Source organism: Furipterus horrens, unplaced genomic scaffold (assembly GCF_987537825.1).
Source record: "Furipterus horrens unplaced genomic scaffold, mFurHor1.1.pri manual_scaffold_11, whole genome shotgun sequence".
Taxonomy (NCBI): domain Eukaryota; kingdom Metazoa; phylum Chordata; class Mammalia; order Chiroptera; family Furipteridae; genus Furipterus; species Furipterus horrens.
Genome location: NW_028327181.1, coordinates 20646634 through 20775736, shown reverse-complemented (window position 1 = coordinate 20775736; position 129103 = coordinate 20646634). Strand labels below are relative to the sequence as shown.

General features: G+C 46.6%; 4 protein-coding genes and 1 non-coding gene across 5 annotated transcripts; 3 read left to right on the top strand and 2 right to left on the bottom strand.

The window, feature by feature from the left end:
* Positions 1–10239: 10239 nt before the first annotated feature.
* On the bottom strand, positions 10240–55344 carry CCDC15 (coiled-coil domain containing 15). Its single transcript, XM_090292531.1, has 14 exons — positions 55142–55344; positions 54642–54830; positions 52538–52687; positions 49794–49982; positions 44249–44362; positions 40064–40186; positions 39149–39814; positions 37249–37359; positions 35246–35371; positions 25513–25605; positions 24295–24398; positions 12735–12911; positions 12296–12444; positions 10240–11130 (listed from the first exon to the last, which is right to left on the bottom strand). The coding sequence occupies exons 2-14, from the start codon at positions 54819–54821 to the stop codon at positions 11009–11011; spliced, it is 2304 nt and encodes a 767-aa protein (XP_090148657.1). The 5' UTR covers positions 54822–54830; positions 55142–55344; the 3' UTR covers positions 10240–11008.
* On the top strand, positions 16387–16499 carry LOC149997232 (small nucleolar RNA SNORA72). Its single transcript, XR_016507270.1, has one exon. It is a non-coding gene; the product is annotated as a small nucleolar RNA SNORA72 (small nucleolar RNA).
* A 9102-nt stretch (positions 55345–64446) lies between the features above and the next one.
* On the top strand, positions 64447–78919 carry HEPACAM (hepatic and glial cell adhesion molecule). Its single transcript, XM_090290774.1, has 7 exons — positions 64447–64603; positions 73636–73977; positions 74658–74939; positions 75217–75316; positions 75820–76049; positions 76194–76261; positions 76795–78919. Exons 1-7 carry the CDS (start codon positions 64519–64521, stop codon positions 77080–77082), a joined length of 1395 nt encoding a protein of 464 aa, XP_090146900.1. The 5' UTR covers positions 64447–64518; the 3' UTR covers positions 77083–78919.
* A 5990-nt stretch (positions 78920–84909) lies between these two features.
* On the top strand, positions 84910–96994 carry ROBO4 (roundabout guidance receptor 4). Its single transcript, XM_090291935.1, has 17 exons — positions 84910–85067; positions 85378–85707; positions 85992–86149; positions 86344–86464; positions 86744–86871; positions 86970–87195; positions 87445–87557; positions 87927–88095; positions 88254–88442; positions 88569–88611; positions 90480–90616; positions 90729–90992; positions 94583–94690; positions 94797–94932; positions 95053–95286; positions 95426–95787; positions 96794–96994. Exons 1-17 carry the CDS (start codon positions 84998–85000, stop codon positions 96949–96951), a joined length of 2946 nt encoding a protein of 981 aa, XP_090148061.1. The 5' UTR covers positions 84910–84997; the 3' UTR covers positions 96952–96994.
* A 1793-nt stretch (positions 96995–98787) lies between these two features.
* ROBO3 (roundabout guidance receptor 3) lies at positions 98788–113854 on the bottom strand. Its single transcript, XM_090290762.1, has 28 exons — positions 113695–113854; positions 110502–110828; positions 109975–110132; positions 109462–109582; positions 109229–109367; positions 108829–108956; positions 108511–108635; positions 107145–107316; positions 106631–106830; positions 106361–106442; positions 105934–106093; positions 105558–105724; positions 104970–105091; positions 104557–104782; positions 104232–104353; positions 103824–103995; positions 103525–103710; positions 102692–102715; positions 102567–102609; positions 102245–102384; positions 101747–101941; positions 101475–101613; positions 101122–101334; positions 100607–100746; positions 100367–100477; positions 99998–100159; positions 99338–99552; positions 98788–99005 (listed from the first exon to the last, which is right to left on the bottom strand). Exons 1-28 carry the CDS (start codon positions 113852–113854, stop codon positions 98994–98996), a joined length of 4161 nt encoding a protein of 1386 aa, XP_090146888.1. The 3' UTR covers positions 98788–98993.
* Between the last annotated feature and the right edge of the window lie 15249 nt (positions 113855–129103).

Sequence of the window (129103 nt, the reverse complement as noted above, 5' to 3'; positions counted from 1 at the left end):
ATGCAAATCAAATGTAAATGTCATCATAACCTAGGCACATAGAAAACTTTTTCTCTTAGGCATTAATACAGAAGGTCAAACTGGATGTCCCTGTGTTCCTATACCCACCTAGCTCACGCCCAACTAAAATATCTGAAACATCAAGGATCCCATGTGGCCAGCCAAGGAAAGAGAAGAAGGCCTTGCATCTTGCTGTACTTAGCATGTTTTGGGCATTAGGCTAACCATTGCTCGTGCACTATCTCACTAAATTCTCACAGCAGCTCCATTATTATTCCCATTTTGTAGATGATGAAACTGCACACAGCGTTTAAGTAACTTGCTTAAGCTCGCACAACTGAAATGTGGTAGAACCAGGATTTAAACTGCGATTGTGATCTTAACCATTGCATAAACTGTCCCATAGCAGCAGGGCCTTTGAAAAACAGCAAGAAAGAGCTTTAGCAGCAAAGAGTAATTATTCAATCTCTAGAAGACTCTCATCAGAGGGAACATAGAAATAGAAATGGCCTTTCCCATCCCTAAATTGAACCATGTAAATATTCTCTTACACCCATCTCCCCTTAAGATTTTAAAACTTCATTTATTAAATTACTATTTTGTTCTTTTTGTCATTTACACCCTACTGTTCCCCATGGTGTTTCATCCCTGATCTTCTCAACTTTTGTATGCCTGGGAATTCACCAGATGATAACCAGGAGACTGGGTGCCTGTGTGATTAGTCAGGGTGCCTATCTGATTACTCAGGGTGTGAGCTGCGTTAGTGAACTTCCATACAGACATGGCCTGCTGGAATGAACCTAGGTTCTATTTAATCAGTCTTCCCCAGAGAAAGGCAACAGAGTACTGCAGCTTCTAGGTTCTAATCACCACCTGGTAATAACCACCATGTCAAAAGTCCCACAACTAAGGGACATTACTCTCTGACCTAAACCTCCTATTACTATCTTCAGCTTAGCCAGAAAACCAAGAAAATTATTTGAATAACAATTTTCTCAATTCTCCCAAGTATGGTAGTAACTATACCATTCTAAGTGACTAGAAGTTAATTTGTGACATACAATCAATCCCTTGGGGCAGTGGGACTTACTTTTGTTCCAGAACCAAATGAAAAATGCTTCAAGGCTTGATTAGATCGCCTTCCGGCTTTTGGAGGGGCCAAAATACTCCACAGCAGGCACCGTGCACTTCCTACCGCGTCACGCCAGCAGGCACCACGTCTGCTCTCACTTTCAGTGATGTGAGCATGGGCGTGGACTCAGGTGGTGACAGCATCTAACAATGTCATCCACTAAGGACCGCTGTAGGCGTTTTGGGGGGTGAGGAGGAACCTAAGGCAAGAGTTGAGCGCTGACTTCCCCCAGGGGGGACCTCATCTCGGGGGTCTGGAAGGAATTATGGCTTACGTACTGCAACACCAAACTGTCCTAATCAATCAGAAGGAATCCATGTGACTTCTACTTGGCGTCCCCTTCTAATAGTGGCCAGTACTACTGGGAACAGGACAGGAGGTAGACCATTCGCTTATACCTCAGGAGAGAGCTTTAAAATCGAAGTCAACATACAGTGATCCCTCACTTACCGCAGGTATTACATTCTAGATCCCACCCCCCGCGACAGGTGAATATCCGCGAAGTAGGAACCTCACATTTACTTTAGTATTTATATATATTTTAAGGCTTTATAAACCCTTCCCACACACTTATAAACCGTTCCCAGTCGCTTATTAACCTTTTCCACACTTTTATAAACACTACTTATGTTCTTAAACATATTCTACCACTCTTAAACCTACGTAACTTTAACAATATACGTATACAGTACCGCAAAATTCTGCGATATAATGAAAAATCTGTGATAAAAAATTAAATAAAATATTTTTAAAAATCCCGTGTTACAGTGAGGCCACAATAAGTGAACCACAATATAGCGAGGGACTACTGTATTCAAAGTCTCTTACCCAGAAGAACAGACCTAATATGCCAGAAAAACATTTGCTTTTATCCTCCTTTATAATATTTCCAATCTTCCAAATCTTTTTTTTTTCTGAGAGGTGCAAAAAAAATGCCCAAGATGGGAAACAAAGAAACTAAATCACGCTCACTACACTTAAGAGGAACGCTGGAGGAAACATTCTGCTTCCAAAAATAGAATCTAAACAAATGAACACAGAAAAGTAATAACTGCTACCTCTTTATCACACCTTAAATGGTTGGAAGACATAAAAGCAGCAGTTTCTAGCCTCTTTACCCAATTGGGTAGTTAAAAAAAGTTGGCCATCTTATTCTTGCCCATCATAAAGGGCAAGGGTTAGGCCTGAGCACAAAAATCTTGTCCACAGGCTCCGGCGGCGGGATGGCAGCTCAGAGAGAAACGGGATTGTATAGCCTGGAAGACAGAGTTGGAGGGACAGCCAGGAAGGTCCCTGAGCTGTGACCTTCTTGCATACCATCCACAGATGCCTTCTTTCCCGGGGAAACGCACCCTTCCCCCCATCCGGACTGTCCGTGGCTCCAGCCCAGCGGGGAAATCCGCCAGCTACGGCCAGTGTGGGCCCTCACTGCAGACTTTCCTGGAGCCTCCACAGGAGGTCCAGGAAGACTCAGGGGGTGACACAGAAGCACAGGGACAGACGGAGTAAAGTAGTTTTAGGGCACAGGCCAAGTTTCCCGAGTGCACAACCAGCACACCCCCCGACAGCATCCACCAGAGGAGATGAACTAGCCCCACCCCCTGACTCACTGTGGCCCCGGCCTGCCGAGCTCACACTCTGCAGAGGGATCTGCTGGCTGTGGCCAGCCTGCGGCTACATTATGGTCTTTCTGGGAAAGCTCTGGATGAGGTCCAGGCAGAATCAGGGGGTATAAGAGCCACACAGGGCAAGTCTGCATTGTGTGGCTTTGAGGTGAGGGCCACTTTTCCCTGTGTACCCAACCGGCACCACTGTTTGGTGCACAGCCCTCCGTGCACAAGGCCAGATCTTAATATGCTTTAGCCCGACGACTTCTACGGCCCCACCCTGAGGACTCCAAGATCCTGCTCTACTACACAGTCCCGTAGGTCCCAGGCAGTGGCAGCAGGCCCTGAGACTTTCACTGAGTAACCTCAGACCCAGCACTGCCGCGTGTCTGAGTCTATATTAACCTGGTGAAAACCACTCGCCCCTGCTTGGTGACTCGGAAGCTGCCTCACCCAACCCGCACTCACCACAGGCTCTTTCAGTGGCTGAGGTGAAGAGGCAGTCGTCAGATGAAGGCGGATCTTGGGGCGCCTTGGGCCCTTCACTGACCTGCCCCAGGCTCCATACTCTTGGAGGCCAGTCTCAGTATGCAGCTTGGCCACTCCTATGCACAACAAAGCCCAGCAGAGGCTGCTACCAACCATGAATTGCTTTATAACTCCTAACAGGTAGCCTGGTCACAGAAGCATGTGACATTGACCTGTACGAGTCCCTTGCAAGAGGCCCCAGAACCAACAGACCCAGGTGCGGGCTTCAGAGCACAACCCAATAAGCTCCACAAGTAATACACCCAAAGTCAGACCTCGGCAGGTACCAGACCTGGCTGGGGCTAATTCTGCATCATGGGGTCAGGACCCACACAGCAGCTCGTACACTGTGATCAAGATCAGTCCTCACAGTCAACTGGCCTGAGGGCTAAGCCCACCCATGGACAAGCCAACAGCAACGAAGACTCAACTCTAACAGGAAGGCTCACATAGCCCACACAAAGAAACTTCCTCAAGCAGCTAGCTCAAAAGTCAGGGAGACTGTGCCACCAAGTCCCACAGGACATCAACTACACAAGGTCACGCTACCAAGACTGGGGGATAGCATATGTACCTAATACACAGGAACTAATACAGACAGGCAGCCAAAAGGGAGAGACAAAGAAACATCCACCAAATGAAAAAGCAGGAAAAAAACAAAACAAAACAGAGAAGGAGCTAAATCAAATGGAGACAAGCAATCATCCAGATACAGAGTTCAAAACAATGGTTATGAGAATGTCAAGAAACTTAGTGAGAACTTCAACAGAGATAACATGCACAAAAAAGGATATTAAATCATAAAAAAGGACCAGTCAGAAATAAAGAATACAATATATGAAATGAAGAATACATTAGAAGGAATCAACAGCAGGTTAGATGAAGCAAAAGATCTAATTAGCGATTTGGTAGATACAGTAGAAGAGACACCCAATCAGAGCAAAAAGGAAAAAGAATTTTAATAAATGAGGATAGTTTAAAGGACCTCTGGGACAACATCAAGCATCACAACACCTGCACCATGAGGGTATCAGAGAGAGAAGAGAAAGGGCAAGGAATTCAGAAACTGTTTAAAGAAATAATGACTAAAAACTTCCCTAACCTGGTGGAGGAAATGACACACAAATCCAGAAAGCGCAGAATCCCAAACAAGATAAACCCAAAGAGGTCCACGCCAAGACACATCATAATTAAAATGGCAAGAGTTAAAAACAAAGAGAGAATCTTAAAAGCAGCAAGAGAAAGACAGTTAATCCTAATGGAGCTCCTAAGACTGTCAACTGATTTCTCAACAGAAACATTTTAGGTCAGAAGGGATTGGCAAAAAATATTAAAAGTGATTAAGAAAACAAAAAAACAAATAAAAGGGACCTACAACCAAGACTCCTCTACATAGCAAGGCTATTGTTTAAGATTGAAGGAGAAATAAAGAGCTTCTCAGACAAGAAAATGGGCTAAAGGAGTTTATCACAATCAAACCAGTATTACAAGAAAAGTTAAAGGGGCTTCTTTAAGGAGAATGTAAAAAAAGAGGACTATCATTATAAAGAATAAGATGGCAATAAATAGTACATACCTATCAATAATCACTTTAAATGTAAGTGAATTAGGTGCTCTAATAAAAAGACATAGGGAAGCTGAATGGATAAAACATGACATAAATGAGTGTATGTGCTGTCTACAAGAGACCCACTTTAGTTCAAAAGACACACAGAGACAGAAAATAAAAGAATGAAAAAAGATATTTCATACAAATGGAAACTAACAAAAAAGCTGAGGTAGCAATCCTTCCATTAGACAAAACAGATTGACAGTAGACTTTCATAGGGAATTTTAACACCCCACTGACTTCACAGATACACCTTCCAGACAGAATATCAACACAGAAACAGTGGCCTAAAATGACACACTAGGACAGATGGATTTAACTGATATTTTTAGAGCATTTCACACCAAACCAGCAGAATATGCATTCTTTTCAAGTGCACATGGAACATTTTCCAGGATGGACCACATGTTAGGACACAAAATAAATCTCAATAAATTAAGAAGATGGAAATCATATTGAGCATCTTTTCCAATCAAAATGCTATGAAAGTAGAAGTCAATTACAAGAAACTGGAAAATACACAAATATACAGAGGCTGAATAACATGTTACTAAACAATGACTGGGTTATGAATAAGATCAAGGAAGAAATCAAAAGATACCTTGAGACCAATGAAACTGAAAACCCAAAATCTACGGGGCACAGCAAAAGCAGTCCTAAGAGGGAAATCCATAGCACTGCAGACCTACCTCAAGAAACGAAACATCTCAAATAAACAATCTCAATGTTACAGCTAAAGGAACTAGAAAAAGACAACAACAAAAAAGCCCAAATTTAGCAGAAGAAAAAAATAATAAAGATCAAAGCATAAACAAAATAAAATCTAAATAATCAATACAGAAGATCAATGAAGCCAAGGGATGGTTCTTTGAAAGATAAGCAAGACTGATAAACCTTTAACCAGATTCATCAAGGGAGAAAACAAAAGAGCTCTGGCTGGTGTGGCTCAGTTGATTGAGCACCAAAAGGTTGCGGGTTCCATCCAGGTTAGGGGCGTGTATGGGAGGCAACGGATAGATGTTTCTTTCTCATATCTCTCCCCACTCCTCTCTTCCTCTCCTCCCCTTCTGCTCTCTCTAAAATCAGTAAAAATATATCATTGGGTGAGGAGTGGGAAAAAAAACTCCCAATAGACAACAGTGCTGGACTGAATGGCTTCACAGGTAAATTTTATCAAATATTCAAAGAAGAACTAACACCTATCCTTCTCAAAACTATTCCAGAAAATTTAAGAGAAGGGAAGACCCCCAAGCTTATTTTACAAGGCCAGAATTACCCTAATTCCAAAACCAGATAAAGACACTACAAAGAAAGAAAATTATAGACTAATATTCCTCATAAACACAGATACAAAAATTCTCAACAAAATATGAGCGAACTGAATTCAGCAATACATTACAAAGATCTACACTATGATTAAATGGGATTTATTCCTGGGATGGAGGGTTAATACAATATCCATAAATCAATTAATGTGATACACCACATAAACAAAATGAAGGATAAAAACCCAGTTAACATCATAGCTACTTGTGAAAGACTAAATGCTTCCCACCTAAGGTCAGGAAGAAGACAAGAATGTCCACTTCATCACTCCTATTCAATATGGTACTGGATGTTCTCGTCGTCGTCGGCATCCGTCCGTCTCGAGAGACGATGGTGTAGCTTCTACTGAAGCTACAGAGCCTGGGCAGGGTGATATGGAGGGTCTGCTGTTGCCCATGCAGCAGACCCCCCCTCTCTTCGCAGCTGAAGGGTCCAAGGGAAAGACGGAGTCAATACAGCTTGGCTTCAGGTGCGCCGCAGGAGTTGCCGGTGTTGACTACAACGTCAAACCGCCTTAGGGACTCCGGCTCCGGATTTTCTGTCGGGGTTTACTCCCTTAGCCTTTCCCCTGAAGAGGTATGCCGCAAGGCAGCGGAGGTTTTTTGGAGTCAGAGTTTTCCTTCTCTGATGTACCCTGACTGGAAGATCGAACCAGCGACACTTAGCTCGCAGGCCGACGCTCAATCCACTGAGCTAAACCAGCCAGGGCCTAACTGGATGTTCTAATCCAGGGAAATTAGGCAGGAAAAAGAGATAAAAGGTATCCAGATTGGAAAGACAGAAATAAAACTATCTCTACTTGCAAATTAGAAGATCTTACATATTTAAAAAATCCTAAAGAACCGCCTAACAACTACTAAAAGTAAAAAATGAGTTCACGAAGGTGCAGGATCCAAGATCAATATACAGAAACCAACTGTATTTTATACACTTGTAATGAAAACCTGAAAATCTAATCTAGAGCATCAAGAAGAATAAAATACTTTGAAATAAATTTAACAAAAGAAGTTCAAATTTTATGCTCTGAAAACTAAAAAACACTGTTGAAAGAAATTAAAGAAGACTTAAATGAATGGAAAGACATCCCATGTTCATGAATCATATGGCTCTAGCTCCGAAATTGATCTATAAATTCAGTGCAATCCTTATCAAAATCTCACCTGACTTTTTGCAGGAAGGTGATCTTAAAACTCATAGGAAAAAGGCAAAGGACTCAGAAAAGCAAAACAATCTTAAAAAACAAGAATAAAGTGGAAGACTCATGATTCCCAACTTCATAACTTACTACCAAGCAGTAATCAAGACAGACCTTACTGGTAAAAGGATAGACATAAAGATTAACGGAGAGAAACTGAGAGTTCAAAATAAACCCCTACATTAATGGCCCACTGATTTTTGATAAGAATGTCACATCAATTCAATGGGGCAAATAATAGCTTTTTGAACAAATGGTGCTGGGACACCGAATATCCTCTTGCAAAGGGATGACGTTGGACCCTTAATATTACCACACACACACACACACACACACACACAAAATCTCAAAATAGATTAGAGACCTAAATGTAAGAGCTAAAACTATAAAACTCTTAGAAGGACACACAGGAGTAAATCTTTGTCACCTTGGATTAGGTAATGGTTAAAGCAACAAAAGAATAAGTAGATGAATTAGACCATCAAAATTAAAAGAAACCATAAAGAAAGGGAAGAGCCAATCCCAAGAATAGGAGAGAATATTTGCAAATCATATATCTGATAAAAGACCTGTATGTAGATTATATTAACAACTCTCATAACTCAATAATCAAAAGATAAATAACCCAAATACAAAATGGGCAAAGGATACGAAGAGACAGTTCTCCAAAAGAAGATACACAAATGACCAATAAGCACATGAAAAGATGCTCAGAATCATCAGCCACCAGGAAGATGCAAATTAAAACCACAATAAGATATCACTATTTCATATACAGTAGAAATGCTACAATCGAAGAGACAAATAATAGCAAGCGCTGGAGGATGTGAGGAAATCGGAACTCTTATACACCTCTGGTGGGAATGTAAAATGGTATGACCATCTTGGAAAAGTTTTCAGTTCTTCAAAAGGTTCAACATAGAGCTACCATATAACCCAGCAAACACACTCCTACATATACCCAAGAGAAATAAAAACATATGCACACAGAAAAACTTGTAAGCAAATGTTCATAGCTGCATTATTCATAATAGCCAAGAAGTATAAATAACCCAAATGTTCAACTGATGAATGGTTAAGTATCAGTAAGATGTGGTATTAATCATAGTAGAATACTATTTGGCAATAAAAAGTAATAAAGCACCAGTACATGCTACAACACAGATAAATCTTAAAAACGTGACACTAAATGAAAGACTCCAGTCATTATCACTAGTGAACATATACTGTATAAAAAATAATACAAACGAAGCCACTTTAAAATGGAATGAGATGCCATCCCTGAAGAACTGATTTGCATGTCTTACTCCTCAAACCTTTAGAACATTAAAACTGGACAAAATGACCTTTGGCCTGGGCCTCAAGCAGCACTGTATTCCAAACAACTGTTTGTTATGGCTAATGAGCTGAAAAATAAAAACATGTTTTAGCATTATCATCACTGTTAGCTTATCAGCACCTAGAGAAATTCATTCCTTAGCTTAACACCTATTCAAATTCTTCCCTTCTACTAACATGATTATTCCTTCCCTTCCTCATAACTACTCTTTGCCGTCACCTTGAAGTCAACACACTTTTTGGGTTTCTGCCTGAATCAGTGCTTCCAGAACAGCTGCTCTTTTGGATCTTGAATAAATACTTGTTCTCTTTCATTTTGGCCTTTTATTTTTAGGTCAATAATTGCATCATTCCACTTATATGAAAACCTCAGAACAGGCAAATCTATAGAGACAGAAAGTGGGTTGGTGATTGCCTAGAGCTGAGGGGAGAAGGAATGGGAGGCAACTGCTAATGGGCATGGGGTTTTCTTTTTTAAATAAAAAAAAAATTAATTGGAGAAAGAAAACCCCTCACATAACCTAATATTTACCATTTTAAGTACACAGTCCAGTACTGTTAAGTATATTCACATTGTTGTGAAACAGATCTCCAGAACTTTTTAATCTTGCAAAATCGAAACTATCAATTAAACAACTTCCTGCTTCCCCCCCACCCCCCCACCTCTAGTCCTTGGGTATGGCCATTCAACTTTCTGTCTATAAATTATAGTACTCCAGGTTCCTCATATAAATGTCATCATACAGTATTTGCCTTCTTGTGATTGCCTTACTTCCCTTAGTGACAGATTATATGGCTCCTTAAAGCTCATCCATATTATAACATGTGACAGGATTTCTTTCCTTTTTGAGGCTGATTAATGTCAATATTCCATTTCATGTATATACCACATTCTGTTTAGCCATTCATCTGTAGGTGGACATTTGGGTTGCTTCCATCACCTGGAGATTGGGAATTTGCGCTGCACTGAACATGGAGGTGTGCAAATATCTCTTCAAGACCCTGCTTTCAATTATTTTGGGTCTAGACCCAGAAGTGGGATTGTTGGATCATGAAGGTATCTCTTTAGAATGACAAAAGTGTTCTAAAACTTGATAGTGATAATAGTTGCAACAACCCTAGAATATACTCAAAACCATTGAATTGTACATTTCAAAAGGGTGAATCATATGGTATATGAATTATATCTCAAAAAAGCTGTTAAAACAGGCAACTGTAAAGGCTGAACCAAAGACATAGTTACTGAAGGATTTTGATGGAACTGGACAGTGAGTCCAGGTAAATAATCAATCAATCTTGCCGTTCAGCTAATTTTGACTCTTACTTTCAATGACCTGGCTACCTGTCTCAGTGCTTTCCAGACATAACCTAAGGGCTTCTTCCACAGTGATCATCAGGGAAAGGATAAAAAAGAAACTGCCAATATGTTTTTAATTCACAACATTAAACCTTTTCATATTTTGTGTCAGAAAGGAGTGTGAAGAAATAACAAATTCACACTAACTACAGCAATTTTTATTTCATCTGCTCTATAGGTGTGCCATTCACCAAATTTTTAAGACAGGGCACCAAAGCTGGATTTGACTCACTTTGACTTCAGATTCACTTTTTGAAATGTCACAATTATTTCACACAGAAGATGCTCAAAAGACAGAGTTTATTTTCCCTTTTCTGGCAAGAAATATAAAATTAAAAAGTCATTCTAATGTCACTGAGTGAGGAAAGAGGTGATATGTTTAAAAAAAAAACAGGAAAGATTTTGAGAAAACAAATGTGCATCAAATTCAAATTCTTCTCATGTCTAATTGTGACACACAAATCGAAAAGCTAACAGCAATCTAGACAGCCACTGATGCTCACAAACTCATTTCATTATCTTCTTTTCTGCTTCATCCAGACATTTTCGATTTTGTCAAGACTCAAAGGTAGTTTCAGAAAGAAATTAAATGAGATAATCTCCAAGATTTCTCATGATCTCGTCTGAGCAGAGCAGAGCAGAGCAAAGAGAAACCTTGCTGGTCTGACTGATCATTTTAAAGACAACAGACTCCACATGTCCCACAGCAAAGAGACAAGCCTGCAGGTCAGCTTTCCATCACGGTCCCGAGGTGGAGACTGAAACAATGCTTCCATCTAATTGTAGAGACGGTTGTTACGTGGGACAGTCTTTCCAGATGATACATCTTATACACTTCACCAGCTTTACCTAAAGAATCTCTCAGGGTTGATTTTAAGTGAAGGCTGAAATACGAGCAGTTGATTTTAGATTCCTATTATACATTTTTCAAAGTCCGTTTGTGTGCAGAAGCAAAATTATGAATGGCGACTCGAAGAGTTGAGTTCCCCTCAGGGATGTCACAGGAATTGATGACTGAATGCAGTGCCCGAGTATATGCTGCAAATAAAGGTTTGCACAGTGATGAATGAAGTCACATCCTAAACAACTCCCAACCTCTTTCCTGTTAGTACTGCTTCTCTACCCAGTTTCGCAGGTATTAACTTTACCGATCCACTGAATAAATATTTATTGAGTACTTACTACATGCCAAGCACTATCAGAAAAGATAATGGAGGGGATGGACAAAAATAATTGCAGTGCCATACTTCCAAACCAGAGACAGATGCAAAATGTCATCACACCATGAAGTTCGGAATAAATAAAAACTAAGAGAGGATGGAAAAGATTTCTGGAGGTGGACATTTAACATAGTCTTGCAGGTTTAGTAAGAGAAAAGCAAAGAAGGCATTCTAGGCAGAGAGATCAATGTGTGAAGTTCCACAGGTATAAAAAAAAAAAGTGACACATCCTGGTGTGTGATAACGGTAAGTCTGATAAGGCTGGAGTCCTGCCTGGGGCCAGGGAGAAAAGAAGCCAAATACGCCATGCGTTTTGTACTGTGAAAACCTAGAGGTTTGAGAATAGGGGGATGGCAGCATCAGATTTGTGCTTTTAAAATGTAATTCCCACAGATGGGGCACCAGGAATACAAACACTTGCAGAATTCTCAGTGTGTGCATCCAGCCGACACAACCTCTACGCTCTGTGAACCAGTATATTTAAGGGTGGGCAGGAAACAGAAACATTAGTGACAACAGGAAGGACTCCATTCTCTCTAGCTGGGATTCCCAGTAAAGACAGAGTTTATACTGGTCCTCTTTTTCCTCAGTGTCCCCTGGCAGAAGTGGCAGTCTAATGCAGATATATATGTGGTAATAAGTCTGTGTCAGATAACATCAAAGTATCTGGATGAGAGGGAATTCAACTGGACAGAAGCCTAGCTTAATGGCCATAAAAGGCAAGCTCTAACACTCCTCATTTACAGGAGAACCCGGAACGCAAGTCTCCCTACAGTGGAGTAAGCCGGAAATATTTCCCCAGCACAAATGGGCACAAGATGATAACAGATCTCCAAGAGAAACATAACTCACTATGCCTTCTTTTTATTGCCTCAGAGTTGTTTTGTAACTCTGATATACAGTAAACACTCAATAAATGCTAAATTACTACCATCACTACTCTTTAAAAAATTGCCACCAGGCCATTCCTTTAAGAAACTTACCTCTGTGGTTTTTATAGAAAATACAATTGTTGGCACAGGTATCAGGATGAGCATCCCAAAAGTCAGGACCACAGTAGCACAGAGGAGGTAAAGTAATATTATACAGCCGCATCTTCTCTTGGATCTGGGCCCTTAAAGCTTCTACATATCTACAGAAATACAGTATGATCAGTAAACCACTAGAAAGAGAATGAGCACAAGTCCTTACTTTACTACCCACTGTAACTGTTAAAACTATTCCACAGCTTTGTGCCCGGCTCTTCCTCTTTGTCTTGGGAAAAAGCACTAGAAATATTCAGTGCTAATCCCAAGATATCTGATTAAGTTCTGTACCCCCGAAAGTGTGAGAAGCCACAGTCAACTCTTGTGAGGAAAAGAAGAATTCTGACTTCCTAGTCTCTTCCAAAGCTGGAATTTCATGCAAAACTTTCCAGAGCACCTTTGGTATTCCTTTTCTCTTTGCTGCTGTTTCTGTCTGGCTCCTTCCGTTTCCTCAAGCTGTAGCTGGGCTAACATCTCGCTCATCTTCTCCCCTGAGCATGGCTCTTTATGCAAGCTCATTCTTAATATCCTCTGTTCCTCTGCATAGCGTTGCTGCTCTTTCTTCTTCTTAATTCTGAGAATAAAATCATAATATAGTCAGGAATTTTATAAAATCATTATTTAGAATTAGTTTCTAGGTACAAATAATTCAAGAAATTTCCAGAAATAAGGGAGTCAGAAAATCAGTTTAACATCCCTAAAATAGCTTCAAAAACTCCTGCTAGCTGATTTGAGTTTATCCTAGAGTTCATGTATATGTATACATATGTGTGTATATATATATGTGTGTGTGTGTGTGTGTATATTTGTGGAAATGACCAATGCTTACTATCAAGAGCTTTCTGTAAGAATCCAACTACAAGAGCTTTCTCAGATTAAAACTACAAGTAGACAGGACTTTCATTTTTGGCAAAAAATGGAGTAATAGGAACTAGATTTGCCCTCCCTAAATAATTAGTTAAACAAATCAACCAACCAACTAATGAACCAGACAAAATACAAAAAAAAAAAAATGGTTTTCAAAATTCTGGACATCAGGCACTGAAAGACAATGATCCTTGACAGATGGCAGACAAATGAGGTGAGCACTACAGCTGCCGGAGCTAACGGACTTGGAAGTTTCCAGGCAGCAGTACAGCACAGGGCAGGTGAGGGGGAGCCTAGCAGGTGCCGTGATTTGAGGAGAAGAAGCTGAAAGTCCAGAGATGCAAAGGCAACTAGAGTTCATAAGCCAGAATACCGGAGAGGAGAGAGCTGCTCAGAGGGAGAACTCCAGCGATCTCCACAGGGGCTTCTTACAACACAAAGCAGGGTATTCTGCGTGTATGTGAGGAAAGGACCTGAGCTGAGGGACGAGCCATCTAAAAGGGTAACAGAATAGCCATGGGGATGTAAAGTACAGTACAGGAAGGGGAGTAGCCAAAGAACTTATACACATGACCCATGGACATGAATAATGAGGGGAGACTGCCTAAGGAAGTGGGGGTGGTGCTGGGGGTAAAGGCAGAAAAATTGGGACCACTGTAACTTGTTCAACTTAAAAAAAAAAGAAAAAAAAAAGAATTAATCTATCATGTCAACAGTTTACATTAAAAAAAAAAAATCATGTAATTCTACATATGCAGAAAAAGCACCTGACAAAATCCAATACCATTTATTATTAAAACTCAGCAAACTAGGAATAGAGGAAAACTTTCCAAACCTACAACTAACATCATACTCAAAGATGAGAAATAAGACACTTTCCCACCACTAAGATCAGGAACAAAGCAAGAATGTCCCTTCTCACCATTCCATTTCAACATGGTACTGGAAGTCCTGGCTACTGCAATTAGACAGGAAAAGGAAATAAAAGGTTTACAGATTGAAGAGGAAGAAAAAAAACTGTCTTGTTCACAGATGACATAATCATCTATGTTCTTCCAAATCTGATCTACAGATTCAATGCAATCCCAATAAAAATCCCAGCCAGTTATTTTGGAAATATTGACAAAGTGATTCTAACATTTATGTGGAGAGGCAAAGGTCCCAGAATACCAACATAATATTAAAGGGCAGAAACAAAGGTGGAGGACAAATACTATTCAACTTCAAGACTTACTATAAAGTTACAGTAATCAAGACAGTGCTGTATTAGTAAAGAACAAACAAATAGAAATAGAACAAAGAGGCCAGAAATATATCCTCATAAGTACAGTCAATTGATCTTTAACAAAGGCGCAAAGACAATACAATGGAGCAACAGTAGTCTTTTTAATACATGGTATGGGGACAACTGAACATCCATGTGAAAAAAAAAAATGAATCTAGACAAAGACCTTACACCCTCCACAAAAACTAGATCAAAATAGGTCATAGGGCTCAAGGTAAAACACATAAATTATCTCCTAGAAGATAACTTAAGTGAAAATTTAGATGATCTGGGCTACGGTGATGACTTTTTAGATACAACTCCAAAGACTTGATTTATAAAAGAAAGACGATGAGCTGGACTCCATGAAAATCAGAAACTTAAGCTCTGCAAAAGATGCTTTCAAAATAATAACATAAGCCTGCCTTTCCTTCCCTCTAAAAACAAATAAATAAAATCTTTTAAAAAAAGGTTCTGACTCATCCTAAAAAAAAAAAAAAGAAAAGAAAAGAAAGAAAGAATGATTTAAGGGAAAAACTAAAATTGTCTTTGTTTGAGGATGACATGATCACTATGTTAAAAAATCCAATGGAATTAAGTAAGTTTACTAAGGTCTCAGGGTACAAGATCATATCCAAAAGTCAACTGTGCAAGTCCATATACTACCAACAAACAAATTAGAAATTTAAAATGTAAAAAGTACTATTAACAATAGCATCAAAAATATGAAATACCAAGGGACAGATCCGACAAAAGGTCTGAAAGACCTATACACAGAAAACTCTAAGAAAATTATTGAAGGAGCTAAATAAAGGAGAGATACCTTGTTGAAGGTTTGTAAGACTCAACATTGTTAAAATGTCAATTGTGCCCAAATTATCCATAGATTAAACACAATCACAATAAAAATCCAAGAAGGCTTTTCTTTTTTGTAAGAATTGGCAAACCGATTTTTAAATTCACATGGAAATGTAAAGGGCCTAGAGTAGCCAAGGCAACACTGGGGGAAAAACTGGAGGGCTCACACTATCTGATTTCACGTATTATTATAAAACAGTGTGGTATTAAAAATAGACAAGTAGAGATCAATGAAATAGAAAAGAAACTCCAGAAATAAACCCACACATACATGAACAACTCATTTTTTAAATACCTTTACTGAGATATAATTTGCATACCATAAAGTTTTCCGACACCACAGTGTAATTTGAGGACATTTTTATCACCTCTAAAGAAACTTTGTATGACTCATTAGCAGTTAACTCTCCACGCCCTCTGCAATAGCGCCAGGCAACCACTAATCTTTCAGTTTCTGTAGATTTGCCTGTTCTAGACATTTCATAAAAATGGGATCATACAATACGTGGCCTTTTGTGAACGACTTCTTTCATTTGGCATAATGTTTTCAAATTCCATCCATGTTGTATCATGTATCAGTACTTCGTTCCTTTTTATTACCAATATTCCACTATATAGCTATACTACATTTTACTTAACAGTTTTTGGACATTTGGGATGCTTCCATTTCCTGGCTATCATGAATAATGTTGCTGTAAACATTTGTGTAAGTTTTTGTGTAGATAAATATTTTCATTTCTCTTGGGTATATATATACCCAGCAGTGGAATTGCTGAGTCACATGGAAACTCTAAGTTTAACATTTTGAGAAACTGGAAAACTGTTTTCCAGTGACTGTACCATTCTGCATTCCCTACCAACAATGTATGGGAAGTCTAATTTCTCCACATCTTCAACAGCATTTATTATTACTAGCTTTTTTTTACTATAGCCATTGCAGTGTGCCTAAAATGTTACCTCATTGTGATTTTGACTTCCCCAATTATTGATATATCTTTTCATGTGCTTATTAGCCATTTGAATATTTTACTGGGATAAATTTTTATTTAAATCCTTTGTCCTGCAAATATTCTTGCTGTTCTGATTTTGTAATAATCAGGGCAGGCTAAACATTCACTATATTAAGACTATGCATGTGTCCTAGACCTAGTTCTTTAAGAGGAAGAAAGAAAGAAGAGAGAGAAACATAATTATGAAGAATAAAATGGCAATAAATATAAACCTATCAATAATTACTTTAAATGTAAATGAATTAAATACTCCAATCAAAAGACACAGGGTAGTTTGAATAGATAAGAGAACAAGACCCATATATATGCTGTCTACAAGTGACCCAGGTCAAAAGACACATAGACTGAAAGTAAAGGGATGAAAAAAGACTGAAAAAAGATATTTCATGCAAATGGAAACCAAAAAAAGGTGGGATAGCAATACTTATATAAGACAAAATAGACTTTAAAACAAAAACTGTATCAAGAGACAAAGAAGGATGTTTCATATACAAGAGCCAAAATATAGAAGCAACCTAAGTGTTCATGGATAGACAACTAAATAAAGATGTGGTCGTCGGCGGCGGCGGCAGCCGTCCGTCTCGAGAGACGATGGTGTAGCTTCTTAAGAGTCTATCTGCACCGCCGAGAATGGCTGTGCAGTCCGACTCGGGAGTGACATGGTATCTGTCTCCTCCCGTGTTGAATCGACATCTTGCGATGACGCTGGAGTGTCCTCTCCAGTGAAGCTGAAGCTACAGAGCCTGGGCAGGGTGATATGGAGGGTCTGCTGTTGTCCATGCAGCAGACCCCCCTTCTCTTCGCAGCTGAAGGATCCAAGGGAAAGACGGAGTCAATACAGCTTGGTTTCAGGTGCGCCGCAGGAGTTGCCGGTGTTGACTACAACGTCAAACCGCCTTAGGGATTCCGGCTCCGGATTTTCTGTCGGGGTTTACTCCCCTAGCCTTTCCCCTGAAGAGGAATGCCGCAAGGCAGCGGAGGTTTTTTGGAGTCAGAGTTTTCCTTCTCTGATGTGCCCTGACTGGAAGATCGAACCAGCGACACTTAGCTCGCAGGCCGACGCTCAATCCACTGAGCCAAACCAGCCAGGGCTAAAGATGTGGTACATATATGCTATATACAATGGAATATTACTTGGCCGTTAAAAAGAATGAAATCTTACCATTTGCAACAACATGAAGAGACCTAGAGGGTATGATGATAAGTGAAGAAGTCAGAGAAAGACTAATACCATATGATTTCACTTATATGTGGAGTCTAAATAATAGATTAAATAAATAAAACAGAAACAAACTTATGGATACAGAGAACACACTGGTGGTTGCCAGATGGGAGGGAGTTTGTGGGGCTGTGGCGGGGGAAAGTGTAGAGATTAAGAAGTGCAGATTACAAAATAGTCAAGAGGATGTAAAGTACAGCATAGGGAATCTAGTCAATAATATTACAATAACTATGTACGGTGCCAGGTGGGTACCATGCTTATCAGGAGATATTCACTTTGTAAGTTACACAAATGTCTAACCACTGTGTTGTATGCCTGAAATGAATATAATATTGAATGTCAACTGTGATTTTAAAAAATTTTGAGGGAGTAAGAATATAAAACATTGCTACCTCAGATGTTTATACAACAAAACAATAAGTAGATGTCAATATTTACATTTTGAAGAGTCTCCTGAAAATAAAATGGTATCACAGGCAAACTACATTAAAAATATAGTATTCTTATAATTTCATCAACTCAAAAAACTCTTCCTGTTATTCAGTCATCTGCCATATGATATGGCTATACTACTAATCCTTTACAAAGTTAAACTATATGTATATATATGGTCCATATATACATATTTTATATATATACAATCTGTGGATTCTTTCTTCTTGAGCAATGATGTAAGTTTACCAATATCATTACTTTCAAATAAAAGGAATTGTGTTTCTATCATTAAGAAGCAGGGTTATTTAGGGGGCTAAAGAGGTGCCCTGTTAGAAAAAAAACCTCTCAAGGAGGTGGAAGAAATCTTCCTCTTTGACAGAACAGGATTAAGGTCTAATCTAGCATGGTCTAAATCTTTGCCTGCTCATCCTGCTTTTCCATTCAAACTTTTTGTCTCTCCATTTCCTGATTCTGATAGTATTTTCCTAGTGATTTCTGAAATCGTTACTAAAAATAACTGAGTATTTCCCACTGGACCCTCTACCTGGATTTCCTTCAAGCACGTCAAACCCAGTATGCTCCAAACAAAATGTATACTCCCCACCTCTACCCGCCTGTTCCTGGCAAATCTGTTTTCCAGTAAATACTCCGTTTACCTGGTAGTCTAAGCCATAAACCTAAGACTTATCCTTGAATTCTCCAAAAAAATCTTTTCAATTCTCTCATGCTCTGAAAACTTCCTCCTCCTCCTCACTGTCTCCCTGGCCCTGGCTTATCTGAAAGGCCATGACAAACTCCAAAAAGGTTTTAGATGATAGAGTCAAATAAGTCTGTTAAGTGAACTCTTAGGCAAATTATTTTCATCTGTAAAGTGAAAAGAATGAAATTTACCTCATAAGGTTACTGAAGTAAGGAAATGACCGAATGTCTCCGAAACACTCAGCTGTGCCTGGCCCATTGTAAACACCCAATGAATGGTGGCTACCACTACCCTGCAGGCCTGTATATCAATTAGAGATGATTAGGTCAAGAGCTTGACACATAGTAAGGACTTAATATATAATAATCTTCTTTAAAAAATTAATTTCACCTCTCATCTTCTCCGTACGTGTATTACTTCAATAATCTCCTAACATCTAGTTTCAGTCATTATTCCCCACAATGCCTCTACGTGGCTCATGTTTTCAGGTAAAATCCACATTCCTTCTCATGACATACAAAACTCTTTGCCACCTTGTCTGTCCTTATTGCTTAAGGCGCACTTCTTGCCATTATATCAGCCCCAATCCCATCAATGTCAGAACTGTCATATTCTTCAAGAGTCAATGCTGTTACAATGTTATTTCTTTTGACTAGAATCCCCACGTATTCCTCTCCTCAACCCAATTCCCATTTTCTCTGGTACTACTGCTTCTAACCCTTCAAAACTTAGCTCAGAAGTCTTCTCTGTGCTGCTTACATTACACCCCCAGTTTGGGGTTCAAAACACAGTCTCTCTGCTCTCATATAGCCTTGTAATATTTTTCTTCTAGTGATATTACAAAAATATTTTATTTTATTAATACTTTACTTTAAGTTTTATAAGAGAAATTAGCCTGTAACAGTCCTATTTTATAAATGTCCTTATTAGACTGGTATTAAGGTTATACTGGCCTCTATAATTATTTGGGAAGTATTCCCTCTTTCTATTCTCTGGAATATTTTGTGTAAAACTTGGTGTAACTTTTTCTCTTAAATATTTGGCAACTAACATTTCTTTAAAATAAAAAAGATGTATATATGTATGTATGTATTTAGGCGGAAGGAGGGAGAGAAATATTGATGTGAGAAAGAAACATCTATCAGTTGCCTCTCGCACGCACCCTGACTGGGGACCCGGCCTGCAATCCAGGAATACACCCTGACGGGGAATCAAACTGGCAGCCTTTCGCTTTGTGGACCAATGCCCAACCAACTGAGCCACACCGGTCAGGGCGGCAACTAAAATTTCTTGTGCACCTACTATGTGCCAGGTTCCGTATTAAGCACATTTACATGTTACCTCATTTGATGCTCATATCATAGCAACTTCATGAGGTATATACCATTATTATCCCTGTTTTATAGAGAAGAAACTAAGGCTCATAGATGTAACTTCCTCAAAGTTACACAGCAGCTAGGCAGCAGAGCAGGAACTTGAACACATCTCTCTCCATGTTCTTAACCACATGCCATATTGTCTTATAATACTTAATATAAGGTATTGTAATTATCTGTTCATTTATCTGCCTCTCCATTAGTCAGTAAAATATATCTAGTAAGATCCCTGAAGACTGGGATCATGTCTTTCATTTTTTGCACCCCCTAAGTCTAGCATCACGTCTACCAGTTAATAGATGCTCAATAAACAGCTGCTAAACGAATGAATAAAAACATATTTAATTCTTATTACAACTGGATGAGGCAAGGCAGCTTTTATCAGTTCCTGTTTAGAAAACAGATGTATGTTTACTTTAGAATGCTGTTAAAGTGCTTTTGACTTTAAGTTAAATGATATAAATAAGGCATAAATGATTTACTTTCTTCAACCAGAAAAAAGCCAAGAATAATTTTTGATTATTTGCAAACTATCAACAAGATTTAATTTTCTGATACCATCTGTAAGACAGAGACCTTCATATTTTTTCTAGGATCAAGCATATAAATCCAAGAACAAAAAGATTACCCAGTAAGAAAACGGCAATAAAACAAAAGCCTTAAGCAGAAAAGCTTTCAAAAAGGTCAGCAGTATAGCTAAAGAAGAATTCCCCACTGACTATGCCATGTGGTAGACATGTCATAAGAAGATTTAGGTTAGACATAAAATACCCATAGCAAGGATGCCTTGGCTTCATTTAAATGAATTGAACTAAATTTCCATTCTATCTTTTGCTTGATGAGTCTCTAAAATGCTTATATATGGGCACCACAGAACTGAAAGTTCTTCTGATGCACATCAGATCATAATTATGGCTACACAATTGTAGCTTATAGTACGACAAACCTGGCCTACATGTAAGAGTGGACTTTATTACTTCTTTCTTCTGGTCTGATTTGTTGCTTTTTCCCTAGCTTCTTAAGATAAAAAAATTTAAACACAAACTAGCCTTTTTAAACTTTTCTTTTAAATTTTGTTTTTCAGTTAAGAGTTTACATTCAATATTATTTTGTATTAGTTTCAGGGAAACAACATAATAGTTAGCCAATCATATACTTTACAAAGTGTTCCCCCACAGTATTTCCAGTATCCACCTGATACCAGACACATTTATTACATTACTGACTAGATTCCCTCTGCTGTGCTACACACCCCTTTATTTTCAGTCTCTGTGTGTCTTTTGATCTGAAGTGGGTACACAGCATATATATCTGTCTTGTGTTCTTATCCATTCAGCTACCCTGTGTCTTTTGCTTGGAGCATTTAATCCACTTACAGTTAAAGTGATTATTGATAGGTATGTATTTATTGCTATTTTATTCTTCATAATTATGCTCCTCTTTTTTTCCCCCTCTCTTCTTCTTAAAGACGTTTCTTTAACTTTTCTTATAATACTGGCTTGGTTTCAAGTCTTACATTGAAACTATATAACTCCTAAAAGAAAACATAGGCAGTAAAATCTCAGACATTTCTCATAGTAATATTTTTTCTGACATATCTCCTCAAGCAAGGGAAACAAAAAATAAACAAATGGGACTACATCAAAGTAAAAGCTTTTGCACAGCAAAGGAAACCATGAAAAGACAACCCAGAAAATGGGAGAACATATTCCCCAGTGATACATCTCATGAGGGTTAATATCCAAAACTTATAAAGAACTCAAATAACTCAACACCAGAAAAACAAACAGTCCAATTTAAAAAATGGGCAAAGAATCTGAATAGACACTTCTCCAAAGAGGACATACAGATGGCCAATAGATATAGGAAAAGAAGATCAATATCACTAATCACCAGAGAAACACAGATGTAAACCATAATGAGATATCAATAAATCAACAAGCAAGTGCTAGTGGGCATGTGGAGAAAAGGGAACCCTCACCACTGCTGCTGGGAATGCAGGTTCGTGCAGCCACTGTGGGAAACAGAATGGAGTATCCTGAAAAAATTAAAAATGAAACTCCCTAATGACCCATCAATTCTACTTCTGGGAATATATCTGAAGAAACGTGAAAAACTGATTCAAAACAATATATGCACCCCTATGTTTACTGCAGCGCTATTGACAATAGCCAAGATTTGGAAGCATCCCAAGTGTCCATCTGTAGATCAGTAGATAAAAAAGCTGTGGTACATTTACACAATGGAATACTTCTCAGCCGTAAAATAGAAGGAAATCTTACATTTCATGTGGACAGACGTCTTAGAGGGTATTATGCTAAGCAAAATAAGCCAGTCAGAGAAATACCATATGATTTCATTTATATGTGGAATCTAATGAACAAAATAAACAAACAAAATAGAAACAGACTCAGAGAGAGATCAGACTGACAGCTCTCAGGTGTGGGGAGAGGGGGGTTGATTGGGGGGCTGGGTGACAAAACTGATGGGATTAAGAAAAAAAATAAACACCCCTCATAGGTCCAGAAATCAGTATGGTGATTACCAGAAGGAAGAGGGAGGTGCTGATAGAAGAGGGTAAAGGGGGGATAAATGGTGATGGAAGGAGACTAGACTATGTATGGCGAATACACAATACAATATACAGATGATGTATTATAGAATTGTACATTTGAAACCTATTTAATTAACCAATGTCACCCCAATAACTTTAAAAAACTCAATTAAAAGATGGGCTAAAGACCTGAACAGGCACCTCATCAAGGAAGATATACAGATGACAAATAAGTACAGTTGACCCTTAAACAACATGGGTTTGAACTACATGGGTTTGAACCATACAAGAATACTTTTCAATAAATATACAGTTGGCCCTTTGTATCCCCAGGTTTACATGTGTGGATTCAACCACCACAGATGGAAAGCAGAATTTTCGATCTGTAGTTGGGATTTCATGGATGCTGAGGGCCATTTGCATCATTCACTGCCACCATATAAAGGGACTCGAGCATCCACAGATTTTGGAATCCACAAGGGTCCTAGAACCAACCTCCCAAGGATACTGAAATGACTGTAATTAAATTTGGGGGAAGTCAAAAGTAATATGCAGAGTTTCAACTGTAACCCCTACATCGTCCCAGGGTCAACAGTATATGAAAAGATGTTCCACATCATATGTCACTAGGAAATTGCTGATTAAAATGAGATACTACTAGATGCTTACTAGAAAGGCCAAAATCCAAAACACTGACAACACCAAATGCTGGCAAGGGATGTGGAGCAACAAGAACTCTCATTCACTGCTGGTAGAATTAAAAATGGTATGGCTACTTTGGAACAAAGTTTGGCAGTTTCTTTCCAAAGTAAACAAACTCTCACCATACAATCCAGCAAACACACTCCTTGGTATTTACCCAAAGGAGTTAAAAACCTATGCCCACATAAAACCTATATACAAATATTTATAGCGACTTTATTAATAATTGTCAAAGCTTGGAAGAAACCAAGATGTCCTTCAGCAGGTGAATGGATAAATAAACTGTGGCACATTCAGACAATATAATATTACTCAATACTAAAAAGAAACAAGCCAATGAGCCATGAAAAAGCATTGGAAGAACCTTAAAAGCATATTACTAAGTGAAAGAAGCCAACTGAAAAGGCTCCATACTGCACAGTTACCACTCTGTGACATTCTGGGGACAGCAAACAATGGAGACAGTAAGAAGGTCAGTGTTTGGCAGGGGTTGGGGAGGGAGAGATGAATAGGCGAAGCACAACTATTCTGCATGATACTGTAATGATGGATACATATCATTACACATTTGTCAAAACTGTAAAAATCTACCACACCAAGAGTGAATCTAAATGTAAAATATGGGTTGTAATGTGTCCAAGAAGGGTTCATCAGTTGTAACAAATGTACCACTGTGGTACAGGATGTTAACAGTGAGAGGGACTGTCCATGTGTAGAGACACGGGGTAAATGGGAACTCTTTCTACTTTCTGCTTAACTTGGCTGTGAGCCTATAACTGTTTCAAAAAAATTAAATCTATTTAAAAAACATAGCTCTTAACCATCTATGAATATTTCTATCCAGATTAAAAATAGTTGTGCTCACTATGGATCAGAAGGGAAAACCGCTATCTGATTATTTCTAGAACTTAGCTTCCAAAGTCATCTGAATTGGTAATTTAAAGATCACAACGAGGATCAAAAACTCACTTTTCAGTTTTCTTCCTTTGTTCTTTTTGCCTTTGTTGTTCTTTTACTTGTTCTCTTTCAATATCCATGAAAAGTCGTCTATACCTCAGGTACTGCTTTTGACGCTAAAGGAAAGAAGTTAAAAATTTTAAGATTCTGCTCTCATAGTACTTTCCAAGGAAGGAAAATACCTTTGTGCCTTAGACAAGAAAACTGTATGAAACAGAAGCCACATGGAACTAAGTCCTTAATTTCCTTCTATTGATGGTGGCTCAGGATAATATCACATACAGCAAGAGCTTTACATTTTCAAATACATAGATGTTACGAATAAGTCAGAGGAAGAAGTGCTAATTTAGTGTGCCCTTAATATGGTCCCTTGTCAACAGCATGTGAGGAAATGCCCACATTTGATATGACAAAATATATACTACGGTTACGATTCCCAAGCAGTAAGTACCATAGAGGCAAGGCCAAAGGAAGAATGAGGTGTATTTGATAACAGAATAGTAACTAACTTTTCAAAATTAAAACCACACCACAAAAGTATACCCTAAGCCTAGCCTAACGCGGTGGGGAGGAGAGGAGAACTGAGGAATTTATACTTTTAAAGGGAACACATATAATAAAAGCAAGCCACTACTCTGTGTGTGAAACATTCATACCTCTGGAGTTATTAAACATTCTCTTTTAAGGACACAAACTCCTCAAATGGCACTAGGGTACACAGACACGTTTTTGCCTTTTGAGTAGCTTGCGTACTTTTAATAAAAACTATCAAAAGTCTAATAGCCACTCTCAATATTGAAGATATAGCACAGATGTCCCACACCTATCTTTTCAGATGCTGAAAAAAAATACATCTGAAAAAAGCTCCACATCTGATTCTGGTACATGGCCAGTGTTAAAAACTGTTGGTATTAACTAACTTTGAATTGAAAAGGAAAAAAAAGGAAGCCATAGATTAAAACTCTAATTCCTTTAAATAAGTTACTGTGGCAAATATCACTAACTGGAGAAGTTCACTAGGATTATATCTCTGATTTCACATCAATGTACCTGAAATCCTAGGAGCTGAGAAGTATGACTTATTATAATGACTCAAGTAATTTCTTTACCTTTATCTGTGGAATTTATAGTATTAGCTCTGAATTTTTAGGACACAGCAAATTACTTCCAATTTCACATACACTATTTTGGTAGAAACACTGGTGTCCAAAAGCAATTGTCATTACATACCTCTTTCTTGTCTTCTTCTTGATCTACTCCAAACCGAAGTGCCAGTGGAGTATGGATGTCAGTGTTCAATCTTGATTGATATTTATCATAAACCTGTTAAAAAGTCCAGTCACACAAAGTGACAAAATTGCCAAAAGCTAGCCCCATAGACACTTTTGATATTTTCATCTATTGATTCTTTTTCTCCAGCAACCTTGAGCTCAACTGAATAAAAAACAAATATATATAAGAATAAAATTTTTAAAAAAGAATAAAAGGCAGCAGGTTTCAGAAGGAATTGACCAAATAAAAAACAATCAACCAAAGAAAAATATTCAAGTCAAAAACATGGATGAACTAATAACAACTCAAAATGCTCAGAATGAAAGCTCTTCTAAAGTGGTCAAGAATCATTCTATCATATGTGTGCTTGGGACTGAACCAAGATATAAAACCAGCTCCCTTAGTGTACCAAATATATAAGCATTTTCAACTTATACAACTCTCTTGAAAATAAGAACCTGAAAATATCGTAACAAACAACTGACCCATCAGGGAGGAACTGGAGCCAACTTCTCCCATGCTACTAAGAATGCCTTGTGATGTCACTTGGTGTACTTACTTGGACACCATATGGGTCAAATTATGATCTCTACCTTTTAGAAATAAAAGCTTAAAATTACTTTTATCTTTTTAGTTTAAAAGTTATTTTTCAGGGAAGTTGCAGGATAAAAGATGAGTATACAAAAATCAATTGTTTTTCTATATACTTGCAATGAACAATCTGAAAATGAATTAAGGAAAAAAATCTACTAATAATACTGAAGTAATACTTAGGGATCACTTTTTAACAAGGAAAGTGTAAATTTTATACTCTGAAACTCCAAAAACATTGTTGAAAGAAACTAAAGAATTAAATAAATGAAAAGACATCTCATGTTTGTGGCTTGGAAGACTTAATATTGTTAAATCTGGTCAACAGATTTAATGCCATCACCTTCAAAATCTCAGCTGAATTCTTTGTAGAAATTAACAAGATGATTCTTAAATTCATATGAAAATGCAAGGGACCAAAAAGAGCTGAGATGATCTTGAAATAGAAGACAAAGTTAGAGGATTGCACTTCCCAATCTAAAAACTTACTAGAAAACTAGAGTAATCAAGACAGTGTGGTACCAGCATGATGACAAACATATAGATCACCAAAATAGAGCCCTGACCAGTGTGACTCAGTTGGCTGGGCATCCCACAAAGTGAAAGGTCGCTGGTTTAATTCCTGGTCAAGGCACATGCCTGGGTTGCGGGTTTGGTCCCCGGTTAGGGTACATATGAGAAGGCCACCAATCGATGTTTCTCTTGCTCTCTTTCTCCCTCCCTTCCCCTCTCTAAAAATAAATAAATAAAGTCTTAGGTCAACAAAATAGAAATGACAGTTCAAAAAAAACCTTTCTATTTACACTCAAATGATTTTTGACAAAAGTGCCAAGAGAATTCAATGGGTAAGAATAATCTTTTCAATAAATAGTGTTAGGATAACTGGATATCCACATGAAAAAGAATGAAGTCAGGCCCCTATCTAACACCATATACAAAAATTAATTCAAAGTAAATCACAGACCTAAATGTAAGAGTTATAAAATTATTACAGGAACACAAAAAAGTAAATCTTCATGACCTTGAATTAGGCAATGGTTTCTTATATATGACACCAAAATCAAAAGCCACAAAAGAAAAAGTAGATAAACTGATCTTCATCAAAATTAACAATTTTTGTGCTACAAAGGAAACCATCAAGAAAGTGAAAAGATAACCCACAGAATGGGGGGGGGAAACATGTGTAAATCATATAACTAATAAGGAATCTGTAGTAGAATATATTAAAAACTCACATAACTCAATAGTCAAAAGACAAATAACTTAATTACAAATTAGGCAGAGAACCTAACAGACAGTTTTCCAGAGAAAAAATACAAATGGCCAATAAGACCATGAAAAGATGCTCGTCATTAACCATCAGGAAAATGTAAATCGAAACCAGAACGAGATATTACCTCGCCCCATTAAGGTAGCTATAATTAAAAAGGCAGGTAAAAAACAAATGTTGGCAAGGCTGTAGGGAACTGGCACCCTCCTACACTGCTGGCAGGAATGAGCAATAGGATGGCCACTTTGGAAACCAGGGTGGCAGTTCCTCAAAAGGTTCGGCATAAAGCGGCATGTGTCCCAGCAACTCCACTCCTATGGATATACCCAAGAGAAATGAAAACATGTATCAACCAAACAGCTGTACACAGATGTTCACACCAGCGTTATTCATAATAGCCAAGAAGTGGAAACAATCCAAATGTCCATCACCGGATAAATGGGCAAATAAAAGGTGTTAAATGCATAAGATGAAATACAATATTATCCAATGGGTAGGAATGAAGTACTACTACATGCTGCTTAGTGAAACAGACCAGTCACAAAAGGCCATATATGGCATGATATCATTTATATGAAATGCCCAGAAAAGGCAAATCTATAGAGACAGCAAGGTTAGTGGTTGCCTAGGGTTGGGGGTAAGGGAGAGAGGGAAAGCTGCTAATGAGTACAGGACTTTTGGGGGTGATGAAAATGTTCTGAAATTGATTGAGGCAATGTTTGCACAACCTTTTGAATATATTAAAAACACTGAATTGTACACTTTAAATGGGTGAATTGAAGGGTGTGTAAATTAGTCAATCCTCCTTATTCATATATTCCTTATTATTAATTCACCTGTTTGCTAAAATGTATTTGTAAGCCCAAAATCAGTACTCACAGTGTTCTGTGGTCTTTTGCAGACATGCACAGAGCTGTGACAAATTCGAGGTGCCAGATGTGCACATTATCAGACGACATTGCACAAGGTTTTGTTTCAGCCTTCACACTGTAAACAAGAATTCTTTCCAAGGTACATTCAGTGCCAAGATCTTTGCTTTTTGTTGGTGACTTTGCTGTTTAAAATGGCCCCTAAGCACAATATTGCAGTGCTGTCTAGTATTCCTAAACCTGAGAAGGCTGTGGTGTGTCTTATGAAGAACATGCGTGTATTAGAAAAGCTTTCTTCAGGCATAAGCTACAGGGCTATTGGCCCTGGGTTCCATGTTAACAAGTCGGCAATCGATAGGGTGGAGCAAAAGTAGGTTTACAGTTGTTCGTATGGAAAATAATGCAATAATTAATAAATAATAATACAAGAATAAACTGTTTCGCGTACTCACAACTGTAAACTTACTTCTGCCCCACCCTGTATATTAAATATGGGGTCTTTAAACAGAAATTCACATGAAACAAGGTAATGTAGTGATCAGAGGCTGGCAGGAACCCAGTCCTGGGTTTCCTCCCCTGGGAGCAGTGGTTTGGTATCTGCTACTTCAGTGTCGGGGGCAACTTTATAGAACGTAACTACCATGAATGACAAGATGTGACTGTATACCTCAAAAAGGTATTTTTAAAGTTATTTATTTGCCTGTTTTAGACAAAATTGGAAAATAAGAAATAGCAAAAGGCTAATGATGGCTCTCTCTGGTATTTTTATGGGTTTTTTTCTTTCTGTTTGTTTTTTTCTTTTGCTACAATAAAGATGAAATTATTTTCTGCTTTCAAAAAAGTAAGAAAAACTGGACTTCCAGCATTGGTGAAGGAGTCAGCCCGCTATTGGCCCCTTTCTATCTGATTGATTGTAACTAAAAATGTGGCCTGTGGCAGCTGGAGAGTGTAGGGGGTGGGTATCCTGAAGGTGAGCAAGCTAGAAAAGTGGAGCCTTCAATTCTGCGTGTGACCTGGCACATATCCCAGGGTCACCCCAAGCTGGGCGTGCAGGGCTGGACTTACAGGCATGCAACGAAGGCTCTGAGAACTGACTGACCCTGGAGCCGCAGGCCACAGATGCTGAGAAGCTACTGAGTCTGAACCTAAGCAGGCTAATGCCTGCTAAAACAAACACACAAAAGAGATGAAACATTCTTTAGAGGAGTTTAATTGAAACCAGAGTCTTACAATATAACACTCAAAATTGGACCCAGAAGAAAAAGGTGGCAAGACAATCCAGATATGGGTCCAAAGAGAGAAGCTCTTCCTCTGAGACAGCAGGAATAGGAAGGCTGGCAAAAAGTATATGGCCGAGGCAGTTACTGAGTAGTGGCAGCTCTTTTCTTCAGGAAAGCCAGAGTAGGGGGGAGCAGCAAGAACTCTAAGAGGTGTTAAGGCTTAGAATTATCAGTGTGGGCGATGGGAAGGGCAGGCAAGGAAAATGCTACGCAGTACTGAGGACCCAGCTGGGATCGTAGACGCTAGTATGAATGTAGTTCAAATCTACATGAATAAAGTGTTTTCTCCCACAAGATTCAATTACCCGGGAACCTAAACGGAGAAAGGACTGGCCAGGGGCTGAGGATTTTCAGGGCTAGTGTGGCAGAAGGACAAGAAGGGTGGTGACTGCGACCCCACACGCGCCATGAACAATCAGGCACCCCCTCCCGCGCTCAGTTAAAGCCCGAGCCTCCTCTACAGCTAGTTACGTTGCCTCGAATCCATCTGCTTACGTCTCAGTCTCTCTTCCTTAGAGATGTGAGTGCTGTGCCTTGTTCAGAGCTCCATCTCTGGCATTTAGTACCTAAACAATGGCTAACACCTAACAGGTGCTCAATAAATGTTCGACTGACTCACTAATTCATTCAAGACACATTTAGGAAGAGACTCACAGGTACCACACTGTGCTAAAGGCTGCCCATACAGCGGTAAGTAAAACAGCTGTGTGCCTCCCCTCATGAAGCTTACAGACCAGTGGAAATCATGCAAATAAGTAAATAATTACAAAGTGTACAAAGTGTTTTATGTACTGAGAAGGAAACAGAATACAGGGATTTAAAAAAAAAAAGAAAAGAGGGGAGACCTGTTTTTGATCATTTGCTCAGGGCAGTCTTTTCTAAGGAGGTGACATTTTAGCTGAAACCTGGAGGATAAGAAAGGGCCAGTTTTGTGAGGAAAAGCAGAAACGAATATCCAGGAAGAGAAAAAAACATATGCAAAAGGCCTGCGGCAGGAAAGAGCCTGGCACAGTTCAGGATACATAAATGACGACGTGGAAAAAGGCATGACAGCGGACCCTTGGGCCAGCCTTATCGTCGTCGGCAGCCGTCCGTCTCGAGAGACGATGGCGTAGCTTCTTGAGAGTCTATCTGCACCGCCGAGAATGGCTGTGCAGTCCGATTCGGGAGTGACAATCCCTGCCGCACTTGGTACAGGTGAAGGCAGATGGCTGTTGTTGCTGCTGCTGACGCTGCTTCCGCCTCGATCTTTTCTGGACCGCCTCCTCGTTGCGCGCAGCCTCCGCGCGTGACGTACCTTGCCTGACCGCGAGCCTCCAGGCTAGGCGGTCGTCTGCTTGAACTTCCCATGTGTTGAGATTGATGGAGCATTGTGTCATGTCCTTTTTGCAGATGTCTTTGAACCGCAGTTTTGGGCGCCCTGTCATCCTCTTGCCTTCTGCTAGCTCGCCGTAGAGGAGGTCTTTGGGGATACGGCCTGCATCCATTCTTTTGACATGGCCGAGCCACCTGAGGCGTCTCTCGCTAAGAACTGCATGCAAACTGCTCATATTGGCTCGCTTCAGCACCTCGGTGTTGGGGACCTTATCCTGCCAGGCGACATGCAGGACGCGTCGCAGGCACCTCATGTGGAAGCTGTTGAGTTTCCTTTCGTGCCTTGCGTAGGTGGTCCACGTCTCGCTGCCATAGAGGAGAGTGCTGAGTACGCAGGCTTGGTAGATGCGCAGTCTGGTTTTCTCAGTGAGGCTGGAATTGTTCCACGCTCGCCGGTTCAGTTTGGCCATAACTGTGGCTGCCCTGGCGATTCTCCGGTTGACCTCCAAGTCGACTGACAGAGAGCTCGAGATGGTGGACCCGAGGTAAGTGAAGTCGTTGACAACCTCCAGGGTGTATCCATCGATGGTGATGCATGGGGGAGTCCCCGTGCCTTGAGCCATAACATTCGTCTTCGTCAGGCTGATGGCTAGTCCGAACTCCTTGCATGCGTGGGAAAGGCAAGTGACTAGCTGTTGGAGTCCCTCTTCGGAGTGTGATGTCAAAGCTGCGTCGTCGGCGAAGAGCATCTCACGGATGAGCACCTCTTTGACTTTGGTCTTGGCTCGTAGACGGGCCAGGTTGTAGAGCTTGCCATCGGATCTGGTGTGAATGAAGACACCCTCGCTGCAGTCCTTAAAGGCGTATTGGAGGAGCATGGAGAAGAAGATTCCGAACAGCGTAGGCGCGAGGACGCAGCCCTGCTTTACTCCGCTGCTGACTGGGAAGGCCTCAGAGGTTGCGCCGTTGTAGGACACCGTGCTGTGCATGTTGTCGTGAAAGGACATGACCACAGCAAGCAGATGTGGTGGACAGCCAATCTTCCGTAGCAAGCTGAAGAGTCCGCTTCGACTGACCAGATCAAACGCCTTCGTGAGGTCAATAAAGGTGAGGTAGAGTGGTTTATGCTGCTCGTGACACTTCTCCTGCAGCTGGCGTAGGGAGAAGATCATGTCCACTGTTGAGCGGCCAGCTCTGAAGCCACACTGGGACTCTGGGTAGACGCGGGAAGCAAGGGTCTGCAGGCGGGCAAGAGCGACCCGGGCGAATACTTTGCCGACGACGCTGAGGAGAGAGATGCCCCGGTAGTTGTTGCAGTCGCTGCGGTCTCCTTTGTTCTTGTACATGGTGATAATGTTGGCGTCTCTCATATCCTGGGGGATGTAACCCTCCTTCCAGCAGAGACAGAGTAGATGGTGGAGCGGCTGTAGCAGGACTGGTTTCCCGCTCTTTAGGATTTCTGGAGGGATTCCGTCGCTTCCTGGTGCTTTCCCGCAAGCGAGGCGGTCGATGGCTTTGCCGAGCTCTGCCGCAGTAGGTGGGGTGTCTAGCTCCTCCATGACTGGTAGGTCTGGGATGGCGTTAAGAGCAGTGTCTGTTACGGTGTTCCTCGTTGCGTACAGCTCGAGGTAGTGCTCGGTCCACCGCCGCATTTGCTGTTCCTGGTCAGTGATGACCTCACCTGTCTTGGACTTAAGGGGGGCGATCTTGGAGGGGATTGGGCCTGTTGCCTTCTTGATACCCTCATACATTCCTCGTGCGTTGCCTATATCGGCGGCTTCCTGAATGCTTCTGCACAGGTTTAGCCAATAGGTGTTGGCACAGTGGCGGGCGGTCTTCTGGACTTTGTTCCTGGCAGCCCGTAGAGCTTGAAGTGTACTGGGAGTGGGCGTGGCCTTGTAAGCCAGTAGGGCCTTCCTCTTAGCCTCGATCACGGGTTCCATTTCTTCCCAGTGAGCCTCGTACCAGTCAGTGTTCTTCCGCTCTTTCTTCCCGTAAGCAATAATGGCGGAGTTGTATATGGCGTCACGGAGACGTGGCCAATTGGATTCGATAATGTCATCTGCCGCCACTCCCTCGCCGAGTGCATCTTCCATCTTGTTGATGAATTGCTGGGTCTTAACTGGGTTGCTGGCACAACTGGTGTTGATGCGTGGGCGACCCTTCATCTTGGAGTGGTGCAACCTCTTCGGCATTATGCGCACCTTGCTTACCACGAGGGCATGGTCCGTGTCGCAGTCTGCACTGTGGTAGCTGCGGGTGAGGAGGGTGCTGCCAATATCCGTTCTTCTGGTGATGACGAGGTCAAGCTGGTGCCAATGACGGGAGCGGGGGTGCCTCCATGACACCTGGTGGATCTCTTTGCACTTGAAGAATGTGTTTGTCACGCACAGGCCGTGGTGACACAAAAGCTCAAGCAGTCGCTGACCATTCTCATTGATCTTTCCTCTCCCAAAGTTTCCGAGGCAGGTGGGCCAGGCCATGTGGTCGGCTCCTACTCTTGCGTTGAAGTCTCCAAGGAGATAGAGAGCGTTACTTCTGGGAATCTTGGATAACGCTTCGTCCAGTGCATGGTAGAACTGTTCTTTCTCTTCGGTGGTGGCGCAGAGGGTTGGGGCATACGCGCTAAGAATGCTGACTGGGCCAAAAGTTGTTGACAATCGGAGGGTAAGTAATCTCTCTGTGCCTCCTGTGGGTGACTCTATGGAGTTAACAAGCGTGTTCTTCACAGCGAACCCAACACCGTGCTGTCTTGGTTGGTCCGGAGACTTCCCTTGCCAGTAGAAGGTGTAGTTGGTTTCTCTGATAGTTCCGTTGTCGGCCAACCGGGTCTCCTGTAGAGCCGCAATGTCGATGTTTAGTCGTGCCAGTTCCCTATCGATGACAGCGGTTTTCCTGGCACCCTTGATCCACGGAAGGTCTGCAGTAAGTCCGGGGCACATGGTCCTGATGTTCCAGCTAGCGAGGCGAAGAGCCGGAGGCTTCTTTCTTGTTGTTTGCTTGGAATTAACTGGTGCGGGTGTTTTGTGGCCCACTTTTCGAGAGGCGCCTCTCTGATCCCCACGCACCCAGTGGGGCAGGCGAGCCATGGCGAGACGGTAGCTGTCCAGTGAGGTGCGATGACCTCTCCCACCGTCAGAGGAGACCCCTGGCGCTCGTTTCCTTCGCCAATCGGATGAGCTTATAACCGGTATCTGTCTCCTCCCGTGTTGAGTCGACATCTTGCGATGACGCTGGAGTGTCCTCTCAAGTGAAACTGAAGCTACAGAGCCTGGGCAGGGTGATATGGAGGGTCTGCTGTTGCCCATGCAGCAGACCCCCCCTCTCTTCGCAGCTGAAGGGTCCAAGGGAAAGACAAAGCCAGCCTTATAGACCCCAACTAAAACTCACACAAGAGCGCCAGCTTAGTTCTGAAAACCTCCGCCCAAAGCCTGCTTTCTGCCTCCCTGCCTCCTTTTCTTTCTGCTCTCTTAAAAGGGCGAAGGGGAAATTTCTCTTTATCTCTTTCATATATTGTAACAACACTGGTTGCCAGAAGGCTATTTTAAAAATAACATAAAACCACAATATAGAAATTATCCAGCCAGTGGTAAAATTCTATGGGAATAAACCAGACTTCAGTTAAGCCATGGAAAAATCATAGTAGGCCAAGGTATTTTAATATTTTCTTGAACAACCATTGATCTCAACTCAATATACCAAAACTTAGGCAATATAACAACTCTAACAAGCTCCAGCCCGAAGTATGGACAATTTATTTCTTGGTGGCCCTCCCTTATGTTCTACCAGCTTACTGATGGAGATCTAGTCCTGGTCATCAGGTAGAAGATCCACCTGACCCCTCCCCTTCAAAAACCATCCATTTCTTCTTCTCTCACACCATAAAAGACAATAGCCACCAGAAATACACCTTTTGTAAAGAACATACATATAAAATATAGTTTTTCCAATAGGCAACAAGTACTCCTGACAATACCCTAGGTTTCAGTGACCTAGAGTATCCTTAGGTCAGGATACGTTTAACACAAAATGAACAAAAACAGGAATCTGCCTTTTGCTAGCTTTAACACTCCCAGCTCAGTAAGTGCCTATAATCCTGTTTTAATTATTTCTTCTTCCTTTATATATTTTATTTATTTAATTTTAGAGAGAGTGGAAGGGAGGGAGAAAGAGAGGGAGAGAAACATCAATTGTGGTTGCCTCTCACACACCCTCAACTGGGGACCTGGCTCATAACCCAGGCATGTGCCCTGCCTGTGAATCGAACCAGAGACCCTTTGGTGGACGGGCTGGCACTCAATCCACTGAGCCACATCAGTCAAGGTTGCTGTTTTAATTCTATTGCTCATACCCTATGGCTGCTTTACCTGTCTTCTTCTGGAAGCATCTCTCCGACACTTGGGTGGAAGATACTGATGACCATCCAGAAGCAAATCTCTCCTGCTTTCAGCTGTCCCAACAGATGGCTGCTGCTGCTGCCTGGAGTATAAGCTCTAAAAGACACAAAAGCACCCACCATACTGTATGAGCAGTGGCACAATGGCAGTGAAAATACTGTAGGCTGCAGTGATAGCCCTGAGGTCATCTAAATAGGTCAGAATAGTCTGATACATTATGGAATGAAAGTAGACATTATACTTCTTGCCAGTATTATGGACCTTAGCAGTAGCCACAAAGCAATCGTAAGTTTCTTCATCTATAAAACAAGGATAATAATAGAATCTACCTCCCAGGGTTATTGTGAGAATTAAATGAGACAATAGACACAAAGTTCTAATCAATTTTAGCCATAGCTAAGTGCTTAAGAATGTAAGCTGTCAATTATAATATCAATATTATTGATATTATTAATAAGAGATAATGCTATCATCATCACCATTATTGTTAGTAGCATAGCTCTGGCAAACCCAGATCAAACTCCAATTTCCTTTTTGCTGCTTTTTATTTACTCTACTCTGCTCCACCTGCTCTTTGACAGAGCGTGGATCCTGGATTTCATGTGAGACATATTCATGGCCTGCCAGCAATGAGTCCCCTCTCCATGCTGACTGTCATATTATGTGGCCAGCTCATAGTTCCTGTGCCAACAGGCAACACAAACATTGAACATCAATTTTCCAAGCAGAAACATCATACCAGGGCAACAATAGGTCAGAATGGTGTGATACATCACCGAATGTGAGGATATTATATCTTTGTCCATTATTATTGACCTTAAAGCTAAACCCCTGCAGCACTTACTACATTGCCCTGTCAATCTTGAGCCAAAACACAAGCAATTTACTCCCTGCTACTTGCTCCTCACTAAAGCATGCTCTACTTATGCTCTGGGAGAGGCTAGGTCTTGAATGCTGGGCGAAACATGCCGTTGGCACTCCGGAAGCAATTCCTCTTTAAGACTCTCATCTCTCAAAAAATGAGGGTTGCTTGATATGCTTGCTTGCAAGGGATAACAAAATACAAACCTAATCATCTAAGCAGAAATGATGAGTTAGTGACAATAATGTAGACTTCAGTGACAGTCCCAGAATAATGATACCAGGGTAATTTAACAGGAGTCTGTGTGTGTGTGTGTTTAATATAAAATTTCCCAACACACATCAGAGTAGGAGTCACCCAGCTTCAACAATTAGCAACATTTTATTTTTTCATTTGTCTCTTTTCCCATTTTTTTTCCTGGAGTATTTTAAAGCAAATCCCAGATTATTCTGGCACTTTTGTTTTCTGCATGGAGAAACTCTTTTATCAACAATACATTTTAAAGAAAATAAGGCAACAAGGAAATATTTTTATAATATGCTAGAATTTTTCCAAGGTAAAGCCAGGTCACAAGCTGGTGTCATTTCCACAAGTACTCCCACTTGGTGTCCCCAATAATTCTGTGCACAAACGCTAGAGGTGGTAAAGTTCAGGAAGCTTTGAGGCAGCAAACAGCTTGTTTGGTCTTTCATCATAACTGGCTTGCAAACTGCATGCCTGGGTTTGGTGTACTGCTTCAGTTGACCAAGAGTAGAATTCCTTCAGTACTTATAAAAGAATGTGTAAGGTCAAATAAGTATGCTAAATGACTTGAGTTAAAAAAAAAAAAAAAAAAAAAAAGACTTACTGTTAACCAATCAATATTATACAAAACCTGTCTCTTATTTAACCAGAATGACAGAGGAATGCTTTCTCATCTGGAGTCTTTAGAATGGACTCACTTTGAAGTAACTGTAAACATTATATCCTTAGTCTAACTCTAGAAGCCTTAATTCTATGCATCCTATGTATCTGTGTAGATAGCTTGACAAGCTCCAGCCCAGATCTTAAGTAACTTTGTCTCTGTTGCTCTTTTGGAAAGTGACAGCACTCCCGCTGTCCTCTGCTCTACCTGATCTCCAGGCGCAGCTTCAGGATTAACGTAATGATGGAACTCCAGAGGCAGTTCATCTCTCACTCTCCCTTCTCTCATAAAAGATGATGGCTGCTTGAAAAACATGTTCTAAAGGAACAAAGAAAAAGAAAGAAAGAAATTGTCCAACCAGGGCAACGTGCTACAAATAACATGGTAGCTTCAGTGAGAACGCCAGGGAAATGGTGACGATATTCTGATACATTTTCATCTGAACAAGGATGGCACATTTTTAGCTCAAATCTGTAGACCTTAATTTTTAATCCCAAACCATGTACATGACAAACTCCTCAAATTTTAAGTAATTTAGGATCTGCTACTTCTTCCTACATTATTCATGTAGGGGCAATTGCCACAAGGTAATCCCATGGGCTTCAGCAGAAATTGCGATGTCATCTTAGTAAATTAAAACAGTCTAACTGATTCTACAATAAGAATGTGAACATGACTTATCAGCCTTGTGATGACAGAACTGATTTGATTGATACAGTTCATTAGACCAGGGACTTTTGCACCTGACTCTACACTTCAAATTACCAGTTGCTGAGAATGTCTAAAATCCAGTCACTTTACTTCCTGCTTATCTCTCTCTTCTTCTGCTCTTTCTGATCTCTGCTGAAGGCCTGGTCCTGGAGTTCAGGAGTCAGAGGCTGATAACCTGCCAGAGAAAAGTCATCTTTCCCTTTCTCATATCATATAATAGTATGGCTCCTTGAAGCATATTTTGTGAAAGAAAAAATCAAACTGTAAATGGTCTAGTAGGAGTAATATAATAGCAAGGAGAACCTTATGGTAATTTTTTAAACTCGGGATAATGTGAAATTCTATGAAATAAAACAAAAAAACATACTTTTTTGTCAGTTCTAAGGTCTAGCTGAGAACAATCTTTGCAAACTCCAAACTAACCCCTGAACAACTCAGTTCTTGCTGGTCCCTCTCTTTTCTCCATTCTACCTTGCCCCTGATAGAGGCCTCATCTTGATGCCTGTGGAGAAGATCCAGATGGACATCCAGAGGAAATACCTCTCTCCCTCTCCTCCCAATCAAAATTGATGCTGGCTGCTTTAAATTGCTTTCTAAAAAAGAACAAACACAACATATCAACTGTTCAGTTAAGAAAGACAGGTTAACTAATAATACTTTAGGCTATAATGAGAATTCAGAGTTATCTGAGGTCAGAGTTTAACTGGACATCTTAAGGAATAAAACAAAAGCCTATATATTCTGTTCCACATAAGCCCAGCCACACCCCTAAGTAAGTCACTTCCTGTTGATCCCTTTCTTCTCCTTCTGGCCTAGCTGACCTCTGGTAGAGGGCTGGCCTTGGAACCTGGGTTCACAGATACTGTCGGAAGGTGGTGGGCCACTCCTTTACCCATCTTTCAGCTGTCAGAGAAGATGACAGCTGCCAGAAATAGCTTCCCTAATGAAGTTTTTTTTTTTTAAGATTTTATTTATTTTTAGAAAGAGGGGAAGGGAAGGAGAAAGAGTAGGAGAGAAACATCAATGTGCGAGAGATGTATCGATCGGTTGCTTCTCACACGCTCCCAACTGGGGATCTGGCCCACAACCCAGGCATATGCCCTGACTGGGAATCGAACCAGCAATCTTTCAGTTCACAGGCCAGCACTCAATCCACTGAGCCACACCAACCAGGGCAAAGATTTTTTTTTTTAAGTAAATTGTCCAGACAGGGGTAATATGCTGCTGATATTAGTTTGACTTAATGAGAACTCTGTAGAGTTTTTAGAAATCAACCAGGAAATTATTTTCCCAATTATGAATCTCTAAATCAGCTGCAGTATAGTCCCCGCAAATCCAACTCCAAATCTTAAAATAGCTTATTTTTCTTGCTATGTCTCCTTTCACTCTATTTTACCTGATATCTGAGTAGAAAGTCCTGATCCTGACATTTGGGCAGAGTATTCTGTTCTGGGGACAAAACACACTGGTCTCTGGGTAGAAAATGCTGCTCTTGAAATTTGAGTAGAATATTCTGGTCTTTGGCAAGAATATGCTGGTCTTCGGGTATAAAATCCTGGTCCTGACACTTGGGTTGAATAGTCTGGTCTTTAGGGAGAACATGTTGGTCTTTGCAGAGAAAATGTTGGTAGAGTAGAATACTGTTGTCATGGGGTAGAAAGTTCTGGTCCTGACATGTGGGTAGAATATTCTGGTCTTTGGGTAGAAAAGCCTGATTTGAAGATAGAAAGTTCTGGACTTCCAACTTAATACTTCCATCTTCTAGTTCAATACTCTGGGCTTTCTGCATAATTCCCTGAGTTTCTGTCTTAACAACTTGGGCTTCAGGCTCAATGGCTTGGGCTTTGGGCTCAACAGCCTGGCCTTCCAACTCAACAGCCTGGGCATGTGGCTCAATATTCTGGGCTTCCAGCTCAATACTCTGGACTCCGGTCAAATGACCTTGGGCTTCTGGAAGATAATCCTGGGTTTCTGGCAGAATATTCTGAAGGCCCTGAAGATGTAACTTCTTTGGGTCTTCCTCTTTCATCACAGCAAATAACGGATTTTTGAATTGTATTTTCTGAAACTGAACATAAACAACAAAAATAGAATGCCAGGTAGTAGCAACATTTGAGGTTTTCCACAAGACTCCTAAAATAATCTTAAAAGGATATGGTAGTCAAACAAATTATTAAAATAAAATGTGAAATTATAGTCTTTACTTAACCTAAATCTACAATCCCAAACCAGTACAACAGTACTGGCCTCCCTAGTCCAAATTATAATTAGTCTAACTTCTGTTACACTATCTCCTTTCACTCTGCTTTACCCGAACCCTGCTGATGGGTTTGTCCTTGTCTTCCAGGAGGAGATCCTGTTGGTCCAATGAGACCAAATTTTCTCTCCCTTTCTTGTCTGCTGCACTAGATGAAGATTCCTCAGAGTCAGATTCCTAAAGAACACACAAACAAAAATTTTTTTAAATAAAAAATAAAAAAACCCAAATGTTATCTATTTCGGGTAGAAACAATGTGTTTGCAATTAAATTCTAGGCTTCAGCACACGACTAATATAATTTGGGTAGGTCAGTATAGTCAAATATAAAAACAGGACACTACAAAAGAAGTGTGAGAATGTACACTGGAAACCACACAACACTGTTGAACTGAATTAAAGAAGATCTTAATAAATAGAAAAATCCCCATCTTCATGGATCTCTGAAGATAATATTGTAAAGACAACAATAAACTCCTACATTCATAGTCGATTAATTTTCAAAAAGAGTGTAAAGAAAATTAAATGGAGAAAGAATAGCTTTTTCGAAAAAATTGTGTTGGGACAAGTAGATATCCACATGCAAAAGAATTAAGGTAGAACACTGCCTCATACCACATGTAAAAATTAACTCACAATGGGTCACAGACCTCATGTAATAGCTAAAACTATAAAATTATTAGGAGAATATACAGGAGGAAATTTTCATGACCCCAGATTAAGCAACAGTTTATCAGCTACCACACAAAAGAACAAGCAATGAAAGAGGAAAAAAAAGATAAATTGGACTACACCAAAATTTTAAAGTTTGTGCCGCAAATGACAGCATAAGGAAGTGAAATGACAACCCACAGAATGGGAGAAAATACTTGCAAATCATGTAACTGATTTATATCCAGAATATATAAAGAACGCTTATAATCTGATAATAAAAAGGCAAATAACCCAACTACAAAACGGGGATCATATTAACACTTTCTCCACAAGAAATATGTAAACGGGCAATAAGCACATGAAAAGGTGCACAAGATCATTAATAACTAGGAATATACAAATCAGAAGTAGAGTGATACCACTTCACACCCACTAGGGTGGCTATAATCAAAAAGACGGACAACAACAAGTCTTGGAGAGGATGTGAAGCAGTTGAAACCCTCACTGCTGACAGGAAACAGCCTGGCTGTTTTCCATCAGCAATAATAATAATAATAAACACAAAGTTATCAAATGACCCAGAAATTCCGCTAACTAGAGAAATGAATATCCATACAAGAACATGTAACAACTGCTCATAGCACAATTATTCATAAAAGCCACTAAATGGAAACAATCAAAACGTCCATCAACTGATGAATGGATATACCAACAGGACAGAGCCACACAACGGAATATGACTCAGCAATAAAAGGAAGTGCTGAAGCACGCTACAACATGAATGAACTTTGAAAATACCATGCAAGGTAAAAGAAGCCAGTCACAAAAGACCACATACTATGATTCTATTTGCATAAAATACTGCAATAAGCAAATCCACAGGGACAGAAAGCAGATCAGTGGTTGCTCAGGACTGGGGAGAGGGACAGGAGAGCACAAGAGTGACAGCTAACAGGTACAAGGATCCTTTCAGGGGTGAAGAAAATGTTCCGAATTAGACTGTGGTGGCAGTTGCACAACCCTGTGAATATACTAAAAACCACTGAGTTGTATATTTTAAACGGGTGAATTGTTAGGTATGTGAATTATATCTCAATAAAATTTTTTAAAAAATACTAGTGATAAGCTTTACCCTTAAACCCACCCTTGAATCGCTGTGGATAGTCCTAACGAGCCATTACTTTTTCCCTCTACGCTTTACATTGCCCTGCCTGACTTTCCGTAAATTTATGGTACTACGCAGTACTTAAAAGACCCTGGTAAACCTTAAAGGGTAATTCCTCTTTTGTTGCTATATTTATCCTGATGAATGCTGGTTTCCTACAAAGTGCTTTCTGAAAAAAATCAATACAAATATAAATGGTCTAGAGAAAGCAATATGCTCATGAGAGTGAGTTTTTATGAGAGATCTGGCATGATCTTAGTAGGTTATGGCAGTCTAATACAGAATAAAGAAAAACAAATAGTTCTACTTCAAATGTACAAACAAATCATTCACACATCAAACATGGAGTGAAACAGGTTGTCATTTATAAATGACAATTTACCCCTATACTAGCCAGTAACAATTTCGGAAGGCTTATGATTTTGTCTTGGTGACCTGACAGGAGACAAGCAAGTATATTTTCTATTTATATCTTCAGATCTGGAGCAACAATAACAACCAGACAGGTTCTAATGTCAGTAAAAATTTAAGTCTAACAAGGAAATGACACAAGAATTCAAATAGGTTATAGATTGTTCTCCTTCTGAATGGAAAGATTCCCACTTCAGACAACTGAGGTAGGAGAAAAGTTCAGATTTGAGGGAGAGACTACATACTTGATATAAGCGATAAGAAAAAACCTCACTAATTTCTTAATCACTCTAAATTATATAGAGTAGATTTTTTTCTGATGTTATACCTGAAAAACACACATGTGATCCTTGGAATCAAGCAGCCAGCCTGAATTCATCATCGTCATCGTTATCATAATAATAATGTATAACGCTTAAATGGCGCCTTTGACGGATAAAACTGGTTTATGTAAGAATGCTGTCTCAGACTTAATCCTCCTCCCTTCTACTGGATCATTATTTCAGTCAGACCTGTGAACAGTACTCTTCGTGGAAAAACAATGGAACGGTTTGAACATGCTCCCTACAATATAAAATATCAGTCTCTAAAATCTGATCACCCTTTTTTTCTGGTTAAAATGCATCCAATCGCCTCATTCTAACAGTTCCCCGGAATCAATCTAATGGCCCAAACTATAGCACAGCCCAGTTCAGGGTAGGTACGAAAATTGTCAAGATACTCAGCCACCGAGAAGAATTTAGGTACACAAGAAACTCTACTTTGAGTCACAATAAGGCAATGGTAGAGAAAGGTGACCATTCTGAAAGCATCTAAGATGGAATGCCATATATGGAGATACACCAACATCCACTTGTATTTTTATATTTAACTATAAATTTCTTAATAATGGAGAGGGAGACATTATGGTTTAGCATTCTACCAACTGCAGCCACGTAAGTGACAAATGTTTTTGACTGTCATGTCGAAATACTTACGGAAAAAATACAAACAATAAAAGGTATATGCATAATCTAGGAAAACCTAAAAGAACACCAGTTAGGAAGCGAAACTGAGAAAGAACTAAATAAGACTCAGGGTTGACGACGGGAAAAAGATAACAGAGTAAAAAGATTAATGGTCCATTTTTCTAGGTACTGCCTACCAAAACTTGAAACTAATCCTAAAATTAAGCAAACACAGGAAAGCACATGAGTTTAGCATCCATATTTGTGAACACCGGAATAAGTAGGCACAGAACAATGTTATTTTACACGTACAGCCTTAACTGTCCTTTTAAGTCTAGTTTCACATTTGAGTTCCAATTATTTACTTACCTTATTTTTGATCAAAACAATTTCTTTCTTTAAGAAACAATGGTATTTTTTCCTAATTAGAAAGCAAAATATATACAAGACAGAAAAATTTTAAAGAAAACTAAGAGAAGAAAATAAAAATCACCTGTAATAAAACTACTCAGAAATAATCAGTATTAACTTCTTGGTCTGTGCATACAGCATTCTCTCCCCATTTCTTTATTTTCCTTTACTTTCTCCATAACACTTATCATTTGAAATTATATTCTATATAGACTATAATAGATAGCTATTTGCTTATTTATTCAATGTCTCCCCACTAGCACAGAAGCTCCATGGGGGATCTTTGTCCATCTTTTCACTATTGTAAATCCTGCTCCTGGAGCAATGCCTTGGCAATTGCAGATATTCCTTAAATACTGGTTGAATGAATTTTTTAATGAGATTATATTGTATTAATTCTGTATCCTACTTTTTTCACTGAACTTTGTATCACAGACACTTTCCCGCATCTTCAGATGTTCTTGAAAGCATATTTTTTAGACTGGCTCTATAGAAATACATCATAATTTTGTAGCCATTCCCTACTATTGGATATTTAAGGTCATCTCCAATTATTCTGTAGTTCTAAATAATGGCAAGATGAGGTATAAATCAATCTTTATCTGTATTTTAATCTCTATTTTTAAAAATAATTTATTAAAAATTAGTTTACCTCTTGGGTGGGCAAGCTCTTCCTTGTATCATCTGGAAACACTGATGCATTTTTTTCATTCACGGTTTTAAAGGATGCCAGCCGGTGACGTGCCTGTTTCAGGGTTTGACTAAGCTGCCAGGGGAAGGAGGGAAAAAGCAAACAAAAACTGGCTGAAGTCTTAATACCAAATCCATTAAGATGTTCCAATACAAAAACAGGCCCCTATTATTAATAAATGTCAGACCTAAGACAAGAGGATTACTTGCAAAGGAGACTGTGATCTGCTGATAGTGTTTGTACATGAATTTTGTTATTCTGAGAGACTGGTTTCATAACTTGACTGTAAGTGCAATTACTTAAATTGTTTTATAATAATGTATGTTTTATATTATGTACACAAAAATATCAGGACCCGAAAGTCTGAATTAATACACTTAGAAATTACTGAACAGACACATTCCTTACTTCTATCCATCTTCTCAATAAGGAGCTACTTCTTCAGCTGGTCCTTGCACGCCTAATTACCTTTCATCACTCCTCGCTAGATGTCTCTGTTCCTAGTCCACCTAAAATACTTTTTTTCTATTTACATAAACCCCTCCTTCACCACTAAGTTAACTAAGAACACAAACTCAAACATCTCAACAGAATCAATTAGTTTTAAGTATGCTAAGTAACAGCAGATGAGTATTAATACTAAATATGTTGACTGTGTGTTTATTCCTAATCTCTACCCAGTGATTTCAGTAAGCACCTATTTTAATTTCCTTTTCAGAGAAGCAAAGCCTACTTTATATCTCACAAATATGTGCAGAATGTTCTGTTAAGGAAAATACAGAAATGAGCAAAGTACCTTATTTTTTAGGCTGCGCACTATATAACACATGGAAGAAAAGCACATCCCTGCACCACTCAGTAAAATTGAAGCAAAGCAGGGACCGGTTCTAACCCAAACAGTGAAAGTTTAGATATTAATTCTCCCTTGAATGGAAATCATGACTATGATTTATAGCTATAAATAATGAATATTTTATGAGTTTTACTAATAGTGAGCCAGGGATAAAAACACTCTCACCATCAGCCCAGCTTCCTTTCAGCATGTTACCTCTGTTCTTTCCTTGCTTCTAGAAGGTCTATCTATACCTCGAGCCAGAGAAATTAGCTTGAAACTCTTAACTCCACTTAAGAGTAAGATTTCTACATTTGGTTAACACAGAGTGGCTAAGAGGTCACAACAGTTACTTAATATGCAAAAAGAGATATATGTGCAGTTGAGGTTATGAAAAAATACAAAGCCCTGAATATGCCTGCTTTTGCTCATTGCCAAGTATGACGCATGTTATTGCCCTGCACAATGTACCAGATTTAAGTTAGAGTACATTATTTTCCTTTCCCATCAAGTCTAAACCTCTATTAAAGTCACAGATTAGTTTTAGTCCCTCAAGCAGGAATTTCAACTGGCCCAGCAGTTGGAATAAACATTATATTCAATCTGTTTCTCTGTCATTACCAATACCCTTCATCAAACCTCCACCCCATTCAATGACCCACTATGAGAACTGAACCTGAAACCTGTAAATGTTACTTTAAAAGGAAAAAGGACCTTTGCAGTTGTGATTAAGTTAAAGATCTTGAGATGAGGAAATCATACTGGATTATTCAAATGCTATCACAAATATCCTTATAAGAGGTAAGGAAGATGTGACGTACAGAACAGGGGAAGGTGATGTAAAGAAAAGGCAGAGATCGGCATAATGTGGCCACAAGCAAAGGAATGCCAGCAGACACCAAAAGCTGGAGGAGTCAAGAAACAAACTCCCCCCTAGCATCTATGGAAGAAACACAGCCCTGCTGACATCTTGATTTTGGCTTCACTGAAACTGATTTTGGACTTCTGGCCTTCAGGACCGTGAGAGAACAAATTTCTGTCATCTGAAGCCACTAAGTTTGAGATAATTTGTTACAGTAGCCACAGGAAACTAATACAAGGACCAAAGTTAATGTTAATAAGCATCAAACAAAAACAGAAAATACGGGGATGTTACAAAATCAAATTATATAAAATGAATAGGTATATAAGTACATTTCTCTTATTTCAAGAAAATGGTGATCATTACATATATCTGTGAGTGTATATATGTATATATGCATTTGTATGTATAACATATATGCACATATTTACATATGTAAGTTAAAACATACCTACCTATGTGTATGCGCATGTGTTGTGTGTATGCGACTACTCAAAACATACAGTTTGACCCAAAATCTTTTCTATACTGAAAGTTTAGATACAGTTTGCAATCTTTTGTAGCTTTTATTAATAAAGCCTGGCACTGAATCTTTAACCAAGACTTAAAAACTCCTGAATGAAAATGAGTTATTCATAATTACATAGAAAACCTAGTCAGTATAACTATCAATAAGGAAAGGGATTTCTGACTGATAAAATAAAAGTGTACTATACAAATAAACTTTGAGGCTTAAATCTTAAAATCTAATGTGAACAATGATCGCAAAGTAAAATTAAATTTAAAACTTCAAATATGTAGGATACAAAGCAAGGACCTACAGCCAAGATTGCTCTACCCAGCAAAGCTATCATTTAGAATCTGAGGACAGATAAAAAGCTTCCCAGACAAGAAGAAGCTAAAGGAGTTCATCATCACCAAACCATGATTATATGAACTGTTAAAGGGACTTATTTAAGAAAAAGAAGATCAAAACTATGAACAATAAAATGGCAATAAATACATATCTATCAACAATTGAATCTAAAAAACAAACTAAGCAAACAAGAAGAACAGAGATAGAATCATGGATACAGAGAGTGTTTTGATGGTTGCCAGACGGGAGGGGTATGTGGGGGAATGGGTGAAGAGGTGAGGGGATTCAGAAGTACGAATAGGTAGTCACAGAATAGTCATGGGGATGTAAAGTACAGCATAGGAAATGGAGTAGCCAAAGGACTTATACAAATAACCCATGGACATGAACAATGGTAGGTGGGGACTGCCTGAGGGAGTGAGGGGTGCTGGGTGGAGGGGAGAAAAGGGGGAAAAAATCAGGACAACTGTAATAGCATAATTAATAAAATATAACTTCTTAAAAAGTCTAAAAAGTGAGTTGATCAACAGTGGCACTGTTTTCTAGCAGAAACTAGATGGCCATATATGTATTTGAGACATTATACAATAAAAAGAATTCCTTAGAGAAATCAGTTAGACTAAATGTCTTTCCTGATGTTTAATTTAAAACGTAGATAAATTCAGCCCTGGCAGGTGTGGCTTAGTGGCCTGGGTGTCAGTCCGTGAACTGAAAGGTCGCTGGTCGATTCCCAGTCAGGGCACATGCCTGGGTTGCAGGACAGGTCCCCACTTTGGGGGTGCGTATGAGAGGCAACTCAAGGTTTCTCTTCCTCATTCTCCCCCCTTCCCTTTTCTCTAAAAATAAATAAATAAAATCTTTTTAATAAATAAATAAAATGTAAATAAATTTAAACATACTGGAAACTTCAAAGATACATAGAAGTAGATAGAATACTATAACCAACCACCACATACACATCAATCAGCTTTCACATATCAATTCCTGGCCAGGCTTGCTTTATTTATAATCCCCTACTTCACCTCACCATTATATTATTTTGAAATATACCCCAGATGCCAAACCATTTCATCCTTAAATATTTCAATATTCCAAGGTTCTATCACTCCAAAACACAAGAAAATTGAAAAGAACACTAACGTTCAGAAAGTGAATTATATTCACCATTTATTTAGTCAGTTCAATAGATAAACCAAAGGCATCAGAGTTTGAAGTCTCATTGTCTAGTTCTTAGTGACCCCTAGTGGATGAAAACTGGATCAGAAACAGTAAAATTAAAAAGTATTGTCATGGTATTGTGTGGGGAAAAGTTTATAGGCTTCAAGTAGTTTCAGTCACTGAACATTCTTCAGTCGTTCATCTTCTTTTAAGAAAAAAAAATGTATAAAAACTTTTTAAACTTTTGTAACATTTAAGGCTTCTCATAACCTGATTTCCTCCTACCTATCCAACCTCATTTTCTGTTTTCTCCTCTATAAGCTATCATTAGAAAGGTTCTATCACTTATTCCCAAATATATCAAACCTGTTACATATTCTAGACTTTTAACTGCCCCTCCTGTCTCAAAATTCTCTTGAATTTACAAGGTCAATTCAGTTTAACAATTCAAAACATACAGCTCAAATTCACCTCTTCCAGGAATTCTTCCCTAACTATTTCCTTGGAATTTAAAATTTTCTCCCAATTTGATCACAAAAACAGCAAATATCTCTATCTTAATATCTAATAAACTGGAGGTCTATTAGCTTCGTATTTCTACTTGTAAATATAAAACCCACAAAGGGTCCTATTTCACATTTCATTAGTATCCCTACAATGTTTAACAAACAGTGTATGAGGTAGACTGATCTATTTGTTTTACACAGGTGAAGTAAAATCCTCAGTACAGTGGAATTTATAGCTGCAAGGGCCGTTAAAGCAAGGACTATGTCTGTCTTAGTCAATGTTCTATCCTTTTTACTTAACACAGTTCCTGGCTCAATGAGTATTTGCTCAACAAATTGTTCATACTCTTATAAAAGAAAACAAAAATGATTATAAAAATGATGGCTACAAACCAAACAAAGACAAGAAAAAGTCATAGTTTGGGACAAAGAAAAACATTTTTTTAAAAAAGTAATTCAACATAACATGTGCTTGTACGGCTTTCCCTGTTTATACTAACAGCACAATTAGATTTGCTTCATACTTATGACCAAGCACATTAGCGGTTATACCACTTTTATTTTCACATAATCATCATTTCCCACATTTTGCTTCCCTCTCACTATCCCTAGGAATACAATTTTTAAGTGATAAGATGAAGAATAATTCCCATAACAGACCTGAAAAATATATCAACTGGACAAAAGCTCGGGTGCAGTAAGAGGGGAGTTGATCGGAGGGCATCCAATGATTCAAATGGATGAATCTAATCGTGGTGATTAATTTTTAAATATTAAATGAATCACTAAATAAAAGTTTCAATTTAAAAAACTCTGAATGTGTTAACTGACAGTTTCCCATATTATTACTTGACTTTTAGATCTATTTAATGCGACAATCAGATTAAAGGACAGAAAAAAAAATAACAAACAAAATGCCCCATAGATGTATTAAACCCTTTTGCAACAGTGGTTAGGAATCACTTCGGTCCATACGCTATAAACTTACCCCAACACAATGCAAATGTAATTGGGAAAATGTATGTCCTTCGACACAAAGCTCATTATAAGTTTTGAAATTTAATACTTTGGCACCTTACATTAGATGATTCTAAAGTATCTTACCAAAAATAAATTTAAAAAATTTTAAATATATAAAAATAAACATCATCCCACTAATTCCCCAGTTTACAAAGACAAAAGGAGGTGATAAAAAGCGAAGGTAAATATGATACCTCCTAATCTCTACTTCATATCCTAGATATGTCATACATCTAAAAAAATCATAGACATAAAATAAAATATGTACTTACAGCCTGGGCTTGTTGGAATAATTGATTCTCATTCTCTCTGTCTTCTATTGCATCCCCAAGCATCTGGGAAGGAGGTAACCTAGCACTTCCGACAGCAGCATTCAAATTGTTTGGGAAAACACTGGTTCTTTTAGGAGTTAAGTATGCTGGACCTGAAGAATACATGGCTATAGAGCCTTCCTTTTCTGCCTACACACAAAAAAAGAGAGAGAGACATGATTCTAGTAAGATTTTTCTCCCATCCAGTGCAATCAAATAATGCCTATAAGCAGCCCAAAATATTTAAAATTGGTGTCAGGGGGAGGTAGCAGAAAGCTTTAGCTGGAAAAGAAAGTAACATTTCCCAGGCACTCACAACAATCTCCTAAGACAAGAATATCTCCACTTTATGGGTGAAGAAACCGCAGTCCAGAGGAGTGAAGTCATTAGCCCAAGATTGCATTGCTAGTAAAATAGCATAAGCCGGGACAGGATCATGCAGAAGTGAGAAGGCCCCTTTACATCTCCCCTTAAATTTTCAGCATGTCAAGCATCTATAATCCAATAAAGTTTCCTCTGCTCAACACACAGACACACCTGAGAGATCCACACACTGGTACATCTGAAGGTGGGCATACTGGAACACACAGGGGAGGCAGGATGGAGGGAAGGATAAGGACAGTGTCTACAGAAGCAGCTGGACACCACCGTGGCCCCAGCCAACAGTAGTGGTGAAGGAGTTAAGAGTGCAGTCCCCACCCTATGGCCAGATGGAGGGTAAGAGGGGCAGAGCAGCCTCAGTGCCCAGGAATCTGGCTCCTACCCCCACCACCAGCCCCTATTACTCAGAACCCAGTAGCCACAGCAGAGATTTGTCTAAGAGCACAGGAGTGCCGGCAGCCAGTAGGCACAAGGAGGCAGCATTGTGGGCTTGCAAACCCAGCTCCTCCCTACCCACCACAGGGTGGTGCCCCAAAACCAAGGCGACCTGGACACAGCAGGAACACTTGCCACCCAGCTCATACTGGAGTCAGTTTCCACAACACTGACACCCACCTACTGCAACCCCCTAGGCACAAGTAGAGCAGGTAAGGAAAACAAAAAGTTGTGCAGGAGCTACAAAGCGATCTGCAGGTGGCTGCTCCTTGTGCTGGGCTGGGAGGTGCCCAGGCAAGGCCAAGCTGTGAACCAAGGCTCGTGCTGCTAGTGCCGGGCCTGGGCCACTTAGCAAGAGGTAAGGGGCTTGTGAGGTCAGATGCTGCTTATTTGAGAGAATTTAAGAAAATCTGAAGCATGAGCCAAGACAAGCCATTCATATGGAAAAGCCCCTGCCAAACAGCTTGGGTGGGCCTGAAACTTGGGACAGGGTGGGGGTGGGGGTGCCTCAGAGATGATTTTGTAAATTTGACTCCAAAGGAAAACAAAAGCAGAAATAAACAAACAACTGGGACTACATCAAACTAAACAGCTTCTGCAGAGCAAATGAAACCATCAGCAAAATAAAGGGGCAACCAACCAAATGGGAGATGTTCACAAATGACACGTCTGATAAGGGGTTAATATCTAAAATATATGAAGAACTCATACAACTCAACAACGACAGAAAACAAAAAGTCGGATTGAAAAATGGGCAGAAGATCTGAACATTTTTCCAAAGAAGACATACAGATGGCCAACAGACAGAAAAATGTTCAACATCACAAGTTATTAAAGAAATGCAAATCAAACCCACAATGAGATGCCACCTCACACCTGTTACAATGGCTATTATAAAAAAGACAAGAAAAAACAAGTATTGGAGAGGATGTGGAGAAAAGGGAACCCTTGTACACTGTTGGCCGGAATGTAAATTGGTGCAGCCAGTATGGACAAAAGTATGAGGTGGCTTTAAAAATTAAGACTAGAACTACCATATGACCCAGTAATTCCTCTTCTGAGTATTTGCCTGAAAAATATAAAAACACTAATTCATAAAGATATACATACTTCTGTTTACTGCAGCATTATGTATAATAGCCAAGACATGGAAACAACCTAAGTGTCCATCAACGAATGAATGGATAAAGATGTGAGACATATATATATATATTTTTTTTTACATGTATATATATATTACAGTTAAATACTACTACTTAGCCGTGTGTGTGTGTGTGTCTATATATAGATAGATAGATAGATATAAAGTAGCATTGTGGCAACATGGATGGATCTTGAGGGTATGATGCTAAGTGAAATAAGTCAGACGTAAAGGACAAAAACTGTATGTTTCACTCCTATGTGAAATAGCAACCAAGAAATCACAAACTAACAAAACAAACAAAAACAAACTCATACATAACAGACAACATGATGGTGGTTATCAGAGGAGATGGGCAAAGTGGGCAGAGAGGGTCAAGCATATGGTAACAGAAGGAAACTAGACTTTGGATGATGAGCATGCAAAGGAGTGTACAGATAATGAATTATGCTGTACGCCTGAAATTTATAAATTAATAACCAATGTTACCTCAATAAATTTAATTTTTAAAAATGGCATAAGCCAAAATTCCAACCCAAATCTGAATCTAAAACTCTGACAATTTTTAACTAGTGAAAGCAAAAACTGAGACAGAATAACACAGGAAGAAATCATGGTTTCTCCACCTACATATCTACTGCCCTTACCTGCAAATCAGATTATACAAAGCACGAAATCAAAAGAAAGTGATCTGCTCATCTCATAACACGCACACCTTCCAGTCACTCAGGGCTCACTTTGAACTTACTGCTTCATAAGACTTCTGAAGCTGTTGCTTTTTTCTCAGCCTCATTTGTTGATTTACTCGGCATTTTACTTGTCTCTGAAAACGCTTCAAAGCTTCCTGTTTTTTTCTTAGCTGTTCCTTTAGTTCTTTTTCAATCATATATGCTGAAGTCTTTAAAGATGAAAGATAAAAAATGAACAGTTTTTCCCATTAGGGCTCTGTTATAAACACAAAGCAGTCAGGAAACGATCCTGAAAAAATGACTCAGTTCTATAATCCAAAATCCCCAGTTGAGTAAAGAAATCACAGGAGTTCAGAGATGATAGTCTAGACATAGCCAAGACCTTAAAAGCAAATCATAAGCTAAAAACTGGAATTTATGAGTACTCAAATCAAACCTTAATTTTTCATTGAACTGAGAACAAAGAGAATCTTGATTAATTCTTAATGAACCAATTCAAATCTACCTTATGTTACACATTTTCTGAAGTGGGTGAAGGAGTCCAGATACACCCGACTGCTCACCATTCACCAAATATGTCCTATTCGAAAATGTCCTTATACTCAGAATTATGCTCCATCTTTAACCCCACATGCTCTCCCTGTAATCTCTGTCTAGTAAAGGCCTCCTCAACCTCCCGGACCACCTAATGCCCGCCTTCTGGTACCCTCCACAACCCCGTCTTCCTCCGAGGTCTCATGCTATGGGACCTCTGATCAATGTGAATTGAATACAGTTTTGATTCCTCCATTAGATTATGATCTCTTTGAGGGCAGGAAATGTATTTAATTCTCCTGTGTTTCCTCTACAGTGTATAACAGACAGACTTGAGTATAAAGGTACTCAATATTTAAGTAATGCTCAATTTCAAAACACAGTCCAAGCAATTTGGAACATTTTATCCCATTGAGTACTTGATCAGTATTCACAAAGCCTTTGTCTTTCTTCTTTAAATACCATAGTCTTAGCACTTAATCATATACTACCCAAACTCTTAAAATCCTTTCTGGATATAGGCAGAGCAGAAATAAATAAATGATTACGTACCTATATGCATACAAGCATAAATAAAATAAATGAATATACAACACTGCATTCCTGTTTAACATTTACTTTAAACGTATCTCACTTCTTCTCTGATATGAAGGACCACTAAGCAACCATACCTCACACTTCCCACCTTCATACCCAGCACCGTGTCTATACACTCCAAAGACCTTCACACATTTTGTGCATTCCATAAATATTTACCCAATGCCCATAGTTATCAGGCACTAAGATAAAGGTGGAAATGTGATGACAAACATGATTTTTTCCCCTGTGATCTAGGAGCTCACACTCCAGCAGGTAGATATGTAAACAACTTACTGTGAATGTAATGTGGCACGTGCCACAAGAAAATTCGAACAAATAGCTACATGAAACAGTTGAGTGAAAGACTATAAAAATCTTGTTCCAAAACTGTCCTCATGTGTTAATTAGTACGTGTGAGCATATGAGCGTTACTGTGTAAGCAGGCACACATGTCAACTTTTGCAAACGTTTCCCTTCATTGGAAATGTTCCTTTCTTTCTACCACCATGAACTTATAGCATACCCACTCTTTAAGGGCCAGCACAAACTGTATTTCCTCACTCATTCATTCAACAAGCATTTCCTGAAGACCTACTATAAGCCAGGGCAGGAATGAACAGAATGTAAATGTCTCTGCCCTCATGGAATTTATACTTAAGCTTTCTCAAAACCCCAGTCAGAATTCATCTCTTCCTCCTCTGTTCTATTCCTGCATGCTGCCTGAATCTCTATCACCAAACTTACCAAAAACTTTAAGCCATCAGTTACTGTTACATGAAACGCGGCCACCTGTCGCCCTGACTACCCTGCAGAAAAGTCTGCAAGATACAAACAGTGCCAGTTGCATGTGCGTAACAAGCGATCAAAAGTTTGGGAAATAAACTGAAATACACAACATATATGTAAGTTTTGCCAAACACTGATATATTTGTCTATCATCCTAATGCAAGAATATTTCTCTTTATGACAGACTTCACCTTGAAGCACCAAAGAGGCTAATGGAAGGAAAGATGGGGCAGGACACCACCATTTTGGTGAATGGACACTCACAGAAGCTGGGATTTCCGGGCTGCGCGCCGCGGCGGGCTCCACCCACGCCCCCACTGGCACGACAGCCTGGTTCCTCTCAGCCAGCACTGCCAACACGTCCTTGCTCTTCAGGGGGTTCAAAGCCAGGGGCATCCTGGTGCTATTTGCAGGCTTCTTGAGGGAGGCCATAATTCCTGGCATCTGGCACTCCTGGTCATTAGAAAGGAAAAGCATAAAATCTGCAAACGGCCGCGTTAAAAGCTCCCCTTCCCAACACAGGGGCCGCACGGCCCCGAAACGGAGAGAAGCCGTGCAGAAGGCAGGAGCCTGGCCGGGAGTGGAGGAACAAGGCTTCTGGAAGAAGGAAAGAAGGACAGAGAAGTGGGAAGGGGCGGGGGGCGCGCTTAAAGAGTGCCTTCCGGAAGGAACGCGGGGCAGAGGGGAGAGACAGACGGATGTAACTGAGAGGACGAGCGCTGCACCCAGTGTTGGCACGGCGGGGTGAGGCCCGGGGGACTGACCGTAGCAGCCAGAAAGGGAGCTGGGAGGGCGGGGGTGAGAACCTGGGTCTGAGGCAGAGTTCAAATAATCCGTAGCCGGTTATGGGGGAGACGCTGACCGAGGAGGTGGCCTCGGGACAGCTAAAGGCCTATTTCTGAGGCCTCGGGGTCCCACTCCTGTTGAGATCGCACCCGCCACTCGCCAGATTCAAGCTACTCATGACACCCTAGTACCCGCCTCCAATCAACCGCCACTTTCGGGTGAGCAACCCCACCCTTAAGCCTCCCTGAATCCGCCCCTTCCTTACTGCTGTGCCCTCCCCGGGGCTGGAGAGGCGTGAGGGCGGGGTTTGCGCTCTGCGTCCGTCACTTCCGCTAAGGGGGCGGGGCCTGTGAGGGCGCGGGGAACAGGGCGGGAAGGAGCTGGTGCGCGGGGACACGTTCAAAGATAAGGCTCTGCGGCCTGGAACGCGGGCTGATGGGCGGCCATAGGTTCAGCCCTAAGCCTGTCCCAAATCCTCCAGGAAAAAGGGGTTCGCCGGGCCGAAGAGCGCACTGGCCGGGCGGCAGGTGTCCTAGTTGAGGGTAGCACGGGCAAAGGAAAGTGCCATGCGGGCCCACCAGGGCTTCCTCGAGGAGGGATGGGTCGCAGTGACCCTTTGCACGCCGCATTACGTTTACATAGTCATATATTTGAACATCGCAGCCTCGTGAGCGGCCCCTCTCCCTGCTGCACCAAGCTGTGTTATAGTCCACGGCACTTCATTATCCCTGTGAAATACCCAGTCATTCACTTAACAGTTGAAAGCTTTTTGTGTACCCGAACTGTTGTGGGCACTGGAAATATAAATAGTAACGAAACAGACAAATATCCGTTGCTCATGGAATTTATACTGTAATGAGTAGTAACCAAATAAACACATGAATAGGTATATATATATATATGTCTGATCTGATGAGTATTGTCGGGTAAAAACAAAAACAGGATAGCGTGTTAGTGGAAGGAGACGGGAAATTTTAGGATGACCAGGGAAGGGCTCACTGAGGGACTCGAGAGCAAAGACTCCACTACAGTCTCGGGAGATAATGGAACAAGCTACTGTAATCTTCAAGGAAGAGGTGTCTTTTTTTGTTTGTTTTTAATTGTTCTATTATAGTCCCCTGGCAACCATGGCTCCCATCGAAAGGTGTAAGAGAGCTTGAGAAAATGAAGCTGACACCAGGAGCTACCCAAGAGTGATAACCACGATGGCTTTTAACCATCTAATTTCCAATTATTCCAATTCCCTCCAATATTTTGTTATATGATGGAAGAAATTCTTTTTTTGCTTCAAATTGTTCAAGTTAAACTTCAATCACTTACATCTAAAAAAAATCTCGACAAATCCCGTTCCTTAGCCTGTTTGGCAGCAAACCGGCTGCAGACTCCTGGAGGGCTAACTCTGCAAGGCTCTGTAAACTAGACAAAGCTGGACCCTGTAAGTACCACAAGGAGGGAACGTTTTGACTTGTCTTCAAACTTTCTCCCTAGCAACTTAGTTGAGACCTTGTAAGAAACCTGTTTCTCCCCATGTTGAATCCTGTGTATGGCTATCTTCTTAGTGTCCATGGACTCACCCAATTTTTCTCTTGCTAACTAAGCTTTGGTTTTTATGGTCCTTTTGCCCACCTTATCCTCTGCTTCACATCTTGCCTCAGCACCTTCTTTTTCATACTGACTTTTACTTCCGACGGAAGGCAACTTCTTTCAGGAGTGTGGTATGAACACTAGACAAAGAAGCACAGGCTGAGCCTGAACCAGGCGGGCTTACAAAATGTGTGACTTCGAGCAGGTTGCTTAACCTCTCTGAGCTCCAATTTCTCCTTTAAGAAAATCCTACACAGAGTTGTTAGAAGAGTAGATAAAATTATATTCGAAAAGACAGTTTGTAAAGGGCGATGCAAATGCTTTACCAATTATACTTACTTATAGATTTAGATGCTGCTTTCCCAGCTATATTTACGCACCTAGATAAGGATTGTGTCTTCTGTTATTTTAGAATAAGCACCTTTCCCCTTTCCCACATCCTATTCCTCTTACTGTTAGTGTAGGTAGCGAGTTAGTATTAATAAAGGAAGGGAGTAAATGGTATCAGACATTAAGCCTAATAAACTAGGGGGGCTGCATCAGACAATAGGCCTGATTCACTAGGAAGCCACAGCATTCAAAGGCTCCCCAGGGGCCCACTGCATCCTTCACCAGAGGGACTTAATTTCATCCGCCCAGTAGCTGCATTATTTGGAGGGAGGAACAGGGGAAATTCCTCTGCTGGCCTCATGCCCAGTAGAAGCCCAGATGGTGCAGTGGGGAGGTCCTTTTACTATGAGGCATGTGCAGTAGGAGCCAAGATGGCAACCATAAAGGGGAAATCTCTAGCCTGGGAAAGATCTAATTGAATAAGAGACACAGAACCCTGGAAGATCTAGGAAATGGATCGGTTAGGGGGAGGACCCAGCACAAGCCCGCAAAGGACTGGGAAATAGATTGGTCACTTTGAAACCCAGAAGTAACATAATCAAAGCCTAACAAAGACCTCTCTCTCAGTAACACATGTTCATTCATGTGCTCACCCATTTGTTTGCATGTTCTCTCTCCATAGCAGCCACACCAACCTAGCAGTCATGCAGGCCCATGTGCAAGTTCCAAACGCACTCCAACCGCACACCTGGGTACAGCAAAGCAGCGCTGGCCAGAGTGCAGCCAGGAACAGAGACTCAGCTAGTTGGATGGGGACAGAGACTGAACTGGGCTAAGCTTTGGCATGGACTGAACCGATGGCCCAGAATTTCTGGACCCTGGCCCTTCTTCTGAGCTTGATGAAGACAAGGCTGGACTTCTTCCACTGTAAGATGGATAGAGATGAGACACTGGGAACCTGAGGGCAGTCTTATTTCTGCCCCAATAAATCTTACCATCAGACCTCATCCTCCCATGCATGGGTCCAGGGAACGCTTTTCTTGCAATTCCGTGGAAGGACCCCATTTCCCCAGCAAGATTACTAATCTCTGGAACAGGGAGTGCTCTTCACACAGCACACTAGCTGATTTCCATTTCTGCCCCTCCCTCTTCGGGAGGAGGGCAAGAGAGGGAGGACGGAAGTAAATGCTTCCGGGACATGGTCGGTGGGAGAACCCCATCTGAGGATCCAGGAAAAGGGAAACAATGAGGACTTTCATGAGTTAGGAATAATTTGTGCTTTCTCCATGATTTTTCAACCTGTTTTTATTTGATCATTAAAGCTTTAGAAGAACAAAACTCCAGAGATGTTCTCTAGAATGTCCTGGCTTCATTTTAAATAGGTCAGCAAACTGGATCTTTCCAACACTTTAAAGCCAATTAATGTCTCTCCTTTGTGCCCCTGGAGAGCTGTGAATAGGGCACGTTCAGCAACCATGGACACAAGCCTGAGTTCCTCTCAGTTTCTGAGGGGGCAGGAATTCTATTCAGAAATCAAATATTTACTCTCAGCATGAAAGGCTTTGATGTTTTTCAGTGTTCCAGCAGGGAAATGGGAGCACCCCCTCTCTGACACACAGAAATGAACCCAGGACCCCACAACCGCCCTGATCATATATTTCTCCCAACAAACCCGTAATTTTGGGACACCATATCTCTGTAGAATGCTCTTCCTCTGAGAGACTCCTCCCATTTACTGAAATCTGCAGGCCACAAAACCAATGTTCAGGAGGAGCTTTTGATGCGATCCCCACTCTCTATTTGATGTTTCTCGGCAGCAAGCAAGAGTAAGGCTACCTAGGAGAACTTACGAAAGCAAAAGGAAAGAAAAAAATGCTCTTGGGAGGGCTGTTCATCACTGTCCAGGCCCACAAAAAGCTTGTTTTGTTCCAAAGAGCACTAGCTAATCTAGCTAGCCCGGCCTCCTCTCAGCACAAAGCCTCACACACTCCTCGTTTCCCAGGCAATGCCACAGCTCTGCAAACTCTCTGGCTGGCATTGGCCTCCTGGGTCCTCCCTCGCTCTCCATCCTGGCAAACTGAACTTGTGGTAGGGACGACTCTGGCACTGTTCACATATAGGTTTATGGAACAAAGAATCAAAAATAATTTCAGCAATCGTATGGGGCTCAAGGAGTGGCTAGGGAGGCCTCCGTCCATCCTGGAGCTTAGTCAGAGAGTGGATTCCTGGGGTGAGAGGTTAGGCCAGGCCTGAGACTCACACACACAGGAGGGGGCTTCCCCCTGAGGAGTCAGGGAGGCGGTTGAAAGCCGAAGCTCTGCCAGTGATCACACTGGGTTTCTAACCCAAGTTCTGCCACTTAGTATCTATGTGACCTTTGCAAGTGGCTCAGTTCTTGAAATTTTAGGTTTTCCTGTTTGTAAAATGGGGTTATAATCTCTACCTAAGAGGAGTATTGGGAGAATTAGATAAACAGATGATTATAAAGTTCCTAACAGAATAAAGTGAGGAGTAGCTCACACACACAAGCGCGCATGCACGCGCATGCACAAATGCATACACGCACACGCACGCCCATGCACAAATGCATATGTGCACACATGCACATGCACAGTGGCATACATACACACGCACATGCACAAATGCATGCAAGCACACACAGAAGTTAGAGGAGGGAAAGTTGGACAGGATGCCTCCATGTGAGAGTCAGCCTGCAGTCTGAGGAATTAGCGCACCTCTCCGCTCAGAAGCCTCCCCCAGCCTGCATCTGGTAGCAGATGGTGACTACAGATCCCAACTCCCTGGCCCCTTGGACAGGGTAACTCTGAAGCATGTTCCTCATGATCTCTCAGGGTTCCCTAAAAGGATCACGTTGTAGCTGCCCATCGCAGTAATTTGATTGCTACGTAGTCTTTATTGACTTCTTTCCCTTCTCTGTCTCGTGTCCCCAATATACTCCCTGGTTTTACTGGGCACACCTTTGCATCAGCTAATTAACTTCTTGTGTCAGTGTCTGCCTCTGGGATTCAAACTAAGGTTACCAATATTTCTCCAAATTTCTGAAGTCCTAGGCTCTCAGGGCGATCTTTGACTCCTAATTCTTGCTTCTTCAATACAAGATATCTCTCTCTTATCTGTATTAGCTGTCTATGCTGCATAACAGAATACCACAAATTTAGGAGCTTGAAAGAACATGCATTTCCATAGGTCAGGAGTGTAGGCACAGCTGCGTGGGTCTTCTGCTCAGGTTTCGCCAGAGTTCAATCAAGGTGTCGGCTGGTGGGTGTTCCTTTCTGGAGCTCGGATCCTCTCCCAAACTTGTGTTGTTGTTAGAAGAATTCAGTTCCTTGTGATTGTAGGACTGAGGTCCGTATTATCTTGCCAACTGTTGGCCAAGGGTCGCTCTCGGCAACTAGCGGCTACCAGCAGTCGCTTGCCATGCGCCCCTTTCACAACATGGCAGTTGTTTTACCAACTGGACAGTCTCTCTCCCACTGGTCTGCCAAGTCTGGGTCTCTCATAATATAACCTAATCAAGGGAATGACTACCCTATCCTTAGCTGTGTCCTATCAGCTAGAAGCACAGGCATATATTGCGTTATTGTGTTGCAAACTTTTCTGAAAGTTCTGCAGAAGACAGAGGAGGAAGGGTTGTACACAGCCCTTCTTCAGTTTTCTTCAGCCCTCCACTGTGTTGCTCCCTCCCCTTCTTCATTTCTCTCTTCTGCTGTTTCCCTGTCCCCCAATTCCTGCTGATTTCTAACACATAGTGGTTTTCGTTCTTGGACTATTTGTGCTTAAGGCCTAACCTTCCACTCCATGGGGCATATCTAAATCTTTATCTTGCTAAAGACAGTTCCCTCTGTAAGAGAGATGTGGGTGTCATTTGTTGGAAGATTTTTTTTTCATTCTGCTACGGAAAATTATTTACAATTTAGTGGAGGAAACAGATATGACTCAATAACAGGAAGTGAATAAAGAAATGGCGGGGAGAATGCTAATATAAAAGTCACCACTGATGTCATGGCATTAGGAAGACCAGGACCCCTCTAGTAGTAATGTCAGTGCCAGAACACTCTTCCTGGAGCCTGGAAACAAAAGAACAGCCCAAGTGGGTGGGGACATCCTGAAATCTAACAGAAGAGTTGTTAAAATTGGTAGTTATTTACATATTGTGTGTGTGTGTGTGTGTGTGTGTGTGTTGGGGCGGGGGCTCCATTCTGAGCTGCAGGGCCATATCTGAGTGCTCAGTACAGAGGTCTGACGGCAGCAGGCCAGGGCTACCCTGGGTGCAGCAGAAGGGCCAAGAGGACAGGCCTGTGCTGCTCAGAGGACAATGCCCTCCTCAATACATCTGTGGACATGCACAGAGGAGGAGGGGCCTGAGCCTAGGCTAGGCAAGGCCATTACCGCTGTCAGTCAAGCAATCTGTCTATACCACTGTTTTAGCAGCCACGTTCTGCAGGGCTCAAAACTGGGCCCTGCGAGAAGACCCAGAAGAGTGAAGAGTTCTAGTTTCTGCCCCAGAGAATCTCCCAGGTTATGAGAAGATGGCTGCGGTAACCACATTTTCTGTTTCAGAAGTTGGACAGGCAGACTGACAAGTGTAAATACCCTTTTGAAGTTAAGAAAATGTAATGTTGCCATGGCCAGGTGGCTCAGTTGGTTGGAGTGTTGTCTCGTACATCAAAGGGTTACAGGTTCAATCCCCGGTCAGGCTCCCTCTCTCTCTCTCTCTCTCCCCCCCCTCCCTTCTCTCCTTCTTCCTTTCTCTCTCTCTAAAAGCAAAAAAAAAAAAAAAATGTCCTCAGGTGAGGGTAAAAAGAATTAAAATTAAACTTTTATAAGTCTACTCCTCTTAAAAATACATGAAACAGGATTGCAAAATTATTCTTTTTACACTCAGGCGTGCAAAGGAACTGTAGTGCCTTTCTGCCTTTGCAGCTGCTCTGATCTTCCCATGAGCTTCCCACCCCCAGGGCCAGCAGAGGAAAACTAAATGTTAATCCATCCTGGGAAGCTCAGTCTCTGCTTGGACAACTCTGGCAATTGCTCAGTCTTTCCCATTTCCTCCCCAACCCAGCTCCTCTCTAAGAAGAGTGGGCTCGAGGAGAGGTGATACGGCTTTGGTGTACTTGCAGCAACAGAAGGAGACAATGTGCAGGGACCTATATGGCCTTTTGGGGATTCCCACTGGTCTCTGCACAAGTCTAGGGCGCTCCCTGGTCTGAGGAACTACTCATGTGACTCCCACTAGGGCAGCTGGTGGCCTTAGTCATTGCCTGCACAGTGTGGACCCTTTGCTCCATGCTATCTCTCTGACAGTTTTTTACCCTCTCGGCACCTCTGGGTTCCTTCAAGGCAGCTCAGGGGCACTTTGAGGCACTTGCATATTCTGCATGGGTCTGAGGAGCCTAAAGTTCATTTCTAGGGAAGGGGAAGGGGGGATGTTGAGAATTTACATCAGTCTTTGGTCTTTCTCGATCACATTTTTCTTTCCAGTCTTCAGGCTAAAAAAAAAAAAGGCAGACTTCAGGCTATTTCCTGAACATTATATACTCCTTGTACCCTCAAACAATAAGCCTTAAGGCCCGGCCATCAGAGACAAAAGTGGCCATTTGTCTATAGTCCTGTATGAGAACTCTGTTAGCCAGTCCACAGGCTGTTGTTCTAAGATACTTCAAAGGGGTAGATAAAAGAAATTAAAATGTTCTTTTGTCCCTTACAGAGTTCGGCTTTCAAGCCTTTCGTCTTGTACTGACTCTAAAATACTGTGTCAGCCGATGAATATTGGCTTTCTTTTTTTCATTGTTTACCGGCTGAAACAATATTAAGTCTTCCAGGGTTGCCTTGAGCTGTCTAGGGAAAAGCTATAGACACAGAAATACAAAAGGAAAAAGATCTTGTTTATGAAAATCAAAATGTGATTTGGAGTTCCTCTGTGAAGTTCAAAATCAACGCTTCTCAGCTCTTCTCCCCCATCCTTCGGATCATAGGACTATGCAGTGGGTCTTTAGTTCCAGAAACCCAGCCCACTTGGGCTTTTTCAAGGACATAAAAAGAATATTTTGAGAGGTAACTACTGCCAAACTAAGACCAGGGTTAGAGATGACCAAGAGGGGAGCTGTAAACCTTGGTCTCATGATATAAAGATTCCCTACAGGAATTTTAAAAAAATTAAGGGCAGTTCTCTTTTTAAAGTTTAAAATGTCATCTTTGTAACAAAGAATTTCCTGGGCACTTTACTTCTAATTCTTCATCAAAACTGCCCACAAGCCCTCCGAGGAAGCTACTGTTTCCCCGTTTCACGGATGTGAAATTGAAGGTCAGGGTTGTGAGCCTGCCTCGAGATTGAACAGTTAGCAAGCATTCATCCTACTGAGAGCCCTCCTGAAGATGGTGGGTGTGGTAATAAGGGGGCAGGGCAGAGCTAGGGTGACTCTCCTTCTCAAAGCCTAAGGACAGAAGGAGGCTGGCTGTTTGGATGCCACCTTTAGCCCTTCTCTGACATGTTGTAGAAAAATAGCTGGAGGCTGGAGAATAAACAGACTGGCTTCTGGAAAGAGGTCCCCAGAATCTATGTAATTCTCGGATAAGAAGGAGAACCCCAAGAAGGACCACACATGTTTGAAAATAATAGAATTCAGGTCATGGTCCAATCTTCCTTTGGAGTGGAACAGGAGTTTTCCATTTCTTCAACAGTTCTCTGGAGCCTTCCTTTCCCAAACCTTTTTTTTTTTTTTAATTAATTATATATTTATTTTTAGAGAGAGGGGAAGGGAGGGAGAGACAGAGAGAAACATCAATCAGTTGCCTCTCATACACTCCCTGACTGGGGACCGAACCTGCAACCCAGGCACGTGCCCTGACCGGGAATCAAACCAGTGACCCTTTGCTTTGCGGGATGACACCCAAGCGACTGAGCCACTCAAGTCAGGGCTCATTCCCCAACCTTTTAAAAGCTCCTATGGCTTGCTTTTCAAAACTTATTGGAGGGTTGTGCCTGGCATACACCCTCCTCAGGAACATGGAGTGTGAGGTAGAGACAGGATAGGTTGGGACACGAAGTCCAATTTAGTCTGTGTCCCAGCCCAGCCCCTACTGAGCCCAGATCCTCATCTCCCCCTGGTAGCGGGGCTCAGCACAGCCAGGGAAGAAACTCTGGGCCCCTGGGATCCTGCAGGTTGGCACCCTCACTGTAGGTTATCTTCTTAGCAGATACCCCCTTCTGAACTGGGCATGTAGGGCTTTGAAACTAGAAAATGCCAGGTCTGAAAGAGAAGAAAGAACAAGTCCAGCAACACACAGAGCTCTGTGTATTCAGAGGGAAGTTGGCAGGGTTGTGCTCGGGCAGAGAAACTCCGAGTGGTACAAGGGGACGTGCCCAGAGTGAAGAAATCATGCTAATTGTCTGCACCAGAGCTGGAGAACGCCACCCAAAATGAAGAGAGAAAGGGGAGCCCTGTCCACAGCCTTCAGTGCCCTGCGCCTCGCTCCTTTGGTCTACCTTCTTCTGATCCAGACAGGTAGGAGACCAGAAGGGTAAGAAAGGGTTTGGAAAAGGGACAGGGTTCTCAAAGGTGAGGGAGGGGAGTGTGGAGGGCCAGAATGCCTTTAGGATGGGAGGAGGGGAGAGAGCTCAGCTGCCGCCGTGGGAAGAATCTCAGTGGATTCAGGCATTAGTGCTGAATGTATTTCTTCATTCTGTTGCCCACTGCCCGGCCCCTGCCCACTCTCCCCAAAGGCTGCATGACTTTGGAGCTCCCACAGCATTCAAGACATTAGATGAAGGGCAATGAGCCATTTCTTATAGGATGTCTTGTTGGCACGGGCCAGTTTGACATTCTTTCCAAGGATTATGGTGGGGCTTGAAGGGATGGGGGAGCCTTCATTTTGTGCTTCCCCGGCCCCCGACCTCCTTGGCTTCTCTGAGTGTAAAACAGAAAGAGATATTAGAAGGTTTGGAGATAACGAGCCTCCTGATTTGGAAGATTAACACCATCCTGCCCATAACTCCCCCAACACCATAGACACCTGCCTCCCGTTCCACCCCCTGGCCAACTATTTGGAGAATTGATCTTATTTTAAGTATATTTGTTTATGTACACGCACATGCACACACTGTTCCGGAGAGCCTCAGAATTCACAATTTAGTTGGGCGAATAGATGCAGGGATCGTTTTAATAAAACACAGAAACTATTAAGGGTCAGATATGAAGAGGATGCCCAGGATCTGAGAGGTCACCTACCACACGAGGGAACCAGCACTGATGGGGCAGGGTGGGGTTGGGGAAATATCAGGAGAGGTCACCTGGGAATGTCTGCACTGAATTCTAAAGGAGCAGAAAAATAGGTAGTGGGGGAGGGGGAGCGGGCATTGTAGTTGGGGTAATGGTCAAAGGTCAGCAGCCTGAAATGACATCCTGTGTCTAGGAACAGCGCAGCCGTCCTCCGTTGCTGGGGAGGAAAGTGTGAACTAAGCCAGGCAAGGGCCTTGTAAACTACAGCAAGTAAACTAGAATAGAGCCCGTGACAATGGAGTGGGGAAGCCACGGAAAGGTCTGGTTCTGGGGACGGGCAAGGCCACACGTGTATTCTGGACAGCTCACTCTGCAGTGAGGCATCGGCGAGGACGCTGGGGGCCGACAGGATAGAAAAGGAATCCTGTGTGCGTTTCCCTGGGTGGCTATGACAGAAGACCACAACCTGGGTGGTCTAAACAACAGAAATGTACGGTCTCATAATTTTGGAAACTAAAAGTTTGAGATGAAGATGTCGGCCAGGCCCCAGCTAATGGTGCTAGGAAAGGATCTGTTCTGTGCCTGTCTGCCTCTAGTAATGCCTTGGCTTGTGGCAACACAACTACAATCTTTACATGACATTCTCTTTGTGCTGTGTATGTGTCTGAATTTCCCCTTTTTATGAGGCCACCAGTCCTATTGGATTAGAGGCCCACCTTACTCCTTTATGACCTCCTCTTAGCTTCTATCCCTCAATAACCCCACCACTAAATAAAGTCGCATTCTGAGCAACTGGCACTTAGGACTTCAACATATGAATTTTAGGGGACACAATTGAACCCCTAATGAGACTAATGCAATACTTCAGATGAGAAATCACATGGGCTGGGATTAGAATAAAGATGGAGGGAATGAGACATGTTGAGATAGTATTTTGGAGAGGAAGTCAGGACCTCGTGATGGATAAGAAGTAGGAGGATCCAGAGAGGGAGGTAAGACTTCTGTGTGAAACCATAAACAAAAAATGGGACAACATTGGGGATATGATTATTAGTATTGTCCATGTTAAGGTTGAAATGCCTGTGACCCACCTGTGAGGAAATGTTGACTAGCCTGAAGCTGGGGGGCAGGGAGGTCTGGGCTGATGAGAGCTTTATGGAAGCTGTCAGCCCGTAGGTAAGAATTAAAACAATCAGAATGGATAATAGCACCTAGGATGAGAAAATGAGCTGAAAATTGAACACTGAGTAACCCCAAGATCTGTAGAGGAAAAGAAGACCCATTGAGGAGACCAAGAAGGAACAGTCCCATGGGCAGAGGGAGAACTACAAGACCGTGGTGCCCAGAAAGCCAAGGGACTTGAGAGTTTTCTGGAGAATCAACATCAGATGTATCAAAGGAGTCCAGTATAATAAGGACCTAAAAGAGTCCATTATATATGGCATTTAAGAGGTTCCTATTAGCCTTACAGAGAACAGTCTCGGTAGAAATTACAATGACTTGAGGAAACAATGAGAGCTGTAGGTTTGGAGAAAGTGTATTGGGAATAGGAAGTGCACATGAAATACACAAATCAGAGATGTCCCTAAATCTTTCAGGTCATCAATGGTAAGGGAAAAAATATAGAAAAATATTGTTAGTGTGACTTGGCAAAAACAAAAGGTGACAAAGGTCTCAAAGTGTGGGAGAATGTTACTTCATAAATATAGCAAAAATGTCTAAGTATAAACTATACTAATAAGACATTAGATATGACCTATGACAGGTAAGAAATAAGTGCAGTGTCAGGCCATTGTGCTACTGTGAACTCAGAGCAATAAAGAGCTGAGATTCTATAAGAAATTTCCTCCTCCTTCAGTATATTAGTTAGAAAAACGCCAATTTCTGTGACAAATAAATTTCAAAACTTAAGTTCTTGTCATGAACCATGTAGTAGTACAATGACATTCCAGGCTAAGCCTGGGGTGAGAAAGATTCTACTCCAGGAGGTTTTTCAGGGACCAAGCTGATAGAGCTCTATCAACATTGACATGTGTTCCCAATGGTCCCCCTGAGGTTTATCTCCATTTCTTTCAGGTAGAGAATTTTTTAAATGGGGACAAGGGGTTCCTAAACCAGCCTATAAGTGGTACCTAGCCCTTCCACTGGTTCATTGGCTAGAACTCAGTCACCTGGCCATACCCAACTGCAAGGAGGCTGGGAAATATTGTTCTTAAGATTGGCACTAAAAGGGGGTCTTGGGCCATGTCGCCCTGTGCTATGGCAGCAACCACCAAGCCAGCCTCAGACAAGGAACAGCCAGTCTTTAATGCTCTGGCCCTAATATGGACTAATGAAGCTTTCCTAAATTCATCACAGCCAAATTCATGGAACATGCAAATGAGGCTTCTCTAGAGGCTAGGAAACTATTTTACAGATGTAAATACAGCATGCCATCAACCTAGACAATCTGATTTGCAGGATGTTACTCTCTGGGATCCTATAACTATCCCATTCTCTGAGGACCCAATAAGAAGAAGTCCCTTGTGTAGGTTCCATTCTTTCAGTCCTAAGATCACCTTCACATTGTAGGTGCTGTCGAGTTTTTATTTTTATTTTTAATTAAAAATTACATGGAGGAAAAGATACTTAGCATAAGCATACAGTTTGATAAACCTTTAAAAAGTGAACAACCCTGGCTAGTGTGGCTCACTGGATTGAGTGCCAGCCTGCGAACCAAAGGGTGGTCGGTTCGATTCGTGGCCAGAGTGCGTGCCTGGGTTGCGGGCCGGATGTCTGGTTGGGGATGTGTGAGAGGCAACCACATAATTCTCTCCCTCTCTTTCTCCCTTCCTTCCCTTCTCTCTAAAAATGAAATAAATAAAATCTTTTAAAAAGAACTTAAAAAAATAATAATAAATAAAAAAATAAAAAGTGACCAAACTCATGTAACCAGATTAAGTAATAGAACACTTTGGCACCTCAGAAGAACGCCCATATGATTTCAGTTGTGATTGCCCTCCCCCTAGGGTTAAAGTGGTATCCTAACTTCCAATACAGATTTATTCTGCATGTTTTTGAACTTCAATTGTTTCTTAATTCTCACTCGAGAACCAGCTCATTGATTTTAGAAATGGGGGAAAGGAGGGAGAGAAACATCAACTGCCTGCCTCTTGTATGTGCCCTACCAAACCCGCAGCCTAGGCATGTGCCCTGGCCGGGAATTGAACTGTGACCCTTTGGTTTATGAGACAGTGCCCCAACCAGCTGAGTCCTGTGGGCCAGGGCTGTCTTCATATAAACACAATCATATGTAGGCATGCTTTTGTGTCTGATTTCTTTCACTAAACACCACATTTGTAAGATTCTTCCATGTTGTTTCCTGTTTGGGGCTTTATGAATAGAGCTGTTAAAACATTCTAGTATGTGTCTTTTGGTTAAGAGAAATACATATTTCTTTGGGGGATATACATAGGAGTAGAACTGCTCAGTTATCTGCACGTGTTAAGCTTTAGTGGCTAGGGCCAAACAGTTTCAAAAGTGGTTGCACCCATCTCCATTCCCCCCAGCGCAGTGAGGAAGTTCCAGACGTCCCACATCTTCACCAACAATTGTATCTTCCTTTTTCATTTTAAGCATCCTAGTGAGTTTAGGTGGTAGTAAATTATGGTTTAAAATTGCATCTTTATTAGCCATTTGGATATCCTTTTTTGTGAAGTACCTATTCCAAGTCTTTTGCCCATTTTCTATTGAATTTTCTAATTTTTAAAATATATATATATTGATTTGTAGGAGTTTAAAAATCATAATTTGGGTATAAGTCCTTTTTGGATGTGTATTACAAATATCCTCTGCTCTACAGCTTGCATCTTCACTGTCTTAATGGTGTCTTTTGATGAGCAGAAGCTCTTAATTTTATTGTGTGCAACGTATCATTTTCTCCTTTTATGGGTGTCACACTTTTGTGTTCTTTCTAAGAAATCCTGTGTCTGTCCTCAAGTTGTGGAGATATTCTCCTCTGTTTTCTCTTTGAAGCATTATTGTTTTACCTTTCACATTTAGATCTACAATCCATCTAGAACTGATAATTGTGTAAGGTGTGAAGGGTCAAGATTCATTTCTTCCCCTACCTGGCCCAGCACTATTTATTGAAAAAAAAATCCTTTCCACACTATATGGCAATGCCACCTTAAGCATGAGTTAAGCAATCACATACAAGTCTGTTGTTGGACTCTCTATTCTGTTTCATTGATCTATTTGCCTATCTGTGTCAATATCGTGAAGTAAATGTCCTGGAATTTTGTTTGGTATTGTATTAAGATCCTAAGTCAGTCTGGGAGAACTGACAGCTTAGCCGCAGTGTTCGTCCCAATGCAAACATAGGATTCTCTGTGTAGCATCTTAATACTGTTAGCTGGGTGCACGTTACTGAACATCTACACTCTTTAAAGCTACCGAGAACCCTTTTCATCCTGACTCCCCAAGGCCTCCTTCACAATTTCTGTTCCTTGGTTTTCTTCTACATTCCTGAGTGGTTGACACTTAAAACGATTTACGCTCTTGTAGGCCCTTTTAGGTCTCAATGGGATAAGGATGTAAGAATGCCACATGATAGCCCCAACACGTTCACACTCGGTGATGCCCCTCTGCAGCAGGAGTGGGCTGTTTTCTCCAAGCATCACTCATTAGGAAGGATCTTAAGAACCAAAATCAGCCCTGACCAGTGTGACTCAGTTGGTTGGAGCGCTGTTCCATTTACCAAGGGGTGGCAGGTTCAGGTGAGGATAAAAGGAAAGAAAAAAAGAGGAAGAAGAAGCTGAGCACTGTGGGTGGTCCAAACCCCACTAGAGTTTGGAAATTGGCTTTTAAGGAAAAAAAATCAGAAAGCAGTATTTTTTTCTTTTAGAAAACCATGCTATGTACTTGCCCTTGGATTGTATGTCGTTCTGGTCACCACACCTCAAAAAAGAAGTGATAGAGTTGGAGAAAGCCCTGAGAAAGGCATCCAGGATGGCCAAGGGGATGGAGGCACTTCCTTATGGAGACAGATCAAAAATTCCTTCACCTAAAAAAGGGATATACCTGCAGTTTTTGGTGGTAGAGATCATGGATTAGGTGTATAAAGACCAAATCCTATAATACATGTTTGGCACCATCCCATTGACCCCTTTAAAAGGTAAATTGAAGGAAAATGCCAGTAAATGAAAACCTCTGCCATGCAAAAGTGAGCACATAAGAATGAGTAGGTGAGGGTGTCTTTAAAGGAAGAGGCTATTAGGGGAGCCCAAGGCTATCGGCAGATATATTCTTATATTTGAAAGCTTGACATGGCTTGGTGTCACAGCAGGGCAAAAGCCTACTTGATGAAGGCCACCTGCCCGACCCAGTATGGCGCTGTTTAAGTTGGCAGGTACATCTTGCTGCGATGTCCATTTCCTTTTGTTCAGCCTCCAGTGGGAAGTGAGAGGTCTGCAAAATAATGCCTCAGAGGCTAGAGGACAATAATTAACTTAATCACTTTTCAAGGGTGAATAGTCCTAGTCCCTTTTATTTCCACTGTGGATCACAATCGTTAGCCACTTCCTCATTTCTGTGTCCTGCTTTGGCATCTGTCCCAGTTCTCCGTGTCCCTTGAAAGTGGTGGAACCCTGAACTTAATACAGACTCCAGTTTTGGCAAGAGTTTTGGGAAACCATGTTTTCTTGGCAAAAGGCTCTCTTTGTCAGCTTCTGAGAAAGACCACTCCATTCACTACTGACCACCCAGACGTACCCCTGCAAGTCCTGGGCAGGACAAAGGCTCCCACCTAGAGAAGGGTAAGGCCTGGGGCAATCCATATGCTGTAGCTTCTCCAGTGTTCGCATTCTGAAGAATCAAGTTTAAGTTGACAGAAACAGTGGACTTGAAGGGGAAAGACATCACAGAAGGACCAGTAGGACCTGGTGTGGGGTAGGAGAGAGTATACGCAGGGGAAGCTCAAGGGGAAGCCAGAGGAGATAGAAGGGGGAGGGGGAATGCCTCCCACTTTTCCTCAGGGCTGGGACTGTCACTGTCCAGCCTCAAAGTTTGTGCTTGGGGTTCCTAAGCCCCAGGATGTCTCTGCATATATGACGCTCCTGTGCATACCTCACTGCTTCAGACTGGGTCCTGAGGAAGGGGGTTAGGTATTTCCCAGCTTTCTGATCATCACCATCATGGACGTAGGAGGTGCAACAGTTTCATTCAGGGCCACCTCAGGTCACATATAACAAAGCCTATTTGCCTATTCAAAGAAAGTTGAAAGCTTGCTTTTTTAAATCAAGCCAAGTCTGGGACCTAGCAGTTGCTAGGCAGGTAAATAATGACAGAAACTAGAACCAGAAGAAGTCTGAAGGACCATGTGGTAAAATGGGTTTCAGGCCGATAGAGAGTCATAGGGATGCCTAGTGGCACTCCAAGTTAGTGTGGAGGGCAGGACCCGGGTACCCACTGCCTTCTCTGCCAAGTCACGGGAGCTGGAACTAGATTTAATTTCTTTCCATTTTATATGTTTCTGTGGGAACAAAAATACTTAATAAAAACATTAGAAAATAATTGAATTATTCATTCTCCTCCCCCAAATTAAGACTGTTCTCAATAATAAGCATATAATTTTCATATATATGGCAGCTTTAATCATAAATAGTTGCTTCTGTACTGAAGGCTTTATGATTCTAGCATACCTTGCAGGTAATGAATATTAGAGTTGAAAGGCTTCTAGAGATCCCTTGGTCCCACCACCTCATTATACAGAGGAGGAAGCTGAGGCACAAAGACATGAAAGGATAGTCAGCTGGCCTTTTTTTTTGACCACTTTCAAAAAATGGTGAGCTCACTACTTAACAAAGTGGGTTGAATATGTTCATTAAATTAAATTAAATTAGCTTTAATCTCCACAACTAACCTTTTAGCTTGGTCTGGGTCTTCTAGGCACATGACAAGGAATAAGGAATGGAACGGTACTTCCCCAACTCTAGACAACAGCAGTAGCAGCATAGGGAATAGGGGGAGAAAGAAAGAGGGAACTTCAGAGGCAGTGGCAGTCAAAAGAAGGGACTGAGAACCTGATATATATGTGTCTGTTCAGCTAAATTCAGCCCTGTTCCCAACTGACATCCTCTTCAGAAGACTTTTCTTCCAGTGGCGGCACTGGTCTACAAGGCCAGGTGATACCAACGAACAGCAGCTCTTCAGGCCCCAAAGTGCCTAAGACACCCTTGAAATGTGAGCTGTGTCTCTGGAGGGGGCAGCCTTTGGACAAGATGGTAAAATCCCAGAATTACAAGGCTGCAGCAGACCAATGAAACCATCTGGATTACCGCTCACCTGACCTATGAAAAATCTGAGCCCTGAACGCATAAGTGACTTTCCCTAGGTCAACATGGGGGCCCAAAGCCATGTTCTCCCCACTACACAATAACCGACACACGTACTATGCTTTTCCACAGTGAACTTGACACAGCAGTTGCTCTTCTTATTGTTATTGTCCTCATTTTCTAAGCGAGGAGAGTGAGGCCTAGAAAGATGACTTGCCCAAATCCACACAGTCAGGTAGTTGGTGGAGCCCAATCTTACCAGGCCTGCTGGTCCTAAATCCCTCTTCTAAAGGGGATACAAAGGGGGCTGGAGTTTGGGTGGATTTCCAAAACCATCTACCCAGTTGCAGGGCACTGGGCAGACCTAGCAAGATGCTACATGCAGCTGGGGCAGGGAGAGGAGAGGCTCTTGGGACTGGAAGGTGACCCAGCTGTCTATACTCCCCCTGTACTGGCACTGCCCTGTGACATCCTCCTGTCTTTGTGAATCCCTGTGCCCATGCTTTCTCCACCACCCCAACCCACCCCACTCTCCCAATTCCCAATCAAGAAAACCTGACCAATTCACCCTAAGGTCTGCTGACTTACAAGCTACAGGGGATAAAGATGTTTGTCTGTTTTGTGCATTGATCTATCCCAAGGATTCAGAACAGTGTCTGGCACATGGTAAGTGCTCAACCAATAGTTCCATAAATGGAGCACAAAGGGTGTGGGTAAGCTGGAATCTTCCTCAAGAGGAAGGCAATGAGGGAAAATGCCAGAGACAGAGGGTCAGACAGAAGAAAGGTTAAGGGCAATGGGATGGGTGGGAGGGGTGATGGAGGAGCAGAGGAGCCCACAGCTACAGGGGGAGAAGAGAAGGCACCAGAGACTATGAAGGAAGGACTGACAGGCATGATGGGGCCAGAATGAGGAGGCTTGGAGATATCAGAGGACTTAACGGTGGGAGTGAGGTCAGGGGCCAAGCACCTGACACTGTCCTCTGCCCTGCGCCTCTCTTCACAGAGCCCCTGCAGGGCGTGAACATCACCAGCCCAGTCCGCCTGATCCATGGCACAGTGGGGAAGTCAGCCTTGCTTTCTGTGCAGTACAGCAGCACCAGCAGCGACAAGCCCGTGGTGAAGTGGCAGCTGAAGAGGGACAAGCCGGTGACTGTGGTACAGTCCATTGGCACAGAGGTCATTGGCACCCTGCGGCCTGACTATCGAGACCGCATCCGCCTCTTTGAAAATGGCTCCCTGCTTCTCAGCGACCTGCAGCTCATGGACGAGGGCACCTACGAGGTCGAGATCTCCATCACTGACGACACCTTCACTGGGGAGAAGACCATCAATCTCACTGTGGACGGTAAAGCGTTGTGGCAGGGAAGGAAGCGGGACTGGGACTGGGCAGGGTCTGCTGGACCCTGGGAAGACCAACACCAAAACCACTTGGGAGCTGAGAGTGAGCTGATTGGATGTTAGCAGTTAGCAGATAGGCGGATATATGATAGTAAACATGATAAGAGTACTTACTATATGCCAGAAACTATTTTAAGCGCTTTGCATACATTGACTGATTTAATACTTATAATAGTCTAGCGATAGTATCATTATCCCCATTTACAGAAGAGGAAACTGAGGCACAAAGAAGTTGAGTAACTTGCACAAGTCATAAGTGATAGATATCTGAACTCAGACAGTGAGGCTTTGGCTTAGCTGCTCCACACTGGGTCTGTTTAAGACATCTTTGAAAGGGATTTGAAAAGAAGGGAAGGGAAGGTCCATGCGTGGAGGGACCATGACTGTCTTGTTCAGCAATGTACCTCCTGTGCTCAGTAGGTGCTCAATAAATAGCTGGTAAATAAGTGAGTGAACGAATGAATAAATGGATGGATGGATGGATGGATGGTGGTAAGGAACTTGACTAATGATCTCTGAAGGGCCTCTCAGACCCCGCACTGAGTTCTGCTGTGTTCAAGGCAGTTAGGAAGGGGGAGAGAGAAGCTTTTTGGCCCATGGCTCACAGGCTCCCCTCCCCGGGCTCAGTGCCCATTTCGAGGCCACAGGTGTTAGTGGCTTCGACCACTGTGCTGGAGCTCAGTGAAGCCTTCACCCTGAACTGCTCTCATGAGAACGGCACCAAGCCCAGCTACACCTGGCTGAAGGATGGCAAGCCCCTCCTCAATGACTCGCGAATGCTCCTGTCCCCCGACCAAAAGGTGCTCACCATCACCCGCGTGCTCCTGGAGGACGACGACCTCTACAGCTGTGTGGTGGAGAACCCCATCAGCCAGGGCCGCAGCCTGCCCATCAGAATCACTGTGTACAGTGAGTCTCCCTGCCTGCCCTCCCTTTAGGGCTCAGAACCCTGACATTGCCCATGAGGGCCCACAGCCAAGACAGAGGGAGAGAGAGGAAGAGATGGGGCCAGCTCTCCATGGAGGACAGCAACAGGTGGGCAGTGGGCTCTGGGCACGCTCTGCCATGGGCCAGCCATGCTGCCTGGGGCTCCTTTTCTCTTCTGCCCTCTGCAGGAAGGTCTCCCCACCACCCCTGGTGCCTCCTCTGAAGTCTCTCTCACTTCCCTGCCTTCCTCTCCCCGCAGGAAGAAGCTCGCTCTACATCATCTTGTCCACAGGAGGCATCTTCCTCCTTGTGACCTTGGTTACAGTCTGTGCCTGCTGGAAACCCTCCAAAAAGTCTGGGTAACTCCTCAAGTTCCTCACCCCGAGCACCCCCATCCCTCAGTCCACAACCCCAAGCTCTCTTCTTAAGTCTCCCTAAATGCCTTCCTTCTCAGGGCTCTGCACTTCTTCCCAGGAGATCCGTCTCACCGCTGTGGGTTTTGTGTACGGGGCCACCTCCTGCACTCACAGCGCCCAATGACCCAGCATTGTTAACAATGGTTTCACTTGCAGGGCGCCTTTCATGGGCTGGGCACTGTGGCCGTGGTCAGTGCACTACCTTTTAAGTATGACTACCTGCAGTTTACAGACAAGGACACTGGGACTCAAACTGGTTAAATGACCTGCCCACGGTCAGCATGCTAGCAACAGGCAGCATGCAGACTTAGATGTGACTCATTCCAGCCCGTCCTCCTGTTAGAAGGCCTCTTTTACAGCCCTCCTATCACCCGTGTCCCCAACTCCAGACCTCCTCCTGCTCACAATAGGTAGCTCTGTTCATGGGGTGCTGGGTTGATTTGCAGAAAGAAGAGGAAACTAGAGAAGCAAAACTCGCTGGAATATATGGACCAGAATGATGACAGCCTGAAACCAGAAGGTGAGCTCCCGGCAGCCCACTCCCCCGTCCCATCCTCACCCAGATCAGCGGGCTGCTGGGACAAGGCAGACCTGGGCCACAAGGAAGCCAGCTCTGCGGGGCCCCTTCCTCCACCGACCGCCCGAAGACTGCAGAACAGGGAGAGGTGCGGCCAAGGTAGGACCCCGCACGTTGCCAAGCCTTTGGAGGAGGTTGTGGTGGAGCCTTGACTGGCCGCTTGGGGAGCAGAATGTAGGTGCTGATGGGTGGGAAGAGTGTCTGTACCGGGCTGGCCACCCCATTCTTTGTCCTGTGCGGCAGACAACCTCCCCCGAAGCACAGAGCAGGAGCGGAAGAACCCCATGGCGCTCTATATCCTGAAGGACAAGGTGAGCAGCTCAAGGTGGTGTCGCATAAACACCAGGGAGCCCCTACCACGTCTTGGTGCTAGGTAACCATACCATATTGATATCCCTTATAGTACTCAGAATAACCCGAGAAATATCTGTGCCATCCCCATTTATAAGTCAGAAAAACAAGACCAACAAAGGGGAAATGACTTGCCCAGAATCAACGAAAGAACTAAGTGGCAGGTCTAGGCATCCAACCTAGGTCTTTGGACACCAACTGGTGATTTCCCCTCTATTCCACAACTAACTCTGTCCCAGGCTGTCTGAGACAGGTGGAAAGGGGACAATAAGGCGACAAAGCAGTCAAGTTATTGCATTTCAACATTTACTGAGCACCTACTATCTTCCAGGCACCATGCTAAGTGCCATGCATTGAAAACAAAAACAAAACAAAATTAAAAAACTTTCTGCCACCTCCAAGAAGTGAGAGTATGGGGAGAACTATCTCCTTCACTTCGGTTTTCCCAGCGCCCCCGAACGCTGTCGGTTGACCCTGGCTCATGTCCTTGCAGGACGCCCCGGAGCCCGAGGAGCCTGCTCCGGAGCCCCGGAGCGCGACGGAGCCCGGCCCGCCCGGCTACTCCGTGTCACCGGCAATTCCCGGCCGCTCGCCCGGGCTGCCCGTGCGCTCTGCTCGACGGTACCCGCGCTCGCCTGTGCCCTCCCCTGCCCCGGGTCGGACGCACACGTCGCCGCCTCGGGCCCCCGGCTCGCCGGGTCGCTCACGCACACTTCGGACTGCGGGCGCACGCCTGATCCGCGAGCAGGAGGAGGCCGGCCCGGTGGGGATCAGCGCCTGAGCCGGCCGGGACCCGCCCTCCCCCGGGGGGCGCCCGCGCGCTGCGGCCCGGGGGTCGGAGAGGCCAGAAAGCTCGACGAGGGGAAGTCCCCGCAAGGGCGCTCTAGGTGCACGGGTCTCGCCTGAGGACATGGGTGAGCAAGTGCAGATGGAGGGCGCAGAGGGGCGCCGGAGAGTGATTTGGGGGCGGGGGGGATGGGGACCAGGTCGTGTTTGATTCCGGTTCACTGGCAGTGCTCCCGGTGGATATGGGTTGTAAGTACCCCTTAGGACCACATAGATTATTACATTTCCGGCCCAGTCCTCCAAGGGTCTTAGGAACACTAACATCAGTAACCTAACTCCTGTGACCATCCCGCGCTCTTCCTAGGGAGCTCTCCTGCTTCCTGCCCACCTCCCCTCCCTCGAAGGACTCCGCACTTTTTCGGGCAAGCCCAGATTACAGAGACCTTTTGCCCAGAAGGCACAACTGTCTAAACTGAAGGCAAGTCGGAGGCCGGTTGCAGTGCCTACGGAGCACTGTTATGAACATCCGGAAGCCAATGTGAGGGCAGTGCCTTGGAGCACTCTTCTCTGGGCACCTGGTACCTGGGTACCTACCAGCTGGCGCGGGAGGAGCTCAAGCACATCCCTTTGCCCCTGACCTGGGCGGGCGCTAGCAAGAGCGAAGGATTCAAGCCCCTCCCTCAGTGGCGCGCTAAGTGGTCTTCCTGTCTCTGTTCCTAGAGGGAGGGAGGGAGATGCTTGTTCATGCCCCTGGCCCAGAAAGCTAGATCAAGGGAAGGGCTGTTTTTAACCCCTCACAGCTGTGCCTTCTCCTGCCAAACAATCATCTGCCCTGGAAAGGCTGTTGGGCTCCCTCCAGCTGTGAGAGAATAAGATTTGAGCTTCCAGAGAAATGGTGGGGGAGAAGGAGGCACACTGCTCCCCAGCATGTCAGGGAGACATGACCCCACCTTTGGCCTCCCACCCCCCACCTGCACTGCTCCCAGTTACTCAGATCCCAAGAGACAGGAGGAGGGCAGACTGCCTGATCACACTAGCATCGGAACACAGAGATGCTGGGCCACTGTGTAGCCAGGCCATGCCCATGCCCCCACCCACCTATGGGACAGTTTGTAGGAGAGGCAATAATCTACTGTGTGAGGAGAGAGGGCAGTTAAAAAGCTGAAAGAGACCTTATGGGTATTCTGACCTCTGTTCCCTGATGCATCTAGGGGGTCCTTGCATCCCTGGCCCCTCCTCCACCTCCTAAGCTCCAGCTCTGACTCCCCACCATCTCACAGAGCAATTCCCAAGGCCCCGGTCCCCATCCTTCCCACTGAAGCAGGTTTTGTCCCAGCACCAAGGGCCCCTCCACCTTTATCTGTCGGCATGCCTGGCCCAGTAGCCTGTGCCTGTGCTCATTTGAGCAGCTGTGCTTTTGCAGCTCCCCTTAGTTAACCAAAACGGCTCCCCTAACCTTGCCAGGTGCCTCATCCAGAGATAAACATGCAGGGTAAGTCGCTCGGGCAGGAGTGAGATGCAGAGCTTGGAGAAGGGGTAGATGCTGGCAGCCCTGAGAGGCAGGGGTGAAGCTTAGAGTCCCAAGAGGTGAGAGCCCTGCTGTGCCCCCTACCCTGCTGCTGAGTTGCTGAGGGCCCAGGCCCAGCTTCCCAGGCTCTGGCCACATCTGCCTGGGCTGGGTTGGGGGGCGGGGGGTGCTGGGAGCGGGGGAGAGTGAGGAAGTGGGATTTGTTTCTATTTTATTTCATTTGGGTCTTCATCTTTGTCTTACTAGCATCTAGCAGAGTGCCTAGCACATACTGGATGCTCAATAAACTTTTGATGAAATGGAATGACGACTTTCTTCCACTTAAGCAAGGAGAACAAAATGAACTTAAAAACACAAGTCATTTTCATTTTCTCTTCTCCTCTTCCTTCACCATCCTTCACCCTCTTTGCAAACCCCAAATTGTCCATTAAAAAATCACCCATTCTTCCATTCAGGTATTCTTCTCATTTATTCAGAAACATTTGTTAGTCTACCATGGACCAGGCCCTGTGATGGACACTGGGGAAACAGTCTCACTATGCCATGACTCCTACCCAAAAGTGGTCTCATGGAGGAAGACAGATGAGTGAGCAGATGATTATAATACAGTATGAAAAATGCAATTACAGAGGTAGACGCAGGGAGCATACAGGAGTGTTATCTAACCCCGATCAGGGTATCTTGGAGGAGGATAGGCCTGAATTTAGTTTTACAATAGAAAGATTACTTAATCAGGTGGAGAAAGAACAAGGATGAAAGAACACAGACTCCAGGCAGAAGGAGCAGCATGTATAAAAGCTTGAAGTGTAAAGTGAATCCAGACTCCTTAGTTCTCATAAAATGTGGATCACCCAGGCACAAATGTTTCTGTAGCCCGGTAGTGGAAACTAGACTTGGACCAGTGACAAGGTGAGGGAGCTGAATCCGAGACTCCTGCATCGAGTTGGTATCCTAGAAAGAGTCCCCAGTTGGTCGTATGCCAGGCTTCTAAAATAAAAATGCAAATCCTCCCTGGAGAAGAGCATATCCTAAAATACTCAGAAATTAAGACCAACCAAAGGTGAGTTTACAATGAAAGATCATTAAACACAGAAGGCAACAAATCCCCATAAATAAGAGTTGGCGCATTAAGAAGCATAGATTCAGAGCCTCCCCCCCAAGGCCATAAGATTTAAGACTATCAGATATAAAACATAAAATAATTATATTAGATAAATAAAAGACAAAATCACGAAAAGTAACAAGCAGCAAGAGACTAGCAAAAGTGATCAAATTTGAAAAGAAACAAAATAGAATTTTTATGAGTAAAAATATAATTTAAAAATAAAATAGAAATGAAAGAGTTGATACATTAAATATAGACAAAGAGAGTTTGTTCATTGGAAGATGTACCTGAGGAAATTATTCAGAATAAGGCACAGACAAATGAGGAGATGAAAAATATGAAGTCACTCCCCAATCACTCTTTATATTCAACATTGTACTAGTAAAGCAAGAAAAAGAAACAAAAGGTATAAATATGGGAAATAAGCCAAAAACGTCATTATATTTAGAGTATATATTTTTCTATGTAAAAAACACAGAAGAATCTACAAGCTATTAGACATGACATCAGGGCACTTCAGTTCTTCATTGCTCTGTAACAAACCACCCCAAACTGAGTGACTTAAAAGAACAGTCGTTTCATTGTAACACAATTCTTTGTGTCAGTAATTTGGGTGGGACTCAGACTGGCAATTCATTTGCTGGTGTTGTGTGAAATCAATTGTATGACTGTATCATCTGGCAACTTGAGCTCCAGCCAGATGCTGACAACGGCCTCACTCACAGGTCTGGTGATCGACACTGGCTGTTGGCTGGTAGGTTTTTGACTTCTCGGCTAGAACAGCTCATCACTGCTCTCTGGCTACACAAAGCTTCTTCCCATGGTAGTTGCAGAGATGTGTTTTATAAGGTCAAGAGCAGAAGCTGAATAACCTCTTGAGGCTTAGACTTCAAAGCTCCACAGTGTCACTTCCACCATATTCTGTGGGTCAAAGCAATTTACAAAGCCAACCTAGCTTCAAGGGGTTAAGAAAAAATATTTCACTTCTTTACTGGAGGGGCAAGAAACATCGCAAAGGGACAAGCATCCAGGGCGGTAAGGATTATTGCACAATCTTTGCAAATAATCTCAACAGGAGGTTTAACAAGTTAGCTAAGGATACAGTTAACAAAATGTGTGGAAGATCTATATAAAGCAAATTATAAAACTTGGTCAAAAGACATCAAAGGCAGCCTGAATGAAGAAGAAGGTATACATGTCCCTGAATAGGAAGAGTGAATGTTATACAGTATCGGTTCTTCCTATGTATTCAGTCAATTCTACAAGGTTTTCAAGGAACTTGACAAGCTGAAAGGCACAAAAATAGCCAAGATACTTCTGAAGCAGATGGGGCAGGGATCAGCCAACCAGATACCTGTTTTGCATTGCCCTCAAACTACCATTAAGCCATGTAGCTGGACCCACCTTTCTGGTTCTTATTACAATTGCAAGATGCCCTTCAGCAAAAACCACCACGGAACTTTGAAAAAATAAAGTTTATTACTTCCAGGACCTGGGAATTACACAGCATACCTGGGGCCACACAGCGAGGTCATGGATCTAGGCATTTGTGAGCTCACTCTTGATTGGTGAATTCAAAGCATAGAGCAGGAATTTAAAGCAGGGAGAAAAAAAGTCAACAAGTGGCCCCAAATGGTCAGTTATTGAAATCAGTCAAGGTCTCTAACACAAAGAAACCTCAACGGAAGGAGGCAGCTTTATCTAGTGGTGTGGCTGGCAATGTGTTTCTTTAAAATAGCCTTCAGTGAAGGGGATGCCACTTCAAAACAGATGCCTTGGAAGTCAAAGCTTAATTAAGGCATTTGCATTATGAAAAAAAAAATGGTTGTGGCTTATACTACAACATCAGAACTTATACACCTATAGTCATTGAGATCATGTAATGTTCATGCCTCAATAGATGAATAGGCCAATGAAACAAGTTATACATATATGAATATTTGATGTGTGACCAAGAAATCAGTACCAGGCACTGATACTAAGCAATAAGCAGGGCTGGGATTATTGGTTACTATCTGGGGGGAACAAAATGTATCCCTGCCTCAAGCCATATAAAATAATCAATCAATGATAGATTTAAATGAGAAAAATTTAAACTTTAAGAAGACAATATGCCAGAATAGTTTCGACTCTAGTGTAGAGATTTTCTTTAAAATCAGAAAGGAGAGCCCTGGCTGGGTTGCTCAGTTCGTTAGAGCACCGTCCTGTACACCAAAAGGTTGTAGGTTCGTACAGATATTTCACAGACAAGGAAAGTGGGGCTCAGAGAGGTTATGTGACTTATTCAAGCTCTCCCTGCCTCTGGTGCCAGGATCTCAACCTAGTGTAACTGACTGCAATGCCACCTGAATTCTTACCTTTTACCCCCATCAGCTTGGCCAGCAGACTTCCCTGGTTGCATCTTCAGAGAACACAAAATAAGAAGCCAGGAGCCAGAGGTGGGAAAATTTTCTCTGGAGGGTCCTTTAGAAGAGCACTCAATGCCTGTCCTCTCTCCTCCCTCTTATTAGCAATTATGAGTTACTCACAAAACACAAAATTTTAAAACCAGAGCGGGAAGCAAGGGACCTTCTCAGTTGGTCACTGGATCTGCACATCACCAAGGCAAGGAGAAGAGCTGCCTTAAAATTGAAGGCAACTCCCATTGACTAATTATCCCTTTGACTCATGCAATCGGCTCTTCCTTAGTGTGTGGAAATGAAACAGTCAGAGCGCTGAGGTGCCATGTTGTTAGAAATGAGCGCTGTGGTCTCTGGGAGCCACCCAGACTCCCCTTACTGTTGGGAGGTCCCTTTGGCCATCACTCCCTGGATCCCCAAGTGCCCTCGATGCTTGAACCAAGTAAGGGGAAGGAGCCCTAATGTACTACAGAAATAGCCCAGAGTAGCTGGCCCATTCTGTCCCCATCAGTTCTTAGCACTTGGTTCTCCAGAGTCTGGGAATGGAGGGGCTAGAATGCAATGCAATGCGATGTGATGGAGGTGACTTCCAGAGATGAGGCAGTGACTGTGGGCCAGGGGCCATTGCTCAGGCTGCCATAGCCTCCGGGGCTCTGTTCCTGCAGTACAGCCCTGTCACCTCACCTCACTATGTCACCTGCACATTCTCACTCAGCTGAGGACAGGGCTAGTCACAAATCTGAATTCCTTTGGGACTTGCTATCTTTTCCCCCCCAGGGAAATTTACACCGCCTTTCTGGATTATACATATTCATTTGAGTAAAACCGTGTTGGCATTAAACCATTAACAGAGAGCTTGGTTAATCCCCCCAAGTCCAAGCAGAAGAGACTAACGAAGGACTGCTGACAGCACCGTTCTTGGGGAGCCAGCAGTCAGGGGGCCAGACAGCCTCCGGGCTCTGTCTGCGGGAAATCTCAGGTCGGCAGTGTGTGCAGTCAGTTCATCTGTCTCTCCACGTCCTCGGCGGACCCCGGTGAATACCTGCTTCATCGCTCTGGCTCCACAGACCCTGGACCCTGCAAACTGCACTCCTCTCTGCCTGGCGCACAAGCCATGGACTTTGTCGCTGCCCTTAGTGCGTCCACCTCTGAAATACCAAGCTATTGTCCGGTCCTGATTCCCAGCCCTCCAGCTCTGTCACTCTGTCTATTCTCCACCCCTTAGAAGTGCTCAGGCTGCAGAAACCATGGCGTTTTCTTGTTCTGATTGTCTTCATCAGTCTTGGTCTGCATTTGAGGGGAAAGAGAAGGAGTTGCGATGGAAGCTTTCGCTCCGCTTGGTAGGCTATTAGTTAGGGCTGTGACTTGTGGCCGGCCCTGAGGCAGGCTGGGAAGGGGGAGGAAGGGTGGGAGTCAGCAGGGGTAGGAGCCCCACAGAGGAGCTGGCTAGGAACAGTTGGAAACAAAGGCTGGACAGTCTTCCGTTGAGCCCCCAGAGCCCGGCCTTGGCTTTCCGGGAACAGCTCCAGGAAATGGCTGAGATTCCAGATTTGGAAGGAAGAGACCTGTAAACAGGAGGTGGGCTCTGAGAGGGGGGTGCAGCCTCTCTCTAGAGAGGGGGCTGGGGGCAGCGCTGTGAGTGCTGACATCAGGCCTGTCTGCAGCAGACACAAGGTTTCAGGGCTGGAAAGACTTAAAGATCGTTGACTCCAACCACCATTCCAGAGCCCAAAACATATCCCTGCCGAGGATGCTTGAATAGTTCCAGTGATGGGGCATGCATAAAAATAACAATATTGCTTAAACTTACTGATCACTAATAAGACATTAGGGTACTGTACTGATTTATGCTTTATCTCATCTCATTTTTATTCTGGCCATCAAGGTACATACTTCTGTTATTGTTCCCACTTACTTACAGGTAAGGAAAGTGACTTGCAGGGGTTAAGGAACGTGCTCCAGACCCCCCTGAAGCTTATCTCATCTATCTCTGAGCTGAACAGGAACACACCTGGGCCTCTCCAGCTTGTCCTTCCCTGCCTTCTGTCCTACCCACCCCACCCACAGCCCCATCTACCCTTGGGGAATGGACCAAGGAATGAGCACTCCACTCCACTTAGTTTCCTCAGCCCGTAGCCCACTTTCTTCTCTCCTTGGCTCCTTCATGCTGTGCCCAGAGACCCCACCTCTGGGGTTCTGTTCCACTCTAGCGAGGGCCAGGTTGAAACAGGAATAAGAGTGGAGATTCAAGGTTTAAATAGAGGTTTAGGGTTAAAGGATCAAGGCTGTGGTTTGAGTTATGGTTAGTGTGAATATTACATTGAAGAAATCCCAGACTAGCCCTCAATTGGTTGGGCATTGTCCCACAAAACTAAAGGTCACCGGATTGATTCCCGGTCAGAGCACATGCCTGGGTTGTAGGTTCAGTTCCCAATTGGGACACATACAAGAAGCAACTAATCGATATTTCTATCCCTCTCCCTCCTTTTCCCTCTCTGTCCCTTTCTCTAAAAATAAATAAATAAAATTGAAAGAAAGAAAGAGAGAGAGAAAGAAAGAAATAAAGAGAAAGAAACAAACAAACAAAAGAAAAGAAATTCCAGACTGTATTACAAGGTAAACCTTAGGGCTGGGGTTGGAGTCAGAGGTTATGGCTAGAGGGTCAAGGTCAGTGAGTTTCTCTCCTCTGGGCTCCTCCCAGTTCTTCAAGGCACTGAAGGCCAAGCAGGAAGCATCGGTTTCCTCAAAGCTGCTTCCCCCCTGGGCAGTCTCAGTCACAAACACCCAGCACCAGCCCGCCCGCCCCTCCTTCCCTGGCTGTGAGCTCAGAGCAGCAGGACAAAGTGCTTAGGACCAGGACAGAGACCCAAGAGAAGCCATGGGCTCTGGAGGAGCGGGCCTCCTTGGAGTCTGGTGGCCCCTGCCTCTCCTGCTTCTGCTCGGCACGGGTGAGTGTGGCCATCCCCTGTCCTAGCCCATGCTCCCTGGATCCAAGGCCTGGCCAGGGAAGGGGAAGCCCCCTTGCTCCTTTGCCTCCGTTTTGCAGTAGGGACACCAGAGATGATGATGATGATGATGTGTGTGTGTGTAAGACAGAGAGACAGACAGATTGAGGTTCGACGTGCCCTCTCCCCTTTCAGCTAGCTTGTTATGTGGGGATCGACCCTCAGATGAGAGAAGGCAGAGGAGGTATGCAGGGGAAATGGGGGGGGGGGTGCCGTCGGTAGTCAGGCCGGCTCCACCTCCCTTTCCTCCCAGGAGGCATGGCCCAGGACTCCCCACCCCAGATCCTAGTCCACCCACAGGACCAGCTGTTCCAGAGCCCTGGCCCCACCAAGATGAGCTGCCAAGCCTCAGGCCAGCCGCCACCCACCATCCGCTGGCTGCTGAATGGGGAGCCCCTGAGCCTGGTGCCCCCAGACGTACACCACCTCCTATCGGATGGAACCCTGCTGCTGTGGCAGCCCCCCGCCCGTGGACGTGCCCACGGCAACCAGACTCTATCCACAGTCCTGGGCATCTACACGTGCGAGGCCAGCAACCAGCTGGGCACAGCCGTGAGCCGCGGTGCTCGGCTATCCGTGCCTGGTGAGGCCTGGGAGGGGAGGCCCGGTGTGGGGCACAGCTGGGGTGACAGGCTGGCTGTGAGGGAGGCTTGAAGGGTGTCTGTGAGGGGAGGCTCGGGCTGGGGGACGGGAGGAGAGAGCTGGGAAGGAGGCGAACCCGGGTGGAACCCCGGGAGGCAGGCTCTGAGAGTGGCCACAAGTCAGTGAAAAAGCAGGATGGGCAAGTGTGGTAGGGGCACCAAGGGGGACCCGTGGGGACGGGAGGACCAGACACTGCTCCCTGCAGAGTCTCCGTCCTCCCCACAGTCCTTCAGGAGGATTTCCAGATCCAGCCTCAGGACACAGTGGCCAGGTTGGGTGGGCAGGTGATCCTGAACTGCGGGCCACCCAGGGGCCACCCAGAACCCATAGTGTCCTGGTGGAAGGATGGAAAACCACTGGCCCTCCAGCCAGGGCGGCACACAGTGAGTTTAGCTCCCTTCCCCACCCTTCTGCCTGTCCTGGGCACTCCTGGGCATACCCTGAGGGACTGTCCCACCTTCCAGCCCCGTGATCCCTGCAGAATTTGAGGGAAGGAAGGCAGCAAGGCCTTAAGCTTCCCTCCCTGGTCAGAGCCCTTCCCACGGGGGAGACTTCACAATGCCCCTGGCCCTGACAGGTGACCCAGGGCTCCTTGATGATGGTTAGAGCAGAGAAGAGCGACGAAGGGATCTATATGTGTACGGCCACCAACAACGCAGGACGACGGGAGAGCCGGGCAGCCAGGGTGACTGTCCAGGGTAAGGGAGAGCAGCTAAAGTCAGAGCCAATGTGGCGGAGTGGGGGAAGGGGCTCCAATTAGGCTGGTGTGGTCTGGTTTTGGCTGAGGTTAGTGTATGTGGGGATCATCCTGGGATCAGTATCAGTGTGGTGGGGACCCCATTGTAGAGGTTTCCCCACCCTGAAGTGGAAACAGAAGTGCTCTAGTCCTGGGAAACCTGGGAGTTTCGGCTTCTCAGGGGCTAAGGGACACACGACAGCTGGCCTGTAGGCCCCATCCCAGCCTGATTCCCCCACAGAGCCCCAGGACTACAAGGAGCCTCCGCAGCTTCCGGCTGTGCGCATTCACCTAGAAAACGTGACTCTGCTGAACCCCGATCCCTCAAAGGGCACTAGGTCTGGGCCTTCTGTGTGGCTCCGCTGGAAGGTGAGGCTCAGGACCCAGGGGTGGAAGCCAGGCTAGGTCTCAAGAAAGTACTGGTCAGAGCCCCTGAGGCCTCCGCCTTTCTCCGGATGCTTTCCTAGGTCAGCGGCCCTGCTGCCCCTGCTCAGGCCTACACAGCTCTCTTCAGGACCCAGGCGGCACCAGGAGGCCAGGGAGCCCCGTGGGCAGAGGCCCTGCTGGCTGGCTGGCAGAGTGCAGAGCTGGGGGGCCTCCACTGGGGCCAAGACTATGAGTTCAAAGTGAGACCATCCTCCGGCCGGGCTCGGGACGACAGCAATGTGCTGCTCCTGAGGCTGCCTGAACAAGGTCAGGGACAGATGCCCCAGGACCCAATAATTTACCTTCTGGTCCCTTCTCCTCTGTGAGCCCTGGAGGTCTGTCCCACTTTAGTCTGGGGGAATGGTGGGTCCTATTCCTAAACTCCTTTCTGCCCTGGTCAGGCAAGCAGAGGTCTTATTGTCATCAGTGTGGCCTCTGGCCCTGTGTCTCCATCCCAGCCCTTTCCCCTAAAGTCCTCCTTAAAGTATTCCTTAAAGCATCCCTCCCTTCTCCCAGTGCCCAGTGCCCCTCCTCAGGAGGTGACCCTAAAACCTGGCAATGGCAGCGTCCTTGTGAACTGGGTCCCACCACCTGCTGAAAACCAGAATGGCATCATCCGTGGCTACCAGGTACCCCCACAAACTAACACACCCCTTCCTAGAGGTGCTGTGACCTCCCTCCTCCCTGGCATCCTGCATGCCCTCGTGCTGGGCACTGAGAAACATCCCTGTGTTAAGGGGGTGTTTGCCAGCCCCTACCTGATCTCATTTCACCTCACAGTCCACCTTGTTCTTACCCCCAATTCACAGACATGGAAAGTGAGGTTAAGGTCAGAGATGTAGGGTACAGGAGAGGAAGAGAAGTGTAGGTGCATGTAGGGGGGTGTCCCCAGTGAACAGCAGGCGGGACGGCCACAGGCCCAGAGTCTGGTCTGCAGAGGAAGGGCTCAGCAGCTGGGATGGTGGCCCAGGGACACTGTCACCCCTGCCTGTCCTCAGGTGTGGAGCCTAGGCAACACCTCATTGTCCCCAACCAACTGGACGGTGGCAGGCGAGCAGACGCAGCTGGAGATTGCCACCCAGACGGCAGGTTCCTACTGTGTGCAAGTGGCTGCAGTCACTGGAGCTGGGGCTGGGGTGCCCAGTAGCCCCGTCTGCCTCATTTTAGGTGAGGGCGGTATCCACTGGTCCCACCCAGATCACTCAGCCCCAATTCCCACCTTCCTCTCTCCCTGTCCCCACCTCCCACTTCCAGCTCCTGTCCCTCCTCTGTCCGACCCTCACTGCCCCCCCTGCCCCTTACCCCTGCACTCCAATCCCATACAGAGCAGGCCGTAGAGCAAGTGGCCCAAGAACCCAGTGACCGTGGCCTATGGACCCTGGAGGAGCTGCGAGCCACCTTGAGGCGTCCAGAGGTCATTGCTACTGGGGGTGTTGTGCTCTGGCTGCTGCTGCTGCTGGGCGCTACTGTGTGTGTCCACTGCCGGCGCCGAACTGGGGTGCACCTGGGCCCAGGTGAGGGAGAGGTGTGGACTCCACACGGCCAGGGATCCCTGGGTCCCGCCAGAACACAATGCGGGGTTAGATCTCTCAACCGATGCTGGCAACTCTGGACTTAGCCATCTTCCTTCCCTCTCTCAGGTCTTTACAGATATACCAGCAAGGATGCCATCCTCAAACACAGGTGAGAGGTGAAAGGGGAGCAGCCTGAGGGGAGGGAGGGGAGGGAGGACCAAGGTTGATGGAGCTAAGACAGAGAATTGGAAGGAGTCTCCCCTGCTCCAGGCAGTCTGGGATCCTAGTCCCTGAATCTCTCAGCTCCAGGTGAGACTTCTTTTCTCTTTCAACACTGTTGTTACCACACCCTGGACAGGAGAGTAAGCTGAGAATCCTAAACTTTAGTAACTTCCCCAAGGCAACGCAGCTGGCCTTCTGAACTCCTAACCCAGCGCTCTTGGTGCCAGCCTCTCACTAATAATACTGGCTACATTTTCCTGCGGGCCCATTCTCCTGGGAGGGCCAGCCTAATTTCTAATTCTCTCTGTACACTTAGTGTTCACCTAGCAGCGCCTTTGCTCTGGGGAAATCACTCAACCTATGGAGCCATTTTCCCTTCTCATAATCCACCCCCAGTTGCAATAGAGGGCGCTCTACGCCTACACCATAGATTCCTACTCCTTGTTCTCAGTATCCAGGAGTTGCAGGTGCTTCTGCTCCAGGTGTGTTCGGTTGCCAGAGCAAGTCTGAGGTTATGAGACAAAATACTAACAAAGAAATCCTATTGGCTGAGCTTTATAGTAAATAACCATTTCATCTGCCCACATTCTCCTGCTCTTTATCTCCTTAGATTGCCCCTGGGAGGTTTCACATCCCAGGTCTGCACCTTCCAACAGAAGTTTATCAAGCACCTACTATGTGTCAGGCCATTTTGTTGTCAGGTTCTCAGCTCCGAGCCAGGTGCCAAGCTGGTACTGTGTTCCTGGGTTGTTCTGCACTCACTGGCCTTTCTCTTTAGTTACCATGTAGACTTCGTCTGCTCTGCCCTGAACTTTTTCTGCCCTCGTCCTGAGACTTAATCCCTGTCCTTGAGGGAGGTCCATTCATTCCTTTTGAATAGTCCCCATCTGCCAGGAACTCAGTCCAGACAGAGATGTCCATGCTAGTATATGAATGCAACCCAGAGTTGGAGGTGTACAAGCATGCACAAGCTACATGGAGGAGATTGGGGGAGGGGCGGATATGGGAGGGAGATTCCACATGTATCCTGACAGTAAGAAGAAAAAAGTCGAAGAAGGCAGCCAGAAATAGCCTCTGTGTTCACAGGGAAAGAAAAGCCATTGGGTCTGGCGGAGGCAGAGCGTGTGAGCCGGGTCAGAGCAAAGGATCAGGTTAGAGAGCCAGAAGCCAGAGCAATGAGGGCCCTGTTAGCCATGCTAGGCAGCTGGGCTGTCTCTTGGTAACTGGAGAGCCATGAAGGTTTCAGGCCGAGAAGTGCTTTGGTCTGATCCCCGTTGCTGAAAGGTCGCTGAGGCAGCCAGCATGCCCCCGCCCTGCTCAGAGGGAACCAGACTAGACAGCGGCTAACACTCATGTAGCAAGCTGCTGCTCTGCCAGCGACTGAGCTCACATTTCATCCCAGCTCGCAGCATCAGCCACACACGGAAGGCCTGCTGCTGCTTTCACAGGTGAAGAAACTGGGGCTTAGAGAGGTTGCCAGGCTCACTCCCAGGGGCACAGCGGGGCTGCAGCACGCGGGGATTTCAAACTGGGTTTGTCTGGCTCCAGATGTATGTTCTTTTCATCTTAGCACACAGCTGTTTCTCTTTCATGCCTCTTGGCTCTGGGCAGCCTGGACATCCTCTGGTTCCAGGGTGAGAAAGGTCACTGAGTTTGAGACATTGGGTCAGAGATTTTAAGGAGTCTGAAGGGCTGAAAAGGAGGCAGAATAAGGCCTCTACCACCATCTCCTCTCCCCCTTCAGCTACCCTCTGGGTCTCACTTCACCCTGTTTCTCACGCACCCGCCCCGCCCCACCTCACCCCACTGCCGCAGGATGGATCACAGTGACTCCCCCTGGCTGGCAGACACCTGGCGGTCCACTTCTGGCTCTCGGGACCTGAGCAGCAGCAGCAGCCTTAGCAGCCGGCTGGGAGTGGACCCTCGGGACCCACTAGACCGTCATTGCTCCTGTGAGCCTGCCCGGGGACGGGGCCCGCAGTGGAACAGATGTCCCAGGGCTGGAGGAGGGGCACGTGGGGCGGATGAGGTCACCGTAATTCCTCCTGTCATTTTTCATTGCAGTGATCTCCTGGGATCCCCACTGCCCTGGTGTGCCCCTGCTTCCTGACACCAGAACTTTCTATGGCTCGCTCATCGCAGAGGTGCCTGCCAGCCCTGCAGCCCGGCCAAGTCCCCAGGCCTCAGCTACCAGGCATCGCCCACCCCAGCTGTCCCGGCTCTCCAGCCCCTGGCCCAGTTCAGACAGCCTCAGCAGCCGCAGGGGGGTCTCTTCGCCACGCTTTTGTGGGGCCCCCGCAGAGGTTTGGAAGGCCAAAAAGAAGCAGGGTAAGGATGGGGAGGACAGGCCCAGCCTGGAGCAGGTGGCAGGAGGGACCAGGAGTGGGAATGTGGCCTGGGGCCTAGAAGACAGGGATGGGTGGCACCCCACACACAGCTTTGAGCCTCCGGTCCTAGGGCACACCCATCACCAGAGCACCCAGCTAGGAGAGTGCTGACCTCAGCTCTTCTTTACGCTCTGCTCATGTTTCAGTCTGGCCACACCCGTAGTGAGCCCTGCTTCTGCACTCATCTCAACTCTACACACATTTAATAAGCGCCACTGTATACCAGACACAGGGGCCCAGGCAACCCCAGACACAGTCCTAGCCCTCTAAGGGCTCAAAGCCCAGTGAAAGTGCCTGACCAGCACACTAGGCTTTCTAGGACCTGGCAGAACGTGGCCAGTGCTGGCAGGCAGCCTCCCACTCCTGTGAGCAACTACACACAAGTCTGCCAGGCACGACTCCCTGCTTGCTTCCCAGAGAAGGGGCACTTCCTTCCTGCCACATGGCTCTGACTTTCAATAACCTGCTTGGACTCTCCAGAGAGAAATACTGTTTCTTTAGCAACTACTATGTGAGGGGCTTTGCTTATCTTTATTTCATTTCATGCTCACAACACGCTGACTTGGTATTATTTCTTGGATTTTTTAAAAGATTTTATTTATGTATTTATTTTTAGAGAGATGGGAAGGGAGAGAGAAAGAGAGGGAGAGAAACATCAATGTGTGGTTGCCTCTCATGTGCCCCCAGCCAGGGACCTGACCCATAACCCAGGCATGTGCCCTGACTGGGAATCGAACCAGCAACCCTTTGGTTCACAGGCTGGCATTTAATCCACTGAGCCACACCAGCCAGGGCTATTTCTCAGATTTTACAGATATAGAAAGAAGAGCAGAATTGGGTAACTTGTTCAAAATCCCACGTCAATAAGATGCAGAACTCAGACCTGAGGTCAGAATGGTCTGCCCCCAAAAGCGACTTTGAATCCCTGTGGGAGCATCCTTGGGAAATCCTCTCCTCTCGCTGACTCTTTTCTCTCCCATCTCTGACCGTTGGCCTGCACCCCATCCAATCTCTTCAGGAGCTCTCTGTACCTATTAGGGAGGTTTACAGATGTTCAACAGCCTATTTTTTTTAGAGTTTATAATCAAACTTTTATTAAGAGAAATATGGATCCAGAGTAATCAAGAGCTTATCCAGTATCCAAAATTTTATGACACTAAATATTAGCAAAGCTGACATTTTTTTCCAGCTTTGCTTTAAAGCTATTGCATTAGAAATTCTCAGTGGTAATAAAATACCGACTAAAAAGAGGTTGCCTAAATGTCATTTAAAAACTAGCCTCCCTATGGAGAGCTATGTGGCCTTGAACATAGCATGGAGCCCCTCTTAGAACCTTAATACTCCTGGAGTCGATTCTTGGAAAAGGGTCCAGGTCTGAGATGAGGCTTCCTAACGTCCCTCAGAGATTTATGTCCTCCTTTCACCCGTGTCTCTCCTCACCCCAGCCCCACCCATCACTGCCCCAGGATGGGTTGACCACAGTGATCCCTGTGGACTGGTGGAGACCTGCCCTACCTTGGGCTCCCAGGACCTCAGCAGTTATGGCAAAATTATGCTCTGATCTTGTCCAGAGCTGTGGCCTTGGCTCTGCTGCCATCACCTGGTCCAAGGCTGATGAATCTTCATTTTCTAACGCTGGCTGGCTCTCTTAATGCCCCTACTCCCCGTAACTTCCTTACTCCTCTTTCTTATTCTTCGACCTTAGTTGGGGTTTTTCTCCATGATCAGTATTATCACAACGGCCCTCTTCCATGTCTTATCCATTATATCAGGTTTTAGTTCCTCGTACAATACCAGATACTACACTGAATATCCTCATTAATTCAGACATGTATTTTTTGCAATTCAGATATCACGAATGAGATTTGGTCTAATCTTAAAAACATTTTTATTGTGTAGTTTATTCAAGTAACATTGAAACGAAAATCCAAGTAATTCTAAGCAAGGTGGGAGAAGGATTTTTGTTACCAGAATCCTTTAGAGGAAATGAAAAGGGCTAGGGCAAATATGGCCTTTTCCCTTCCCTTTCCATGCAACCACCCACTCAACATGTGTCGCCATTTCTGAGCTCCATTAAGAAGCCAGGCACGAGATAAGATAGAGCTGATGATAGCAGAGTTGGAGCACCTGAAGTTGGCCTTCCTGGGTCCCATGACATCTAAAGGAAATGTATAGAAACCGAACCAGCCAAAGTGCAAAAGTCAACTCTGATGTAGGAAGTCCAGTCATTGTGTGGGTTTTCATCCCCAGTGGCTAGGAAGATCTGGCCACTGCTCTGAACTGCCCCCGGTGGCCCCCGGATCTCTGAGACCAGACTTACTAGACAGCGTCTGCCTGGTCTTTGGTCTGGGCTTCTGATCCTGTCACATTAATCTGAAGGCTGTTTCTTTCCTCCTTGGCTTGGTGTTCTTGTTCCTTGTCTTGGGAAAATCTATTATTTTCTGTTTCTATGACCCACTTCCTCTCTGATTTAAACTTGGATTCACTCGGGGTTTGGACTGACCAGGAAGCAGTGCACATGGCCGGGTCTGTTCTTTCAGCTACCTCAGCTTCTCTTCTGTCAGAGTGCACTCAGCCTCGTCTTTAAGTGTGACACTGCCGTCTCCTACGTGATTCACCTGCATGAGTCACACACATACGTGTTTACACCTACATCTCTAATAGCATCCATCAGTCCCTCACTTATTCAACAAACACTGTCTGTGGACAGGGCATTGCCTCTCTGGATGAGACCAACACATCTTCCTACTCTGAAGTTCCTCCTGACCTGGTCTAGGCTTACTGTTCTTGTCTGACTCATTCAGCACAATCTGATGGTCCAGCCCAACTGCCCAGGTGAGAGACACTCACGTTTCTCAGGGCAGGGCTAGCCAGAATCATGCCAGATTTTCACAGTGTGAAAGATGGAAATTCATAGATTTACTCCAAGAAAAGGAGTCTTCACAGGGCCAAAATTACTAAGAAGAGTAGCCATGCTAGGATATAGACAGTAGGAAGGTTGGAATGTATACAGTAAAGGAAAAGAAAGCTATTAGGTGTCAGGAAATTTCCGATCAAATTTTTTTTAAACAAGAATCTTTTTCTTTTTTTCTTAATTTGTATTCATTGATTGTTGGGAGAGAGAGAAATCGATGTTCTTGTTCCACTTACGCATTCATTTGTTGATTCCTGTCTGGGGGCCCCTGATCTATTTTTATTTAATTGGAAAAACCATCATTTGAAGTGGCTGTTTACAAATGAAACAGGCTCAGAAAGGTTCATGAAGTTACCTGAGGTCACACAGCTAGTACATGGCTCAGCTGGGCTACGAGGGCCCATTTTTGACTCCAAGCCTAGGGCTCCTTCCATCCTATCACAGCCCCCAGGCTGAAAGAGGGTAAAGCGAAGAGAAGGTGGAGGAGGTTCTTCCCTCTTTTCTTTGCGTTCAGGGACCCTAACGCATAATTGAATGACAAGGCTGAAGACAGAGCCTATGGTTGGGGTGTGAAAGGCAGGCCCTGGCTTGTCCCTCACGCCGGCCTCCCTCTGCAGAGCTGCACCAGGCCAACAGCTCCCCGCTGCTCCGGACCAGCCACCCCATGGAGCTCTGCGCCTGGGAGTTGGGGAATAAAAGCTCCAGCAACCTTTCCCAAAGCCCAGGTGAGAGGAAGAGAGGCGGGGTGGGGGCGGAGGACAGGAAACTCAGGGGAGGGGTGGGCAGGAGCTGGGGTCTGGGGCTGACGGGTTCTGCCATTCTCATGCCCAGGAGCTGTGCCCCGAGCTCTGGTTGCCTGGCGGGCACTGGGACCTCAGCTCCTTGGCTCCTCCAGTGAGCTGACTCACACTCTCCCAGCAGCACCCCTCTCTTCTCATGAACCCTCCACTCAGAACGAACAGACCCAGTAAGAGGACACAGGGTCAAAAGGCAGGGGTGGGGGTAGGGAGGTTAGCTGAGCTGGGGGGACCGGGCTGTGAGACTCGAAGAGCAGCACTGACCACCCTGCCACTGCTGTCTTACCCAGGCACTCGGTGGAGCCCCAAGCTCCCTCCTCCCTCCCACTGCCGGCAGCCCCCTTGTCCTCCAGGTCCCTCTGCCATGCCAGCCAGCAGGCCTCTTCCCTCTCTGGTCCCAGCCCCACCTCCAGTCGCCTGTCCAGCTCTTCACTGTCATCCCTGGGGGAGGATCAGGACAGTGTGCTGACTCCTGAGGAGGTGGCCCTGTGCCTGGATCTCAGTGAGGGGGAGGAGACCCCCAGGTGAGTCACCTGAGTCAAATCTGAAGAATTTGAGGGTGCTCATGGTCCCTACCTCGTTCTACTCCCCCGCCCCCCAACAGGTGTTTCTGCCCTACCCTACCTCAGCCATCACACTGTCTCCCATTTCGCCTCTTCCTAGGAACGCTGTCTCTCCTATGCCAAGGGCTCCTTCACCCCCCAGCACCTACGGATACATCAGCGTTCCAACAGCATCAGAGCTAGCGGATATGGGCAGGGCTGGAGGAGGGGTGGGGTCCGAGGTGAGGGGCTTGTTGTGCCCACCTCGGCCCTGCCTCACCCCCACCCCCAGTGAGGAGGGCTCCTTGGCCAATGGCTGGGGCTCAGCCTCCGAGGACAACGGCCCCAGTGCCAGAGCCAGCCTCGTCAGCTCCTCCGACGGCTCCTTCCTCGCGGATGCCCACTTTGCCCGGGCCCTGGCAGTGGCTGTGGACAGCCTTGGCTTTGGTCTGGAGCCCAGGGAGGCAGACTGTGTCTTCACGGGTACGTTGGATCACCCCCACCCCTTGGAGCAGACACAGGTCCTGTGAGACCCCTTCCTCCCCAACCAAGTGGCAAAGCTTACTAATCATAGCCTTCATTGTCCTTGTCCTTAAAGTAGCTAGTTTTTATTACATGATTACGACATCCCAGGCTCTATGATAAGCACCTTACATACATCCAATAACAACACATTTATGAGGACTATTCTTTTTTCTTTTCCAAATGAGTCAATTTTAAGTCAAACAGGTTAACTTGCCTGAGGTCACCCATGAGGCCCGAGGTCACCCAGAAGAACAAGGACAGATTGTCAAGTCAGAAGGCTGGAGGCAGCCAGTTGCATCATCCACTCCCTACCCTCTCACCCAGACAGGGGTCTCCAGCAGCGGGGCTCCCCAGCTCTTTTATTTACTCCAGCTCAGCACTCAGATTCCTCCTCCCTGTGGGAAGTTCTGCCTTTTCTCTTACCTCTGCTGTGTTTCCAGCTTCCAAGCCCTTCTTCTTGTTTTGTCTGTGGGAGTGGGGTCACCCTTCTCATGTCGAACAAAGTGGGGTCACTGTCTCAATGTCAACAAAGGCAGACAGGGCTCCCCGGGCCCCCTTCGGTGTTCCCATCCTCATTTGTCCTATCAGATCCTCTATACCCATCTTATGAACCCTAACTCTACCCTCTGCCCTGAAGAAAAACAACCAGGCTTGTGGGGAATGAGTGAGCAAGGACTATCCAGGGTGGAAGTTCCCCTAATGGAGAGAGAAGAGGACGCCAGGGAATGGGAGAGTGAAGGGAGAGAATGGGCAGAAGACCAGCTGGAGATGTCCTCTCTAAACAAACTAACCCACTGTCTTCCTGTCCCTGGGGCTGGGGCCACCGAGGCTGATGGGCCACGTTGGGGTTAGGTTATGTTTAGGGTTGGGTGTGTGTCTTAAGTTGGTCTCTAGCTTTCTGCCCTAAAGTGGTTCCCAGGGGTGAGGGCCAGCCCTCCACAAATGTCTGTACTCCTCCACACAGGTGCCTCACCGCCTCCCTCCCCCCGGGATGACCCCTTCCTTGCCCCCACCCTCTCCCTGCCCCTGTGGGAGTGGAGGTCAGACTGGCTAGAGGACATGGAGAACAGCCACATCCAGCAGCTGGGAAGGGGGCTGCCTCCCTGGCCCCCCGAGTCTTAGAACTCTCCCCAGAGAAGTCATCTCCGCTGTCCTGCACGCGAGGCTGGCAGTAAGTGTCCATCTGCCTCACTTGTGTGGTTCTGGGGAGGAGCCACGAGGGAGCCTGGGTGTGGCAGGAGAGACGGGGAGATGGGGCTAACTCCGCTGTCCTTCGATTCTCCTGCAGACTTCTCCGGAGGCATGTCCCTGAGAGCCCCAAAGGAGACTCGGAACTCCCTCTCCTGCAGCCACTGGCCCTGAGGGGCGGCTGAGCCCTGGACTGTAGTCCTCCATCTGTGCATCTCTGCAGCTGGGCACCCCTTGCCCAACGGGGCCACAGGAGAACCCTCACTCCTTGATCATGACGTGCGATGAAACAAGCCAAAACCAGAGCAGAGCAGACCTGGAGCTCGGGAGCAGAGTTCTTACCATCTGACGCCCTTGCTTTTCCTCTGCTCTATCCCATCCCACGGCCACCCTGTTTGGCTTAAGGAGCAGCCTACTTCCTGATCTCCCACCCACGAGGATCATGAGAAGTCGGGGGCCCGGGGTCTTTTGGGGGGACAGCGGCAGCTTGTGGGGCGTGGGCCATGAGGGAGGGGCTCAAGCCTCCCATCGGCTTCACTGGACCATTGCTCCAAAGGCCCCTCCGTGCCACCACGCCACGCAAAGGAGATGCAGAGCAGGGCCCCCGAGGCCACCAGGCCAACCCAGGACAAGGCAAAGGTTCCAGATGGACCCAGGGAGGGAGCTGAAGGGAGGGAGGTGCGCGACGTGGGACAGAAACACCCTCCCCACACTGCTGTCACTGTGAGCTTAAGGAATGGACCCCAGCAAATGGCAATGTCTTGAGTTGTGTGAGATCTTTCCCTGAAGCTTCATTCTGGGGAGGGCGCCCCGAGATCCGGGAAGAGTCGCCTGCACTAGTAAGGGAGCAGGCCTTTGTTGACCCTTGGGAATGTCACTCATCTCTGTTCTGTGACTAATGGGAGGATTAGTTCATCCATCAAATTTTAAGCGAAATCTAGAAAAGGAAGGGCTGGGGCATTTTCAGGGTCCGCTGGTCTTAGCAGCTTCTCCTGAGAAGGCATGTCTTGCTTTCAGTGACCCCAGCCCCCTTCCCAAAGACCAGTCCCAGGTGGTTTCTTCAGAAGAGCTCATTCCACAAAAGGTGGAAGCACCTGTTGTGATTGGCAAGTGAACAGCCTCTGCCAAAGCAGCGGACCAGCGACTTTCCCAGGGCCTAAGCCACCGGAAGTTACTGAGAACAGGTCACTCGGCAGAAAAAAAGGTCAAGGGAAGAATCCTCAAGTTGGGGGCATGTGCTGAACGTGACCAGGGCCACAGGAAGACACCTCCAGTGAGGGTCCATTGGAAAGGTGATGATAATGCCCCAAACCCCAGTAGCTCTACTGGAGGCCACTCTATTTTGGAGGCTGAGCAAGGTGGGGCCGGGGGTGAGGGGTGGGGTGGTACTGCCAGGACAACCCCCCTCCAGCCAGGCTGGGCTGCAGGGGTATGACCCAGGAGGAGGGGACTTGGTGTAGCAGATACACATCCTGCCTCTCCAATTGCTTTTCCTTTTATGGGTTTTGCTTTTCTTTTAGCTTCCTGGTAAAATTCCTTTTAAAAACATTCCAACCCTGTTTGCTAGACTGAAGGAGGAAAAGGGATTCCTAAGCACTTAGGTCGCAGTGGCAGGAGAGGTCAGAGGCCGGGCCCGGAGGGCAGGGGCATTGCCCAGGGAGCCAGGGAGGTTGGGAGCCAGGGGTAGAGCAAACAAGAAGGAAGCAGACCTCAGCTCAACAGTGGGTTTTTCCCCACCCCCTGCACAAAACCAGACAAATGGCCCAGGACTCTGATCAGACTCTTTATTGTCTTTTTTACAAATGGGTCTCAGGTAGGAAGAGATGGAAATGGAAGAGCTGTCTCTCTGGCTCCTGAGCCAGTTCTTCAGGGAGCCCCACTGTCACTGCTGGGAGGGAAGAGAGCCCTCTCTGCTCCTCTTCGCACCCCCAGGGACAAGCCTTTCCCCAAGGAACTGCTGATATTCTTATCGAGAGTTATCTTGGTTCCTAGAAGGGGGGGGGGGGAGGGGGCGGGGAGAGAGAGGCTGCTTTGCAAGGCCTGGCCCAGAGCAAAGGGGCCACAGGAGGGGATGTGCCTCTTTTCTCACCAGGCTCTCACCTGATCCACTTCTACGGGAGCCCAGCCTGCCCTACAATGTGTCATTCTGTCTTGACCCTTTGTCACTGTTCTCCAGGATCCCTCCTGCCCCCTCATTCCCTGAGCCCCCTCCTTTCCACCCCTGTCAAGCCCTTCTCACTATCTTCCTCTTCCCAGTCATCCCTCCCTTGGTCCCCCCTCCCTGGCCCCCGCTCTCAGTCTTGCCACCCCTAGCCCCCACCTCTGGGCATTTCCGTCCCGGCCTTTGGCTCTGGCTGCGGCTCCGGCTGCGGCTCCGGCTCCGTCCAGGGCCTCGGGAGCCCCGAGAGCCGCTGGAGCCTCTGGAAGAGTTGCTGCCGGCAGTGGAACAGGTGCTGGTGGCCTGGCCCCGGGACAGGAAGCTTGGTCGGCCATAGGGGAGCCAGGCCTCTTCTGCAGCACAAGAGATAAGGGCAGCTGGGCCCGGGCAGGGGCAGAGCACCAGCACGGGCTCACTGTGTCACCCCAACCTCCATCCCAGCTCTGGGAGAGGAGCTGAGGACAGGCAAAGGGCTCAGGTCATCCTCAGCCCATGGCCTTCACATAGCATGTGTTCAGACACCTGCAGGGAGCTCCGTGCTTGGGAAAGAAGGGACAAAACCCTCATCCCTATTCTTCTCTCACTGGGGCTGCAGTCGGAGAAAGGACGCAACTTGGGAACCTCAGGGGATTTTGCTCAGAGACAGCTGGAGAGACAAGTGTCTGTGGTGTTGATCAAATTCATGGACCCAACTGCAAGTGAGGGGTGAGCTGGGTTGAAATTAGCCCATCTGTACCGTCTGTACTGTACTATCAACCTCCAGTCCTAAAGCCCATCTTCTTACATAGCAGTGGCCCTCCAGCCTGCCCTGGCCCTCCTTACCTTCCAAGACGGGGCCTCGATGGGCCCCCAGGGCCCCCGCCTGCACTGTTCTTCTCTCCCCACTGGGCTCCCGTTCCAAGGAGGACATGCTGCCTGCCGCTCTCAGCCCTAAGGCCCAGCTTGCCTCTTCCTCCGGTGGCGGCAAGGGTGGCGGGGGCAAGTCTGGGGAGAGACCTGTTTCAGCAGAGCCTCCTGCTTCCCCAGTACCAGCCTCTCCCACTCCCATTCCCTGGCACCGGGAGGCTGCGAATGAACAGCCCAAGGTTTGGGCGGCCTGCTCCCCACCTCCAGCCCCCAAGGGCTCACCCTTGGTTTCCGCCCATCTCCACTACTGATGGTCACCATCCCCCGGGCCCATGACCCCCTCACCCCCAGGACTGTGCTCCCGCTTGTAGGGAACAGCCTTAGGTTTCTTCCGAATTTGGGCACGGGCCCCTTGAAGTGGAGAGGTGATCTCCCCTGGCACCTGCCGGGTTCTCCCTGTGGCATCAGGAGACGGGAGAGGGGCAAGTGAGAGAGAAGGTCTGGAAAGGGCTTTGGGGGGGAGGGAAGGGTAAATAAGCTCAGGGTGGGGGTGCAACTGGATGAGCTGAGGTTCTTCAGACTCACCTGGAGTACTGCTGGCTGTGCAGGGGACAGGGCTGGGGCTGAAGTGATGGGAGGCTGCGGGGCCAGCAGGCCTCACCTCGTGACTGCTCAGAGTGGGCTGGGACACACTGAGAGGGGAACTTGGTTCCAGGGGCACCCTCCTGCAATGACATAAGGCCTTAGCATTTGTTCACTCAACAAACACCAAGTGCCTCCTATGTCCCAGGCACTGTGTTAGATACTCAGCCTAATATTCAGGTGAACGACACATAGCCAGCCCCCACTGGGCTCCCAGGCCAGTGGAACATGAGGAAGCCATGTCTCTGAAATGCTCCAGGAGCTGGCAAAGTCACCCCAATGGAGAAACAGTCTGAAGGGAGGGAGAGACCCTGTTAGCCTCCGGGTTGCTGCCCATATCATGCTTCTCCCTCACACAGCCCCGAGGCCTCTGCAGCCCAGATCCATCCATCCATCCATCCACTGAATAGATATGTACTGAGGGCCTATAACGTGCAAGGCACTATGCGCCTCCCTACCTGGGCGTCTGGTGGAGATGGGGAATGTCAGGGAGGGTCTGGGGAGGGTCAGGAGGTGAGGGGGTGAGAGTGGCTGTGGACTGCTGTCCATAGGAAGGTGTGGGAGAGGGGGTCTCCCCTCGGGACGCAGGGACCAAGCACCCTCCACTGGAGCTGGGCTCTGCCAGGTGGGTCCTCTCAGGCACCGGCGGGCACCACTCTCCTGGCTCCAAGCTGGGGAAAAGAGGCAGGAGGGTGGGGATGGCCTTGCTGTCCCCACTGCCCTTCTTCCTCTCCCAGCCCTCGGCCCTCCCCTGCAGGTGGCCCTGGGCTGGTCCCATGCGTAGGGCACCTGCAGCAAGATGCATCCTTACCTGCCCTCGAGTTCCACCTCAGGTCCCTCAAGGCCACTCAGTTCACAGGAAGGAGGGGGTGGTGGCAAGGCTTCTGGCCAGCTGAGGGAAGGCATCTGCACAGGCTTCCCCAGGAGCTTCCCTTTGCCTCCCCTGGGTCCTAAGGAGAGAGTGGGGAGGGGGGGGTCACACCAAGATATGGGCAGGAAGGAGGCTGAGATGAGATGTGTCTGAAGGAAGTGCTGGGCTAGGTCCCAGGGGGAAGCCTGGGGTGTGAGGAAATGGGGTCATACCACTGTCTCCCTGGCTCCATTCTGGGGGAGCATACGGGCTCCAGGTGCCCAGGTCCCCTGAGGAGTCCAGGGGGAAGCCCCCATGGAAGGTCTGCAGCTCCTCCCCCGCCGGGTCAATGGTGCTATAGACAGGGCCCTCCGGGGAGGCAGCAGTGCCCCGGGCCGTCTGAGCCAGGTAGAGGGAGATCCCAGCTTCTGAGGAAGAGAAAGAGGGAGGCTGGGGGAGGACATGGGGGCAGACACAGAAAGACAGGGCAACAGGAGAATGGAGGGCAACAGGAAGTCCCAGCAGATCGCTTCTTCCCCTACACCAAACCTTACTTCCCAAACTGGGGTGCAGGTGAGGCAGGGGGGGTCAGTCCCCCAACTCACATCCTCCGGGGGGCTAACCAGCCTCAGAACACTAGGGCTCCTCAGCTCCCACCAGTGTGCCCCAGCAGGTTGAGAGGAGACAAGGGGGCTGGGGCCAGGTGGGCCCTCGAGGGAATTAGAACTCACCATTGTAATATCTGTCGTCTGGGTCAGGATTGCTGGGGCGGCAGCTTCCCCTGGGTTCCTGCGCTGAGGGGCTTTGAGATGGGCAGGGCCAGGAGTCTCCCAGCCAAGGGTAGTGATCAGGGCCAAGGCCCACGGGTGGCCTGAGGGAGAGCATGTGAATGTTGGGGTGGAGGCCAGGGAGAGGAGAGGAGGCGGGGAGGGTAGGGGCCCTAGGACAGTGGGGGTGGGGGTGTCTGGGATGGGAGCCATCAGCAGAGGAACAGTGAGCCCTGGAGAGGAAGGCAGAGGGGACTTTCCCTGGGAGAGGAGCTGAGAGAATTACCTGGAACTGGCTCCCGAGAGGCCCTCTGAGTGTGGGAAGGACACTGGGGAGGAGGAGGGGAGACTGGGTGATTTAAGAGCCCGCACAGGGGTCTGCGTCCCACAGGGCAGTCAGTGGTGGCTTACCTGCAGGTGTGTAGGCGAAGGAGGCTTCCGGAAAGGATCCCATGGGAGGAAGAAGAGGGGAAATGGGAAAGAGGTCAGAAATAGCCACACCTTGCCCACTCCTTGGCCTCATCCCAATTCTACCACCCAGGCTGCACCCTGGACCAATTTCATCAGAATTCCTAGGAATGAGAGGGACTCAGGTATCAGTACTTTTTTTTTAAAGTTCCCCAAGTGATTCCCATGTGTAGCCAAGATTGGGAGCCACTGACCCAGGTGCTCTCAGATCTCTCAAGACTCGCCCCTTAGCTGGGAGCAGAAGAGCTCAGTCTCCACCTTGCAACGGATGGCTCTTCCACCTAGACCCCCGACTGGCCATTTATTGCCTGGGCTGCTGGCCACACCCCTCCTACTAGGCCCGCCCTGATGAGCGTGTTTCTTCTCCAGACTGACCCCCATTTACTGACACTGACTGCCTAGGTAAGTGGTCTGGGGAGAGTGTGGGCATCTCATTTCTATGTTTATGGGTATCGCTGGTCGTGGTAAGATTGGGACTTAGGTAAGATTCCCCTTGGGACATCCTTGGCGTGTATTAGTTTCTATCTAGAGGTTTAAGCCCAGTGCCAGAATCTGGAGATCTCGGTTCTTCTGTCCATGGCTTTTCATTCATTGTGACTAAGAAGCTTTCTAATAAATCCTTACCAGACTTCACCAAAAAAAGAGGGGGGCGTGTTAAGGGCAAGTCTTACCCCTCCCCAAGACTCAGATCCCGCCCCCTCCGAGCCCCACTCTTCCCACTCTGTTCTGAAGGCTCCTGGATCCGAGGTGCGTGCCCTGCCCCGGCCCGCTCTCACCTGTGTAATGGCTGAGCTCCTTGCGCTGCCTGCGGCGCCGACAGAGGGCGCCACCGAGCCCGAGGATCAGCGCCCCGCAGGCCGCGCCACCGCCCGCCAGAAAGGCCGGCTTCCGCAGCAACTTTGCCAGCCGCTCCGCTAGCCCCTGGCCCGCCACGAGCGCGGGCTCCAGTTCCGGTGGGGTCGCTGTGGGGGTCAGAGCCATGAGCGGAGTAGGGGCCTGGAAACCCAGGAGCCATTCCGGGACCCCTTTAACTTCCCAGCCCCGCGCGCCCACTACCCGCCACCTCCAGACTCACGCAGCTGCACAGACACCGGGGCACTGGCCACACCAAGGCCAGCACTGGTGGCCGCTGCGACCTGGGTCCGGTAGGGGACACCTGGCAGCAGTCCCTGGAGCACCGCAGAGCGCGCCCAACCTGCCGCAGACCGATTGAGGTGGAAGCGGCTCTCGTTCCCCAGGCACCAGATCTGGGGGGGCCGAGACCCAGGGTGAGAGTCAGAAATGGGATTCTGGCCTCACGTGGAAACGACGCTCCGAATGGCCCGGGGCATAGCCAAGCATGACTCAGCCCAGAGAGAACACCGAAACCTCTCTCCTCTCCCTGAACCTCAGCCTCAGCCGCAAAGCCAGCACTAGATCCCCTCCTAACCCTGGCTCTGGGTCCTCCTCTCCCTCCCACCCAGTCCGTTCGCACACCCTGTACCTGGTATTCCTTGATGACCCCGTTTTGCTGGGAGGGGAGCGGAGGTTCCCAGGACACAGTGATACTGTTGTTGCCTGCACCCCCCAAGGCGACTGCCACTCCCTGGGGGGGACCACTGGGGGCTGCGCAGGATGGAACGTCGTGAGGACAACATCAGTGCAAGCTGCCCCTCAGGCCCCAACCTCCCCTCTCCCAGCTCTAACATCTTAGGGAACTAAGGCACCCCTTTCCCACCCAGGCGCCTTGCTCTCCCCCTGCAAACTCACAGCCTCCCGCACCCCCATTCCCCCTTGTAGGTCAGCGACTCGGTGCCCCATCCCCTTACCCTCCTCAGGAATGCTCCCAGTCACCAAGAGACTGTCAGCCCCCAGCCCCTCCTGGCCTCGGGCTTGCACCTTGATCTGAATTCGGGTCCCTGGGGGGAGTCCTCTTAGCACAGTACTTTGCTGGTTTGGAGACTGTAGGTCCAGCACTGTCCAGCTTCCCCCATCAGGACCTGCTACCTTCCAAGACACCCGGAAACCTTGCACCAGCTGGACTGGGCCACCCACCTGTAGGAGATAAGAGGAAGCGTGTGCAGAGAGCCTAGGGCCACCTGAGTCCTCCAGGTCCAGCCCCTCCTTCATTTACCCAGCTTCCCAAGCCACTCACTTCCCACACTCCTGTACCCATTCTTGTAGGCCCCTACGTCCCCCCACATTATGTGTGCCCTTCACCTCATCCCTACACCACACTCACAGTCCAGGACACCTGCAGGGTCCGGGGCCCAAGCACTCTAGGCTCCTGCATACGCACAGCCACTTCAGCCAGTCCCAGCTGGCCGCTCCATGTGTCCTCCACTGGCCTGGATGGGCTGCTGTCTATTGACCAGAGAGCCCGCTCAGCAGGGGCCAGCAGGGGCCAGCAGCGGCAGGGAGTCAGGACTGACAGTGTGCTATGTCCTGCCTCTGCCCTGCCCCACAGACTACACTACGTAGTGCTCCAGAGCACCCCCCAGGGTCAAGAGGGGCTGGTGGGGGGAAAGTCCTGATAATCTACATACGCTGTGGGTAAGGGACTCAGAAGTGAGGAGCTACCAAGGCAGCTGAATCACCCCCTTCTACTGACTCCCCCCCCCCCTTTTCTCTTCCCCTCCTTCTTTTTCTTCCCCTTCCTCCTCTCCTTGCCCCCCCCTTCCTCCTCCTCCTTCTTCTTCCCTTGTTCCCTCCTTGCAGGCCAGACACTAGTCGGCACAGCGGGACAGAGCCGCCACAGTGCCATGGTTTATGGGAGGGGTGCTATGCAGTGTTACCTGTCATACCCATGAGCCAGGGACCCTGACCTTACCCTGGGTGCGGATAGGCTCAGAGACGGGGCTGGGCTCGCTGAGGCCCCAGGCTCCCACGGCTCGCACCAGGAACAAGTAGATGGTATTAGACTGCAAACCGCTGATGGTGTGTGTCTCCAGCTGCACACCGTCTGCAACTGTCCGCCATGTGTTGCCAGTGGCTTGGCTGTGACAGAAATGAAGTGACAGAGTTGTCTGAGCCCAGGACCCTACACCTGCCTACTCCATCTCATCCATTCTCTATGCCCCCCCCCACTGCCTCCTCACCCTGGGAGAGGAAACTAGCACACCTCTCCCCACAATAGCAAAGACCCTAAAAACATAGGCACCCCTCCTTTTCATTTCCCAGATTTGCACTCCAAACTTTCTCTTTACCTGAAGGCCTCTATCACGTAAGAGGTAACTGTGGCCCCAGCCTGTGAGTTGGGCTTCCAGGTCAGGGTAATGCTATTCTTGGTGACCTCGGTGACCACTGGCTGAGAGGGAGGCCCCAGAGGGGGTTCTGTAGGTGGGTCTGGTAATTCTCCCCCGTCTTCTGCAGTGAGGAGATAATATTTAAGTAGAAGAATAGGAAAAGGAGATAACCAGCCTTCTTCCCAGAGGAGCTATGGAGCTGTGACAGTGGTGACGGTGGAGAGAGAGACATAGTGCTCTAACCCCTACTCACATCCACCTCCCAAGGACACAACTTTGTCTTCCTCCTCCCACTACCAGGGCCATGTCATGGGGAAGATAAACTCGGTCCTCTTTGAAGAGTCTTTGGAGAAGGTGCTAGCCAAGGAGGGCACAGAGGAAAACTCACCCCGCCTCCTAAGCCAGGCACTCCAAGTGGCCTCCCCTGTGGAACTCCTGGCCACACAGCTGTAGAAGCCCATGTTCACCTCCTGTAGGAGAGGGGAGAGGACTGGCAAACTGGGCGTGGAACAGGGTAGGGTGTGCGGGTGGAGGTGGGTGCTAAGGAGGAGGGGGAGGTGGTCTGAGAGAGCAGAGGGGTGGAATGGAGTTCGAGTCCCAGCAGGTACTTACTGGAGTTGGGCATTCTCAGTTACTTGGGCCCCAGGGTGAGACTCACCTGCACATTGGCGATATACAGGGTACCGTTGGCCATCCGCTGGGAGTCATCCCCCTGCAGCCACTGCCCGTCCTTCTTCCATTGGACACTAGGTTGAGGGTTCCCGGCCACTCTGCATGGCAGCCACACAGAGGAGCCAAGTGCCAGGGTCTGATTCGCTGGTCCCTGGAGGATGATGGGAGGCAGCCCATCCATCGAGGCTGAGAGAGGAAGAGCTTGGGTACCTCAGAGGGGGGTTCTAGTTTCTGGCAACCAGCCCCTTGCCCTCCTTCTCAGCTCCTTCACATATCTCCCTCCCCCAGAGATTTGGTCCCCATAACCAGCTGCAGTCTCTGCCTGGGGCCAGTCAGCTATTAGTGGCTTCTGTGCCCAATTTTCAAACTTCCAGGACATGTCTCAGGAGCTCACCCTTCCCCTTGCAGACATATTGTAGAAAATCCAAGAAAAGCAGATCTCTTTAAGCCATCATTTCCTTCCAGGCCATGGGTCCCGTCTTAGCTCCATACACACATACCTTCTTTTATCTTTAACTGGGCCTTGGCTAGGACGCTGCCAGCCACGCTGACAGCCTGGCACACATAGTAGCCAGCATCCCCACTCTGCACGCCAGTAATGGTGAGCTGGCCTCTGGGAGAGACTGAGAAGCGCCCTGTGGGCTGAAGGGACTGACTGGGGAAAAGCAGGACCTGGGGACAGAGCAAGGAACCAACGTAGGGAATGAGCAGGCAGCTGGCAGGGTGAGCTCCCCATTCCCATCAACACCCAAATCCACAACATTCCTAAGGTTCTAATTCATACTCTGTCCCCAGCCAATTCTGTGAACTTGAGCAAACTAGTTAAACCTATTCACAAAAAAGAGCGATTTTTATTAGATGATCTTGGGATGCACTTCCCAGCTCTGTGCAAGCTATTTAAACTTCCTGAGCCCCAGTTTCCCCAAATATGACTCTTAGAGGATAGTTATGAATACTACATGAAATAATCACATGAAATCTTTTAACACATTTGTGATAAGTGTTCAATGCTTTTCCCTTCTTTCTGGCTCTAACATCTTACATTAGCTACATACATGGAAGGTAGTGAGTAGGTTTGGGTCTCAGGGTAAATGGCACCAGGCTGAGCCCCTGACTGATACCCATTCCCACCTTCTACTACCATCAGCATTTTTATTCTTTTTTTCAGAATATAACGAAAATGCAGCAGACTCGGATGCTAGAGAAGATGTTGGGAAAATTGTGGCTGTGGATTTGGAATGAGGTAATAGGTGGCCTGGTTTCCCAGAGGGGTGGGGTTAATCCAATTTATCTTATTATATTGATCTTATTTTTAGTAGCAAAATTCCCACCCTTCCCTTACAGGAAGTTACTTATGTTGAAACTTCAGTTAACATTCATTCCAGTTGTATATTCTGGGATTTGTTTGCGAACACTGAACAGGAATGCTGTGAGCGCCCCCTGGTGGACGATTCTAATAAATAGAAGAGCAAGTCGTGTTCTACCCTGAGCAGCTTTGGCGCAGTACTTGCTACTTGCTTTCCAGAGCAGTGTGTTAAAGCCCAGGCCCCAGGGGCCTGGGGAAGGAGGGATCTAGTTGGATTTGCTGCATGCTCCGGACAGCCTTGACCCTAGGAGAAAGATTCCAAGGGATACTATACAGAATTGTTCCTTAGCCCCTAAATATCATTTATTTTAAAAGTGTTGGATATGTTCCAGACCTTTTTATATTTGTACTCTTATTTAATCCTCCTAAGTAACCTGCAAGTGTTCCTGGGAGGACCAAAGGTAAAGCAGAACCCCGAGAGAAGTTTGCAGGACATAGAAAGGGGCAAGCTAAGACCCAGAGGAGAAGCTGGTGGGAAGGCCCCTGGGGCTGACACCTACTTGACTTCCCTCCTTCTGCCAGAAGATGGCAGGTGGGGGGTTTCCTTTGGTCTCGCATTGAAAAGTCACACTCTCTCCAGTAGCTGCCATCTGGTCCTGGGGCTGGGTCACCAGTTGAGGTGGGACTGGCAAAGGGATGGAAGAAAAAGGAACAAGGAATCAGATATTTATCCACCTCTTGCTCAAGCCTGTTTAGCTGTCTCCTCTCTCCCCTACAAGTCACGCTTGTCCTTTCTCCCTCATTTTCTGCTTCAGTGCACCTTCCTTCCACCTTCCCTCACTTCCCCCTTGCTGCAGGCAGTCCCAGGCAGGCCTCACCATGAACACTGAGGGAGCCAGACGCTTCCACTCGGCCCACACTGTTCTCCGCCACACAGGTGTATGTCCCCTCATCTTCAGCACTCACACGCCCGATCCAAAGGCTGTGGTCGCTCCGGATCTCATACCTGCTCCACTCCCCACCCCCAGGCTGGGTTGGCCATAGCTAGAGACCCCTTCTGTCTCTCTCAGGACAGACACCAGGGCAGGGTACATAGAGGCAGGCCTCAACAGGGACAGACGCTCTATGAATGGAGCTGGGGACTGGATAGGGCAGGGCCATAGGCTCTGTGAACAGACTTCTCTGTGTGAGGAGGTATCTGCCTCCTCGTTTTCTAGGGCAGAGGACACTCTGGAGCTGGTTGGGCCTCCTCACAGGCAGGAGGAAGGGGATTCTCACCTGCCTGCAGGCAGTTCTCCATCTTCCTTGCGCCAGTGTAGATGAGGTGGGGGATCCCCCTGCACCTCACATGGGAAGTCCACAGAGGCATTAGCCAGGACCACCTGATTTACTGGCCTCCGCTGGAACGAGGGACGCTCTGTGGAGTGGGAGTCAGTGAGCAGTTAGGGGTCTACACAGCTGCATAGTCCCCAGGCCCAGGCCCCCATAACTCCAAAGCTCCATGTGCCTACCCAGCACCATGAGTTCAGCTGCCGCGCTCTCCCGTTCTCCTGCCATGTTGGAGGCCACACACACATACATCCCTGCATCACTCTTGTATGTGTGTGACATCATAAGCTTCCCTCCACGGATCTGCAGAGTAATAACAGTAACTTGGTTCCTTTAGAGCCATCGAAGTATATTCAGTCATTTGATTTTCACAACAAACTCTTGAAGAAAACCAGTAAAGTAGACCCATTTAGATAGGGAATCCTTGTTTTGCCCAAGGCAGGGGGCTCAGGTCTGTCTTTTCTGCCACGGGTCCCTGGGGCATCATGCTCCTGGCCATCTTATACCAAATTTATCCTACCCATTCTCACTTGTCCCTCACTCAACAGCTCACCCTCAGCCTCCAGTCAGCTAATACCCTGATCTCAAAGCTTCCTGCCTTCCCAGACCCTTAGATTCAGGCTATCCTCGTTGGAAGACGTGCTAGTCCCCTAGCACCCGGCCCCGCCCCTCATTACTCCTGGCTTCGGCCTCACCGTGATCCTTCCCTCCTCCTCCTTGACTGGGGCTCTGCCCTTCTTCCAGGATACCGAGGGCTCCGGGTGGCCACGTGGGGGCACGCATTCCATTACAGCTGGCTCCCCCACTGCCACCACCACGTTCCCAGGAGACTGCCGGAAATCGTCGCGGAGGACTGGAGAGAGAAAGAGAGAGGGAGGGAGAGAGAATACAGGGGTGAGCAAAAGCAGGTTTACAGTTGTTCATATAGAAAAAGACATGTAGGTTATTACTACAATAACTTCATTAACTCAAAAGAAGGTCCCAAAGCAGCTGTAAGCCTACTTTTGCCTACCCCTGTATATGACGACAACCGTCCTCCCCATCTCCCGCCGTCACTGGTGCGAAAACACCAGGCCCAGGTGTGGGCGTTAGAAACCAAAATCAGGGGCCCGAAGGAAGATGTTGAATCGTCTGAGATGGGGCCAGTTCTGGACGGGGTTGCCCCGCACCGTTCTGCGGGTCCCCAGGCTCTACAGTAACCAGCTGATGACCGGGCATTCACCTGCCACTTCCAGCGAGGCATTCCTGCTGGCTGCCGCCCCCAGGTAGTTGCGCGCGACACAAGTGTAGACACCCTCGTCCGGCCGCGCGCGGCGCCCATGCACGATGCGCGGGAAGAAGAGGGCACCGCTGGGCAACAGCAGGCGGTGCGCGCGCGGGTCTTCGCGTGCAGTAGCCACGCGCGCCCCGTTTTTGTACCACTCAATGTTGGGCCGGGGCCGGCCCTCCGCACGGCAGGGCAGCGTGGCCGGTTCGCCTCGCGACACCAACAGATCTGGCGGCTGCTCCACGATGCGCGGCATCGCGTCCTCTGGCCCGACCCTTGATCCTGGGTGGATGGGAGGGACACAGCATTCAGACCAGGAAGTTGGGGAAAGATGGAGGCTCCATCTGTCACTGCTGCCCACTCCTCTCTGTAGGGTCCGGAATCTCTTTCTAGAAAGACGCCCCACATTCTTGGGCTCAAACGGAGGTGCCTACAGACAGGCAGATAAGCCAAGGAATCCGGACGCCTGTCTCCTCTCCAGCCAGGTCTAGTGGGGCGTGAAGGGCCACCCGCTCCTCTAGCCTCACTGGTTCACAGATGTCTTTGCTCCATAACTGGAGCACCAAGGCCAACACCGGGTTCTGCTCCTGAGAGCGGTCCAGGCAGCGATATGGAGAATGTAGCCAGGCCTGGGGTCCCCCAGGACAGGGAAGGGATGAGTGATGCGCTGGGTCTGGGAGCCTATGAACCGGCACAGTGCCCTTCTGCTGACACCCAGACAATCATATTTCAGGGTCCTTGAAGTTACAGGAATTGAACCAATGCAAATAGTAGTGGAAATGTGAGTAACACTCTTCTGAGAGGGCACAGGTTGGTGTAGCCAAGAGAGGTTAAGAACCATTGAGAAAGGAATTCCTGCCCTGTCCTGGTTCTCTCTGATCCGTTCACCGCATATTCTGTTCCTGCCACAGACTTCTGCTCCCTTGCCTTCTGCAGTGATTTGGGATCCAGGAGCCTGGAACCCTTCCTGCTCAGATACCCAGCTTCATCGAAAGTGGCTTTGTGACCCCTGGCGGCCAGTAGGCGCCGCTGCGCCTTGCGGAATCTGTCCTTCACTAACCGAGGTCTAACAGACTTCTGTTCTCCACCTCCCCACCCACACTCCGCTTCTTCCACTCTGTTCTAGAATCTTCTGTCGTCCACTCTGTTTTAGAATCTTCTGGAACCTCTGCTCTCAGCTTCGGTGTGGGATTGGGTTTCCTTCCCGCTCCTACTTCTAGAAGTTTCGTTAGAGAGGAATCTGGACGGGTTGCCTGTGTCGGAGCTGCTCAGGGGGGAGTGTATTTAACGAGTCAGGGACAAGAAGATCGGTTTCCCTCCCACTTAGGGAAGAGAGTAATTTTCTCGATTTCCCTTCTAGAGGGAAACTTCTGATTCCCAACCAATTCCCCTCCATCCCAGCCCAGGCCCCGTTTAGGTAAACCCCATGGTGAGCAGCACTGAAATAGTTAACCATCCAGGGGTTGGCTGGAAGCGACTAGGAAGGGAATCTCAAACATCCACACTAACTACTGTAAGAACTTGGGCAAATTATTGAACTTCCCTGAGTCTCAGCTTCTTTATCTGTACTATAAGAGTAGCGACAATGTTGTCATAAGACCATAATGTATGCAAAGCACTTGGGGTGGGAGAAGCTCAATAAATATCACAGTTCTAAGATTTCTTAAGGGTTCTTCCTTCCAGCCCACCTGACCTTATCTTGGCTCCTACAGTCTCTCCCTGAATCAGATTCTACGAGGCCCCAATATTTCCCTCTGCCGTTCACACAGCCATTGTGCATAATGTATGAAATAGATCTGTTTTTGTCAAGCTTTGTGCTGCTTTTGTGACCATTGGGGTGCTATCCAGCCTCTCTGAATTTGTTTCCTCCGCCACGAATGTGACCATCAATTCCTTCCATACAAACCTCACTGAGAGTGCAGAGTGAAAATGCTCTGTATGAGCGGTAGGTGAGCAAAGGCGTGTGAGGCGTCTGGGAAAAGCACTCTGTGCTTAACTTCCTGGGAACCTGGGAGGTCAGGAGATTGGAGAATGCCAGCTCATTCCCCATCTTCCTGCCCGCTCCCTCAGTGCACAGCGCACCTTGCTGGTGGGTTCTGTCCCCCTAATTCCTGTAGACACATCTGCAGGCTCCCTTTCTCTGGAATTTCTTCCCTGTCATTCTAGGTCTCAGGAGAGGCTTCAGCAAAAGCTAATGAATAGCTAACAGCCATGCTAATGGGGCTCTGGGGCTTCTCCCCAGCACCTGGAGTACACACACACACACACACACACACACACACACACGCGCGCGCGCGCGCGCGCGCGCTCAGCCCAGGTCTCCTTTCTCACTGCCTTCAGGTCTCCAGCACTGCGCTCGCCCTAGGTTCAAGTTGGAGGCGGCCAGGCTGGGAAAGAACCGGAGGGGACCAGGGCCAGGGTGCCAGGGAACGCGGGAGTTCCCGACACAGCCGGCGGGGGGCGAGCTCAGACCTCTCCCCGGCTCCTGTGGAGCGGGAGGAGCGCGCAGTCTCAGCCATTTATTAATTACCGTAATTAGCGTTGACGACCCGGCCGCCGGCGCTGCCTGCCCACTGCCGCTCTGCGGGGTGGGCCGGCTGCGAGTTTTCCTCTGAGGGACAAGCTCCTAAGTTTCTGGAAATGGTCGCCGCCTGTGTCAAGCTATCTTAGCAAACACATCCAACATTTTGGCTTCCGCAGCCTCGTCCTAAGTTAATTCTTGGCAAACTTCGATTCCCAGAGGAAAACCTTGCTACCTGGGTGGGTCACGAAGGGGCTCAGCTCGGCCCAGACCCACCGGCGACAGCGGCCCTCCGATGCCCTCCCTGCAGAGGGTCCCGGCCCCTCCTAGCTCGAACTTGCCCTCCGCAAGCCGCGGTCTCCTCGCCTGGGATAGCCTGGGGTCGGCTGGGGAGGCGGGGAGGGATGGACTCAGCAGCCATCTCCTCCCAAACCCTCGCCCTCCGCCGGTTCCCCCACTCAGGTGCTCAAAGCCCCAAATTATTTCTTGGTCCCCAGCCCCCGGGAAGGCGCTGGGAGGCGGCCCTCAGCCCCGACATGGGGCTGGAGCTCTTGGTCTCCCCCTCCACGCCGCCCTCCCACCTTACCCCATTCGGGATCTGACACCCCCCACAGGGCAGGGGCTTACCATTGAGAGGAAATTCTCCCGGGACCAGCAAGCTGTGGTTGAGCGCTGCCCCCGACGAGTTGAAGCCGAAAAGAAGGTCGCTGGAGTTGGACATGTCCCCGGCCAGGGAGTCTGCGAACAAGTTCATCTGCAGCAGTGTTTTGAGCAGGTAGCGCAGCATCGCGTGACCGTGCCGGGACCGGGACTGGGGGCTCGGGGCCCAGCCCCTGGGTCTGAGACCCGTGGGCCGGGAGCCGCTGCGCTGTGCCGCAGCCACGGTGCCGCTGTCCCGCCGGCCTGCTCCGGGTGCCTCCGCGTGCCTCCGCGTGCCTCCTCCTTTCCTCGGCCTTCTCTCCACTCCTCAGTGCCCCGGTCCCCCGGGAGCTGGGCGGCGGAAAGCAGGTGCCACGCCGATCACAGCGTAATTAAGGGATTAATCCGACACCCGACACCCTCCCAGCCCCTCCCTACGGCCACTAGCAAGGCCTGAGACTGGAGGAGTTTAGCGGGAGTTGGAGTCCCCGCCCCGAGCCCCCAGTCAGGTTCTGGACACCGCAGGAGTTTCCCTCCTTGCGTAAAGAACTCGAGCTGAGGAAGGAGGCGCTGTCGGGCTCTCTCCTGCCTGACTTCGGGGACAGAAATCCTTCATTTCTTTTCCCGGCCCTTAGGGATACTGAGGCAAAGCTTAAGACCGCCCCTCTAGCTCCCAAAACCCTGGCTTCCATTTCGGACAAGGTCCCGAGATTTCTCCGCGGAAACGCGGGAGACCGGGTGGTTTGGGGCGGGAGTTAGGAGCGAGTGGAGAACAATTCCACGTGCGTCACCCCTTGGTTTACAGTTGCTCGGTTTGCAACCGAGAGGCCAGGAGATGAGGTGGGGCGTCTTGACCCTAATCTAGTAGCTTCCGGAGGAGACTCCGAACAGGGATAAAGTGCAGGGAGAAAGCCCAGGGACACCCAGGCATCTCTCATGGATTTGCACACTTTTGCAGTATCCTCCCATGACATGTTTTATTAAATTGTTTCACCTTTTTGAGTAGACTGCAGGGGAGACAGAAATGCAGGACAAAGACAGAGCAGTATTATTTCTTTAAAGGCAAGTGCAAGGAAGAGATGGGGTTGATGCAAATCTCGTGCAGATCTGTTCAAACCTGGTAACATGTTCTGGGGAGCGGGGGGAGGGGGGACATGACCTAGTCCCAGATTGCTTCAGACTTCTCTGGAGTTCTTAATACCTGCCTATCTCCCCACCCACCCCCGCCCTACCCCACCTCACCCCACCCCCACTTTCCTGGACTAGAATGGCCTTGGGGTATCAGGGGAAGAGAGAGGAGTCTTCTTATCTGGGATAAGGCCCTTCTGATGGGTAAGCTTCTGGTTTCGGTTCAGCCCTCAGGCTCTGTGTGACAGGACCACCTGGGGGCGCGGGCCTACTTCTGACTGGGGGCGGGGGGCAGGCTAACAGGTCTAGATCCAGTGGATGCTCCACAGTTGTAAACTCTATAGTAAGCAGAGTCAAGAGTTGGAGTATCTCAGGCAGACAGCCCTCAAGTGAACCCTACACTTTCTTGAGGGATGGAGGACTTGTCTTCTCTCAATCCATATGCCAGCCCATGGGGCCTCTAACCCGTGTTTGGGTGTCTTCCCACCCCCTTGCTGCAACTCTGCTGGTGACTTCACAGGGCCAGAACACAAAGTGCTGGGGGCTTGGGGGCCAGACAGCCCCACTGGAGGGAGGCAGCACCTCTTCGTGGGAGCTCGACTGGGAGTCTGGCCCCCCACAGACAACTTCAATCCCAACAGACCTTGAGGCTGAGAGTTGGGGTAGATGGGAAAAGGGCTAGTGACACTCCACTTCCTTTGAAAGCACCAGTAGGCTAAAAGATGGTATTGGGTGCCTGCCCCTTGCTCCAGGGCCAGGTTGCATTCAGGTAAGAGAGGTGGCAATGGCTAGATTTGGAATGACCAACCCCATTAGAAGAAATCAGCACCCTGGACCTCTGTTGCTCTGCTTGGAGGCTTCAGATTCCCAATCTTGAGTCATCTGGGCTCCATCACACCAGAGACTGAACCAGGATGGAAACCCAGGGTCCTGCAGGACCTGTGGGGGGTGGGGGGGCTGTGGCAGACAGCAAATCGCACCCTGCCTTGTGGCTCCTGCCCCATCCTAATCCCCTGATTTGCTCCCCATCAGCCTCTCAGCAAACACAGGACCTGCCAGTGTCTAGGGGCTTGTCACCCTGTTAGCGGATTTGTTCGCAGAGACTTCGCAGTTAATTGGCCTTTTATGTGGGGATCAGGGAGTATTTGCTCAGGGCTCCCTGAGTGGAGGCTGCGATTCAGCCCCTGGGCAGGCCACTCCCCAACCTCCATCATCTGGGTTTGGAGGCGGGACAGATGGTGGGTCATTCTCCTGCTTTCCAGCACTGTCCTGGCCCAAATCTCCTACCCCTCTTCACCTTACACCTTCTCCACACTTTTCCCTGTCCCCACTTCTACTCTTGTTTCTCTCTGCTCTTTTCTTCTTTGTATTTCTCTGTGTATCTCCGGAATGCTCTCCCTTTAAACCAACTCAGACCTAATAGATGCCAAGAGAGGGTAGAGCACTCAACTGGGGTGTCCTGGAGGGTAAATACCTCCCACCCATAGACTAAGTCCCCCCCCCCATGTTCCTAGAGCCCTGGGCCCAGTAGGGGGTGGGACAGAGAAGGCCCAGCAGGGGTCACACCCCCAATCTCTTCTTCAGTCCTCTTTTGCCTTCCTGTCCCTGTACATTTTCAAGAGCAACTTCTCTCCGGGCTGTGCCCATAGGCAGTTCTCGGAGGAGCTTGCCTCCCAATCTCCTCGCTGCCTGCCCACTCCCCCCAGACCATCCATACAACTCTGCTTCCATCCGTGGCTTAGAAAGGGTAGGTAACTCACTGCGTCTGTCTCCATTCTTACCCTGTGGACTCTAGGTGCTTGTATAGCATGTTAAACACTCTGGGTACATGCACTGTCACTGGAGGGCCCTTGTCTGGGCTTCTGTTCAACTGATTTATAAGTTTCCATCTCAGGCTGAAGAAAGACTCAGAGTTAGTTCAGAGCCCCTCCCTTCTGCTGGCCCAGGAGACTGCTTCTTCTCAAGGGTTTTATCGATCACAGTCTGCACTTTGGAAAGGGCGGACAAGAGAAAAGGAGGTTTTGAAGGGGGACTGACAGAAAGAAGAGAGAGTGGCAGGTGGCAGGGTGGATGGGGAGAGTTAAGTCTGTAATGTAGAGGGTAACTTCATTCTGATAGTGTTATGGCATCTGATGGGAAGAAGTGTGTGTGTGTGTGTGTGTGTGTTTGTGTCTGAGTGCGTGTTGAGGGAGAGAACAGTTACCCCACCAGACCTACTTCCCTGTCCCAGTGCCAGCACATTGGCCAGAGAATGTAGCTGGGAATTTTCAGTGTCCAAGCTGGAAGCTGTATGGGAGGCTTCTTGGTGGTCCAAAGCCTGCATGCCAGCTGGTAGTGGATGAAGCTGCTGGCATGTAATTTCCCGGGAGGGCAGCCTGAGGACAATCCTGCCCCCCCCCCCATCTCATACTGATCACTGCCAATACACACACACACTCCGCCTAGCCCATTAACATCCCCCTAGAGTCTTCAGCTTCCCACCACTCTCTGCCTGGACCCCTTCCCAGGGCACTGATACACACTGAGCATATGTGTATATTTTGGTGGTGGTGGAGAGGGGGGAGACAGGAACTAACATCTGTCCCCCACCCTCACTAGGCTATGCCTGCGAATGGCCAGCAGGGTGGCTGGCTTCACAGTTATGATGCCAGGGGCCAGTGACCAGCCAGCAGGAGCCAGAGGGCCGAACAGGAGGAGGACTCAGAAAGCAAAGAGCAGGCAGCCGCAGGAAAGCAGACAGCTGGGGCCTGCCCCTGGCAGGAGCCAGGGTTTGTTGGCTCAACCCCTGTAGCTGCTGAAATAATAAGCCAGGGCCCCTGCCCAAGAAGACCCCCTTCCCTACAGGGGTCCAGTGAGGAAGCCTATGGGGAGAGACTTCGCAACTCACTTCAACATGTCTGGAAGTCTGGAGGCAACTGGGCAGCACTGTGCACAGCCTTGTACGAGCGGAACAGAGGCTGGGGGAACAAGGGCGTCCATGGGTTTTTATATAAAACTTGGTACAGATCAAGCACTCCCTAAATATCAGTTTACTGAAAATATCTGACGAATTCATTTGTCCTTACAACGCCCCCCTCAGAGCCCGCTAGCCTTCTCTGCCCCTCTACACCTCTCTCTCTGAGCAGGCCACTGTGGTTAGTTCCTGAGAGGGGCCCATGGGCTCTGTACCTCCTGCTCACCTCCCCTGCCACTGCCTGAGCCTAGGTTCTCAGTCTTTCACTCTGACTATTGCAAGCTAACTCTCTGCGTTCAGTCTCCTACTGAGAATCCATCCTCGGCATGGCTGCTTTGGGGAGTTGGCATGTATTTTTCAACCCTGGGTTAGTAAGCTCCTACTAACACCCGACACTGAGCTACATGCTCATCTCTAATGTTCAAATCTCATCATGTCACTTGCCCACTTAAACATATAATGATATAATGGCTCCTCAATTCCTACAGGATAGAGCCCACGCATGTGGCACTTAAGAATCACTGTAGTCTGGCCCTGGTTGGTGTGGCTCAGTTGGTTGGAGTGGCGTCCCACAACTGAAGGGTTGCAAGTTTGATCCCTAGTCCAGTTGCATATAGGAGGCAACCAATCAATGTTTCTCTCTCTCTCCCTCTCTCCTTCCTCTCTTTCTGAAAGTAACGAAAAAAAGTCCTTTAGTGAGGATTAAAAAGAAAAAAAAAGAATCACCATAGTCTGGCTGTTGTCTACCCTTCCAAGGTCTTCTCCATCACCCAACTCCCTCGCCCCATTCCCTCTGGCCATCTAGGTCATACCACCAAGCTACGCGTTTCATAAATGTGTGGTGCTCTCTCTACTTTTATGCCCTTTCTCTTGCCATTCCCTCTCCCCTCCATTCTCCACCTGCTGGGTTCCTTTCATCCTGGCAATCCAGTGTCAGTCACCTGCTTAGTGACGTCTTCACTGACTCTCCCAGACTACAGGATCCTCCCAGACCACCTGGTTTCTTCCCCTACTGTTTAACGTACGATGTTTTCAGGATTTGCTTACACACCTATCTCCCCCCATAAGCTGCAAGTTCCCCTCAGAGAGCAGAAACTACATCTTATTCATTTTTGTACCCCTGGTACCTGACATAATGTATAGCATATAGTTGGTGCTCATTTAATGTTAATGAAGATATGAATTATGGTAATTACACTTACTGTGAACTTACTATTGCCAGGCTGTTCTAAGTGCTTAACTCATTGAATTCTCCTAAAAACTCTATGAATAGCTACTGTTTTTACCCTCATTTTACAGATGGGGAGACTTGGGCGCAGAGTGGTTAAGTAACTTGCCTCAAGTTACTTGGCTAGTTAATGGGAGATTGGGATTTAAACTCAGGCTGACCCTACACCTGTATGTTTTGTGAAAGGCCTGCATCTGAGGATAGCAGAAGGAAGACCGCCCCTGTTTTCCCCTCCCCAACATTCTGCTCCTACGTAGAATCCCAGTATCAGAATGACTTCCACAATCACTTTGCTGAGTATAATCCACCAAGGCCTCCAGATCTTTTCTTATCTTTCTGTTTTTAGTTCCTAAATCCCTTAGCCCGGCTACCTTTCAATAATTAAACCTGCTGCTCTTTGTATTTGCTCATTTCTGTAATTCCTGGCACTTCTGCAGTTTCAGGGAAGTCAGAAATGGATTCTATCTTTTAATCACTCTCTGCCTCAATTTCTCTGTCTCCATCCCCTCTTCCTCCCTCTCTCTCTGTAGGCGAGACCAAATTCACAAAGGGAGAGACAAATTAAGATCTTCAAAAGATGTTCTATTTTCCAATTTAAAAGAATATTCCCTTGCTTCTAATAATTTACATTCAAAGAAAAATGTTTTTGCATTTAATACATATGTGAGAGGTTTTCCACTTTGAATCACTGAGTCTTTATTCTGTGTCTTTTGGATTGTTTGTGTGGGTGTCCACAGATTTCTCTGTATTTTTCAGTAGGGGACTATCTCCATATCTGCAGGGGCCCTCTGCCCTGGAGTCTCTCTTCCCACATTGGTCTTCCTACATCATCAAAGCTGCATTTCACCAAAATATCCTGGGGCTCAATTCCTTGAAGTAAAGATGACTCCAAGATATCTCTGGGCTCCCACGGAGAAGTGCAGTCTAATCTGGAAAAATTCAGGCTCCATGGAACCTCGCTGTCATTTATACAATGGGAAGGGTGCAACTGGGTGGTAGGGTCGCATAGAGAAGCACCACTCTGCCGCATCAGGGGAACTTCCTCTTCCTTTGCTTCCTTCCTGCGTCCCTCTTCTTTTCCCACTGCTTCCCTGTCATGTCTCTCCTTCCAACTTCCTTCCCCCCACGCTGCTGCCTGTTTATATTTAAAGCCTTACCTCCTAGGTCCTGATTGCAAAGCTCATAAATATTCAACCTTTCCTAGAAGCAACCTCTGAGTGATATTTCACCACTCAGTGCTGTTCCCTGTCTAATCAGCAATGGGGACTAGACATTTCTCAGGGTCACTTGCCTCCACCCCCTGAGCCCTGCCTCCACTGATGAGCTCAGGGCCTGATTTTCCTCCCTATGGTCTTAATCACAAAGGGACTGCCTACTGTGGCTTTGGTGCCCCTTATGGATTTCGATCTTCATAGGCCCTGAGACCCTGTCTCTAAATGTGAGAATTTCCACGTATGCCATGATGTGAAGGTTAACCTACTCCATGGCAATAACCTGGCATTAGAAAAGGGAAAGAAAAGCTAGAAATGGATCTGGAGTTATGATCCAGATTAAAAATATATATATTGTAAGCACTGTACCTGGCACGTGGGAGACACTGACTAAGGGCTTTAGTTGTGCTGGATGATTTCCTATGTACATATCAAAATGGGGAAAAAACAAAGTATAATCAATGGTTGAATGAGGTGTGAGGGTATATATATATACAATTTTCCCATCTTTCTCCCATTTAATGCTATTTTATTAATTAATAATGAAAATATAAAAGAATCACTTCTGAAGGGTTAATTAGAGAAAGCAGTGCAGGCAGATTATGGGTGGAGGGATCTCTTCAGGGCACAGAGCTCCCGGAGCACCAGGGCAGCTTGAGCCCTGGCAGTGCCCAGTCTCTCTTTTCCTCCTTTGATTTGGAAGAAAGATCAGCAAAGCTTTTTGTACTGAGGGGAGAAGGGAACAGAGAGGTGGGAATAGGAAGTGCGTGCAGGGAATCAGAGAATGGTAGGTTCCTTTGCAAATATCCTCCCCAAACCTCGCTGCTATGATATTTTAAACAGACCTCATCCAGGCTTAGCTTGAATCCTTTCAGAGACAGGGAGCTCAAAGCCTAACAGGGAAACTTAGTACAAGACGAGGCCACTCCGACAAGGGCAACAGCTCTTGTCTATAGATCTGTGTCCATCTTTTGGGCTTGGTTATAGCTTTGCCTCTCGGTAAAGAACTGGTTGGGAAGTAGGTAGGAATAGAAGCATGATAAAAAAACAGAGATGGAGTCCAAGAATCAAGGAAAATAAAATCTCTTAATAAGGTTCCAAATTATTTCAGACATGGGAGTCTGAGGGCCAGGCACATCTTTTAACACTGCCTTGAGCCAACCTGAAAGGGGACTTCACTGGGCAGAGGCTGGGGGTGGGGTGGGCAGCAATGGACTGGGCCGTTGTCCTAACTAAGAAGCACTGCTTCGGTTGGAGATGGGAGTGGGGAATATTCCATGGGCTATTTCAAAGGACCCGGGCTCCTGTTAGAGGAAGCTGCAAAAGTGTGTGTGTGTGTGTGTGTGTGTGTGTGTGTGTGTGTGTGTGTGTGAGGGGGAGGGTCGGTGTGGGGACAGGGCCCATGTGTTTTGGGCTCTATTAACTAACTCCCTCCCATCCATCACAGCCTCCCCCCTGGGCTGCTGCAACCCTGGCAGCTGGGTCACCCCGGGGAGGCTGGGCTGGAGGTCCCTGAAGGGAGCCAGGCTTCAGGCAGAGCAGTGGAGACACATGTGTGACTGGCTGGGTTGGGGCTGGCGCCTCATTGAGAAGGGGGCTCTCCAAGCTGGGCTTCATTAGGGCTGTGGCACTAATAGGGGAAGGGGTGCAGGGGGCTGGGCTGACAGCCAATTACTTGCTCTTCTGCATTATGGATTAACCCATCTGGGCCAGGGAGATGGGCTCTGAAAGGGGCACAAAAGGGAGGGGCGTGACCACAATCACACACTGAATTACCGCGTCTGAGCGCAATTGTCCACCAACAAATGGGCCTCAGGATGGGTGACCCCCTTGGGTTCTGTCCTTCCCCCACCCTTCATCCCACAGGAAGAGCTAGAGATAATCTTCGGCCTGGTTAAGAGGCCCAGCCTGGGACAAGGAGAACCAGGATGCCATTTCAGAGAGGCAGAGGGCTTAGGGGAGGGGACTGGGTTTGAGGTTAAGCCAGAGGAGCCAGGAGCCAGGAACCAGGAAAAAGTTCTACCAACAGACTTGAGTTACCTCAGTCCTCCGGTTCAGAGGCAGCGCGGTCAAAAGACACTGACCTGTCTGGAGAAACTCAGAGAGGAGAGGCCTCAGCCCAGCCTAGGTGAAAGCAATGGGAGGACCCTCAGAGGCAGGGGCCTTGAATCTCACCCATCACCCCTTCTGGGGTTAATGGATTCCAGACATAGATAAGGGGTATTGGAGGACCCCTGCCCTGCTCTGGCATCTCTGATGCTCTCCCAGTAGGAGTGCCTGCACCCTCCCCCACACCTCCTCCTTCAGGAATCAGCCCACTAAAGGGCGATGAAGGGGGTGCCAGGCAGGGGGGCTCTCTCCTCTGGTTAATCCCCTCATTACCATCTCATAATCAGAATCACGCTTTTAATGTAAATGGGGATGTTAAATATTGGTTTCTCTAGATACAGCTCCTTTGGAGAAAATTAGGGATGTGCCCTGTTTTGCCAGTGCTGGTCTGCTCCCACAGCGTGGGGCAGTGGGCGGGGGTGTGAGGGGGGTCACCAGTGAGACTAGTGAGGCCCCAGGGCTTAGGAGTTCCGTGGCTAGGGAAGGGGGTGGTGTCTGAAAAGAGGGGGCAGACTGATTGGTTTTGAATTGGCCTAAGCAGCCTCAATTTCCCTGATTTAGCAGGAGAAACTCAGCCAGAGGAAATCGGTTCATTTTAGACTCATCAAGATTTTGTCAAAACTGATTGGCTTCTGTTCTCAAACGGCGCTTGACCAGAGATCATTAAGGTGTTGCAAACACGGAATTCAGAGCACTGGGGGAGTGGAGGCGTGTTCACCGGGTGCTCCAGCACCTCACCCTCTTGCCTGTGGTTGGAAACCCCTGGCATGCCCCTGGAAGTGACCTGGACTGTCTTTCCAACCATTTCTAGATGGAAAGCACAGCATAAAGTTACAATGGCTTTTCACATGCAAAGCTTCATGTTCGTCCTTCTACAGCACCCCGTGAAATACGTGAAATAGTTACTCCCAACTGCCAGGTGAAGCTCGGAGTCATCAAACAACTCACCCACGGTTCAGGGACCAAGCTCAGTCCCACCCCTTGGCACCATGCGCTCTCCTTTTAAATCAAGGCTACTGATGCTCTGGGGACATGGGGACCATTTGGTGTGTCCACAGTCTGACCACAGAGGTGTGTGCACTAAGGGGTGCATATGGGGCTCAGGCAGAGGTCATTGTCTGCTTGGCACCACCAGTAAGGTTAGGACAGAAGCCACAGACTGTCCCAGAGGCCACACTGCGTGTTCTCTCTCTGTTCAGGGACTCACTCCCGCATTACCTTGTCTCTAACCTGGGTTCAAAACTGGGAATGAAAAATAGTGATAGTGATAGTGGCTGCTTCTCCCATTTACTTAGCATTTTACAATTTACAAAGTCCTTCTGGTGGATCACATGACTGGACCCTCAAAGCCTCCTTGAGAACTAGCACCATGGCTTCAGGAGTCACTTTCCAGCTCCACTTGCTAGTAGCTGGGTCACCCCGGGCATGTGGCTGGGTGACCTCAAGCAGGTTGTCACGTTGCGTTCCCGTCTCAAAGCCTTTATCTGTGGAATAAAGATGATAATGATAAAACCCACCTCCTAGACTTTCTGGGAACAATAAATAAGATTATATGTGCTGAATGTTTAGAATAATGTCTGGTTCGCACTAAGTTCTCAATCAATGTTATCCATTTTGAATGGGGTAAGGAGTTTGATTCCATTTGACAAGTGTAGAAACCCAGGCTCAAAGGACTAAGTGCCTTGTCTCAGGTTACTCCTTAACTACAGAGCTGGTTCTTAATTCAGGTGGTGACTGAAACCTGCAGGTGGCCTGGGGCCAATGTTCCCCAGGTGAAAAGAAGAGAGCAGGCCCCTGAGGCCCTCTGTTGTGTGCTAGAGGGCAAAGGCCTGCTCTTTCTCTGTTTCTGGGGGTTAGGCCTCTCAGAGGAAGAGAGTGCGAGTCCCTGCTGTGCCCATCATGAGGTGGTGGCCCCTTCTCTGCTGGGCCAGAGCCATGCGGAGCCAGCACACCATGTGCTGTGCTCAGCCTGCCTGAAAAGAGAGGGCGGAGATGCCTTCGGAGGCCCCGCCACCACCCCAGGGTCTGTGAGAGGCTCCACTGCTCAGCTCCCTCCGTTTAGCTTTCTCCTCATTAACTCCCTGGCCTCATTAATCAACCCCATGAAACGCACCCCAGGGAACACTGCCTGCCAGCTCTGCAGCTTGGTACTTTAATTATCCTCCCAGTGGGAGAAGGAGGGTACCCCCCCACTCATATACACATACATGCATGCATACACATATACAGACACACACTCATATACATAGGTATATGCATACACACAGGGAAACATACAACACACACAGAGACACACTCATATATGCATACACACAGAAACATACACACATGCATATATACGTATGCAGGCACACAGAGAAACATGTACACACAGAGAAACATGCACACATACACCCACAGAAACATACACACACATATATAACAGACATACTCATATACACACAGAGAAACATACACACATACACAGATACACAGATACACACATACAGACACACACCAGCCCTCAGATGGCCCAGCCAGAACAGGGACTGTGTCATGACTCAGCTAGAGCAGCAGACACAGGACTCAGTTCCCAGGAAGTTACATCAGCCCCGAGCAGTCCTAGCATCTACCTGGCATTTGTCAAGTGAGCTTGCTATGGTGTTGTCATTTGCATCGTCCTCTCCCTACAAGGGAAGGGGAAACTTCCTTCTGTCCAAAAAGTTCACACACCTTCAGTTCTTTGGTCTCATTTTATTTAGTAGCAAAATCCTCACTGACTGCCTACTGTGCGCCGTGGTCTAGATGCTGGAGATAAAGACACATTGCCTATCAGGCCTCAGGAAGCTCCCACATGGTCCAGGAGGGAGATGAATGAAAACACAAACCTGACATGAAAAAGCAAATACAAAACCAAAAAGCATAGGGTGCTACAGAAGTGCAGAGCAGGACTCAAACGCAGCCAGAGAAAACCAGAGCTGGACATGGGACTGGAACTGGAAGTGGGAGCAAGCTGGGGAAGCAGTGGGCATGTAAAGAAGCAAATAGTCGATGCAGAGGACAGACTACAGACAGCACTGTGTGAAGAGCCCGGGGAAGGAGGGCAGCGTGAGGCGAGGAGGCAAACAAGGTCAGGTCATGGAGGCCTTACCTGTCAGGCCAAAACCGTTGGCTTAGATCTCACCTAAATCCAACCGGCAATGACTGCCGGATTTTAAAGCCAGAGAGTGACATGATAAGACTTATGTTTTGGATGTGTGTGTGTGTGTGTGTGTGTGTGTGTGTGTGTGAGAGAGAGAGAGAGAGAGAGAGAGAGAGAGAGAGAGAGAGGGAGGGAGGGAGGGAGAGGAAGGGAGAGGGAGAAGGATGACTTGGAGGGGGACAGAAATGGAGGCAGAGAAGCTAATTAGCAGGCGAGGTGACTGGTTGGGTGTGGGATGCAAGGGAGAGAAGGGAATTTGGAATATTCCCAAGTTTACTCTGCCAAGGGTGTTTTGGGAATTGGGAGGAGGATCTTCTCGAGGTGTTCCAAGGTCTCGGACTCAACCCAAGCTGAAGGTGAGGCAGAGTACGCTGGTTCTCTCCTCTGGGCGGGGCAGCCAGGGGACTTTCAGTCTCAGTGACTTCGTGAGTTCTCTCTTCTGTGAGATTAAACACAGGTTGAATCTGCTTTATAAATGCACAACTGCAGAGTCTAGGGAGATAGAAAAGATCTGAGCAGACCAGGGTGAGAGTAAAATGCTTGCTAAAGAGGGCAGTGCCCTTCCACCAGAGCCTGCTTTCACCCTGCTGGGGCACTCAGGACTGCCAGACTGTCAGGAGGAGAAGCCAGAGCTCAGTATTTTTAAAAAAGATTTTATGTATTTATTTTTAGAGAGGGTGGGAGGGAGGGAGGGAGAAAGAGAGGGTGAGAAACATGGATGTGAGAGAGGAACATCCATCAGTTACCTCTCGTACATACGGGGGAGCAAACCCGCAATCCAGGCATGTGCCCTGACCGGGAATCAAACAGGCGACCTGTCACTTTCCAGGATGAGGCCCAGCCAATTGAGTCACACCTGTCAGGGCTAGAGCTCAGTATTTCTTAATATAACTCCTCTAATTTAAAAATATCCATGCAATCAAAATATACTTGGTATAAAACACATCAAATATATTTTAATCCATGACCTCACAAGGATGTTTTTTAAAAATCATTGCTCACCTGTAGAGGATGCTAAGGAATCAACTCATAATTTTGAGTAATAATGAGTAAAGGAAAAGAATCAAGTATTTACCCTACCCTTCCTACTCAAAATGCACCTCAGGATAAACAGTTGGTGGCAGGTTTTCTTTAGAGAGGTATTCCAGCTAATACATGAAAATGGAATCACAGAAATAGAATGTCACAGTTTGACAGTTTCTAATGAACAAATGGATGTGGGTAATGATCATTACTGGGTGTTAATACAAGAACAAAACAGACAAGCAGACAGTGCTCCTGAGACAAAACTGCATATGTAGTGTTCTTGCAAAAAAAAAAAAAAAAGTATTAATTGGTCAAGCCTCTTATACCTAACAACCAATTTACAGAAAATACAGAAGCAGAAGAACATGTTAAATGACACTATGGGGATACATTCAACAAAACCCAGACTGTAGAAACTCTACAGAATGAATGACCCAGTTTCTTCAACAAATAAATTGCAAGGAAAAAAAGACATTAATGGGGGAAACACCAGGTTAAAAGAGACATTCCACTCGATAGCCTCATTTGGACCCTATGATAATTTAAACACCATCAATAACAATGAAGGAAAATAATTGAGACAAGTGGGGGAGTTTGAAAGTTGATTATGTCTTTAAGGTGCGATAATGGTATTGTTATTCTGTTGTTTAAAGAATTCTCACCTTCAACCTTGGCATCCCCGAGCCCAAACAAAGGCATCCACTGCCCAGGGAAAAGGTAATAATAAACTCGGGAATCTCCACGGAACCGTTTGGGTCCGTGAAGAGGGCCCTCCAGTTTGAGGGGGACAAAGCATTTGGGGCGGGCAGGGGAGCGAGTGAAGCCCCCTTACCCACAGGCACTCGGGGACTGTTGGCGGAAGCCATGGTGCTGCTTCTGTGCGGTCTCTTCCTAGTGCACCCGCCTCCTTTCAGCCCGCCCCACCCCGGGTTCCCTCCGCGAAGAGGGACCCTTCCCCCGGCACTCGTCTTTGGTGCGGGGGACGCGGGCGCCGGGCGCAGGCGGACAATAAGCCCCGCGGGCCTTTCATTGTTCCCTGCTCCTCCTTCCCCGGCCGTGGGAGCGCAGGTCAGCGCTGGCTTTATGGGTTCGGCGGGGGAGGGTCTTGGCCGCAGATTCGCGGGGTCCTGGGTCGGGCCGCGCCCCCTCCTCGCTCCTGCGCTCTGCCCGGGGGTCTGCGCTTGGCGCTGGGGCGATCGGCCCTCCCCGCTCCCGCCTCTCCCATCATCCGCTCCGGGCAGGTCGGGGTAATGAGCCGCCCTCGGCCAGACCCCCGCGCCATTGTCTGCGTGCGGGGGTGAGGCCGGGTCTCTGCGGTGCTCTGGAGGGTGACCGCGCGCGCGGCTGCGAACCCCGCTTCACACCTGCTCCTGCTCCGGCTCCCAGCCCGGGGCCGGGGCGGTGTGTCCTTTCCCTCCCCGCGGGAGGGGTCTCAGCTGGGCCTGCATTTGGTAAAGAGGCCGTGGAGAGGCCGGCCACGGCCCGAGGAGGAGCTATAAATTTGGAACAGATGCGGCCTGACAGTCACCCGGCCCGGGAGGTGGCGGTGGGGGGCGGGGGGCGCTCTGCTCCGGGCTCAGGCCCATCTTCCAGTCTGCAGCTGAGTTAGAGGGACTGCAGGCCAAGGTGACCCGGACTCTGCAAATACTGAGCCTGCCTCCAGCCGTGGCTTCCGCTCTTCGTGGGGCCAAGTGTGAAGAGGAGGCAAGGAGAGCAGGGAAGCTTAGTACTCCCCCTAGCCCCCTAAAAAGAGTGGTTTCTTCAGAAGAGACTGGCGAAGTCTGCGCCGCTGGCTCTGAGCTGGCACGTTTTGACAGCAGCTCGTAAAAAATATGAAAGATAGCAGAAGCATGCTTCGGTTGTTTATTTCACATTATTTGTTAAGTGCCCGTTTTGTGCTGGAAATGCCAAGAGGGAGGCAAAGACAGACGGGATGCGGGGAGGGCGAGAAAGGGTGACAGAAAAATACTACGGCATAGCGCCTGCCTGTGGTGTGTTATGTGTACTGCAACACTGCGCGCTTACGGAGCGTTTCCAGTTGGTAAGGCGCATCCTTCCTCAACAGGCGGGAGCAGGGTACAGCGCCCCGGAGTTAGTGTTCATCCCAGGTCTATGGGCCACTGCGGGGGGGGGGGGGTTTCCACCGCACCACACTGCCAGGGAGGTGATCTGAGATTTCCATGGATCCGGAAGGAAGTGGAGAGAGTTGGAGCGGAGCGTGGGTGGGGTGGGCACAGCGCCGGCTCATCGTACCTGCCCTGGACCCTGTAGGGCTCCCTCACTAGAGCAGCATGAATTGAAGGCTAAATCCTGTCTCTAGTCTGAAGATCTCGGTTCCATAATCAATCTGACCGAGGGTGAATTTGGGGGTGAGTGTCCAGACACCAGTGCCACACTGAGCTGGCCAAAGCCTCTGCAGTGACTGTCACCTCCCTTCGTAGCTGTTCCTCAGCTCTCTCCTGCACTCCGCGGGGACAACCAGATTGGCTTGCAGGGTCCCTTGCTCCCTTCGTTACCTGCAACTCACTCCCACCAGCCTTCTCCCACACACTCACATGGTT

What these genes read in the sequence shown, in the direction of transcription:
- HEPACAM (XM_090290774.1), top strand. Translation starts at nt 64,519, where the DNA reads ATGAAGAGAGAAAGGGGAGCCCTGTCCACAGCCTTCAGTGCCCTGCGC. An exon ending in CATCAATCTCACTGTGGACG is followed by an intron (nt 73,978 to 74,657) that starts GTAAAGCGTTGT and finishes CCCCGGGCTCAG; the next exon opens with TGCCCATTTCGAGGCCACAG. An exon ending in TCTATATCCTGAAGGACAAG is followed by an intron (nt 76,262 to 76,794) that starts GTGAGCAGCTCA and finishes ATGTCCTTGCAG; the next exon opens with GACGCCCCGGAGCCCGAGGA.
- ROBO3 (XM_090290762.1), bottom strand. Translation starts at nt 113,854, where the DNA reads ATGCTGCGCTACCTGCTCAAAACACTGCTGCAGATGAACTTGTTCGCA. An exon ending in CCCGGTGTCTGTGCAGCTGC is followed by an intron (nt 103,711 to 103,823) that starts GTGAGTCTGGAG and finishes TGACCCCCACAG; the next exon opens with CGACCCCACCGGAACTGGAG. An exon ending in CTTCGCCTACACACCTGCAG is followed by an intron (nt 102,610 to 102,691) that starts GTAAGCCACCAC and finishes CCTCCTCCCCAG; the next exon opens with TGTCCTTCCCACACTCAGAG.
- CCDC15 (XM_090292531.1), bottom strand. Translation starts at nt 54,821, where the DNA reads ATGCCAGGAATTATGGCCTCCCTCAAGAAGCCTGCAAATAGCACCAGG. An exon ending in TTCAGAAGTCTTATGAAGCA is followed by an intron (nt 49,983 to 52,537) that starts GTAAGTTCAAAG and finishes TTTTGTGTGTAG; the next exon opens with GCAGAAAAGGAAGGCTCTAT. An exon ending in AAGCTGCGCCTGGAGATCAG is followed by an intron (nt 35,372 to 37,248) that starts GTAGAGCAGAGG and finishes TGTGTCTTTTAG; the next exon opens with AGCTTATACTCCAGGCAGCA.
- ROBO4 (XM_090291935.1), top strand. Translation starts at nt 84,998, where the DNA reads ATGGGCTCTGGAGGAGCGGGCCTCCTTGGAGTCTGGTGGCCCCTGCCT. An exon ending in GATGCCATCCTCAAACACAG is followed by an intron (nt 88,612 to 90,479) that starts GTGAGAGGTGAA and finishes CCACTGCCGCAG; the next exon opens with GATGGATCACAGTGACTCCC. An exon ending in GAGGGGGAGGAGACCCCCAG is followed by an intron (nt 95,287 to 95,425) that starts GTGAGTCACCTG and finishes GCCTCTTCCTAG; the next exon opens with GAACGCTGTCTCTCCTATGC.